At 42.4% G+C, this 121,896-nt stretch overlaps 1 protein-coding gene across 5 annotated transcripts; it reads right to left on the reverse strand.

Annotated features, from left to right (window-relative positions):
- Positions 1–11,717: 11,717 nt before the first annotated feature.
- On the reverse strand, positions 11,718–120,964 carry KREMEN2 (kringle containing transmembrane protein 2). Of its 5 annotated transcripts, XM_033944092.1 has the most exons (10): positions 120,838–120,947; positions 120,273–120,745; positions 50,497–50,668; positions 38,218–38,309; positions 37,266–37,390; positions 29,219–29,372; positions 28,579–28,911; positions 27,357–27,494; positions 24,661–24,733; positions 11,718–14,119 (listed from the first exon to the last, which is right to left on the reverse strand). In XM_033944092.1, exons 2-10 carry the CDS (start codon positions 120,460–120,462, stop codon positions 13,879–13,881), a joined length of 1,518 nt encoding a protein of 505 aa, XP_033799983.1. In that variant the 5' UTR covers positions 120,463–120,745; positions 120,838–120,947; the 3' UTR covers positions 11,718–13,878. The 5 variants fall into 5 exon arrangements, with proteins under 5 accessions (XP_033799983.1, XP_033799982.1, XP_033799985.1 ...); XM_033944091.1 differs by having other exon boundaries at positions 120,273–120,964; XM_033944094.1 differs by lacking the exons at positions 120,273–120,745; positions 120,838–120,947 and adding an exon at positions 117,421–117,490.
- Positions 120,965–121,896: the final 932 nt, after the last annotated feature.

Below are 121,896 nucleotides of genomic sequence, written 5' to 3' on the forward strand. Positions count from 1 at the left end.
AACTGTTTCCCAGCGTCCCTTCTACTTCTATATCTTGTGCGGTCCTCGTAGTCCATTTAGAATGAAGTCCAAAATTGCATTTCCTCTCGTATTTTCCATGACAAGTTGTTCCAGGAAGCAATCAGTAGGTGAGCAGGAATCAGATCGGAGGAGCAGGTGGTGGGTTTTCAGGATGAGAGATGTGCAGTTTCCTCCTCCGTGATTACAGAGAAAGAGGAGAGGGTGTCAGGAGTTTAAACTAGGATTCTTCTAGAACTAGTAAAATCATTAACTACATGTACTCTATATGACCCCTGTGCTGAACAAGCATTACCTTATTGCCTTTCTGGAAATGAAAACATTGCAATTCAATTATATTTGCATAGTGACCCTCTAACGCAACTTCCTGTTTCCTGGGCGATTGCAACAGATGAAAAACTTTGTGGCAGCCATTTGCTCAAACTATAGCTGCCACACCGGGGCCCCTCCAAAAAGGGAGATTGATATTTTTTTAAAAGAAGAATAAGAAAGGGAAGGGAGAGGGCTGCTTAACCACCCCGAAGGAGCAGAGACCAACAAGCAGGCACCCCCGCTGGCCACCACCTGCCATCAGCATCGGGAGGGAAGGTCCTCTCTCCTGTTAAAGATCTTCCAACTGCAGTACGCGGCCTGCGGTCGCAAGTCCGATGGGGCGTGGCCAAAGGGGGCAGGATACACCCCTTTTGAGCCACAAGGAGCAACAAGTAAGAAGAGAGACATAATAAATGGGAAAAAGGAAGGCGAAGGTTATACCATCAGCCACAGGAACGGGCCTGATGGATCGTCATCTATGGCCTGTTACTGTAGCATCTTCGGGAGGTAAGACTGATTTGTACTCTCAATCTGCTTCGCTCTCTTCTGGTGAACCGTTACCTCCACCTCAACCAATCTTAAAATTTCTCGGAGAAACAGATCCTACTCCTAGAGATGGAGAGGAATCAATTTCTCCCCAATTAGCTGATATGGATCAGACATCAACACCATTGGGGAAATCTGGAACTGCATTAACTCCTGTCCAAATGCCAGTACTTCTGCTAATGAGTCTTCTGTTGATAAATCTATTACGTTTACAGGACGTTTGGACAGTAGTAAACAGAATAGAAAATTCTTTGCAGGGGACGGTTTTGAAGCTTTGTCAATTCTAAACTGAAATTACTAACAAAGTAATTTAGCAAGAAGCTCAATTAGCTTAAATGGAAAAAAAGAGTTGATAAAGTAGACTCATCTGTCTCTGTGACTCAAGCATGCTTAACATCTAATATGAAAGATAATTCTGTAATACATATGCAGATGGAGAAAATTGAGAATGCATGAGATCTAGGAACCTTCGTTTTCTAAATTTTCCTATATCTCATTTTCTTTCTCCTTTGGAGTTACTGAAAATGTATTTGAAAGATATTCTTCACTATGTTCAGGTGGATGGATTTTCTCTTGATAAATCTATATTACATTTCCAGAAACACCAATGTAGTAGTAGAAGGAGGAAGTGTGGATCAATTGGTATCACCAGATAGCTTGAATATCTCCCAGTTTTTGGAGTCTTTCAAAGACTATATTCCAAAAAGAGCGACGTTATTAGTAACATTAAAATCTGAAATGGAAAAGCAAGCTATCCTTAAACTTTATTTTATAAATAAACAAGCTCTATTCTGTGGTCAGAAACTAAATGTGTTTCCAGATATCTCCAGGCAAACACAGTATAGGAGAAGACAGTTCCTGCAGCTCAAGACACGTATCTTGGCAAAAGGAGTGTTATTCTTCCTTAAATTTACATGTAAATGTTACATATGAGAGTAATAAGTATGTTTTTGTTGATCCGTCTCAGTTGGAAAGTTTTCTTCAAGATAAACCTAAATTAGATAAATTACCTGAGATTATTGCAGAGTTTGATAAGAAGTGACAAAGAAAAGGAAAATAGATATGCTGCCTGCTTGTCAGAAGTTATAATTTAAATTACCTTTTATATATCTGATCTTTCGGGTGATGTTACAGTCCCAATGATTTGGGCATGAAATTGAAAAGTTTATTTTCTTTATTGTAATAATTTCTTTTTACATTTGTGTGTATTCCTAGTTTTATTTGTTGTAACAAATGAATAAATTTATTTTTTTAAAAAGTTTCAAGTTTATTTAAGGCTTGATATACCGACCATCACATGTATCTGGACGGTTTACAGTGTTAAGAATTAAAAAAAACAAAACCTGTTAAATTTTAAAAATCTAATTAATATGAAATAAAAAAGGGTAAAACTAAAACTATGACAAATTAGGACTTATTAGAGATGAAAGGTACTAGGGGTAGGAATGTTTTAATTACAATATATAAAAAAAATAAATAAGAGGAAGGATAGAGGGGTAGGGAATAACGAGAGGAAGGAAGGGATGGCATTTCTTAAAAAAGAAAAGAAAGAAAAAGTTCTTTGGGTTTTTTTTTCCTCCACTTATTGATAGGCATCTTTAAAAGAATGGGAAGGGAGGGAGATGGACCGTGATGGGAAGAAGGGGGATGCCCGGACCTCAGGGCCCCTTGGAGCTGTGGGGTTTATGGCAACTGCCCTGTTTACCCCCTCCTAACGCCGGCCCTGATTGTATGGCGAGCCTTCCAAAACCCATCTAAAATCTATTGTATCCAACTGTATACCACCCCAAAAGCCCTTATGCCTGTAGGTGCCACTTATACATTGATACTTTAGGTTTTGGAGGACTTGCGTGTTCCACTACAAGTGTACTAGTTAGAGTAGGATATGGGCCTGTGTCCCCTTTGCTGCGGTCCACTATACCGGCCACTATGTTACTCCAGAAACCTGCTTGCTGCTGTAATAGGACAGGCCATAATGTCTGACGCAGTCATACAGGCAGGTATGCACTGTCTCATCCACATCTTTGGGGGGTGGGCGGGGGTCAGTGACCACTTGGGGAATAAGGGGGGCTATGCCTTCAGTGATCATCTGGTCAGTTTGGTCATCTTTTTGGCACTTATTAATTATTGAAACAGCTCTAACTTCAAACATCCAAGTCTTGCCCTGAACTGTTTTCTGCAGTGTTCCATTATTACAGAAAAACATCCAAACATCCAAATCATAGGTCCACCCTAATCCCACACAAAACATGCTCCCAACACTCCCCCTTGAGATTTAGATGAACTGCACACAAACAACATAGAAAACCATTTTAAAATGTGTTTGGAAAATAGCAGTTTGGATTTTTGAGATGGTTTTCTCTTTTGAAGATGAGCCCCATAGTGACTATAGAGGGCAAAATTAAATATTTTGATGATCTCAGGCAGGAGTTTTCTCTATCAACTTCAGATATCTTTTCATATTTGCAATTTAAACATCATGTAAATAGTTTTCAATGGGAGGACCTCAGTGAGGATGTTCAAGAAGAACTCGGTTCTCTTTACATGCTGGTTGCCAATTAAAGATTCCTTTATCATATCACCTTTGCTATTTGCAATTGAATTACAAGCGATACACATTCGCTGGGAATGCTGGTTTGAGCCCTGCCAGCCAGCATCTTTGTCTCTGCCATCCCCCATTTTCTGTTTCTCCCTTCCTCCTGCCTACCAATCTGCCCTCCTAGTGCCATCTCTGCCAGCCTCTGTGGGAAAGACACAAATCAATGGGGCAGAACCATCATGGTTTTAGGAAAAAGAAGACTTGCTTTATTCTGTTAGATTTTTTTGAAGTGGTTAATATGTAAACAGGAATAGATATGAATTGATGCATATAGTTTATCTGAATTTTCAAAAAATTAAGTTATGGAATAAGAGGCATGGAAGACCATTTTCAATAGTGCATACAAGTCCAACTTTGGACATTTCCTGTAAGACGTCCAAAGTCAGGGGCAGAGAAATGGCCATTTTTGAAACCACAAAAATCATCTCTTTGGACATCTTGGTTGTCAGGACATCCAATCTTAGGACACCTAACTTTGTTCGCCATTTTTGATCACAAAAAAACCCAAGTTGAAAATGTCCAAAGCCAGACCATTTGAACGTAACAGGGGCCAGCATTGTAATGGACTGGCCATAGAGATATGCCAATAGAGCGGTGGAGCACCTTAGAGAGCACTGCTGTGTACTTGACATAAAGGGTGTCAGAAGTACATCCCACCATAACCCCATTTTAATGTATACTGAACCCTCCAGAACTCCCCCAAAACATACTATACCCACCTGTCTACCACTTCACTCACCAGGCTACTTAAGACACCTGTGTAATGCTCTACTAGGATTTCCCATACCAGATGCTGCTGTTCTAGAGACAGGTATGCACTTTTTCAGATTTTTTGAGAGTGGGAGGGTGGTCAGTGACCACCGGGGAAGTGTGGGGATTCATTACTTAATCCCTCCAGTGGTCAGCTGGACAGTTTATGTACCTTTGTGGCATTTAAATACTTCTAAAACAAGTCTAGCTCCAGACATTCAAGTTCTTGGAAGGTAAAAGTAAGTGAAAAAGTTTATTCTGTTAGTCCTTTATGACTCAGAGATATCAATAGCAGTATAAAGGAAAAGTAAATGGTAGAGAAAACATGAAAGATAAGAAGCAGTGTTAATCTCCAAATAGAAGGATTACATGATCCATAGGCATCAGAATGTGGGGGGAGGGGGGGGGGAAGGAGCAGGCACATGGGCATGGCCCTCCCACAAATTGGCAGTAGGCCTTCTTGTGCGGCTCACAGCTCCCCACCGGGTTCCAAAGGCTCCCTCACCTCAGAAACTGTAAGGAGGGCACTGGCATGACAGCAATCCTCCAGTGTTGCCATGGTCCTCCTCTGCACTTTTCTTCTGCTGTGGTCTTCCTGTTTCTGGTTGGGCAGACTGCATCAGAGGAGGCTGAGGGGCAGTGCTAGAGAATATTAATCATTGTATTGCCAAATTACAGTCTTGGGCACTGATGGTCCAGATGAAGTTAAATGCTGCTAAGACAACATAAGAATTGCCGCTGCTGGGTCAGACCAATGGTCCATCGTGCCCAGCAGTCCGCTCACATGGCAGCCCTCTAGTCAAAGACCAGCGCCCTAACTGACACTAGCCCTACAGCGTACGTCCTTGTTCAGCAGGAACTTGTCTAACTTTGTCTTGAATCCCTGGAGGGTATGTTCCCCTATGACAGACTCCGGAAGAGCGTTCCAGTTTTCTACCACGCTGGGTGAAGAAGAACTTCCTTGTTTGTATGGAATCTATCCCCTTTCAACTTTAGAGAGTGCCCACTCGTTCTCCCTACCTTGGAGAGGGTGAACAAACTTCTTTGGTTAGGTCCAAAATTAGACTCCCTCCCTTCTGCTGTGATCTTAGATTCGGGAGAGTCTTTGAAAATCGAGTTCTCCTCATTAGTACTAGGTGTTCTCATTGATTCTTCACTTGCATTCAAGGATAAAATAAATCCCCTTGTAAAAAAATGTTTTTTCAGCCTTTGGGTTCTGCGGAAAGTTAGAGCGCTCTTTCATCAACAGCATTTTTCTGTTTTGGTCCAATCAATTATTCTGGCACGTCTGGACTATTGTAATTCAATATATGTGGGTTTATCCAAGGCTAGTCTGCAGAGACTTCAGCTGATACAGAACACCGCTGCTAGACTAATTTTTGGTAGGAGTAAGTTTGACCATATGTCCCCTCTACTCATAAAACTTCATTGACTCCCAGTCCATCTGAGAATTCAATTTAAATGCATTTGTGTTGTATTTAAGATTCTATTTGGCCTCGTTATTACTCTTGTCCCTTTGGAATGGAATGCTTATAGATCTCATCTGGCTAGAAGTTCTCAGAAATTAAAACTCTCCTTTACTTCTTTTAGGGGCAAAATTAAATCTATTAGGAACTTTAGTCACTCTTTTTTCTTTAAACTGATAGAGCTCTGGCACAACTTGCTGCTCTCACTAAGAACTTAGGTCCCTTTCTATCTTTTAGGAAAGCCCTGAAGACTGTTCTATTTGCCAAACATTTTGGAAATTAACTATTCCTACCTCTCCCAAACTAGTTTCTTCTCTGTTTTATTCCTCTGTATTATTATTTGATCTTAATGCTAACCGAGTCGAGCTTGGTTGATAACTCGGTTTATAAAACTAAGTTTTAGTTTAGAATCACTTCTGCGATGGTGACCTCCTTGTAGTTTTTATAATGAGGGGGCTTTGGAACTGGGTGGGGAAGTCATTTGGTGGAACCAGGAGGTGGGAAGGAGGAAGAAGAAAGAGAGATGCTGAATGGGAGGGGCAGAAAGGAGAGGAATGGGGGCACATGGATGGAGGGGAAGGAAATGGCACATGGATGGGAGGGGAAAGCAAGAAGGGAGGGAAAGGAGATGGTGCACATGGATGGAGGGGAAGGAGAAGAGGAGGGAATAGATGGTGCACATGGATGGAAGAGAAGAAAACAGTGTACATGGATGGAGCGGAGGGGAAGATGGAAAAGATGGTGCGCATGTGGATGGAAGAGAGGGAAAAGATGATGCACATGGATGGAGGAGTGGGAAAAATGGTGCATATTGACGTGCGGAGAAGAGATGGTGCACATGGATGGATAGGGAGGATATGTGCATATGGATGGAGAAGAAAAAAAGGGAAAAATAGTGTACATGGATGGAGTGGAGGGGAAAAGATAGAAAGGTAGATAGATTTGAGATGAAGGCAGAGAAATGGAAGAAAATGGAGTATGAAAATCAGTGCTAAAGATGGATGTAGTGCAAAAAAGTGAAGAAAGAGAGGAAGAAACAGCAAATGCATAAGGAGGCATTGGAAACATAGTTAAGAACAAGATATTCAGAGAAAATGTTTCAAAGTAGCGACTGATATATATCAGTTTTTAAAATTTACATCTGTTTTATTTGTTTTGGACTGTTCTGGAAGAAATGCATTTCTTTCTATTTCTTTTGTGGTGTACTGTGTGCAGAGTCTGGCATATTAGGGTTTAATTTGTGTACAATAGTACAGTAAAACCTTGGATTGCAAGTAACTTGGTATGCAAGTATTTTGTAAGACAAGCAAAATATTTTATTAAATTTTAACTTGATAAACAAGCAAGGTCTTGCAATACAAGTGCATACAGTATACACCCATCATATCATCACAGTTGAGCTGATGGTTCTCTCTTTGACGCTGCAGGAGTGTAGTGACTGTTCTAAATGAGCTAGGTCTTGCAATACAGTACATACAGCATTTTGTATTAAAGTTTTTGGGTTGTGGAACGAATCGTCTTGAGTTTCCATTATTTCTTTTTTTTGTAAATCTTTATTCAGTTTAAAACTAACAAGTGCAACATAATATATCAACATTTTACACTTTAAGAGCACTTAAATTTTATCAAATTATATTTCATATCAAATATATGTATCAACTCCCCCATCTATATACCCAACAGTTCCACTCAACCATAAGTAAATTAAAGTGTTTCACGCCCCCACCCACCTTGGAAGTGTATATTCAAAGGGAAAAAAATAATAATCATTCCTTACAGAATTTTCGGCCTCTTTTACAAAGGCGCGCTAACGGTTGTAATACGCTAACAGCCCCAAAGCCCATAGAGATTTAAAGGGCTTCGGGGCTATTGCCGCACAGCTTTGTAAAAGAGGCCATTTGTTAATTGCTCTCAAACATCCTTAAATTTCCTATAATGCCCCTGCTGTATGGCAATCACACGCTCCATTTTAAAAAGAGTCCCACCAGAAATTATAATTTAACCAGTCCCAGTTTTTCCAGTTCTTCATAATAAGTTGTTTGGCAACCCCTGAATTGAGTTTCCATTATTTCTTATGGAGAAATTTGCTTTGATATACGAGTTTTGGATTGCAAGCATGTTTTCAGAATGAATTATGCTCGCATACCAAGGTTTCACTGTACTTTTAGTTTGTGAGTTTGTATTTGAAAAGGATTTTTCCCCTCGTTTTTCTAATGTATGACCAGTGGCGTACCTAGGGTATGTGGCACCCGGGGCCCATCATTTTTTGACAACCCCCCCCCCCCCCATGTAAAAAAATTTTTTTTTTTTTTTTTTTTGCAATAACCATGAAATGGAATAAATGGTCAGAATAGAAACAGGCAGTGAAAATTTTCTTTTATTGAACCTCATATATGTAACCATTATTCCAAACATAACATAACATAAATTATGTCTAAATTGTCATGACATTAGAAGTACATATGGAGTAGTTGCAGGTGATGCTTGGGACAGTTCTGATTGTGTTAGTTCGGTTTTATGTGTTTTTTGAATAGAAGGGTTTTTATTTCTTTTTGAAGGTTTTGCAGTCTGTGGTTGATATCAATTGGTTGTAGAGTTGGGGGTCGAGTGTTGCAGCTCGAATGGCTAGGAGGTTGTCGAACAGTTTTTTTCTTTTGACGTTTTTGGTTGGAGGGTGTGTGAATGGTGCACAAGTTCTCCTATGTCTGTTTGAAGTGGATTGAATTATTTAGCTGAAGAAATTAGTTACCCCCCATTCCACACACATTAATTCTCTTCCATTTTTGTTCCCATTATAAAAAACACTGATAAGTTCCCAGAAAAAAAATACATTAAAATAAGAAGTGAAAACAAAGGCCCCTACAGATGAGAACATAACATAAGAATAGCCTAACTGGGTCAGACCAATGGTCCATCATGCCCAGTAGCCCATTCTCATGGTAGCCAATCCAGGACACTAATACCTGGTCAAAACCCAAAGAGTAGCAACATTCCATGCTACCGATCCAGGGCAAGCAGACACTTCCCCCATGTCTTAATAACAGATTATGGACTTTTCCTCCAGGAATTTGTCCAAATCTTTCTTAAAACCAGCTACACTATCTGCTTTTACCATAACTTCTGGCCACTTCATTTTTAAGTTTAGATCTTTCCTTTCAAACAGAGACCTTGCTAGATGTCAAATACAGCACAAGGTAACTTCACATGGACTTAGCTGTGCAGGAAATGTGAATCTCCTCATACACCCACCATATAGTGCAAAAATGTGCAAAGGTCTGTTTTTTTCTTTCGATCACTACATAGCCTAATGCCACACAAGCAGCGCTGTTACAAACATATTCTGTAGGTCAATGCTAAGGATAACAAAGTTTCCTTCCTTGGACCAGAAGGAGATAAACCACTGGATGAGATCCCAAAACAACACCCAAAGACCCACTCAGTGTGTGAATCAGTTGAGTGGAGTGGACTAACTGGGGGGTGGAAATGGGCCCGGAGTTTGCTCAGCAGAATTTCCCAGACCACCTCTTCCTCTCAACACATTGACACGCTGCCACCATCACCACTAGGAACACCTCACTGGGTAGGCCAGCTATGCTATAAACTTTATAAAACACATTATTATATTTTCTTATAAAGCACATATTTTAACTGACCTCTCTGACATCCTCAGCCTTTCCATTCACAAAAATAGAAGGAAGAAAAGTTCCCATTTCCTGCTGTCTCATGTCCCCGGCCTATACAATATTTTTTTTCTGCAGACCCTTCAAAAGTCTGACCAAATCCTCGTTTCACTTGCATTATAAAGTACTGAGGATGCCATCTCTCCCCAATCCCAGGTCCTAAAGTCTAAGACAGTAGCGCAAACTAATGCTGCCAGATACAGGAAAAAAAAATTTGATTCGATTCAGCCCTATTGAATTGGTTTTTCAATTCGATTTTCCTGCCCAGTTGGGTGATTTTTTTCAAAACTCCTGGTGGGTTTTATAGCTTTTTCACCCCCTTTGGCTTCTCCTAACCACACTGGCGCTGTGGTGTAAATAAAATAAAGAAACAAAAAGGACTTTTCCTCTTTCTGTTAAATCCTAGCTCACGTTTGCAGTCCAACACCAGCTCTGGCAGGATACACATTTCAAATCTGACATGTTATAATCACAAAACAGAAAATAAAATTAATTTTTCTACCTTTTGTTGTCTGGTTATATTTCAAATCTTGTTGGTCCAAGGCTCTGGTTTTCTTCTGATAACTTGCTTGCCAGGGTCTCCTTCTTTCTGCATGCTAACCATCCATCTGCCAACTCTGTCCTCCCTTTCCATTTCCCTTCCCTTCCCAGGAAGTCTGGTATCTTTCCTTTTTTTCATCTCCCTCCACAGATCCACCTTTTCTTAAATACCCTTTCATCCGGCATCTCTCCCTCCTTCCCCACCATCCTAGAGTCCACCATCTCTCCGTTTCTTTTCCTAATTACCCTCCTATCCAGTATCTCTATCCCTCCTCCACACCATCCCTTGTGTCCAATTTCTCTCCCTTTCTGTTCCTTCCCTCCCTAAATCCCATGGTCCATCATCTCTCTCCCTCTCCTCTATTTTCAGACCCATTATTTCTTCCCCCCCCCAAAGTTTGGCATATGCATGTCTCTTTGAACACCCCCTTCCCTCCGTGTACTTCTAAATCATGGTCCCCCCCCAAAGGCCTGTCCCCCCTTAAAGGTCTGCCTGTCCCACCTTGAAGGCCTGCACCCCCCTTGAAGGCCTGTCCCTTCCCCTTGTAGGCCTGTCCCCCCCTTGAAGGCCTGCCTGCCTGTCCCCCCCTTGAAGGTCTGCACCCCCCGAAGGCCTGCACCCCCCCGAAGGCCTGTCCCCCACTTGAAGGCCTGTCCCACCCCCTTGTAGCTTCTCCCCCCCCCCTTGTAGGCCTGTCCCACCTTGAAGGCCTGCCTGCCTGCCTTTCCCCCCCTTGAAGGCCTGCACCCCCTTGAAGGACTGCACCCCCCCCGAAGGCCTGCACTCCCTTGAAGGTCTGCACCCCCCCGAAGGCCTGTCCCCCCCTTGAAGGCCTGTCCCACCCACTTGTAGGCCTGTCCCCCCCTTGTAGGCCTGTCCCCCCTATAAGGCCTGCACCCCCCTTGAAGGCCTGCCCCCCCCCTTGAAGGCCTGTCCCCCCCCTTGTAGGCCTGTCCCCCCCCCTTGTAGGCCTGTCCCCCCCTTGTAGGCCTGTCCCCCCCTTGAAGGCCTGCCTGCCTTTCCCCCCTTGAAGGCCTGTTCCCCCCCTTGAAGGCCTGCACCCCCTTGAAGGTCTGCACCCCCCCCAAAGGCCTACACCCCCCCCGAAGGCCTGCACCCCCCTGAAGGCCTGCCTGCACCCCTTGAAGGCCTGCACCCCTTGAAGGTCTGCACCCCCCCCCGAAGGCCTGTCCCCCCTTGAAGGCCTGCCTGCCTGCCTGTCACCCCCTCCCCCTTGAAAGCCTGCTTGCCTGCCCGCCCGCCCCACCCTGAAGGCCTGATGCCCCGACCCACCCCGAAGGACCGCTCGCCCCCCTGGCCTCCCTGCACCACCTATGAAGCAGCCGCAGCAGGATCGCGAAGTCAGCGTCAGCGATCCCTGCGCTGCTTCCTGCGCCACGGTCCCGCCCCTCCTCTGACGTCAGAGGAGGGGCGGGATCGCGGCGCAGGAAGCAGCGCCGGGATGCTGACGCTGACTTCGCGATCCTGCTGCGGGCTGCTTCACAGGTGGTGCAGGAAGGTCAGTGGGGCGAGCGGTCCTTCGGGGGTGGCGGGGGACTGAACGGCAAGGCCGGGAACACCCCCTTAGGGCTGGTACCCGGGGCGACCCGCCCCCCCCCCCCCCCCCCCCTAGGTACGCCACTGTGTATGACCGAGGCCAGGTGTTCTGGTTGGCTCTTCAGCTTTTTTGAACTTGAAACAGCCCCAACTTAAAAATTAGTGAAGACCACTGTCCTGCTGCATTTTTGCAGTGATTTGTGTTGAGTGGGCATTGAAGAACTCACAATACTTCACAGTTTGTGCAATATATGTTTATTAAAATTAAATAGTTAACAAAAAATGAAATGGGATACTGTGCTAGATGGGCCATTGGTCTGACTCAGTATTGCTATTCAATGCTCTTTGCAGGGTTTTGTATTACTTCTTGATGTATTTCTTCGGCACCGAAGAGGAGTTTTCTGCAGCAGTTACTGAGGTGACATTGTATATTTTAAAGTCATCTGCCTTGATCTCTCTGAAAAAAAAGCAGAATATAAATGATAGTGTGGTTTAGTTGATGGATGTCCCAGTCCTTGTCGGGCTGGCTCTTTCTTCCTGTGTTGCCTACCCAAAGGCGTAGCCTGAGCCTTGGTCCTTTTGTACTAAGTCTGGACATCTCTGAATCCTCACTCTGCTGATGCACAGATCCCTGCAGACCTTCCTACCACCACTCACTCTTGCTCACTGCACTGGACTCCCTGTTATTGCTAAGAAGTACTGGTCAAATTCTCTACTGTACTGGGCCTCCTGTCAGCACTAGTATCAAGGACTTAAGTGTGGAGTTAGGATCATACCAGTATTCCTCCTCCTAAATATTACACTTAAATCCCAGTTTTTCAAAACTTCTTAATGTGCTTTTTCTCTGGAGAGTCTTGAATAGTGTCTCCCCTCTTCTTTAGGGTGAGTGAATTTCAGTTCAGTCCAAGACCCTTTAGAACCCTCTAACCCGGAAGAGGGACTTTGCCCTCCCTTTTTAGGGTTTTCCCAAGTCCTGAGGGTGTCTTTCATAGCGTCAGAGTCCTTTTCCTCTGCACCTAAGCACATATGCAAATTAGGTACTTCAAATGTAAATCGGTTCACATTCTTTTTCTGGGATTTCTTTTATCAGTAGTCACCCCGACTGGAAGGATAGGGGATATCTAGACCTGCCACCACACTTCTAATCTTTCACACTGACTAGATCTTTCCCAGCAGGACTGCAGTTCCCACAATCATATACCAAGCTCCCTTCTCTGGGTTAGCTTCACAATTGAACAAGATGACCCCTGGTTCTCAGGTTCATGAACTGAGATGGGATGTAAACCCCATCAGAGAGAGTTAATTAAAATTTTCTCTGCATATAGTGTGTTTTGTGTAGTTTAATTATGTGGTTACTTTTATGTATCGTTAATAAGATTACATTGTGTGTTTGTGAAGAATGAATGGAAGAAATAGCATTACAATTAGTACTGTTATTATAGGGGCAGAGTCTGTAGTAGAGCTTTGGTGGGGTCTGGAGCAGGGTCTAGGGAAGAGCTTTTGGACCCCTCTAAACAAAAAAAAAAGTGTTCCACTATCTTTGATATGATCAGATCATTTGGCACTGTATAGAAACTTCATAGTCATATTCTATATAAGTTGTAGGTACTTGAAGCATGAGTAAGAGTGCTAAATGACTTGTCATGCAGGGCAGATCTAATGGAATTAATCATGCTAGGGAACAAAAGGCCTTTTTGGTAAGGACTAAAATTTGGGGGCCAAGAATCAGAGGTTGTCAGGAATGAAACCTACTGTAGTTATGCAAGCCTCGATTGTGATCTTATGCTATTATTGAACACAAGTTAACATACTGGGTCAGACCAAGGGTCTATCTAGTACAGTATCTTCTTTCCAACAGTAGCCAGTCCAGGTTACAAGTGTATGGCAGAGTTCCAGAAAGTAGGAAAATTCCATTCTACTTAATCCCAAGAATAAGCAGTGGCTTTCCGCAGATACCTATCCCTTTCCTTGTTACATGTAGAAACAATTTCCTGGGTCTAGACACTTGAATATAGAACATAGGATTCTGATTACACAATTTAAGGCATACCTGTCCTCTTCCATTACAATGCAAACACATGACTGATTTTTGTAGCATGGAGAGTCCTTAGAGAAGCCCATGGTTTTCTCCATCCCCAGTATTGCAAGTGCCTTATAGCAACAGATACCATCATCTTTTATACACATTGCTTAGTGTCCTTTCAACAGATACTACAATGGAAAATATCCAGCATATCCTATGAAGAGCTTAATGTACTGCTCATACACCAGCAAATACATATATTGTAAGTATGCTCTATAGCTGTTGGTCCCCTCAGGCTGTGATAATCAAAAAACTCAATGGACATTATTTCTAGGCAAAGGAGATAAAAGGTCGCAGAAGGGATTGCTTTTTGGTGGAAAACCTCTTCAGGTGGTGGAGATTAGAGACTTCAAAGATGACTGTTTTGTGGGCGCCAAGTTCTTGTAGCTGTCGCATAGACTGGAGCAATCTGAGCTATTTTCCACACCTTTGTGGTTGTCACTACAGATCATCACCTTGGTGTGCTTGTAGGCCACTGACCATGCCTTGTTCCCTGGGCAGTGGCTCTTTTTACCATTTACTATAAGCACTCCTGGCATGGTTTTTTTCTGGATAAAGAGGCAAGTTCTGTGGAAAAGAATAGATATTTAATATAAGAGCTAAGATAAAAATATTGCAAATATAAATATGTGTTGGTAGGCAATTAGACAGTTTTGTGAAGAGACAGAAGACTATGCCCTAATTAACAGAAGCGACAATGGCAGTGTAAAAAGCAAATAGTGTTCTTGGTCTAATAAGATCATTACACATAAGATCAGAAGATGTACTATACTAGGTCAAACGAATGGCCATGAAACCCAACATCCTGTCACTGACACTGGTTAATCCAAATCACAGTTACCCAACAGGATCTTATGTTAGCGCTGGAAGGAAATGTTTAGTCCACGTCTTAAGTCCAAATAAGAGCAATACCAAGGGGCCCCCCATCCTGAGAGACCCTGTTACCAACAAAATTAAAGGAGAAAAGGAATTTGGATACTAAGTAGTATCTGTCATAGAAGAAGAAAAGAGTTGAAGAACTACAGTTGTTTAACTGGAGGAGAAAAGCGAAGGAGGTATTTAGGCCCAAGTGAGAAGAGGAGCAAAGAAAGAATTTCACATTTAGAAAAGGAATTAATTAAATTCTAGGAAATGCCCATTCTCAGAGTCCAGGAAAACATCAATGGACCAAAATGGAATATTGGGAGTCAAGGGGTACAATTTAAAGATCACTGATACATATTTTTAAATTTCTTCTCACTAGCAGCAGGAGAATGCATATACTCAAGGTTATATTGTTGCACAATTTTGAGAATAAAGTTATGTTCGAACACCACTGAGTACTGAGACTGTTTTATTTAATTAGAGATAAGGGTTACACATTTTAGAGACAGCCCTAAAGGTTAACTTGTACTTCCACTGGAGAACTCGCATCAGGGCTGTATAGATAGTACTTTAAGATATTATTAGGGCTAAGAGGAAGATTCTCAAAACTCACCAGTAAAATCTGGCAAGTCGATGTTGTGAATATAGTGGGAGCGATTTTTATTTTACAGGTGATTCTCAGCATGCATGCTATTTGGGCGGAGAATTGCTGGTAAAGAGCAATTGCTAAGCACATCTCCTTCCTTTTGTCAAAGCTCTCCCTGCCCCGATCAACTGAGCCGTAAGTCTCCTGAGTACTGCCAGCTCAGATGATTGACTGGCAGGGAGAGCAGCAGGGGGAAATGTCCCATGCGCCCCCTCACAAGATCAGCAGGAGGGATGCCCACTCCTTCCCATCGCTGCCGCAGTTCCCTATGTGGGCAGTGGGTTAGCGGGGGTATTGGTTGTCAAGGAGTTAGGGGGGCAGGAGGGAGTGGGCATCCTTCCTGCCAGGGGTGTCAGGAGTTTGTCAGGGGGTGGGTGACAGCAGCGTTAACAGGGAATGGGCATCCCTCCTGTCGGTGGGAGGGGGGAGGGATGTACCTGTTGAAAGGCAATGGCAAGAGGGAATGAGCATCCCTTTTGCCAGGAGTGTCAAAAGGTGGTTGGGGGGGGGGGTGACGTAGGCAGCGGGAGGGAGTGGGCATCCCTCCTGCAGGATGTCGGGGATGGGTAATGGTGATAGCAGGAGTAAGTGGGCATCCCTCCTGACAATCTTTTTTTTTTTTTTTTGCCATGTGTGGGGGGGAGGGGGTTCCTGAGCTGTCAAACCTTATTTTCCTGTCGGTGCCTGAGCCAAGCAGCATCCAAGCACTGACTGTAAGGTAAGGTTACGACAGCTCAGAACTTGCTAGAAAATTTTGCCCGCAAATGTGGTACAACATGATTAGGGAATCACCCGGCAATGAACACATTTTACTACCATTTTAATATTAATGACCTTGTTGAACTAAATTTGGGTGACAGAGTCCGAGACTGCTAGTTAGCTCAGAAAAGACCATTGTGAGCTGTTCTGATAATTGGCCGGTAAAATACTGCCCCAATAAACCAGCTGGAGCCAGTTTAGCAACCACCATTAAAGGCACAGTGGGCTCTAATACCATTTGCCTGAGTCTTACTCCCTTTATAGAGGTTAATAGCCTTCTGCTGCTGCTGGTCACAGAGGAAAGTTTGTTCCAATCCACATCAGGCATATTGAAGTCTCCTAACAATACTGTGTCCCCACGCAAAGTGATATTTTCTATGTCTTCGATTAATTCTATATCTAGGTCATCCTGTTGTCTTGGAGGTCTGTATATTATGCCAAGATACAGGCATTTGTCCTTCCCCCTGGCCAAATTCACCCAGAGGGATTCCCCGGTGTACCTGACATCTGCAATTCTGGTAACTTTAATGTCATCTTTAGTATAAAGTGCTACCCCTCCTCCCATTTTGCCCTCTCTATCTCAACGAAATAAGTTGTAACCCGGTATGGCCATGTCTCACCCATGGGAGTCCGGGAGCCAGGTCTAGGATATCGCCACCACATCTAGGTCGGCGTTCCTTATTTCCGTCTCTAATTCCAGAATCTTGTTGCTCAAACTGTGGACATTGGCGTACATAGCCCTCCATACCTTATGTTTGTTATATCTCTGTGGAGATATTCCCGCTTGAGCTAATTTGACTCCTTCAGTACTGTTTGCAAGGTGTGTACTCTCCCTAGACCCAGAATTACAATGTGTACTTACCCTAGACTTGGAAATGTGTATACTCACCTCAGACCTGTTAGTACAACCAAAATACTTGGAGTAATAATAGATAGTAAATTGTCCTCCCGTGCACAGATCAGCACAGTAGTAAAGAATTGTTTTTTTCAAACTTAGAATGATAAGATCTTTATCAAATATTTTGGACCCTCAGTCTCTCAACATACTAATCCACTCCCTTATCATATCCAAACTCGACTACTGCAATTCATTATATAAAGGAATCTGCCAAAAAGACATTCAATGCCTCCAATTGATACAAAATACTGCAATGAAAATCATAACAAATATGAAGAAATTTGATCATGTCACCCCGTTATTAGAAAGTGCACATTGGCTGCCAGTACCACACCGAATTCTATATAAAATAGCTATTCTTTCATTCAGAACCCAAAATACCAAAGAACCCGCTTTCATTCATAAGCTACTAATCCCACACAATCCCCCTAGAGCCCTAAGATCCTCTTCTCAGCATCTCCTTTATGTACCATCTTTAAAAATCATCAGTACGCGGTGGGCCTCTTCATTTACTACAACGGCACCCACTGTCTGGAATTCGTTACCACCCAGTATCAGGGCCGAACAAAACTTAGATAAATTCAAAGGAAATCTTAAATCCTTTTTAAAGACTCATATGAATGCTGAAACGGTTCTGCTGATGCCTTGTTCCTATTCTGATCTCCTTTACCTCCCTTCTGTTGTTTACCTTTCATGTTCTCTTTTCTTTAAAATTGTAATTCTCCCTACTTCCCTTTTGTTTCTTTGTCTGTCCAGTTCGTACATTATATATTTAGAATGTTTAAATGTTTTCCCCTATTTTATTGTAAAATGCTTAGAAATTATGATTAGCGTTATATCAAAATTTTAATAAACTTGGAAACTTAGATGCTGAACATATAGAGGGAAGATGGATGGTAGACATGGAGAGAGAAGAAATGTCAAATGGAGAGTAAGTAGACCCTGCAAAGATGGGGGAAAAAAAGAAAAAAAGCAGACGAGACACTGGGATCAAAGTGAATAGAAAAGTAAAATGCTCAGACAGCAAAGGTAGGAAAAAAGTATTTTTTTATCCGAGAACAAGCAGGTAGCTTTTGGAAATGTATATCCCTGGTTATTTTGCATTTCAGTTTCTATTTCTCTATTAGCGCTGTGTGCAAAATCTGACTTCCTAAGGTTTCCAGTTCATGTTTTTGCCTTCATATGTCTATTACTGATATATGGTCCTTTGTTTAATTTTTTTTAGGTTCTCTATGGGGCTAATAATCTAAACAGAAATATGTCTAAAAACCCACCCAAGTCAGCACTTGGACGAAAAAGACAGGTTGTCCAAGTGCCGATAATCGAAACGGGTTTTTAGACATATCCAGAGACTTTTTAGACCTCTGAATCCTGCTGTGTGCCCAGAGCAGAAAGGGGTGTTTTTGGAGGAGTGGTTAGGGAGGGATATGGGCAAGATGTGGGCTGACCTAGACTTAGTCATACTGCAGGGATAATCAAAAGTTTGATGAGACTGCTGAGAACTTTTCAGCAGCACCTCACATATAGTGCCAAATCTTGACAAACATCTAGTTTTCTCATCTCTTACCACTAGAGGGAGCACATATCCCACCTTGGAAATGATATCTCCTATTTCTCATATATCCAGGCAGTGTTTAACTATTTCAAAGTAGTGCTTGTCAATTATTTTGTGGCCATAACCCCATGATTGTTGCCAAATAAAATTTGGTGACTCCCGAGTAGTGCAAAGTAATGATGCACCTATCACAATCAGCCAGATCACAATCCCAAATCAGGATTTTGTGATGGCATTTGGGGTCCCGAGCCCCCACTTTTAGAAACCCTGTTTCAAAGCAAAGAGTTGAAGGTAAAAATAATCTTTCTTGGACAAAGTGAAAATAGCAGAAGCTAATAAGGAATGATAATTTTTCTCCAAAATATTAGTGAGACAGGGGAAAAATCCTCAGTTTACACAACTAAGCGCGGGTCAAAGAAAGCGCTAGTGACAGAAGAAGTGACAGAAATTTATATACAGAATGAATTTATTTATTTCTAAAAGCTTTTATAGTGCTTTCCTGATCCAAAATGGTTTATAAAAGCAATAACATTTTAAATAAAAACTACACTATTCTATTCTGAATACCTCCCACCAATTATAGAGTCCCATTGCAGCCATAGGCCATATTTTTCCAAAAAAGCCTTCATTATGGCAGTTGTAATTGCTGCACCTATTCTTGTTATTTGCATCTCTGATCCAATAAAAAAAACTCAGATCTTTCATTTTTTTTCCCCAATGGAAAAATCTCTAATTGCAAAATAACCAGTATTAGAACTGGTGCCAGATTACTGGTCCCCACTAACAGTTTTTTGGGCATTCAACATCAATTTGTTTTGGGGGAACTAATCTGCAATGGTAACTAGTCATTTATCAAGGGCTCCTTTTACAAAGGTGCGCTAGCATTTTTAGCGCACGCACCAGATTAGCATGCGCGCTAGCTGAAAAACTACCGCCTGCTCAAGAGGAGGCGGTAGTGGCTAGCACGCGCGGTATTTTAGCGCATGCTATTCCGTGCGTTAAGGCCCTAATGCACCTTCGTAAAAGGAGCCCCAAGTGTAACCAAGGACAAATGACTTAGACATCATCTGCATACGTATATAAACCCAATAACACCCTTATGCAAGATTATACATTAATAATAATTTTTCTGAACATTTTTGTCTTAAAGGGGAGTTAGACAAGGGTGTCCGTTATCGCCTTTGCTTTTTGACATTGTGTTGGAACCCTTGTTATTGGCTATTCAGCAGGCAGAGGAGATACAGGGTATTCCTTATACAGATCGGGAATACAAGGTCTCTGCTTATGGAGATGACTATTTGCTTCATTTGAGGAATCCTGAATCCACCATTCCACATTTACTGGATCTGATTGATAGGTTTGGAAAATTTCTCTGGTTACAAAATAAACTGAAGCAAACCAGAGGTTCTCCCACTAAATGTATATTGTACAAAAGGATTATTTGATACATTCCCTTTTCTTTGGAAGCACGAGGATATAAGATATTTAGGTATTTGGATAAAAATCTTTATGGCTGAAGATCACAGAAATGTGTGAGCATTGGAACCCATTGTCTTGGTGGGGGAGAGTCCAAACAGTTAAGATGATGATTCTGCCTGTGGTTTGTTACCAAATGGGAATGTTACTGTTGTTTTTTCAGGGGTCCTTTTAAAAGAAATTAAATAGTATTCTGACAAAATTTATTTGGCTAGGGAAAGCAGCAAGAATTGCCATGGTATCTCTATAAAAACCAATTGCGGAGGGTGGGGTAAATTTTCCCAAATTTTATAGGTACCATCAAGCCTATATTATGCGTCAGGGAATGTACTGGTTCCTCCCTGAGCTCATGGAAAATCTTCCAGACTGGTTATGGTTGGAATGGTAACTCATGTCTCCACTGTGATTAGGTCACGTTCTAAGTATCAAGTCTCCTAGATTGTACAAGGACAATAGAATTTTATTAGACACGTGGCAAACTTTAAAATTTGTCAATAATTTAACAACTATTCCAATCCATAAATCCACATCAGTCCCTCTGGCTGAACTCCAAGATTCAAATTGGTGGGATTAAGGTCATCTGGAAACACTGGATGAAGGCAGATATTCGTACTTTGGATGATGTTATATCAGATGGTAAGCTGCTTGACTTTTCACAATTGCAACACAAATTTGGTCTTAACAAATCACAAAATTATAGATGGTGGCAATTGAAGCAGGCCATTCAGAAAGGGTTCCCTGAATGAAAAATTCTAACTAAACAGCATAGTTTAACCATCTTATCTTTTCAAGTGGACTTCCTGGGATACCAGGCTGCTCAGTGGAATAAATTAATATCTGGATTTTTAAATAAGAAACCAAAGACTGGTCTGCGTGACATTTGGAGCATTGAGATAAACCATTAAATTACTGCATCTCAATGGCCATGAATTTGGGCTTGGAGGATGAGATGTACGGCATCGGCATCTATGAGACAAACTTGGTTTTTTTTGTTACATAGAGCAGTTTGGACCCCAGTTCGTTTACAGAAATTAGATAGCTCTAAGTCTAATAGATGTTGGCACTGTAATCTCGAAGCCGGGACATTAGATCATTTACTATTCTATTGTCCATTGATACTTAGTTTTTGGAAATCCATTTGGAGCCAAGTGATTAGTCTACTGGAAAATCCGGTGGCATTATCATATGACACTATATTGTTTGGTATGTCCATGAGAGCCAAGAGTCAAATATCTTCTAACAATAATAAACTTTTGCTCATGACAGGAGTTGCCATACAGCAAATTATGAAAAACTGGGATCAGCTTAATTATAATTTTTGTTGGAATTCGTTATGCCAAATCTTTAAAATGGAACAGGTAATAGCTATACAGCAGGGGCATTTTAAGAAATTTAGGGATGTTTGGGAGTCCTTAACAAAATATTGTACAGAATGAATATTATTTTTTTCTTTTGTTCATACACGTCCAGGGTAGTGGTGGTGAGGGGAAATTTATGATTTCTTAGTCTTAAGAACAATTGTTGGGTATAGGGGGGGGGGGTGATATTTGATGTGAGTTAGAATTTGATGGTAAATGAAGTGATGTTAAAGGATATAATGATTGTATCGTATGTTACACTTGTTGAAGTTTTAAAAATGAATAAAGATTTTTTTTTTTTTAATCCCAATAACAAATTTCTCAAAAGGCAGGGCTGGTGTTAATCATTCAGGGGCCCAGGATAGAAATTTGGGAGAGGGCCCTGAAGTCCATCGGCTAGCTATGCCTATTTCAGCTTCAGGCAGACTCGCATGTGTCATGATGGCCCAGGGTAACCCCCTAACACAGTCCCATCTCAAAGAACACAGAAAGATGTTATTCAGGAAAAAGTTAAGCAAGACTGTCAAGGATGGTTGGGCTATTTACTACCGTATAAGCCAATGGACCCTGTAAAAAGGACCTAAGCCATAGATGGCTATCATCACTATCCTCTTCAGAACAGTTCGGTAGCAGCTCCTGATTGACTACATAAAAAAAACCCAAAGGCAAGCACAACATAACGAGAGCTTGTTTTCCCTATCCATGCAATGCAGCAGTTCATCTTGATAGCAACCAGAACTATCTCCATGCTACATCCATGGGGCAAACATGCCTGTATTTCAGCCAAGCCTCTTGTTTCCTCAAAAAAATAATTCATCTGAGGATATCACTGCAACTTTGTAAAAACAAAGGGGTTTACTCTGGGTTTTGAGGGTGTTTGAAATGGGTTGGCAGGGTAGAAACAGGCGCAGGATATATCATAGACTGCAAGCACTTGAGTATTTTTTTTTTTCAGTACTGGGAGAGAGAGAGGAGGTGCACATTAGAGGAGAGGACTGGATTTAGGAATAGGCAACAAAAGTAACTGCTTCTGGTGCAAAATTTTGATAAGTACCAGAGCATCACCTCTGCTGCCTTGCCTTAATTCAAGCTTAAACATAGAAACATAATGGCAGATAAAGGCCAAATGGCCCATCCAGTGCTTCATCCACTATCTCCTCCTCTCTCTAAGAGATCCCTTGTGCCTTTCCAATGCTTTCTTGAATTCAGACAGTCTTTGTCTCCACCACCTCTACTGGGAGACTATTCCACAAATCTACCACCCTTTCTGTACTCCCCTGAAATTCACAGGGGTTCTGTTCCAGGAACCCCCACAAATTTTGAAAGCCTACAAAAGGCAGGGGAGGCAGGAGAGGGCAGCTGGAGGGGAGGCAGGAGAGGGTAGCTGGAGCACCGACAGGTGAAGAAAATCACTCGTGGTCTGCTCCAACCACCTCTTCCTATAGTAAAGTCAGGCTACACAAATAAGGAGCTTCTCTGACACGCAGCTCCTGATTGGTATAGCCTGACTTTACTACAGGAAGAGGTGGTCGGAGCAGACAGCGGATGAGCGAGTCCGCAATTCACGAACCGCGAATTCATGGGGGAACACTATTAGATTACTATCACCTCTTAATTTCATCCTATGCCGTTTCATTCCAGAGCTTCCTGTCAAATGAAAGAGACTTGCCTCTTGCACATTTATGCCACATGGGTATTTAAATGTCTCTATCATATCTCCACTCCCACTTCCTCCAAAGTATGCATATTAAGTCTGTCCCCATATGCCTTATGATGAAGACCACTGACCATTTTAGTAGCCTTCCTCTGGACTGACTCCATCCTGTATATATCTTTTTGAAGGTGTGGTCTCAAGAATTGTACACAATATTCTAAATGAGGTCTCACCAGAGTCCTATACAGGGGCATCAATATCTCCTTTATTCCTGCTGGCCATACCTCTCCCTATGCACCCTAGCATCCTTCTAGCTTTCGTCGTCACCTTTACAACCTGTTTGACCACCTTAAGATCATCACATACTATCACACCCAAGTACCACTCCTCTTTCGTACAAGAAAATACTTCATCCACTAAACTGTACCATTCCCTTGAGTTTTTGTAGCCCAAACCTAGTGCTTTTGACTCTTTACTGGAATGTAATTGGTCTTTTAGGCTCTGGTATGTTCTGCTAGCCATTAGTGATTCATCAGGTGTTCTGCTTGATAAATCAATGTTTTGGTTAGAAATGTATTAGCTCACTATGGAAGAAAATTCATGCTCTGATATTTATTGGGAGTTATTAACTGCCTTTAAGATGAGATTAATTTAAGATACTGTACAGCAGGTACAGTTTAATGTAAAACTTACAGTTTTGTTAATAACATAACACATCTAGATATGCATGCAATTACTGCTTTCCCTGGATTGGTAGCATGGAATATTGCTACTTCCTTGGGTACTAGGGACCTGGATTGGCCACCGTGAGAACGGGCTACTGGGCTTGATGGACCCTTGGTCTGACCCAGTAAGGCTATTCTTATGTTCTTAATTTGCTGTTTTAACTGTTACATTACTGTTGCTATATCTTGTTTCTGCACACCACATCAGAGGATTCCCACACAATATGAAGGTATTTTAATTGCTGGTTTTCATTATGTTTACTTTTAATAATTTATTTTGGTGTGACTTGTAGCTATATTTGGACATTTATATATATATATGATACGTTTTTAGTCATGACCCCAAGGCAGTACTGTATTGGGCGTAACGTGGACCACATTGGGTATTTTTCTTAATAACAGATTGCTGGATGTGAACATTATTCTGGGTTCTACTCATTTTTTTCACTGCTATCACCTGTGAATCTTTACAATCTCTTTCATTTTGCTGTCTACTATCTGGACAGTGCCACAGCGGTCAGAACAGATATTCAGTGACATTCTCCAGTTAAATGTTACACTTTGATGACTGCATTGACAATGCTTATAAAGTGTTTTTCTCTCCTTCTTCCCCCCCCTCCCATTTTCTCTCACGGGTTAATAGCCCATGAAAAAGCCAAAATGATGTACAGTAAAACCTTGGATTGCGAGTAACTTGGTGTTCGAGTGTTTTGCAAGACAAGCAAAATGTTTTATTAAATTTTAACTTGATAAACGAGCAATGTCTTGCAATACAAGTACGTATATGCGTGGCATGTCATCACAACTGAGCCGAAGACACTGCGAGGTCTTGCAATACAAGTACGCATTGTATATGTGCGTCATAGCTAAGCCGATGGTTCTTCTCTCTCTGACGCTGGAGTGTAGTGACTGTTCTAAACGTATTACAGTACAGTATATTCTGTTAAAGTTTTTGGGTTGTGGAACAAATCGTCTGAGTTTCTGTTGAAATTTGCTTTGATATACGAGTGCTTTGGATTACAAGCATGTTTTTGGAACAAATTATGCTCACAAACCAAGGATTTACTGAATTTTTGTTTTGTTGGAACGAGCATTTATGAAATATATTCTTGATTATGCCTTCTCCTTCCCCTCTCTTATTCTGCCTCTCATGGGTACTGAGATGTTTCTCACCTCTTTCTCAGAAGATATGAGGTAATGATGAGGATCAGGACAAAAGCTCCACTGGTTGCATATATCATCCAGGCTGAAAGAGGAACAGGCTTATGAGAGGTCTGACTGACAGGGGTGCTGATACCATAATTACCTAGATAATGAAATTTCTGTAACACAAACACTCTGATACTGTCACTGCTCTGATAGTGATAATTCATCACTCTTATAGTGCACTGTATTTTGAAACATAGAAACAGAGGGCTAGATTCACTAAGGTTACCTTTGCTGGGCGATCTGTGGCCGATCTGTGACTGAGTCTTCCCGGGTGATCGATTCACCAAGCCTCCTCATGCAAATGAATGCAATCGGAGGCACGTCCCAGAGCGACTGCACAGATTGCTGCAGAGCAATCCTGACGCATGCATAGACCATCTTCTTTGCCTGCAGATGGTCTGCGCATGTGCTTGTTCTTCTGACTTCCCTGAATATGCAGACGCCGCTTGTTCAGCATTGGGGTTAAAAGAAATTGAAGATATATGCTGGAGGGAGTCCCACCAGCCGCCCCTCTGCCTTTCCCTGTCCTTCCCACTGGAGACCTGTCATCTGTATCCCCAGGCGCTGCCAGCAGCGCTTGCCACTCTCCCCATCCCCCTTCGCCATAGCTCAGCCCCACTTTTAACCCACGGGTTAAAACCATGGGTTAAAAGCACAGGCTTGCAGAGTTTTTAAATAGGGCTTCTGAGCAGGCAGCGGAGTTCGGTTGCCAGAGGGAATCCTTCTTTTCTTCCATTACTCCTCCTTGCTACAACCATGCAGTCGGCGTTGGTTTCCGTGATATGCTACTGGCTTTGCACTGGGCTAACGGAGCAGGGCGGCAGAGAACTGAGAGCATGGCAACAGAGAGGCAGAGGTGATAGAGAGCAGGGCGCTTTTTATTATTATTTTTTTTTTTGATGCTGGGATTTCAGGGTGGCAGAGAGCAGGACAGTTGGCAAGGACGTGAGCGACTGGTCCTCAGCAGTCGCTCACGTTTGGATCGGCCAGCCCAGTTGGTGTTCCTTCGTTGGTTTAGTGAATCACTGCCTTCCTACTTATGCATGCATTTCCCCTCATTTCCATATGCGGATCGGATCGGGTGCGGACAGGATCGGCCAGAAGGTTAGTGAATTAGGTCGGGGTCACAAACTGGTCGAGACACGATAGGTCAGCTTAGTGAATCTGGGCCGGAATACTGTATAATGAAAGATAAGGGTCAGAAAATATATCTAATCAGCCCTAATGCAAAGAACCTTGTATAACTTAGAAACTATCGCTGAACAAAAGTCAAAACCTATTCACACTCATACTCTCACAGTTTTATTGTCACAAAATGAGAACTTATCACTCCTACAGACTAATATCATCACTGCTATAATAGATATACATTTAAAGCCCTCAGTTTCCTGTAGTAAATGGTGTGGCAAAGATTAGAAAACTCAGCAGCAAATTTCTGAAATACTGTTACAATTCATCAGCATATTTTTTTATTTATTTTGTATATGACATAATGCCTATTGTTTTATGTAATAAAATATATGCAGCTTTACAACATTACTTTTGTTTCTGTATAACTTATGGGATTTTTAATGAGCAGGGAATCTCAGATATCAGTTTAGACTATGGAGAGTCTTGGGATAGGTGCAGTAAGGGGAAAGAGTAGATCTTAGAGGAGAAATGGGGAGGAGACGGGAAGACGGGAATGGGGAGGAGAGTTGATCAATGTTCAGAAAGAGAAAAGGGGAGAGAGAAAAAGGAAGTTAAGCAACTGGAGGAGAGAAAAGAACTGTGTGATTTTGGGGGAAATTTGTATGGGGAGAAAAGGAGGCATCTCTCCTCTGCCTTCAGTTCCACACCTCCTTGCATTCTTACCTTTTCTCATACCTTCTTCCTTACTGCTTGCCACTTTCTTCCTTTCTCATTCCCTCTCTCCATTCTCCTCTTTTATACACACATAACCCTGCCAATTCCCCGACTCTTCTTTCACACACATGAACTCCAACACCTCTCCACCTTATTGATCAAGTAATAATTCAAGCCCCTTTAATTTGACATGATCCGGTAATGGTGATAACAGCTCAGATGCTTATAAAATTCCTATGAACATCTGAGCTGTTACTGCTGCAGCCGGCGCTGAAAACTACGCTATGGTTTTGTAAAGGGGGGTAAATGAGGAATCATCCATAAAATACCAATTCAATTTCAGTTAACATCAAAGGATAATTTAAATAAATAATTTAAATAGAATTCTTTTTGAAAACTTGTAAATTTCACTCCAAGCATAAAGAGAGACCTATATTCTTTCAAGTTTGATGGAGCGAAAAGAGGGAACATCCAGCAACATTCACCTCTACTCATCCCCTCGTTTCTTGTCCACAGATATATCTCCACTCCATTAAGGCAAGAGTTCCAGTTATTCTTTCACATGCTTCCAGCATCCACTTTATTGATCCTCTCAGCAAATCTTACATTATCCATCCACAGCCCCTCATACACTGAACCATGCAGGAAACCAGAGATCCTGGTTACAATATTACAGTCACATTACCTAACTAAGACTGTTTAAATGAGCTGATGAGTTGAGAGAAGGATACTTTTAGGATTTGGAGAAGGAAAGAGGATTGGGACACAGCATGTGAGCCACTGGGATTTTCCTCCATCTTCCATCTTTCTCTTACCTCCAATACTGGGGGTGAAGGGCTCATTGTTGTGAAAATGGTTGGTGGTCAATCCATCTGCCAGTGTGCTAAGAACCAGTCCATCCAGGTGTTCATTTTGTGCTAGTCCATGACCCTGAACTGTGAAGCTCTTCACACCTGTGTGCACACAAACCATAGAAGGACGTAAGAGAGGCAGATGATCTGCGATGATTCAGGTGTAGAACAAAGAGCAGACCAAATGAGTATATGGCGCAAAAAAGAAATTTAATGTCACTTCCTGGTTGAAGGAGTATTGTAACAGGACTACTGCTGCTGAATTTCTGTACCAGTGTGAAATGTATTTTTTTTATGTTTGAATATTCTGGATTGTTTGGTAAGCTGTTATACTAGAGAGAAGCTTGCTGTCTGTTTTTCCTCTCTAGTTTTACCTCTGATGCAGCCCTCGGGCGAAACGTGGCCACATCAGGCACATGTGACATTAAATTTCTTTTAGCTCCATATACTCATTTGGTCTGCTCTTTTTTTCTACACACAAACCAGAAAGGAACAGAGAAGAACAATAAGTTTCAGGCACTGTCTCTTCCCTTAGTATCCCTCTCCTGAAATTCCCAAATACCTCAAATATACAAGCCACTTCTTTTCAGTGCTCACAGTAATCATAAAATGGTGCTATCTGTGCAAGATTTGTGGTAGTATTTTATAAACTATGGAACTCGGTTCCAGATTCTATCCGTCTGGCCTCTGATTTTTTGGTATTTTGGAAAAGTTTGAAAACCTATTTTTTTCGACTTGCCTTTTCAAATTTGGTTACTTTGTAATCTTGTAATTGCTTGGCTTTTTATTTTAAGGCATATGTGTAAGTTGTTTATTGTATGCTGTTATTTTAATAATCTGCTATGTTCTGTTTTATTATGTATGTATCATTGTTATCCGCATAGATGGTTGATATGCGGGCTACAAGTGTTTTAAATAAATAAATCAAATAAAGACACAGAGGTGCTTATGTATCTTTAAAAGTAGGCAGCTATGTACTGTAGCTTTCACACTTAGGTAACTTGTTTTAAAATTACCCTTAGAATGTCCACATGAACTCACAGCAGTTAAGTGACTTGTAGAAGGATAAACAGGGAGTAAGTGGTATATTGGAACTGAGGTAACAAAGGCTCACAGTTCTTTAGACTCAAGCTGATTTGGGCTTAGCTCTAATAAGAGACATTGAAGACCAGGCTAACTTCCTTACCATGGTACCAGAGTGCGAAGCCTTGAGCCTGAAAGATCTCATCCGACTGGAAAGTCAGCAGTAGATAGTCAGTGAGCAGGATCATGACTCCCTCTGGTTTATGATGCCCATCAAACTGTGCGAGAATCCTGTGGGTGTGCCCATCCCTTAGCTCCACTCGGTCATTCCTGTCTCGGATCTCAAAGATCTTAAAGTGTACTTCCACGCCCACACAGCCCACAGGGCGCACATTCCATGTGCAGTTGCTTTCTGCACCATAATCATCTGGAAATTCTGGGGAGTAGATGACACCAGAGGTATTGTTGTCATCCCCCTCACAGGCACCAACTGCCACTGCACAAAAGAAATATCAGTGGTAAGAACTGGCCAGAATCCTTCAAGAATGACAAATGTTCTTACAAAATCAATTATGTATTTGAGTGCCACAGAGAGAGGTGGGAAGCATGGTTAAAATTTGATATCTGTTGTGGCCAGCAATTGCGGCCGAGAAATTTAAAAATTTCCATCTTATTATAAGCTGCTACACTTTACAATGTTTTCTTTTATACAAAGGGCTGTTAGCTGTGCAATATGATACTAATTTTGGGAATCATTCCTCAAAACCGTTATAGGTATGCACATGTTATGGAGCCATGCTCACCATCATAGATTCCAATCCTGCCATCACCCCCACATAGCTCACTGGATTTCCCAAAGCACACTTGATCACACTCCACCGCACTGACACGCCGGTTCTTTCTCATGTCTGACTCATTCCCACAAAAGCAGGCATAGCCAGCTTCCACACCTGCATACTGTGAAAGACAAAAGGGCAAGCATCAGCTTTCTGTTTATGTGACTGGCTATTTGGACACTGGTCCATCTATATAGTCATCATCCTATCTGCTTATCCTAGAACACATATTTAAGTGAAGCCTCATTTTGCACTCGATATTGAGGTAGGAATTGAGACATCCGGGTCAGGATGTTCCCAGTTCCCCAAGAATTTTGCAAAAAAACTCTGCCAAATATGGAGCCTTATGTAAATATATATAAGGATGCTATCAAATACATGTGTATTTGCCAGCATGTCCAGTAGCAAGAACCATATTGAGTAGAGAGAGTTTGATAAAACTGGTGCATGCTTTTATCACAAGTAGATTAGATTACTGCAACTCTCTTTTGATTAGTTCCAGCAAGGCTTGATTTCAAAGACTATAATTAGTGCAAAATACATCAACATGACTTATTGCTGGAACCAAGAAAACAGAGGATATTACACCCATTTTGCATCAATTGCATTGGTTACCAATGGTAAAATGCATTGAATTTAAATTACCGGTACTTGTGTTGTTTACAAAGCTTTTATTATGGGTTGTCCTGTGTATCTTTCAAAAATGCTAAGTGTTCTCCATTGAGGAGATTGCGTTCATCACAAAAAGACTTCTCTCATTACCAGGTTTGGATATCATTAAGCTTTCATCAACCAGAAATAGTCTTTCTTATGCTGGACTGGTTTTATGGAATCTTTGGCTGGAAAGCTATCAGGAAAAGCCCTCTTATCTTATGCTTTTCATGAAACCATTAAGATGTTATTGTTTCAAGAATACTATTGTACATCTTGGATTGCATAAAACGGAGGTATTGAGAGTTAAACAACCTGAAAACTTGGCTGGCTCGGTGTGTCCTGAGGATTGGGCCCTACTGTCATGTTTGTTAAGTAGATTGTAAGCTCTTCTGAGTAGGGACCATGTCTTGAATGTTCTAATGTACAGTGTTGCATACATCTAGCAGTGCTATAGAAATGATAAGTAGTAGTAGTAAATCTTTTAGACATTCATTCTATGTTATAGATATGTAATGTATAGGTTGTTTGTACAAAGTCCAGCATACTTGTATGTACATCAGCTTATAAATATTAATTGTGAACTGCTGTGACACTATTGTAAGCTGCAGTATAACAAGTCAATAAATCCAATAAAAAAGTTCCAAAAAAAATGGCATCATTCAGAGCTTTATGTGTGTAAGTGCTGGCCTTGTGGCATATACTTGTGTGTCCTGCCACTTATATGTGCAAGTACCACATATTTCAATATCACACTTATAAAAGGAGCCAAGTGAAATAGCTATTTTGTTCTTTTTTAGATGGTGTTAGAATCACTGTAGACAGCATAGTTGTTTCCTCAATCACTGGTGGAGAGCCCAGGTTTAAAGAAGCAGGTAGCTGATGCACACACCTTCCTCAAAACAGACATAAATACAGATGGGAAATTTTTTTTATATATATACAAGTAATCCCATTGAATTTTTTTTTTTGACTACCCAACCATAGTTAACAAATTAAGTGAAGGAAACTATTAAAGTTAAAAGAAAATCCTTCAGTAAATAGAAGGATCCACCCAGTTTCTGGCGGTGGCTGTCCTAGGTGCCTGGCTAGATTCCAGGTAATGGGGCAGCTTTTATTCTGCTTGTCCTGGGGGTGAACAGTAGGTTTCCCCAAACTGTCTTGGTGGTGTTTTTTGGGCTTCTCCTTTGGGAAGTTGTCCGGGCTTTTTTTTAACCCTGCCGGACTGGCTGATTTTGTCACATTTTCCAACAGCAAATTCTGGAGTTTGATTGTGTGACGAGGTATTTTAACAATTTGTTTTGAATCTGCTGCTTGGTGGCTTTGTTGCATGCCTCCTAGTCCTAGTGTTTTTGGGGGGAGTAAATGGGTAGTTTGCCTGGCATTTTTTGGTAGTATCAATAGCATGGTGAGTGCAATCTACAGTAAGATCATAGTTTTGGTTGTCAAGACATTATATCAAGAAGCTCCCCCTTGTATCTCTTCTGCTCCTAAGATGTTTAAACCTCCAAGAGTGTTGCAATCTATGAATTTAAACTTGCTCAAAGTGCCATCCCTTCATTTGGAAAATAAGCACAAGGTATGTTTTCTGTTTGCGGACCTGGTCTGTACAATGTTTTTGACATTTTTTGGGCCTGGTCTATACAATGTATTTTGATATTTTGTAAGGCTTTAAAAGCATATCTATTGCAAAAATCTTTCCCTGCATATGTTATATAACTTAGGGATTTTGTTTTTGCTTTAGTTTTTAATCTTTGTCATGTTTTGATGTTAAGGTCAATTATAATTATGTCTGTTTGTAATCCACCCAGAATTGTAGTGAGGATTATAAATATTTTAAATGTTGGATGCTGCAGATGGGCAGACTGGATGGGCCATTTGGCCTTTATCTGCTGTCATGTTTCTATGTAATAGGAAACAGCAAAAGGAATGGCAAATCAAATGCAAAGTGCTGATAAGGAAGACAAAAGAGAAACTTTGAAAATAAGATTGTGTTGGAGGCAAAAACACATAGCAAAAACTTTTTTAGGTGTATTAGAAGCAAGAAACTAGTAAAAGAATCAGTTGGACTGCTAGATGACTGAGGGATAAAAAGGGCACACAGAGAAAGAAAAGGCCATTAGCAGAGAGATTAAATGAATTCTTCGTTTCGGTCTTCACTGAGGAAGATGTGGGGGAGATACCAGTGCCAGAAATGGTATTCAATGCTGATGAGTCAAAGAGACTGAATCAAACTTCTGTAAACCTGGAAGATGTAGTGGGGCAATATGATAAACTGAAACATAGAAACATGATGGCAGATAAAGGCCAAATGGCCCATCCAGTCTGCCCATCTGAGGTAGCCATTATCTCTTCCTCTCTCTGAGATACCCATGTGACTATCCCAGGCTTTCTTGAAATCAGACACTGTCTCTGTCTCTACCACCTCTTCCGGGAGACTGTTCCATGCATCTACCACCCTTTCTGTAAAAAAGTATTTCCTTAGATTACTCCTGAGCCCATCACCTCTTAACTTCATCCTATGCTGTCTCATTCCAGAGCTTCCTTTCAAATGCAAGAAACTTGACTCATGTGCATTTACATCATGTAGGTATTTAAACATCTCTATCATATCTCCCCTCTCCCGCCTTTCCTCCAAAGTATACAGATTGAGATCTTTAACTCTGTCCCCATACGCCTTATGATGAAGACCATGCTCTATTTTAGTAGCCTTCCTCTGGACCGACTCCATCCTTTTTATATCTTTTTGAAGGTGCGGCCTCCAGAATTGTACACAGTATTCTAAATGAGATCTCACCAGAGTCTTATACAGGAGCATCAATACCTCCTTTTTCCTACGGCCATACCTCTCCCTATGCACCCTAGCATCCTTCTAGCTTTCGCTATCACCATTTCAACCTGTTTGGCCACATACAATCACACCCAAGTCCTGCTCTTCTGTCATGCACTTAAGTTCTTCACCCCCTAAACTGTACCATTCCCTTGGGTTTTTGCAGCCCAAATGCATGACCTTGCATTTCTAAGCATTACATTTTAGCTGCCAAATTTCAGACCATTCTTCAAGCTTCACCAGGTCTTTTTTCATGTTATTCACATCATCCTGGATGTCTTGCAGATTTTGGTATCATCCGCAAAGAGGCAAATCTTTTATAAAAATGTTAAAAAGAACAGGCCCAAGAACAGAACCTTGAGGCACACCACTGGTAACATCCCTTTCCTCAGAGCAATCTCCATTGATCGCTCTGTCGCCTTCCACTTAACTAGTTCTTGACCCAGACCGTCACTTGGGGACCCATCCCGAGGGCACTCAGTTTATTTATTAGATGTCTGTGTGGAACACTGTCGAAGACTTTACTAAAATCTAAATACACCACATCTTGTGCACTCCCTCTAACCAATTCTCTGATTACCCAGTCAAAGAAATGTATCAGATTTGTCTAACAAGTCCTAACTCTAGTGAATCCATGTTGCCTCCAGTCCTATAATCCACAGGATTCCAGAAACTTCACCATTCTCTGTTTTAAAAGCGTTTCCATTAATTTGCTTACTACAGAAGTCAGACTTACTGGCCTGTAATTCCCTACTTCTTCCTTACTTCCACTTTTGTGAAGAGGGACCACATCCAGTCCTCTGGTACCACTCCCAACTATAGACACTCATTGAAAAGGTCAGTCAGCGTAGCCACCAGAACTTCCCTAAGTTCCTTCAGTACCCTCGGATGTACACCATCTGGCCCCATCGCTTTGTCTACTTTTTTCTAGCTCCTCACGAATAGAACCCTCTGAAAATCGATCAGGGTTTACCACTCCTCCATCCCTATTCATGTTTATCATCTGTGGTCCCACTCCCGGCTCTTCAGCTGTGAACGCAGAACAGAAATATTTGTTAAGCAAATCAGCCTTTTCTTTATTAGCTTCTACATATTTCTCCCCTTCACCATTGAGTCTCACATGCCACTTTTGCACTTCTTCCTATCACTAATATATCTAAAAAAAAAGATGGTATACATCATTTTTTTTAACCTATTTTGAAGAGTAGCAAGTCACCTGGACTCAGAGTACTGATAGAATTAAGAAATTAACTTCCAGAGCTATTTTTATCATTTAATAATTTATATTTACAATCCAGCATTGTACTAGAAGCTTGGTGGGTGACCAGTGTAATGCCAACTTTCAAAAAGGGTTTCAGAGGTTATCAGAGAACATAAGAATAGCCTTACTGAGTCAGACCAATGGTCCATCAAGCCCAGTAGCCAATTCTCACGGTGGCCAATCCAGGTCACTAGTGAGCCTGATGTCGGTACCAGGCAAAATGGTAGAGACTATTATACAGAGCACAACTACAGAGCATATACATAAGCATGGATTAATGAGACAAAGCCAACATGGATTTAGTCAAGGTAAATCTTGTCTCACCAATCTACTATATTTCTTTGAAGGAGTGAATAAACATGTGGATAAAGGTGAGCTGGTGAATATTGTGTATCTAAATTTTCAAAAGGCATTTGACAAAGTACTGTATTTTTTGCTCCATAAGACGCACTTTTTTTCTACCAAAAAGTGGGTGGAAATCTTGGTGCTTCTTATGGAGCGAAGGTACAATTTTGAACCCCCCCACTGCACCTTTTTAAATACCTTGCCGCCGCACCTTTTAAAACACCCACCCATGTAGCCGCACCATTTTAAAACATCCTGCCGCCATACCTTTTAAAACACCCTCCCACTTACCCGCCTGCTGTCATTGCAACCGCCACCGTAGCTGCACCTTTTAAAACAGCTACCCGCCCTCTGCCGCCTCCTCCTCCTCAGTCATCACAGTCACAGTTCCTGATGGTCCAGCGTGTATCCCTCCCTCATTAGCAGCGCATAAGTCAGGAGTGCGGACGTCAGGAGCAAGCTTTCTGCGCTCCCACTTGGACCGTGCTGTTTTCTAAATGGCTTCATCAGTTCTCATGAAGCTTACGCCTGACATCCGCACACCTGACCTGTGCGCCGCTAGCAAGGGAGGGATACACGCTGGACCACCAGGTACGGGGGATGATCTAAAAATACTGGGGGGGGGGTGATTATTTAAAAATACTGGGGGGGGGTGATTTAAAAGTACTGGTGGGATGATTGATTTAAAAGTACTGGTGGGGATGATCTGAAAGTACTGGAGGGATGATTTTAAAATACAGGGGGATGATTTAAAAAGATGCGGGGGAGGCTGGGGGACTGGCTGGCTGCCACTACACGTATCCACCATTAGACGTGCCCACCTCTAGATGTGCCCTGTACCCTGTCCCGGACTACCACTAGACCACCAGAAGGGGGATAGAGTACAGGGTACACTATTTGGTTCAGAATTTTTTTTCTTGGTTTTTCCTCCTCTACAGGTAGGTGCGTCTTATGGTCAGGTGCGTCTTATGGAGCAAAAAAATACGGTACCTTGTGAAAGATTCCTGAGGAAATTAGAAAGTCATGGGATAGGAGATAATGTGCTGTTGTTGATTAAAAACTGATTAAAAGATTGAAAACAGAGAGTAGGGTTAAATGGTGAGTATTCTCAATGGAGAAAAGTAAATAGTGGGGTTCTCCAGAGGTCTGTGCTGGGACTGCTGCTTTTTAACATATTTATAAGTGAGCTATAGATGGACATAACTAAAGGGTAAAGGGGGATGGGACTTGATATACTGCCTTTTCTGTGTGTTTTATACAATCAATGCAGTCTACAAGGGGGAATGAAGTGTTAAATGACTTGCCCAGAGTCACCAAAGAGCTGCAGTGGGGATTGAACTCACAATCTCAGGATGCTGAGGCAGCTGCTCTAAACACTAGGCCACCCTTCCACCAGTGAAGTAATTCAATTTGCTGATGTCACAAAATTGTTAAATTGCAAGAGGACCTTGAGAGGCAAGTATATCCATCAGCTACCTTCTTGAGAGACTGGGAGATTGGGCATTCAAATGGCAGATGACATTTAATGTAGGCCACTGCAAACTAATGTAGTCCAATGGTTTGTGGAGTGGGTTGAGAACCACCTGGGGTCTGGGTTCAATTCTTACTGCAGCAACTTGTGATCCTGGGCAAATCACTTAACCCTCCATTGCCCCAGATACAAGACTTAGATTGTGAGCCCATTAGGGACTAAGAGTACCTGCATATAAACTATATATAAACCACTTGGTTGTACCCTCAGAAAGGTGATAAATCAAGTCCATGATGCATATGGGACAGTACAGCTACATGAAGCAAGGTTCTACATTAGGAGCCACTGCCCAGGAAAAGGATCTAGGTGTCATTGTTGATGACACATTGACACCCTCTGCTCAGCGTACAGTGGTGGCTAAGAAAACAAATTGAATGTTAGGAATTATCAGGAAAGAAATGGAAAACAAAAATGAGAATGCTATAATGCTTTTGTATTACTTCATGGTGCGACTGCACTTTGAATACTGTGTGAAATTCTGGTTGCTGCATCTCCAAAAAGATACAGCTGACATCACCCTAGAATACCCACAAATAGCAGTTTTTCACTTAGGTACTAAGCGCTAAATTTTCAGTGGTGCTAAACCAGTTAAATGCCACTGAAAACTAGCAGATAGTCTCAAAATTGTTTTGAATATGACCAGAAAGAGATGAAATACAAATTATACCAAAAAGGAACCAGAACCAGAACATCAGACTATTGCAACACACTACTAGTGGGCCTGCCTACCAAAACTCCCGCCCTGCAAAAACTGTAATCCACCTCCCGAAAAACCTTGGCATTTGCGACCATGTTACCCCTGCATTAGTTTCCATGCACTGGCTGCCCATTCAAAAAAACTGCATCTTCAAGGCCCTGATGCTCGCTTTCAAAACCTTCCACAAAACGATTCCACACTACAAGACAACTAAACTACAAATCTACTTCCCAAAGCGACCACTGAGGTCCCAAGGAGAAAAACAACTGACCATATCTCATGGCCGCTCTCTCAAAACTGAAACTGCCCGCAAACGCTCCTACTCACATTTCATACCCAGACTAAGGCACACCATCACCCCATCTGTTATAACACTAGATGGACTCTGGAGCTTCAGGAAGGCTGTAAAAACCTTCCTCTTCACAAACCCAGCGCCTTAAGGGCATGCACCCAGAAATGCCATTCAGAGTCAACGCATCTACGCTACCTACTCTCACCAGAGCTGCTTAGTGGATATATTTTTTGTCACGTCTATATTGTAAATTATGTAATCTTTGTCCTGGCTCGATTATATTGTGGATGTACTTTGTAACCCGTTCTGGGCTCCTTTGGGAGGACGGGCTAAATAATTGAGCAAATAAATAAATAAAAGATGAACAGACTAAATTCTCTTGTCATTCAGAGTACTTTATATCTTACCTGATACCCTTTCTTTCGACAGAAGCGGATGCAGACCTGTACAGTGAGCTTGGTGGAGGTACCACTGCTACCTGCAAGGGCTAATGGATTCCCTGAATCTAGAAAACATCCCATGTATCCAGGCACTGAGAAAAATACATACAGAAAATAATATATTATATGGCCTATTATTGTGGAAAGAAAACATAAAGCCACAAGACCGACAGGGAAATCTAAACATTCATTGCCCACAGTTGAAATGAAACAGTACAAAAACCAACAACTTATCAACATTCAACCAGAAAATTTTCCTGCTAGGAAAAATGCATATCACGGAAACACTAGAGGTCTGACTTTGTCTCTATTAATTTCACTTCCTATTACAGATTCTAATATGACAGCTTAGACAGCTATAAAGCTAGGCTTATACTTCACACTTCTAATTTTTCTGTGGTCTTGACTTTTTTACAGAAAGGTAATGAAATACTGCAATGTGATGAAATGGTTGATTGCTTGCCTACTGTGCCCATAACTTGGTTCAAATACTGCATCATAATTTTTCTCAAGTAGCTGGCTTTTGGTTAACTCAGCTTTTGGTCAGTACCTGAGAATCCAGCCTTAGCTGGGAGGTAAAGAAGGCCAGGGAAGATGATAACAAACCATGAATACTATGAAAATGTGGTACTTGCATAGAAGGGACTATCTCTCTCCTTATTTAAATTTCAATACAAATTATAAAAAAAATATTAATAAACATGATTTATCACTTTCCAGCCACAGGCTATTTCTTTTAACCCTTCTTTGCCTCTATTTTTGGAACTCAATATAGGGTCATATTTGTGAGACTACAGTACTGAATATGAAGCTCATTCAAATTTTTGAGGAAAGAGGCTGGTTATGTTAACATTCTTAAGGACAATGTGGGCAGATATCACTGACCCTTGCTGGATCAGAGGTGAGAGAATTGTCTTACTTTGGCAGGTGGGAATGTCACAATATTTCCAGTAGACACCCTCTTCTGTCTCAGATACATAACACCATGGCTGCACATCACCATCTGGGTTCCTATAGAAAACAAGACAAAACTGTGAAACTTATAACATTATGAAGGGCATTTTCTAAAAACTGTTGAAGTCCACCAAAACTGCATAGTGGGGCATAATAAAAAATGTGCCTAAATCTGAGGTTGGACTTTTTATGTAAGACATCCACAAACCTAGCAGGAAAAATGTCAGTTTTAGCCAAACGTCTATCTTTTATTTATTGAAAATTAGCTAGGTATAAGTTTTGGTCCTTAGGACGTCTACCTTTTTTGCCCATTTTCAAAAATAAAAACATCCACGTGAAAAATATACAAAAGCAAGTTTTGTAGATGTGCCCACCAACTATCTTGGCTGATCGCGGCAAAAGGAATCCCCATCAGCTGAGTTGCTTTCAGGGATTCCTGGTGACTCAGCTGATGGGGATTCCCCCTGCAAGGATCAGCTGAGCTGCAGAGCCAATCAGGGTATTAAGCCCCTCCCACTGCATCCCAAGATGCATTGGGAGGGGGAAGCCCCGTCATTTGCAGCACATGGCCCTGTAGGCAGGAGGGAGTGAGCTTCCCTCCTGCCATTTGTTCTTCCGAAGGTATGGGGGGGGGTTCTGAGGATGGGGGTTCGGGGATGGGGGGATATCAGGGGGAGGAGTGTAATGCTCCTCAGCTCAGCTGATCCTTGCAGGTGGAATCCCCATCAGCAGTGCCATCAGGAATCCCTGAAACCGGCTCAGCTTGATTTATTTTATTTATTTATATCCCACCCTTACCCAGTGCGGGTTACAAAATTAATACAAAGCTGACAATAAATACACACACAATACAAAACACTAATAACAACACAGAGCAAAAATACAAACAATAAAATACATAGGTGACCAGCACCTTACTATCATCATGTCTTCCTTATTAACAACACAGTCTCAAAACCTGATGGGGATTCCTTCTGCCACGATCCGCTGATGGAGATTGCTCTGAGGAAAGGGATGTTACCAGTGGTGTGCCTCAAGGTTTTGTTCTTGGGCCTGTTCTTTTTAACATTTTTATAAAAGATTTGCCTCTTTGCGGATGATACCAAAATCTGCAAGACACCCAGGATGATGTGAATAACATGAAAAAAGACCTGGTGAAGCTTGAAGAATGGTCTGAAATTTGGCAGCTAAAATTTAATGCTTAGAAATGCAAGGTCATGCATTTGGGCTGCAAAAGCCCAAGGGAACGGTACAGTTAGGGGGTGAAGAACTTAAGTGCACGACAGAAGAGCAGGACTTGGGTGTGATTGTATGTGATGATCTTAAAGTGGCCAAACAGGTTGAAATGGTGATAGCGAAAGCTAGAAGGATGCTAGGGTGCATAGGGGAGGTATGGCCGTAGGAAAAAGGAGGTATTGATGCTCCTGTATAAGACTCTGGTGAGACCTCATTTAGAATACTGTGTACAATTCTGGAGGCCGCACCTTCAAAAAGATAAAAAAAGGATGGAGTCGGTCCAGAGGAAGGCTACTAAAATAGAGCATGGTCTTCATCATAAGGCGTATGGGGACAGAGTTAAAGATCTCAATCTGTATACTTTGGAGGAAAGGCGGGAGAGGGGAGATATGATAGAGATGTTTAAATACCTACATGATGTAAATGCACACGAGTCAAGTTCTTGCATTTCAAAGGAAGCTCTGGAATGAGACAGCATAGGATGAAGTTAAGAGGTGATGGGCTCAGGAGTAATCTAAGGAGGGGGGGGATGCCGATGCTGCTGAGTGCCGTCGCAGCCCAGGAATTTTCCGGACCTGTCCGGCTGTGCACCCCCCCCTAAGGCTGCACCCGGGGAAAATGTATTGTAGTACTTCTTTGATCGATTGTAGTATTATCTTGAAGCCATTTGTATGTTTATTTTAATGCACTGTTTTTGAATGGAAATTAATAAAGATTTTTTAAAGAGAGGAGTCAAGATGGCGTCTCGCCGGTAGCCATGCTGAGAAAGGCTACTGTTTGGAATTTATTTTCCTTTTGCTGTAAGAGAAAGGGGAAAGTAAGGACTTACCCCTCCGAGTCCTCTCCGCTTCCCCTTTCCACCATGGAGAGATTTGTAGTCCGAACAGCGTATATCCCCGTATTGGGTGCTGGCGAAGGGGCAGCCTTACCCGAGCTCAATGTCACTCTGAGCCTGGAGGAGCGACTTCCACCCTCTGACCCAGGCATGGTGACGCTGCCGGAACAAGCGTTGAACCCGCAGACTGTGATTAGCGCTGCGGATTATTCAACAGAGGAGGGTAGTATCCGGAGCATAAGAGGAGAAACCAGAGTGCTGGGAGACAATATGGGAGTGAGTTCTGAGCTCCACCTGGGTATTGAAGGTGCTATAGGAGGTGTAGAGGAGACGCACGGAGAGAGCTCCAGGTCTGAAAAATTTGACCAGCGGCAGGATATTGGTGAGCAGCAAATTACAACACTGGTTAAACCTCCCCATGTTACTTTAGATTCTATCTGGGATGCTGTAGCTCGCTTGGAGAAGATTTTCATGGGAAATAAGGTTTTGGTGGATAATTCTTTGCAAGACTGTAAAACACGTATTGTTATCCAGGAGGCAAAGAATTTTGAGCTCGAAAAAAAAGTAGAGGAAGTTCAACAAAGTCTTAAAGACTTAAAATCTAATACCCTGATCTATGGACAAGGTATGACTGGACTGAGGAATAAAATGGAGAAAATGGAGAATTATACCCGTAGGTTGAATCTGCGTTTTATCAATTTTCCTCAATCCAGGACTGTAGCCCCCATTGAACTGCTTAAGAAATATCTGATGGAAGTTCTGGGGGTACCAAAGGAAACTGTGCCTCCATTTTCTCGAGTCTATTCTATGCCAGGGAAGAAACGGCAAACTTCTTCCCAAGGAGAACTATCGATAGATAGTTTAAATGTAACACAATTATTAGAAACATCTTTGGAAGAAGAGTGTATAAGAGCAACACTCCTAGTTACATTTGTTTTTGAATCTGACAAGGACTGGGTGATGAGAATGTTTTTTCGTAACTCTGATAAATTGTTTTTGGGAGGTAAAGTTTGGGTTTTCCCTGATGTCTGTGTAATAATAATAATAATAATAAACTTGAGAAAAGGAAGCAATTTCTGACTCTACGCCCTCAGGTGTTAGCCCTGGGTGCTCATTTCTTTTTGCATTTTCCTTGTAAATGTTTAATATTGTATGAGTCAAATAGGTATCTTTTCTTTGATCCCAAACAATTGGAGGCTTTTCTTGAGAATAAGCGTACAGGTACAGGTGTCGGGTCAGGGGGAAAGAATATAATAATTATTAGAAATGGAAGATTGTATTAGTTTATTTCCGGCAAGATGTTGTCATTATTGATTTATTTAAGCTCTTTTTTTTTTCTTCTGAGATGTGCCTCTTTTTCCTTATCCTCTCCCTATCTTTAATTGAGGACTTATAGAGAAAGTTGCTATGAATACGTTTGCTTGTTAGATTTCAATGGGAAATATTATTTTATGGATTGTTTTTGTATTTAGCAATATGCTTTCTATTTCTTAAGGCATTTTTATGTTGTATGTTCATTTAAAATTGCATAAATAAATAATAATAAAAAAAAAAGATTAAAAAAAAAAAAGATTTTATGATATGGTTTGTTTTTTTATCTTATGTATGTTTTCATTAATGTAAACCATTTAGTTTTTTTGTAAACGGTAACATAAGAACATAAGAATTGCCGCTGCTGGGTCAGACCAGTGGTCCACGTGCCCAGCAGTCCACTCCCGCGGCGGCCCTTAGGTCAAAGACCTAAGTGCCCTAACTGAGTCTAGCCTTACCTGCGTGTGTACTGGTTCAGCAGGAACTTGTCTAACTTTGTCTTGAATCCCTAGAGGGTGTTTTCCCCTACAACAGCCTCCGGAAGAGCGTTCCAGATTTCTACAACTCTCTAGGTGAAGAAGAACTTCCTTACATTTGTATGGAATCTATCCCCTTTTAATTTTAGAGAGTGCCCTCTCGTTCTCTCTACCTTGGAACGGGTAAACAACCTGTATTTATCTACTAAGTCTATTCCCTTCATTATCTTGAATATTTCGATCATGCCCCCCTCTCAGTTTCCTCTCACAGTTTCTCTAATCTCTCATTGTACGGCAACTCCTCCAGGGCTTTAACCATTTTTGTCGCTCTTTTCTGGCCTCTTTCGAGTTTTAAATAAATAAATATAAACTGAGAATGTTGGTTTACAAAAGGACCAAAAATGGAGTTTTGGTTTATATTTGAGTCTCTCCTCTTTCCACACCCTCTCAACCTCACCCTGCCTCCTGCAGTAACCAGTATTTCTTGCCTCTGCCTTTACCCTCCACTGACTGACATTTTTTCATGAAAACCCCTCCCCACAAAGCAACTGGCATTTCCCACCTCCACCCTCTCCTCCAGTAGCTAGAATTTCACTCTTACCTTCTTCTCCGGCAGTCACTGGCAAAGTTATGCACTAGGCCGGTACAGAGCCTTGAACATCTGCATGTGTATGCTCAAGGTCTGCTGGGTCCCACCCTCTCTGGGATTCTTGGAGAGGGTGAGAAATGGCAGGCCTTGAACATGTGCAGTGTTCAAGGTTCTGCACTGCTCCAGTGCATAGGTTTGTCAGCATCTGCCAGAAAAGCAGTAAAAAAGGGTAAATCAGACTTGGGGGAGGCAGAAGTCGAGGCAGGAAATTTGTCTAAAGAAGTGGATTTCCTGTTAGTGGGATTTGGCTACTGGGATGTGGTGCAGTAATTGCACATGGTAATTCACTTGGGGAGGGGAGGTAGGGCTGTTATTTATGGGAGGAGAAGGCACCCAACCTCAGGGAGCCCTGCATCAGTGAATAGGGGAGGACCTGCCCTTGGGGTTTAAAATGGGGCGGCTGCTCTTTGGTCTTGTTGTAGCCTGAGGCTAGTGCAAAAATTTAACTGCACCTGAAAAAGTCAAAACCTCAGGCTACTTAGTAAGCTGGACACTTGAATATAAACATCACCCCCTCCCCCCCTCCCCAGTTTATACTCGAGTTAACAGTACCCCTCATTTTAGGAGGGAAATTGATATCTCAGTTTATACTTGGATAGGTTTAGATTCAAATATACAGTGCTCCCCTGCGAATTCGCAATCTCGGTCACTCGCAATATTTTCCGACCGTGAATGATCGGGCAGGAGAGGGCAGCCGGAGCGCCGGCGAGTGAAGGAAATCATTTGCGGTATGCTCCGAACGCTTCTTCCTGTACTAAAGTTGGGCCTCACCAATCAGGAGCTGCTTTGACATGCAGCTCCTGATTAGTGAGGCCCAACTTTACTACAAGAAGAGGCAGTCGGAGCATACCACAAGTGATTTCCTTCACTCTCCTGCATCTCTGGCTGCCCTCTCCTATCTCCCTCGCTAAAAACCATATTCGCAGTTTTTCAGCATTCGCGGGGGTTCCTGGAATGGAACCCCCGTGAATATTGGGGGAGTACTGTATATGGTATTTCATTTATTTGGTTTTTGTTTTGTTTCATTTTAACTTAGTGCATGCTATTTTACAATAGCTCACACTAAAGTGTTTTTAATAAGCAGGAAAGCAGCCATCCCTGTCCTGTACTCTGCATTCCTCCATTGCTTCTTACTAATCTATGGAGCCCAAAAGGGGCAAGGGTGATCTGCATTTGCTCCTGCTCTACAAGTGCAGTATTACAAAATTGCACTTCATTTTGAAGTACAACTGGCCTTGTTGTAGCTGTGTTTAGCCCCCAGGCCCTTAAAGCAGTATTTGTAGCTTCTCATTTGAATATATATTTATGTTACAAGTTTATTTTGTATTTGATACAATTGCTTTTTTCAAAGATTACAAAGCGATGAACAATAAATAGTCTTTTAAAGAGGGAGTTCAGTAGAGTTAAAATTATGGAGGTCTTATCACTTTAGTTATCTTTTACATGCTTCTAAGATGAAGACTGCTGTTCTGAAAAATCCTTTTTATTTTTTAATTGCTCCTTTGAGAACAACTTGGCGAAGGATATGTAATCGATTGAAGTTTGATTTTAGAACTACACCACTTTTACCTATTTGTGGATATGGCTTTTTTTTACCTGGTATATCATCTGCAGGTTTTCAATCTAATAAACAAGGAAATATTTTCTATTTTTACCAGATATTAACTGATGAGGGTAATTTACCAACATTATCACAATTACGTACTGTTTATAATTGGTCTAAATTGGATATATATTCTTATATGCAGTTGAGGTATTTTGTGAAATCCTTACCTTCATTGTCAGTATATGATGCTCTTTCAGAATTATTTTGGTTAGATGCCCAGTTGATTGTGCCCCAGTGGCGTACCTAGGGTATGTGGCACCCAGGGCCCATCATTTTTTGACACCCCCCCCCATGTAAAAAAATATTTTTTGTAATGACCATGAAACGGAATAAATGGTCAGAATAGAAACAGGCAGTGAAAATTTTCTTATATTCCAAACATAACATAACATAAATTATGTCTGAATTGTCATGACATCAGAAGTACATATGGAGTAGTTGCAGGTGATGCTTGGGACAGTTCTGATTGTGTTAGTTCGGTTTTATGTGTTTTTTGAATAGAAGGGTTTTTATTTCTTTTTGAAGGTTTTGCAGTCTGTGGTCGATGTCAATTGGTTGTAGAGTTGGGGGTCGAGTGTTGCAGCTCGAATGGCTAGGAGGTTGTCGAACAGTTTTTTTCTTTTGACGTTTTTGGTTGGAGGGTGTGTGAATGGTGCGTGAGTTCTTCTATGTCTGTTTGAAGTGGATTGAATTATTTAGCTGAAGAAATTAGTTACCCCCTCATCCCACACACATTAATTCTCTTCCATTTTTGTTCCCATTATAAAAAACACTGATAAGTTCCCAGAAAAAAAATACATTAAAATAAGAAGTGAAAACAAAGGCCCCTACAGATGAGAACATAACATAAGAATAGCCTAACTGGGTCAGACCAATGGTCCATCATGCCCAGTAGCCCATTCTCATGGTAGCCAATCCAGGATACTAATACCTGGTCAAAACCCAAAGAGTAGCAACATTCCATGCTACCGATCCAGGGCAAGCAGGCACTTCCCCCATGTCTTAATAACAGATTATGGACTTTTCCTCCAGGAATTTGTCCAAATATTTCTTAAAACCAGCTACACTATCTGCTTTTACCATAACTTCTGGCCACTTCATTTTTAAGTTAAGATCTTTCCTTTCAAACAGAGACCTTGCTAGATGTCAAATACAGCACAAGGTAACTTCACATGGACTTAGCTGTGCAGGAAATGTGAATCTCCTCATACACCCACCATATAGTGCAAAAATGTGCAAAGGTCTGTTTTTTTCTTTCGATCACTACATAGCCTAATGCCACACAAGCAGCGCTGTTACAAACATATTCTGTAGGTCAATGCTAAGTATAACAAAGTTTCCTTCCTTGGACCAGAAGGAGATACTGATAAACCACTGGAAGAGATCCCAACACAACACCCAAAGACCCACTCAGTGTGTGAACCAGTTGAGTGGAGTGAACTAACTGGGGGGTGGAAATGGGCCCGGAGTTTGCTCAGCAGAATTTCCCAGACCACCTCTTCCTCTCAACACATTGACACGCTGCCACCACCACCACTAGGAACACCTCACTGGGTAGGCCAGCTATGCTATAAACTTTATAAAACACATTATTATATTTTCTTATAAAGCACATATTTTAACTGAACTCTCTGACATCCTCAGCCTTTCCATTCACAAAAATAGAAGGAAGAAAAGTTCCCATTTCCTGCTGTTTCATGTTCCCGGCCTATACAATATTTTTTTTCTGCAGACCCTTCAAAAGTCTGACCAAATCCTCGTTTCACTTGCATTATAAAGTACTGAGGATGCCATCTCTCCCCAATCCCAGGTCCTAAAGTCTAAGACAGTAGCGCAAACTAATGCTGCCAGATTCAGGAAAAAATTTTTTGATTCGATTCAGCCTATTGAATTGGTTTTTCAATTCGATTTTCCTGCCCAGTTGGGTGATTTTTTTCATAACTCCTGGTGGGTTTTATAGCTTTTTCACCCCCTTTGGCTTCTCCTAACCACACTGGTGCTGTGGTGTAAATAAAATAAAGAAACAAAAAGGACTTTTCCTCTCTCTGTTAAATCCTAGCTCACGTTTGCAGTCCAACACCAGCTCTGTCAGGATACACATTTCAAATCTGACATATTATAATCACAGAAAATAAAATTAATTTTTCTACCTTTTGTTGTCTGGTTATATTTCAAATCTTGTTGGTCCAAGGCTCTGGTTTTCTTCTGATAACTTGCTTGCCAGGGTCTCCTTCTTTCTTCTTGCTAACCATCCATCTGCCAACTCTGTCCTCCCTTTCCATTTCCCTTCCCTCCCCAGGAAGTCTGGTATCTTTCCTTTTTTTCATCTCCCTCCACAGATCCACCTTTTCTTAACTACCCTTTCATCCGGCATCTCTCCCTCCTTCCCCACCACCTCAGAGTCCACCATCTCTCCCTTTCTTTTCCCAATTACCCTCCTATCCAGTATCTCTATCCCTCCTCCACACCATCCCTTGTGTCCAATTTCTCTCCCTTTCAGTTCCTTCCCTCCATAAATCCCATGGTCCATCATCTCTCTCCCTCTCCTCTATTTTCAGACCCATTATTTCTTCCTCCCCTCCCCAAAGTTTGGCATATGCACGTCTCTTTGAACACCCCCTTCCCTCCGTGTACTTCTAAACCAGGGTCCCCCCCAAAGGCCTGTCCCCCCTTAAAGGTCTGCCTGTCCCCCTTTGAAGGCCTGCACCCCCCTTGAAGGCCTGTCCCACCCCCTTGTAGGCCTGTCCCCCCCTTGAAGGCCTGTCCCTCCCCCTTGTAGGCCTGCCCCCCCTTGTAGGCCTGCCTGTCCCCCCCCCTTGAAGGTCTGCACCCCCCCCCGAAGGCCTGCACCCCCCTGAAGGCCTGTCCCACCCCCTTGTAGGCCTGTCCCTCCCTTGTAGGCCTGTCCCCCCCTTGAAGGCCTGCCTGCCTGTCCCCCCTTGAAGGCCTGTCCCCCCCCCTTGAAGGCCTGTCCCCCCCTTGAAGGCCTGTCCCCCCCTTGAAGGCCTGCACCCCCCCGATGTCCTGCACCACCCCCGATGTCCTGCACCCCCCCGAAGGCCTGCACCCCCCTGAAGGCCTGCACCCCCCTGAAGGCCTGTCCCCCCCTTGAAGGCCTGTCCCACCCCCTTGTAGGCCTGTCCCCCCTTGAAGGCCTGCCTGCCTGCCTGTCACCCTTGAAGGCCTGTCCTCCCCTTGAAGGCCTGTCCCCCCCCCCTTGAAGGCCTGCACCCCCTTGAAGGTCTGCACCCCCCCGAAGGCCTGCACCCCCCCCGAAGGCCTGCACCCCCCCTGAAGGCCTGCACCCCTCCTGAAGGCCTGTCCCCCCCTTGAAGGCCTGTCCCACCCCCTTGTAGGCCTGTCCCATCCCATTGTAGACCTGTCCCCCCCTTGAAGGCCTGCCTGCCCCCCCTTGAAGGCCTGCCTGCCCCCCCTTGAAGGCCTGTCCCTCCCCCTTGAAGGTCTGCACACACCCCCGAAGGCCTGTCCCCCCCCTTGAAGGCCTGCCTGCCCCCCCCGAAGGCCTGTCCCCCCTTGAAGGCCTGCCTGCCATCCTGCCTGTCACCCCCCTCCCCCTTGAAAGCCTGCCTGCCTGCCCGCCCGCCCGCCCGCTCCACCCCGAAGGACCGCTCGCCCCCCTGGCCTCCCCGCACCACCTATGAAGCAGCACTACCTATGCTCCTGGCCTTGCCGTTCAGTCCCCCCCCACCACCCCCGAAGGACCGCTCGCCCTACTGACCTTCCTGCACCACCTATGAAGCAGCCGCAGCAGGATCGCGACGTCAGCTATCTTCCTGCGCCGCAGTCCTGCCCCTCCTCTGACCTCTCTCTCCCTCTCCTCTATTTTCAGACCCATTATTTCTTCCTCCCCCCCCAAAGTTTGGCATATGCACGTCTCTTTGAACACCCCCTTCCCTCCGTGTACTTCTAAACCAGGGTCCCCCCCAAAGGCCTGTCCCCCTTTGAAGGCCTGCACCCCCTTGAAGGTCTGCACCCCCCCGAAGGCCTGCACCCCCCGAAGGCCTGCACCCCCCCTGAAGGCCTGCAACTCCCCTGAAGGCCTGTCCCCCCCTTGAAGGCCTGTCCCACCCCCTTGTAGGCCTGTCCCACCCCCTTGTAGGCCTGTCCCATCCCCTTGTAGACCTGTCCCCCCCTTGAAGGCCTGCCTGCCCCCCCTTGAAGGCCTGCCTGCCCCCCCCTTGAAGGCCTGTCCCTCCCCCTTGAAGGTCTGCACACCCCCCCGAAGGTCTGTCCCCCCCCTTGAAGGCCTGTCCCTCCCCCTTGAAGGTCTGCACACCCCCCCGAAGGTCTGTCCCCCCCCTTGAAGGCCTGCCTGCCCCCCCTGAAGGCCTGTCCCCCCTTGAAGGCCTGCCTGCCTGCCTGCCTGTCACCCCCCTCCCCCTTGAAAGCCTGCCTGCCTGCCCGCCCGCCCGCCCCACCCCGAAGGACCGCTCGCCCCCCTGGCCTCCCCGCACCACCTATGAAGCAGCACTACCTATGCTCCCGGCCTTGCCGTTCAGTCCCCCCCCCACCACCCCCGAAGGACCGCTCGCCCCACTGACCTTCCTGCACCACCTATGAAGCAGCCGCAGCAGGATCGCGACGTCAGCTATCCCTGCGCTGCTTAGGCGCTGCTTCATGCGCCGCGGTCCTGCCCCTCCTCTGACGTCAGAGGAGGGGCGGGACCGCGGCACAGGAAGCAGCGCCCAAGCAGCTCAGGGATCGCTGACGTCGCAAAACTGCTGTGGGCTGCTTCACAGGTGGTACAGGAAGGTCAGTGGGGCAATCGGTCCTTCGGGGGTGGGGGGGGACTGAACGGCAAGGCCGGGAGCACCCCCTCAGGGCTGGCACCCGGGGCGGACCGCCTCTCCCGCCCCCCCCCTTGGTACGCCACTGTTGTGTCCCTTAAATATTTTAGACATTCATTAGTGAATCTTTCTCCTAATTTAGATTACGATAAAATAGCTCAAGCTTGGAATGAAGAGTTGGGGATTCACCTTCAGGGATTCTATATTCAAAGATTTTTAAAGATTTTATATGGTCTTCTTTCTGATATCACCTATTATGAAATGGGTTATAAATTTATTTGTAGAATATATATTGCTCCCTGGCGTGCTTATAAGGCGACTTTTGCTACATTAGGCTCTTGTTTGAAATGTGGTCACCCTAAAGCTAATTTATCTCACATGTTTTGGACATGTCCTTTGATACGCCAATTTTGGAATGTTGTTTTTTTCTAAAGTTGAGCAAATGTGGGGAATTGATTGGCATTGCAATAGTTATAATATATTTTGGATTTTTGATGTTAAGCATCCTATTGCAAGAGGCCTAAAAGGCTTTCTTCAAAGAACAATCTTATCAGGTTTGAAAGTCATACTTTATCTTTGGATTGGACCTTTAAGACCAACATATAGTCATTGGTGTTCTAGAATGTTACACATTTTAACAATGGAAAGTATGCAATTATCAGAATGGGACACTAGACAGGGAAGACAATTTTTTACTATTTGGCAACCTTATTTAGATACATTAATACCACACACTCGGAGTCGCATATTATTTAATATTTAATTACAGTTCTAAAATTGGGGAAAAGGGGAGGGAATTGGGTATATTTGCTTTTAGTGATAATGTTTATTATATATTAACTCTGTAAATTTTGGTTTCCTTCTTGTATTTGAAATGATTTTTTTTTACTATTTTGTTTGTATTTGAAATTTAATAAATATGATTTACATTAAAAGAGGGAGACATACAATATAGAGATAGACAGACGTACATATCATAGGGAAATCGGGGAAGAACCACAATTTGATATAGGAAAGAGAACAAATAAGGATTAAACAATAGGAGTTATGTTATATTAGATCAGTACTTGCCTACTTCAAATGGGAATAGTAACTCAGTTAAAAAGGAAAATAATATATTTTATTTTATTTTTTTTAAATATCTTTATTTGTTTTTAAGCCATACATAAGTGCAACATATTGTACAATCATATTACACTATAAAAGCACTTAAAATCAATCAAATTGTAATCTATGACAAATAGATATATCACCCCCCATACTTATATTCAAAAATTGCACTCAAATTAAAGATAATATATTTTAGACATTTCTTTCCCTTACCGGCAGTAGTTGTGGTTTCCAAGTCCCAGTTCTCCATTGGGATACTTTTCGGTGTTGTAGGCATGCTGGTGTGTTTGGTCCCAGTACAGGCATGGACGCCCATTCCTCAGAGAAGTTTGGTTTTGGATTCCTCGGTAGTCAGCCCCATTAACTTTGAAGCATTCTGAGGGAACTGGGGAAACACAAGAGAACAGAGACAGTAGTTGACACCGTGTGATGCTGGATGTTCCTATATCTTGACAATATTTACATAGCTTTATTTGCAGTCCCAGATAACAAAGTAGATTGGACAGTATAGTGTACATTATTCTTCATAAAACACAAACAGATTTACCCAGTCAGATTGTACAATAGGGTGTGTCAATTTTATTTTCTCTAACTTTACAAACTACTTGTGGCCAAATTATACAGTTTTGAATGCTGAATCTTAAGCTAACTTCAGAAACTGCTTCAAGTGAGTCTTACCTACATCAAATCACAGTTGAAATATGTAGAAAGTAAGTAATATTTATTTGAAAGTACAAATAGTCTGAACTACATTTATAGCCATATAGTTGTCTTTAAAATTAGACCACATACTGATAACGCCTGATTACAAAACCCTCCGAAGGGACAAACTAATGCCATACCTAAGTATCCCTTAATTCAGACTAAGGGCTCCTTTTATGAAGCTGCGTTAGGGCATTAACATGCGGAATAGCGCGCGCTACATTGCTGCATGTGCTAAACGCTAACGCCAGCATTGAGCTGGCATTAAGTTCTAGCCGCGTGGCACGCGGTAATATCCTGCGTGCGCTAAAAACGCTAGCGCACCTTAGTAAAAGGAGCCCTAAGTCACAATCTTGTAATTAGTGTAATTCTCCTGGAAATGTACACAGTTTACCTCTTTTGTAATCCGCCTAGAACTGCGAGGTTAAGGCGGAATAAAAATCACTAATGTAATGTAAAATGTTATGTATGCAGTTAATTTATACTGCTACTACTATTTATTATTTATAAATCGCTACCAAATGCATGCAGTGCAGTACAACAAACACGCAAGAGATTGCCCCTGTTTGAAAGAACTTACAATCTAATTAAGATGGACATAGGACAAAGGCTTATACATGTTACATAGGTGAGGAAATATAAGGGACTAGAGGTAGGGGAGTAAAGAGTGAATGACAACAGAATCTACAAAATCCAAAACAAAACATGATCTCCCTGCTGACTATCTGACCACTAATATAATGTTTTCTCCTGTCCTGACTGTACACATGACCAGCAGCCTCAGTTGTCATTTTTATACACCTTTCTGTGGATTGGGAGTGTGATGGCCAGGCTGGAACCATCATGGGTTTGCTCAGAAATGCTTTGATCTCTGCTGTTGTCATAGTACAGTTTAGAGAAGGCTCAGAGACTGCGGAGCTCCAGTCAAGTAATTGGGTGAGTGTAGTTGCCTCAGCGTTGATGGATGGTGTTTTCCTGGGTCTTATCCTGTTGTATCCAAGTTGTGTCTTCTCATCTCCTTCACCTCTGATCTTCAGTTTCTTCTCCACTGTATCTCTTCTCTCCTGTTCCTCTTCATTGCACAACATAGATTGAAGAACAGATTCGCAGAAACCATACCAAGCTGGTTATCTTCCTTACCTCGTCACACTGCTTTTCAACAGTTGCAGCTGAAAAAAGAGATTCCTAGGACCTTGTGTCCAATTTTTATTTAGTTTTATATTGAACTAGTTTACCATGTAAACCCCAACCCAGAACTCTACAATCATTCTTATGTTTTTCAGATTGTTTCCTTTCATATTATGCTTGGAAATCCATATTCTCATGAACCTTAGAACGGTTGTGAGCCATCTGTTAAGTGATTCAGGTCTTATTTCCACCAGACACCTGTTTTAGTTTCAAGTTTTCAAGTTTGATTTAAAATTTGATTAGTCGCTTAATCATACTTCAAAGTGATGTACATAGTTTAAAGCTTTACAATTTTCAGGGGACGGAACATGAACGCCACACAAGGGAAAAAGGGTAAGTACAATAATTGAAAGAAAAGGAAACAACTAAGGGGTAAAACAACAGGGAGGGATAAGTAGAGGGATCAGAGGTTAAAATTGAACGAAGCTAACCAAATCTAAGGAACTAAACAGTCAAAGGCATCTTTAAAAAGAAAGCACTTTAACTTACTCTTAAATCTGTCTATAAGATGTTCTTCCCTTAAGTGAATGGGTAGGGAATTCCACGTTTGTGGTGCTGTGACTGAAAAAATATATTAACGTGTGCCGATAAGTTTAAGGGAGGGGACCGTCAGTAAGTGTTGGTCACTGGATCTAAGCGTTCTGGTGGGAGCATAGGGAACCAAGAGTCTATCAATGAAAGCTGGGGCTTTATAAAGGAGAGTTAGCAGGCATATTTTAAAGGTTATGTGATGAGACACCAGAAGCCAATATGCTTTTTTAAGGAGCGGCGAAACATGGTCAAATTTCTTTGCATTCATAATGAGTTTGATAGAAGCATTCTGGATGATTTATAAACGTCTTATTTCTTTTTGGGCAATTCCCTTGAACAGGGCATTACAGTAATCGATTTTTGAGATTACCAAAGAGTGTAGCTACCATTCTATATCACCAAACACAGGGAACTCCACACATAATTGTTTGTTCAAAACTAAATAAGTCTGTGGAGGATAAATCGTTACTCTAAAATTAAAATATAATCCACTACTTCTTTAGAAATTTTACTTCTCTAAAATAGCGGTGGAAAAACCTCAGATACCTGCACCAAAACCCACACTTCAGTAAATCTCCTGTATGTGGCTTATTACCAGCAGATAGATGGCAATCGTAGTTTAAAAAAACCAGGCAGTCAGCTGGAACCCCATAAGATTGTGCAGGCACTGCCTTGGACACCAGCTTTCATACCAGAACTGAGGCCCTCCAACAACTAAAAGGCAATCCCATCCACGGTGAGGTGTGAGTCAGCTGGAACCCTGTGAGATTATGCAGGCACTGCCTTGGACACCAGCTTTCACACTGGACTCTGTGAGGCCCTTTAATATCTAAAAGGCAAACCTGTCCACAGTGAGGTAGAAGTCAGCTGGAACCAAGCAAAATTGTGCAGGCACTACTTTGGATGCCAGCTTTTACACCGGATACTGTGAGGCCTCCTAACATCAAAAAGGCGATCCCATCCGCAGTATGCGGCTATGATCGTGTGGCCGTGGGTGCATGCCTAAAGGAGTATAACCAAAGGAGCAGGTCCCATCCCTTTGGACCCCCTTTGGAGCTACTGAGGAGCTTGGAGCTTGACATTCTGCTTTGCTCTTATGGGGAAGTGTAAGGCTGGAAAGAAGGGACCTACAGCGGTGCCTGTGATTAGAGGTCCCATGGATCTTCATTTGATTCCAACTGTATCATCAACTCCTTTACAAGGGGTGAGTTTTCCATCAACTCCAGAGATATCGTTTTTATCAGGGGGTCCTTCCCCTCCCCCAACCTGACCTTGAATTTGGAATGGAGCACTCTCATTCAGTTGGAGCAGAAGCAGCAGGAGCTTGCATCCACTCCAAGATTGCTGCAGCTCTTGATACTTCATCAAATTCAGCTGGACCAATTTCTGAAAAGGTACTTTTATCAATTTCTCTCTCTCATGCTCCTCTGATTGATATATCCAAGTCAACTGATATTTCTATCAAAGATGTTTATGAAGTTATTATAAGATAAAAATCTTAAGGCTAACTTTCAGCAATTTGGTAAATACACAGAGGAAGTTGTTACTAAAGTGACTGAACATGATTCAAGGTTGACTAACCCCCTCTTCTATTAAACTGCGCTAGCGCAGAGAGCCACGCTGAATGGCCCGTGCTGCTCCCGACGCTCATAGGAACTCTATGAGTGACGGGAGCAGCGCAGCTCCCTGCGCTAGAAACTGCTATCACAGTTTCGTAGAAGAGGGGATAAGTTGGAGAAAGGATTAGAAGGTGTTAATATATGTTTTCTCACTTCAAGCTGTTGCAACTGCATTAGCTAAGGATAGTTTGATGATACACCTACAACTTGAAAATTTTATGGTTACTTCATTTTCCTATGACACATTTTCTATCCTATGGTGTTATTCAAAATGCATGTTAAAGATGTGCTACAAGTTGTTGTTCAACCAGATGTTAAATCTTTGTATTATCTTCTTAGAGCTGTTAGACAATCTAAGCAGGAGGGGGAGTTAGATGGTGTGAGTTCCCCAAATAATTTGGATTTAACTACATTTTTTGAGACTTCTCGGGAAGGAATTTCAAAAAGAGCCACTTTATTAGTAACAATGTTTTCATTGGGTAAAAAAATCATTAATAATAAAAAAGTATTTGCAGAAGAGTACTCTTTTTTTATGATCAGAAAGTATTAATGTTTCTAGATGTGGCTTGGGCAACTCAGTTGCATTGTAAATTGTTCTCCAGCTTAAACCTTGGATTTTAGCATTACGGGGGACCTTTTTAAAAATTTCCTTGTAAATGCCTGATCACATATTAGAAATATTCATTTATTTTTCTTGACCCTGCACAATATGATTCTTTTCTTTTAACTAAAACTACTAAAGAGATTTAGTAGTTTATATTTCAGGTTAATAGAGAATGAAAGATATTGTAGACCTGCTTGTTTTCTTTATTGGATTGTATTTCTATAGTGTGGGATTCAGCTGAATAACTTCCCATAATGCGGACTTGGATTTGGTTTGTGTTCTTAAATATTATATCCTTGGATACCTGTAATTTATTATAATGATTTATAAATAAATTGGAAAAACCTCACTACTAGATAATAAATTAGCGTTTCTCAAATTCTTCGAGCCAAGTACCCCCTAAGTCTAACAAATATCAACTGAGTACCCCCACCCAAGCTCCACCCCAGACCCACCCCTATAATAATAGTACTAATTGTAATGCAATTTCTTCCATTCATTTTTCATATACACACAATAAAATTTTATTAATACATAATGGTACCCACAAAATTAAAAAAAACACAAAGCACATGGTACACAGAGAAATCTTAATTATCATTTATATTTGTTTTTTATTCAAAGAGGTCAAGGCAGATGACTTTAAAATATGCAATGTCACCTCAGTAACATCTATAGAAAAATAAACAAATATAGTGCAAAATATAGATAGCAGATGTAAATTCTCAAAATGGGCATATTTCAATCACTAAATTGAAAATAAAATCATTTTTCCTACCTTTGTTGTCTGGTGATTTCATGAGTCTCTGGTTACACTTCTTTCTGACTGTGCATCCAATATTTCTTTCTATCTGCCTCCTGCATGCTTCATCTTCTCTGAGTCCAACTTTTCTTCCTCTCTCCTCCACCCCTATTGGCAACATGTCTCCCTCTCTCTCTCACTGTTCTCCTGCCATCTGCCTGCCTGCCTCGGAAGTGTTCTTTCTGCATCGTTCTGCATAGTCAGAATGCTGCAGAAAGAACACTTCTGGGACAGGCAGATGGCAGGAGGCTGGTTTCATTGTGTATCTGGCTGCCCGAAGATTTTAAAATACAGTGATGGGGTAGCTGGTAGATGGGGGAATCAGGAATGAAGCCTGCCTCCTGCCGTCTGCCTGCCTTGGAAGTGTTCTTTCTGCAGTGTTCTGCTTAGGCAGCAGGAGGCTGGCTTCATTGTGCTGCTGACCACCCAAAGTTTTTGAAATGCAGTGGTGGGGAGCTGGTAGGTGGGGGAATCAGGAACTGGGGAGAGGTCAGATCCAGCTGAGAGGAGTGGGGGCTGGGGTTGGGTTGGCTTTGACGGAGGGAAGCGGGCATGAAGGAGGGATCCCTGTCGGCAGCTCGCGTATCCCCAAGGGTACACGTACCGCATGTTGAGAAACACAGTAATAAATAATGCTATGTCCTGCTTCACAAAATAAGAGTAATGACCATACTAGAAGGCACTCAAATGCTACCAAGTGCTTGAGGTAAAACACTTATCTGTCTTAACACCCAAAGGGGACCCATTTTACTGAAATTTCTTCAGAGGATAAATTGTTACATTTACATAGTGTCACTATTCCATAATCTGCAATGCAAAGCAAAACAGAATGTTATTCTGTAACTCACACAGAACTAGAGCATAGTTCATATCTGTGATGTCTATGTAAACCAACCATGTCATCCAAAGCTCCCTATTCTACTTCAAGCACAGATCTCTCAATCAACTCTTGCTCTTCTGCTGTTCTTTTTTCACTCTTCATTCTCTGCTATTCTTCATCTTCCTCCCTTTTTGCCTGCCTTTCCTTCTATAGTTCTAGTCTTCTAATCTCAGGGAGGTATGATGAAGTCCAAAACTCCCAACTTTCTCTCTTTGACCTTTTGTTGGGGTTGTGTTTCTTGGCGGCAGGAGAGATTGGGCATTTCTCCCACTGCTGGGGGGGAAGCATGGTGTTACGTGGCAGCGGAAGAGAGTGGGCATTTCTTCCGCTGCCAAGGGGAGTTGGGGAGTGTTTCTTGGCAGTGGGAGAGTTTGGGCATCTCTCCCACTGCTGAGGGGGGGGGGCGTGGTTTTTCTCCTTCCCTGTTCAGTGGTGTTGAGTGGTGGTGGGAGAGCATCGGCATCTCTCCTGCCTCCGAAGGGTGTTGAGGGTGTATGTTTCTTGATGGCAGGAGAGATTGGGCATCTCTCCCACTGCCAGAGGGGGTGTTGGGGGGTGTTAGTTGGTGGCAGGAGTATTGGGCATCTCTCCCGCTGTCCGATGGAGGGTTACTTGTCCTGGTGGATCAATTTTAATTATTTTTTTTTTTTTGCATTTATTCTACGCATGTGCCTATCGCTTTCAGCAGTGATTGGCACTTGCAAACTTAGCAAATTTTCATTACTCTCTGCCAACCTGATTTGCATGAACATTTTTTGGAGAATGACTCACTTTTTAAAAATTGGTACTATAACGGCTGCGACAGCAGCCTGTCGGTTTTTATGCAGATTTTTGAAAATCTAGCCCTAAGACAAGTCAGAAACCAGAGCTCTCCTGTAAAGCAGACATTTATCTCCAATTTAATCGCAGCAAATTGATAAGGATCTGATTGTGGATATCTAAAAGTTTGGAAGGAAAGAGGAGGTGCTGCTGTTGGGAGATTTCAATCTGCCGGATGCGGACTGGAATGTTCCATCTGTGGAATCGGAAAGAAGTAGGGAGATTGTGGATGCCTTTCAAGAGGCTTAGCTCAGACAAATGGTTGCGGAACCCACGAGGGAAAAAGCAATTTGGATCTGGTCCTCACAAATGGAGAGAGTATCTCTAATGTTCAAGTGGGTGCTCACCTGGGAAGTAGCGATCATCAAACAGTTTGGTTTGATATAACGGCTAAAGTGGAGAGCGGCCACACGATACTTAGTCCTAGATTTCAAATGTACGGACTTTAATGAAATGGGTGAGTACTTGAAGAAAGAGCTGTTAGGATGGGAGGATATAAGAGAAGTGGAAAAACAGTTGTCTAAGCTTAAAGGAGCGATAAAAATAGCTAGGGACCTTTATGTGAAGAAAATAAATAAAAACAACAGAAAAAGGAAACCAATATGGTTCTCCAAACTAGTGGTAGAGAAAATAAAGGCAAAAGAGTTGGCGTTCCTGAAATATAAAAAAAAACCCAAGAAGAGGAGTGCAGAAGCCAAGAGAGAGATACATCTGGCAAAAACGCAGGCGGAAGAACAAATGGCTAAAATAGTAAAAAAGGGAGACAAGAACTTTTATCAGATATATTAGTGAAAGAAGGAAGATGAAAAATAGAATTGCTAAATTAAAGATGCTGGGAACCGATATGCAGAGAATGATGAGGAAAAAGCAAACGTGCTAAACAAATACTTCTGTTCTGTGTTCACGTATATGCTGAGAGGTGAGAGACTGATATGTACGGACGGGGAGAGGGACCTTGGGGTGATAGTGTCCGAAGATCTAAAGGAGAAAAAACAATGTGACAAGGCAGTGGCTGCTGCCCGAAGGATGCTGGGCTGTATAAAGAGAGGTGTAGCCAGTAGAAGGAAGAAGGTGTTGATGCCCCTGTACAGGTCGTTGGCGAGGCCCCACTTGGAGTATTGTGTTCAGTTTTGGAGAAAAAGAGTTGAAGTGGTCCAGAGGAGGGCGACGAAAATGATAGGAGGCTTGCGCCAGAAGATGTATGAGGAGAGACTGGAAGCCCTGAATATGTATACCCTAGAAGAAAAGAGGGACAGGAGAGATATGATTCAGACATTCAAATACTTGAAAGGTATTAACGTAGAACAAAATCTTTTCCAGAGTAAGGAAAATGGTAAAACCAGAGGATATAATTTGAGGTTGAGGGGTGGTAGATTCAAGAGCAATGTTAGGAAATTCTACTTTGCTGGAGGGTGGTGGATGCCTGGAATGCGCTCCCAAGAGAGGTGGTGGAGAGGAAAACGGTGACGGAGTTCAAAGAAGCGTGGGATGAACATAGAGGATCTAGAATCAGAAAATAATAGTAAATATTAAAGAACTTAGGCTAGTACTAGACAGTCTTGCATGCTATGTGTCTGTATATGGCCTTTTGGTTGAGGATGGGCTGGGGAGGGCTTCAATGGCTGGGAAGGTGTAGATGGGCTAGAGTGAGCTTTGACGGAGACTTCAGCAGTTGGAACCCAAGCACAGTACTGGGTAGAGCTTTGGATTCTTGCCTAGAAATAGCTAAGAAGAAAAAATTTAAAAAAAAAATGTAAATTGAATCAGGTTGGGCAGACTGGATGGACCATTTGGATCTTTATGTACCGTCATCTACTATGTTACTATGTGATAAGGAGTCTGTCACAGCAGAACCTACTGCACATAAGAGCAGCTCAGTTCCCAGCACAACATTCAGAGGGGGTGGAGTAAAGAAACCCTTAATTGCATTGCTAAAGCAGAGTAAAGGAAAACCAGCAGAGAGAGGGTTAATGTCAGACCAATGAAAAGTTCATATACCCCAACTGAGCCTGTTAAAGAGGGGAGGGATGGAGAGATTTAGTAGCAGCAGGAGGAGCAGCAGCAGTCCTGGCAGAGAACAAACCCTCAGCTCTCAAGGGAAGAGATTGCCAAAGGCTACAGGGGAAATTTTACAGCCCTTAGAGCAGGGGTGTCAAACTCGATCACATAAGGGGCCGAAATCTAAAACATAGGCTAAGTCATGGGCCAAATTGTTTTATTAATATACTTAGGGGTCCTTTTATTAAGGTACGCTAACTGATTTAGCGTGTGCTAAATGTGCATCTTAATAAAAAGACCCCTTAGTAGAAGTACTGGGTTACAACCCTTAGTAGAAGTACTGGGTTACAACCTCTCCAACCCCACGCTGGTTCTGTGATGTAAACAAAATAAATAAAAATGACTTTTCCTCTCTTTTAGGTCCTAGTTCACGCCTGCTGTCTAACACCAGCTCTGGCAGGATACATATTTCAAATCTGACATATTGTAATCGCAGAGCAGAAAATAAAATTATTTTTTCTACCTTTTGTTGTCTGGTCAACAAACTCAAGTCACATATTATTTACGAATGCATTTTGTGAAGACACTCGATATTAAAGAGAGAACAGGTCAAAATTAATAGCGTTCTAGCCGCATTACTACAGTTACAAATAATGTTAATACCAAATGAGAAATACATATCACATCCGAATTAGATTTTAAAAACCCAAACAACTAAACCCTTTTAAAGAAAAGTGTATTTAACTCTGATAATCCAATAACTGTTTTTGCGCCTTTTGTTGTACTACAAACAGAATCCCGACAGTATTGATCCTAATCTTCCGAAAGTACACTGATCCCTCTATATATACTGGACTGGTTTTTCTCCTTCCCTGTTCAGTAACCATAATTGCAGAGCCAGTGAAAAAAAATGTACAAAGCTTACTCCCGCCACAGACACTGCTTTCACTCAGCAGGATAGTAAGTATACAGACAAAAACCGATTGTAGTACTTACCAGAGCCCCGCCACGGCGCGCTGGTGATTAAGCGAAGCAGCATGACAAAACGGCACTAAAAAAATAGGAAAAAATATAGAACTATCACACTTTCCGCGGAGATCTAGAATGAACTACCCGCAAAAATGACATTAAGATGTCCTATTGGTCAAACCAGGTCAGCAGGCTTGGCGCACTCAGCTAGCTTCCGCTAGTAAGATCACTTCCAGCCGCTGATCTATGGCTGTCAGGTTGTCAGGCATGCGTGGTAGTGCTTGCTCTCCTGACTTCAATCATAGCTGCAAGTCACTCGTTTCTGGCTGATGCGGCGCTTGTACCTGTCTGCTGGCGGGCCAGCTTAAGTGAAATTTTGTAATTGTCTGGCGGGCCAAATTTTATTACACCACAGGCCAGATTTGGCCCGCGGGCCAGAGTTTGACATGTCTGCCTTAGAGGAAATGCCAATTTGATTTCAGCCAGCCAGAATAAGATTCCAAGCAGGGAAATGAATGTGGCAGAAATTTATTGAAGCTAAACATGGCCGCCAGGTTAGAGATCATGATTCTGAAATACCTAGCCTAGAACCAAGTTCAGTTTGAGGGTTGGGAGCTAAATTCTGAGGGAAATGAGAGTATGGAATGTGATTATGTATGGGACCCTAATGTGAAAGAAAAGTTAAAAAATGCTGTGGCAAGCAGATAAAGGTATCAGGGCTTGTTTGTGAAAACCTCTTAGATTTAAAAAAACATAAGACATCCCTTCAATGCGAATTATAAATGTATTCTTGGTTCCTGAACCCAAGTGCTTAGCCTGAAAGCAGGAATAAATGGAAAAGTAATCCATTTCCTGAAAATAGCACACGTGCAATGCAGTGAGAAGGAATGGACGATGGGAACCTGTTTCTCTCCTATTAAATGAAGCAGGGCAAAGAGACACCTTGGATAATGCAGGAGGCTACTGCACATGGACTGTAACAAAGTCTGCTTACAAGCCTTCTGTCCTCAGCAGCAAACACCAGAGCTTATCTGCGAAAGAGCTGCTACAGTGGGCAAGAAGCCCGAAGAATTTAAGTTGATTTTGGAATTATGCGATTATATGATTGGCAAGGACTGAGAAATTGCCAGTATGCTGAAACTGTGATTAAAACAGTCAAGTTGGAAAAAAGATTTACTAAGTTTTCTTGTTCCTTTTGTGTTGGCTCAGGTGATCCTAATAAATGAACATTTGTTTTTGTATCCAGGTTGATCCCAGAACTCCTTATTGAGCAGGCAATCCTAGTTCAGCCACTCCAAGGTTCCGCTCTGCTTGATGTTTGGCTACAGCCAACACCTATTACCCTGCCACAATAGTCATTGTGAATATCCTAAAAACCTGACTGGCTGTGCAGTCCTCAGGACAAGATTGGGAAGCTGTATCTTACTGACCATGGCAAAGCTTAATCTATTTCATACTTCTAGTATGGCTCAGGCTACAGAGTTAGAATGCAATTTTATAATAGGTCAACTAGGTTGGGAGGCGAAGTACACTAGGTACCTATTTTGAGTCTATTCTATAAAGATAACATAGGTGCCTATGAGTCTTTGTAAAATATCCTTGGAACAGCTGCCAAAATCATAGCTGCATATTTTTACACCTCTTTAGGAACATGTATAAACATATGTGGCTGAAGTATAGACACCTTTACTAAAGATCATGTATTGTAACACCTTTACTGAAGCTCATGTAAACTGCTCTGAATTGACTTCCCAGTCATTAGTAGCAGTACAGAAGCTTCCAATAAACACTATTTTTAACCTAAATGGAAACAGTGCCTTATTCCAAAGTGGTTTATACAAATACATACATAATGTTAAAACAAACATAAGAACATAAGAGTTGCCATACTTGGACAGACCAAGGGTCCATGAAGCCCAGCATCCTGTTTCCAAAAGTGGCCAGTCCAGGTCCAAAGTACCTAGCTAGATCCCAAGTATTAAAACAGATTTTATGCTGCTTATCCTAGAAATAAGCAGTGGATTTCCCCAAGCCATCTCAATAATTGCCTATGGACTTCTCTTTTAGAAAATTATCCAAATCTTTTTTAAACCCTGCTAAGCTAACTGATTTCATCACATTCTCTGGCAACAAATTCCAGAGTTTAACTATACATTTTGTGAAGAAATATTTTCTCTGGTTTGCTTTAAACTTATTACTTAGTAACTTCATCACAAGCCCCCTAGTCCTAGTATTTTTGGAAAGAGTAAACAAGTGATTCACATCTACCTTTTCTACTCCACTCAGTATTTTATAGACCTCTATCATATCACCTCTATGCCATCTCTTCTCCAAGCTGAAGACCCCTAGCTACTTTAGCCTTTTCTCATAGGGAAGTCATCCCATCCATTTTATCGTTTTTGTCGTCCTTCTCTTTACCTTTTCTAATTCCGCTATATCTTTTTGAGAAACGACAACCAGAATTGCACATAATATTCGTGGTGTGGCCATAGTGGTGGTGTGGTGATACAAGGGCATTATATTTTCATCTTTGTTTTCCATTCCTTTCCTAATTCCTAACATTCTATTTGCTCTCTTAGTCGCCGCTGCACATTGAGCTGAGGGTTTCAACATATCCTCAATGATGACACCTAGATCCTTTTCCTGGGCAGTGACTCCTAACGTGGAACCCTGTATCACATAGCTATAGTTTGGGGTCCTCTTTCCCACATGCATCACTTTGCACTTGCTGACTTTAAACATCATCTGCCATTTTGACATGCAGTCTCCCAAGGTCCTCTTGCAAATTTCACAATCCTCTTATGATTTAACAACTTTGAACAACTTTGTGTCATCAGCAATTTTAATTATCTCACTAGATATTCCCATCTCTAGGTCATTGATAAATATGTTAAAAAGCAGCGGTTCCAGCATAGACTCCTGGGGAACCCCACTATTTATATAAAGCTGAGAACAAAAGGAACAGCAATTACTATACAGACATTTTGCTCTTTTTAAACTGGAGAAAAAAAGCCTCAGAACCCCATCAGGGGAAGTTACCCTCTGACTTGAAAGGGTATATTTACGTCACAGGCAAAAAAACTCCAGCATATATCTCACACTTAACACAATGCGCTTTCAAATGTTCATATCAATTTCACAAACTTAGCGATGTATAAATATTCATATCAGTTTTTATTAATATTGAAAATTAGTCAAACTTATCTTCCCAACTGCAGTAAATAGCAAGACACGGACCTTCCAACAGTGGCCAATGGTGGCCAGCGTTTCGCCAACAGGCTGCTTCAGGATTTTAAGAGACCAAATCTGTTAAAGAAATGCATTGTAAGAAATTTCTTGTCTTTGTAACTTACTGAAACCTCTTGACATATTTATTCATGCTTCTAGCTCTGCAGAGTTAGCCTAGCAGGGTTTAATAAAAGTTTGGATAATTTCATAGATGTCCATAAACCATTATTAAGATGGACTTTGGAAAATTGACTGCTTGTTTCTAGGATAAACAGCATAAAATCTGTTTTACTCTTTTGGGATCTTGCCAGGTACTTGTGATCTGGATTGGCCACTGTTGGAAATAGGATACTGGGCTAGATGGACTTTTGGTCTGTCCCAGTATGGCAACACTTATGTTCTTATATTCTTACGAAATTCCTCCTGGCCAGTTAAACCACTTGTTCAGAGCTAACCAGTCATATTCAGCAGCACTTAACAAGATAGTGCCACTGAAAATGTCTGCTTAGCGCTCAACTTGAAACCAGCTATTTTGTGGGTATTCTGGGGATGAAATCATCACTTGGCCAGTTAAATGCCAACATTAAATTTCTGGGAATAACACCAGTGGCAGTCAGAAAAATGCTGATTGCTGCTGGCTGAATATAGGGTCCTGTACTGATAATTTTTGGAGTGATTTTAAAAAAATTGGGGAGGAGACACAGGATTTGTTATAAACTATAGGACAACTGATGAAACTAGTATCAGTTTAGCCAAACTAGTTCACTGACTTTTGACATTTGTGAGTCCCATTTTATTTACATAGTCAATTTGATTTTTATACATGTGCAGCTTATATGAGGTTTTGGTTTGGTACCCCTCCTCTTTTATGAAGCCATGTTGGGCTTTTTTATCGCCAGCCTCAGCGGTATTAGCTCTGACGCTCATAGGAAGTCTGTGAGTGCTGGAGCTTTTACTGTTGCGGCTTGCGAAAAAAAAAAAAAAAAAAAAAGTAAGCCTAACATGGCTTCAAAAAAGGGGGGAGGGGGGTTAGTTTTAGCAAGCATTAAAAGCACCTAAGAAGCAAATCTATAACCATGCATATGTAGTTATGTGTGCTATGTGGTATAAATATTGAGATAATTAGCACACTGGTGTGATATATATAGGCCTCCTTCATAGACAGAAGAAGTAGGCAGATTTAATAATAGATATTCAGAATATAGCTGTAAAAGGGGAAGTATTATTAATAGGTGATTTTAACTGTGGGGTCTTCTAGAAGTAGGGATGGGGTCATACTGGACTTAGTGCTTACAAATGGGGAAAGTGTTTCTAATATTTCAGTGGGTAATCACTGCATTGTGTGGTTTAATATTAAGACAGGTGTAGAGAGGGCTCATTCAAAAGTAAAGGTTTTAGACTTAAAAAAAAAGTTTTGTTCAGCTGGGGGATTATGTCAATGAATTGTCTGAATGGGAACATCTGGAAGAAGTAGAAAAGCAGTGGGCAAAAGTTTCAAGTTTTTTAAATTTTGATATACCGTCAAGCTGTCTAGGTGGTGTACATACAAAACTGAAAGGAGCTATTGTAAGGACAACAAACCATTTTGTATGTAAAAGTAAGAGGAAAAGAGTGCTGCTTTGGTTCTCAAAAGTAGTAGCTGAGAAGGTAAGGAAAAGAGATTAGCTTTCATAAACTACAAAAGATCACAGAAAGAAGAATACAGTACTGTATAGACAAAAGTATCTGGAAAAGTTAAGAGCGGCTGGTCGAGTACTCAGGAAAGCAATGATGCACATGAAGAAAAAAATAGCTGGCACAGTAAAACAGGGGGACAAAACTTTTTTTTTTTTAAAGATATATTAGTGATAGAAAGAAGTGCGAAAGTGGCATTGTAAGACTCAAAGGTAAAGAGGAGGAATATGTAGAAATTGTTAAAGATAAGGATGAATTGCTTAATAAATATTTCAATTCTATGTTCACAGCTGAAGCGCTGGAAGCGGGACCACAGAAGATACACACAAATAGAGATGGAGGTGTTGTAGACCCTTATCGATATTCAGAGGATTGTGTTCATAAGGAGCTAGCTAAACTAAAGGTGGACAAAGTGATGGGGCCAGATTATATACATCCAAGAGTACTGAAGAAACAGTTCTGGCGGTTTCACTGGCTGATCTTTTCAATGTTTGTCTTAAGTAGGAAGTGGTACCATAGGACTGGAGGACAGATGTGGTACCTCTCCACAAAAGTGGACATAAGGAAGTAGGGAACTACATGTCTTTAAGTTTGTCTTCTGTGGTAAATAAATTTATGGAAATGCTTTTAAAACAGAGAATAGTGACATTTCTGGAATCCAGTGGGTTACAGGACCTGAGGCAACATGTATTCACTATAGGCAGGTCTTGTCAGACAGAGAATTGGATAGAGGGAGTACACCAGATGTGGTGTATATAGATTTTAGCAAAGCCTTTGACAGTGTTCCACACAGGTGTTTAATAAATAAACTGAGCGCCTTGGAGAAAGCCTAAGGGATCTGGCCATTCGGAGTCTTAGGGCACTCCCAGTGAATCCCAGAATGGAGAGAGGCTTAAGATTCTAGTTGGCCCAGGCGCCTAAGGCCCCTCCCATAAGAGGGGCCTTAGGCGCCTGGGTCAACCGGAATCAGGACCATAGGCCTCTGCCCAGTGCAGCCCAGAATGCACTAAGAAGAGGAAGGCCCGCCATTCTGTGGAGGTGGGCCTGCCATATGGAGGGAGCAAGCATCCCTCCAGCCAGCCTACAAGAAAAAGGTCTGAATGGGGGCAAATTTTCAGGGGGGGTTCTGGCAGGAGGGAGTAGGCATCCCCTCTGATGGTGATCTTCAAGGGGAAGTGTCCGGCAGGAGGGACTGTCTTCGGGTGATGACAGCAGGAGGAATTGGGTACTCCTCAAGCTATGGACATTCAGGGGGTGGGCTTCAAGGATTCCAGCAGGAGGGACTTGGGCATCCCTTCTGCTGGCCGACTTCTTGGGGGTCGGTTCCCTGCTGTGGCCGCTAAACTGATTGTGGCAGGGAGATTCCCTTGCTGCGATTATTTTGCTGTCCTACATTTCAGGCAACTATCGTGGCCCTAGGGAGATGCCTAGGGCTGCCTAAGCTCCCTTAAGGCTGCTACCAAGCGAAACCACGCCTAGCCTTGGGCGAGCTTAGGCGGCTTACACTTTCCCTATGCTCGCAAAAACACCTACAGTGTAGACTGCCTATCTCGGGTGGTTTTTTTGTTGGTTTTTTAACCATCCCGATTGGCTGGTTAGAAAGCAGTAGGATGCCTACCGCCACCTACAATTGGGATTACATTTATAGAATTTGCCCCTAAGTGCCATACAAGGTGTCTAAACAGACCAGATGACCATTGGAGGGATAAAGGCATGTCTCCCCCTTTAATCCCCCAGTGGTCACTGACCCCTTTCCCATCCCCATAAAAGCTGAAAATGACATACATACCAGGCTGTATGAAAGCTACAGATAAATGAGACGCAAGCAGGTCCCTGGAGTAGCCTAGTAGTTAGTGTAGTGGACTGTAGAGAAGGAGACCTAGACCCATATTCCACCCTAACAGGTACACTTGTAGTGGAAAGTCTGAGTACCCCCAAAACCACAAAATGGCTACTGAACCAATATATAGGTAACACCTGCAGCCATAAGGGCTATTGTAGTATTGTATAGTTGGATATAGTACATTTTTTTGCTTCTCTTGAAGGGTTCACCATGCAATATAAGGGAGTTATATATAATGTGATGTGATGTGTACCTGGGACCTTTTAAGCCAAGTTCACTGCAGTTCACTTCCCCACTGTGATGTGTGTGTGTGGCCAGTTTAATAAGTATGTTGGCCTAGATATCCCAATGGCATGATTTTGTGCATTTTCCCTTGGATGTTTTTTGTTTGAAAATGGCTCTTAAAGAAAGATATGCTGAGCACAAAAACATCTAAAATAGAGTGGTTTTTCTTGTAATTCTTTATTTAAACACTGCAAATACAACCCAAAGAACATACACTTCTCCCTCCGTATTCACGGTTTCAGCATTCGCAGTTTCGATTATTCACGGTTTTTAGCTTACTGGCTGCTCCCCCCCAATTACATCAGCTTGCATAGAGAAATCGCTGCTTCCAAGTGTTTACAGAGAAAATCATTGATTCCCAGCACTTTCTTCACTGTGTTTTGACTCTCGTGAATGCCAGCCGAGCCAGCTTGTCTTGATTATCATCCACCCCTCTGGGAATCACCCCCAATAATGCAGTTTCAGCCCTCATCACCACCCAACATTGTAAAAGTTGCCCCACATACCCAAATACCTGGGGCCAGTAACCCAAAAGTCTGGGGGCACTCCCACCACATATATAAAAAGGTACACCGTTGGCTACACCCTTTCCAACATTCACCTGTACAGGCAGAATACATCTTACTAAGCACCACCGGTATAATATATCACCACACCAATAGCTTAATTGCATTCTCTACCAACTGTGGCGCCATCGCTACGTGATGAATCCTCAAAGCTATCTGTTCCCATTCATCCCCAGTAAATCGCTTAGTAAAGTAAATAAGCGATCCATCAAGATAAAATAAAACTTGAAACTATATGTGATCCCCCTCCCATGTCTTCATATAGGATGTTTTCTGATCACTATCAACATGTAACCATTTATACAAAACAAAAATACAGCCCCGGTGAACTGGGGCCCCAAGCAACAATTGAAATGGGGAACTCTGTAGAACATTAGGGTCCATAAGAACATAAGAACATAAGAAGCGCCATCTCCGGATCAGACCTTCGGTCCATCAAGTCTGGCGATCCGCACACGCGGAGGCCCTGCTAGGTATACACCTGACTTATTTTATAGCCAACCATATCTTTATATGCCTCTCTCAAGGAGATATGCATCTAGTTTGCTTTTGAAGCCTAGGACTGTCGATTCCGCAATAATCTCCCCTGGGAGAGTATTCCAGATGTCAACCACTCTCTGTGTGAAGCAGAACTTCCTGATATTAGTCCTGAACTTGCCCCCCCTTAGCTTCATTTCATGTCCTCTTATCCGTGTCAAATTGGACAATGTAAATAATCTTCTCTGCTCTATTTTGTCCCTCACCCAAGCCCGCTTGAGATAATTTTTCACCTGCAAATAAGGAAATAAGTCCCCATGCTCCAGCTGAAATTGATCCCGAACCTCAGGAAATGCCCTAATTGTTTCCCCCTCCAAGAACTGTCCATAGCAATACCAATCCCCAACGCTCTCAGCGCTTAAAAATGCCCCCTTCCTGACCCATGAGAAAGTCCGGCGCAAACCGAAGAAGAAGGAAATGTATCCCCTGAGCCTTCCCCACTAACTTCTGATATACCCCTTTCCAGACCCTTAGAGGGGCATAAGTCTGTTTACATCCATCTCACAAGTCGTCCAAAGTAAAAAAACAGCTTAAGACACATTTTCGAAAAATACGTCCAACTTTTTTCTCATTTCGAAAATCGTCTAATTATACATCCTGCCTATCTGATCGTCCAAGCTGCTAAATCATCCATTTTTATACCACATTTTCGTCCAACTTTTCGTCCAAGTCTAAACTGCCTAGAACAAGCCCTGTTGGACGTGGGAGGGATCTGCAAAGTGATGGACTGAACACCCAGACATGCCACCTAAATAGTGGGGTACCTTACAGGGCACTGCTGTGAACTTCACAAAAAGGATGCCATGGCTTCTCCTCCCTACAGCTCTCCAAACCACCTCCAGAATCCCCTAGACCCACTTATCTACCACCCCAATAGCCCTTATGGCTGCAGGAGCCACTTATATGCCAGTACAAAAGGGTTTTGGGGGGTGTATAGGAGAATGCACATGTTTCAGTATCAATGCAGTGATTACAGGGGCTTATGGGCATGGGTCCTCCTTTCCATGAGTCCCTAATCCACCCCCAAGACGACTTAAGCAGCCTCTGTGCTGGACGACTAGGCTTTCCTATGCCAGGCGGCCAGGTGATGATGGTCTGGAGGCTGAATTTTAAAGGTGTGATTAATATTTTTATGGGGGTGGGGGGTCAGGGATCACTGGGGTAGTGTGTTGGGGTCTGTTTTATGTGTTTGCAGTGCTTATCTGGTGACTTTAGGTGGGTTTTTGTGACTTAGACCATGTTGTATATGGTCTAAGTCACAATGTCCAAGTTCCATCGATCATCAGCTGTATAACTTTCGGTTATACATGCTGTACGACTAAGTCTAAGCCGACCCACGTACCCCCAACTCCCCCCCCTTGACACTCCTCCCAAAATGCCCCATTTAGCTTTGGTCGTTCAGCGGCACTATGTAATAATAATAATTATTTATTTCTTATATACCGCCAAAGCCGTAGAAGTTCGAGGCGGTTTACAATAAAGAAGGGCTGGACAATCAGCGAATGGGTACAATCAGAGAAAGGGTACAATCAGCAAATACCTAGGCCTAGGTTGTTTAGAAATACATCCAAAACCCATTTTTATTATTGGCACTTGGACGTATTTGGGAAATGTTCGTCAAAGTGCCGGTTTTTGGACGTTTTTCTCTTTCGATTATGAGCCCCTTAATGTTTACCCAGTGAATGGATTACTCAGATCCCCGAAGTCCTTATCCCCTAAACCCACCCAAGGTAGGTAGCCTAATGTACGAATGCCTCTCATACCCTCCAACAACCCTTGTTCCACCTGAACCCATAGTTTGAGTGACGTAGCATGCCAGTCCACCACTGCCCAAATCTGTGCCGCCTTATAATACTGTTCCAAGTTGGGAATACCCAAGCCCCCTTCCCCCTTAAACTTGAACATGGCATACCGAGCCACTCGGGGATGCCGACCCCCTCCACACACACAAACAGTTAAGTAGGATCCTATGCCAGTGTTGAAAATAAACTCTAGGGATTTCAATAGGAAGAACTTGAAGTAAATACAAAAACTTAGGAAGTACCATCATCCGCACCACCTCCATTCTACTCATCCAAGAGTGGTATAACTTATCCCATCTAGATAGCTCTTGTATCAGAGAGGAAACCATTGGAACATAATTAAGATGAAACAGAGAAGACCAATCAGCACCCATGTGAACCCCTAGGTGGCGAATGGAACCCATCACCCACCGAAAAGAAATTTGATGCTGTATCTCCTGGATTTCCTGAGCTGGCACCAAAATATTCAATATCTCCGTTTTAGTCATATTCGCTTTAAACCCAGATAACTGCCCATATCCATGCATAAGATCCTGAAGGTACTGCTTCAAGCCCTCAGCTATTGCTAGGATGTCATCCACAAATAAGGTTAATTTGTGTTCCACCCCATGTATGGGAAGACCTCTCATGATAAAACTGTCATATCTTTTGTGCCAAAGGTTCAATCACCAGAGCAAACAGCAGTGGTGAGAGCGGGCACCCCTGCCTCGTCCCCCGATAGAGCTCAAATGGAATAGAGTAAGCCCCATTTATTTTAACACAGGCCATTGGACTATGGTACAAAGTAAGAATCCAGGAGATAAAACGCTGTTCCAGCCCCATCCGTTGCAAACCGCCTCCATAAACTTCCAATCAACACGGTCGAAAGCCTTTTCTGCATCCACCGCTACTGCTACCCATGGAGATCCCGATCTCCGTGCATGCCACACCAAATTCAACACCCTATGAATTCCATGTGCCGCCTGTCACTCTCCAATAAACCCAACTTGATCAGGGTGAATAAGCGCTGGCATATGATCGGTCAATCTATCTGCCAAAACTCGAGCCATGATTTTAGTGTCAATGCCCAATGGGTCTATAACTGCCACATATGGTAGCATCCTTCCCAGGTTTCGGGAGCACTGTAATCCCTGCTAACTTCATATAGAAAGGTAACTACTCACCATCCTGTAGGAAATTGAAAAGCCGCGCCAATAAAGGTGCCACCAAAGGTTCAAATTGCTTATAAAACAATTCCGTGAACCCATCTAACCCTGGAGATTTTCTCGGCTTCAACATACGGAACACCCGCAGCACCTCCTCCATGGTTATATCACCATCCAACCTCTAAGAGTCTGAAGCAGATACAGACTGCAAATCCAAATCCTGCAAGTATTCAATAATATCCCCTGCCGACTTCAGGAGTGTACAACTCTTGATAAAAATCCTGAAATCTCTGCTGTATACCTGCATTGTCAAGCAAAAGGGAACCATCTGCGGCCTTAATAGACATAATATTAGCTTGGGTTTGTGCAGCTTCACTCTATGGGCTAACAATTTGCCAGCTCTATTGCCAGTCTCAAAATATTTAAGATGAAGTTTGTCTAAATTAAATTTAATAACCTCATCTTCCAATTTCCCCAGAGCCATACGGGTTTCGTGAATCTGAAGATGAAGCTGCTCTTCCCTAGGCCCCCTCTTATGTTGTTCGACCAGCCTATGCAGGATATCCCTCAATTGTTGTTCTTCCCTCTGTCTCCACTTTTTCTTATGGGATGCCAACAAAATAAGTTCCCCCCAAAGTACCACTTATAAACTTTCCCAAATTGTCATGGGCGAGAAGTGGACAATGTCATTATGCTCCAAAAAATCATTAATCCCCTGCTCAACTTTCCACGTGATCTGGGGGGTCACTCAAAAGGCTATCATTTAATTTCCAATAAGAATCCCATACCCTTGAGACTCCCCATTTCACATCCATCCAAATAGGGGCATGATCTGACCAAACAATACTATCAATTCTGGCATCTACTAACTTCCCTCCCCACCTCTTATCCTTATATAACAAGTTATACGAGTATATACGTCATGCACAGGTGAATAATATGCATTATCTCGTCCCATCCAATGTTGCACTCTCCACCCATCCACCACATTAAGTATGTCCAAAAAAACTTTTCAAACTCCGTCTGTCTGATTTAAGGCGAACCCCTCCTTTGCCCGTAGAGTCCCACCTGGGATTCAACACCAAATTAAAGTCTCCCCCAAGAACCAAGTGCCCCACCTTGACTGATAATATTTTGGGCAATAACTCTTCAAAAAACTGTTCCTGTTTGACTTTAGGTGCATATAGATTGACCAATGTCACCAATTCCCCATTTACCATCCCAGTCCATATAATCCACCGCCCACCTTCATCCTCCATTCCCTCTGGGGTGCCACTGTCAAATTTTTTGAGAAAAGGATCCCCACCCCTGCTTTTTTCTTTCCAATTTATTAGACGACCAGACCCTAAGAGGGAACTCCCGAAATTGAATAAGTTTCTCCCCTGCCTTCAAAAAATGTATTTCCTGTACATAACAAATATCAAAGCACAGGCGCTTAACTTCCTTCAACAATAATTGTCTTTTATTAAGGCCCTTAACATTGAGGCTACTCACTCTCAGCATACTAAATCCCCCCTTCCATCTCCAGTAAGGACTGCACTCCCCAACTTCATCATCCCGTCCCTCTGCAACTATCTCATCCCCACTCCATTCCTCCCTCCCACATCCCCCTCCCCCCTCCCCACACACCCAACTCCCTTCATGGCTTCATGCGACTCCACCATAGTAACATAATAACATAGTAGATGATGGCAGATAAAGACCCAAATAGTCAATCTAGTCTGCCCAACCTGATTCAATCTAAAAAATTTTTGTTATTTTTTTTCTTATTCTTCTCCTTAGTTATTTCTGGGCAAGGATCTAAAGCTCTGCCCGGTACTGTTCTTAGGTTCCAACTACTGAAGTCTCCGTCAAAGCTCACTCCAGTCTATCCACACCCTCCTAGGCATTGAAGCCCTCGCCAGTTCATCCTCTCCCTAATGGCCATATACAGATACAGACCGTGCAAGTCTGCCCAGTATTGGCCTTAATTCTTCAATATTTACTATTATTTTCTGATTCTAGATCCTCTGTGTTCATCCAATACTTTTTTGAAATCCGTCACCGTTTTTCTCTCCACCACCTCTCTTGGGAGAGCATTCAAGGCATTCACCACCCTCTCCATAAAGAAGAATTTCTTTACATTGCTCTTAAGTCTCCCACCCCTCAGCCTCAAATTATGCCCTCTGGTTTTACCATTTTCCTTTCTCTGGAAAAGATTTTGTTCTCCGTTAATGCCTTTCAAGTATTTGCACGTCTGAATCATATCTCCCCTGTCCCTCCTTTCCTCTAAGGCAGTGGTTCTCAACCCTGTCCTAGGGACCCCCCAGCCAGTCGGGTTTTCAAGATATCCCTATTGAATATGCACGAGAGAGATTTGCATATAATGGAAGTGACAGGTATGCAAATCTCTCTCATGCATATTCATTAGGGATATCTTGAAAACCTGACTGGCTGAAGGGTCCCCAGGACAGGGTTGAGAACCACTGCTCTAAGGTATACATATTCAGGGCTTCCAGTCTCTCCTCATACATCTTTTGTCGCAAATCTCCTATCATTTTCGTTGCCCTCCTCTGGACTGCTTCAAGCCTTTTTGTGTCCTTCGCCACATTCGGTCTCCAAAACTGAATATAATACTCCAAGTGGGGCCTCACCAACGACCTGTACAGGGGCATCAGCACCTTCATTCTTCTACTGGTTACGACTCTCTGTATACAGCCCAGCATCTTTCTGCCTTGTCACACTGTTTTTTCACCTTAAGATCTTTGGATACTATCACCCCAAGGTCCCTCTCCCCATCTATGCATATCAGCCTCTCCCCTCCCAGCATATAAGTCTCCTTCCGATTATTAATCCCCAAATACATTACTCTGCATTTCTTTGCATTGAATTTTAGTTGCCAGATTTTAGACCATTCCTCTAACTTGTGTAGATCCTTTTTCATGTTTTCCACTCCCTCTTCGGTGTCTACTCTGTTACAAATCTTGGTATCATCCACAAAAAGGCAAACTTTTTCTTCTAACCCTTCAGCAATGTCACTCACAAACATATTGAACAGGATCGGCTCTAGCACCGAACCCTGAGGGACTCCACTACTCACCTTTCCTTCCTCCGAGCGACCTGCATTAACCACCACCCTCTGGTGTTTGTCCGTCAACCAGTTTCTAATCCACTTTGGGTCCTTTCAGCCCTTCAAGTTTGTTCAAGAGCCTCTTATGAGGGACCGTGTCAAAGGCTTTGCTGAAATCTAAGTAAATTACATCTAGCATACACCCCCATTTGCATCTAGCATACACCCCCATTTACACCTTCAAAAACACCACCCATTTCCCCTCCCCCCTCCAAGCATACTCAACAAACTCTCCCCACCTATACAGGAACCCACACAGTCAACTAGCTGCAATCATACGCAAAATGCCCATATACCCAATGTCCATAAGGAATCCAGCATCCCCATCAGATCCCCATCAATGAATATGCAATCCCGGTCTGCATCCAGTCCTCTGATCAGGTACCACGCGGGTTTTCACTCTCCACCCCACTCTCAGCAATTGCAGGCCTCTTGCTGGGCCTTGCCCTTCAGCGGGAAGGTACCTCCTGCCACCGAAACTTCTCCAGCCTCCTGGCTGCCTGATTGCCCGGAATCGAGGCTCCCGCTGGCAATAGCCCTTCCTTTTTAAGCAAAACATCCAGTTCAGCTACCGATGTCACTCGCTTGTGGGCTCCGTTGATGGTTATCAGTAAACCGAAGGGAAAGAGCCACCTATAATGAATAATCTTCTTTTTCAAAATGTCCAAGAGCGGGCAAAATTAATTCCCACCTCTTCTGCAAAGTCATAGCAGATAGATCCTGAAAAACTTCCACCTTTATGTTTTTCAAGGTGATGACCCCCCAGTTCTCTAGCTTTTTTCACAAAGTGATCCTTATCATTGAAATTATGAAGGCAAGCTATGATATCCATGGAATAGTCTGTTTTCTTCAGCCATAAGGTCCTGTGGGCCCTATCCACCTTCAGGGAGTAAGGAGCAGTCTCCAATGCTGCTGCCGGAGCAAAAATAAATTGATGCAAGTACTGTACCACTGCCATAACATCCCCATATTCCTCTGTGTCAGGGACGCCCCAGATTCTCACATTGTTCCACCATGACCTGTTCTCCAGATCCTCTACTCTAGCGAAACAATCCAAAACATCTTTTTGAGTCTCTGCCACCGTGGAACCAAGGTCTTGCACTACTTCCTCCTGCTCCCCCATTCGCTGCTCTGTTTCCTCAACGCACCCCAGTAACTCTGCAAAGTCCTTCCGGATTTCCTTCACAGCATCTCAAATTTTGTCTTCACTGCTTTTACCTCAATCTTGATTTTGGACAGCCATTGCTGCAAATCTGCTTTTGTTATCGCCAACACAGATTCCACTCTCTGAAGCCGCGGTGAGGTCCTCCTCTCCGATTCGTCCTCAGAGGCACTGTCTCCTGACTCGCGCTCATGCAGGCTGGAGGTTCCACGCACATGGCGTAGGCCTCCTTGTTCTGCTCCTCTTATAGAATACTGCCTAGGGGAAAAGTATGCATCATGATTTGATGGTGTGTATTTTGCTGTAGGTGGTCACATGGGTAGGGTGCACAGCTTTGCATGTAAATTATATAATTCTATCCTTTGCACATGTAGGTGATGATATCTAGGCGCAGGCATTTACATGAACTATAGGACTATTTGTATTAGGAACATAGTAAATGACGGCAGATAAAGTCCCAAATGGTCCATTCAGTCTGCTCAACCGTACATGCTCTATAAATTAATAATTTAATTTAAATGGTCCTTTTTCTTATATATTCTAGTACCTACTTTTCTTTATAGAATAGACTTAAAATAGATGTCAAAACCAGCACATGGAGGGGGTTGTATGATTTTGTTTTTTCTCTTTTCTTTTTGACTGCTATCCTATTTTATTATGGAGTTCTTTTCTATTTTTTATTACGAATGTTAGTGTATTGTAAACTGCTTATATCCTGTTTTGGCTTAGGTGGTATATCAAATGTAAAATAAACTGTAATTGTAAAATTGTAAATTATATAGAATAGCCCCCTTGAAGTGTGCTAATTAGATCTTAGTTGTTTCACTTGCCGGTGTCCTGGCTGTTTCCAGAAGGAAAGGGTTAAATCTTTCTCTGGGAAACTCCTGGGCCCTTAAGGTGTATCAAGAGAAGGAAAGTCTGTTGGAAGATCAGTCAGAGAATTACAAAGCAGGAGGTAAGCAGCACCTATAATTACTGATCCCTCCCCTGCCTGAAGCATCAAACAGATTCAGCAAAATGCTTAATAACTTCAGAGTAGGCATGAAAAAAGTCAGTTAAAAAAAAGAGGAGACCAGGGCCACAAGAATGCCAGTGCTGAGCCTCGAGGAAGGGTGCCGACAAACAGTAAATCCATTTGTTCTGTAATATGGGAGCCAGAAGCTGCCCCCCATCAGAAAAATGTTTAGTTGTTTTATCCTATAATAGATAAAGTATGGACATCTCTCTGCAACAAAACCCATTTTTTCATAATAAAAACATTAAGATCTGTCACTGTATCATTTTAATTTTTATTTCATTCATGGTAACAATATTAAGGGGAACAAATTGAGTGTCAAAGTAAGCCAAAGCAACTTATAGAAAAAAAGCACAAATTACCTCAATGAACAAGAAACAGTCTTTATTGACCCAACATGAGCCGTGTTTTGGTGTACAACACCTGCATCAGGGTTTATCCAAACTAATGGAGCATCTCATAAATGAAGAAACCACAGAGCAATATACTTGAAACTTGTCTGCAATTATTACAATACCACAGTCTGAACACAGACAGCAAGGAAGGACATTCAGTGCTATGGAGACCTATGTTTGGCAGGAAGCCAGTAATGCTGGAGGATATAGCCATCTGCAGACCAGTTTCAGATATATTGCTCTGTGGTTTCTTCATTTATGAGACAATCCATTAGTTTGGATTACCCCTGATGCTAGGGACCACTTTAGGGGTCAGTACCCAAGAAAAAGATCTAGATGTCATCGTAGACGATAATCTGAAACCTTCTGCCCAATGTGCGGCGGTAGCAAAAAAACAATCGGGATGCTAGGAATTATTAGAAAAGGGGAGGCAAATAAGACTCTTACTGTATTACTCCATGGTACGACCTCACCTTGAGTATTGCATTCATTTCTGGTTGCTGTATCTCAAAAAAGATTTATTAGAATTAGAAAAGGTTCAAACAAGAGCGATCAAGAGGATAAAAGGGATGGAACTCTTTTCGTATGAAGAAAGACTAAAGAAGTTAGGGCTCATCAGCTTGGAAAAGAGACAGCTGAGATATGATTACGGTCTACAAAATCCTGAGTGGTGTAGAATGGATACAAGTGAATTGATTTTTTACTCCATCAAAAATTACAAAGACTAGGGGACACTTAATGAAGTTACAGGAAAATACTTTTAAAACCTTTAGGAGAAAATTTTTTTTTTTCCTCACCAGAAGATATGGTAACAGTGGTTACTGTAGATGGGTTTAAAAATTTTTGGATAAGTTCCTGAAGGAAAAGTCCATAGTCTGCTATTGAGACAGTCATGGGGGATGACGCTGAATGCCCTGAGATTGGTATCATGGAATGTTGCTACTATTTGGGCTTCTGCCAGGTATTGGTGACCAGGATTGGCCACTGTGGCAACGGGATACTGGGCTAGATGGACCATTGGTCTGACCCACTATGGCTATTCTTAAGTTAGTGAATGAAAATGAGCGAAAAACACATCGGGGCTCATAATCAAAAAATAAAAACATCTATAAACTGTCATAAGTTGGCATTTGGACATCCTAATTGTTGGGACGTTCAAGTGCCAATTTTTGAAGCCATTTTTCTGGATGTCTAATGAGGCATTTTTCCCGCTGTGCATCCAGAGTTCCAGGGGACATGTTAGGAGGTGAGTTATGGGTGGGCTTAACTTGGATATCTTGTGGTGATAATCAAACCTTTTCACAAGATGTCCTGGACAGAACTTAGATGTTCTGAGCTAGACCAGTTTTAGAAGCGTCTAAGTGCCACAAAGGTATCCAAACTAGCCAGATGACCACTGGATACATGAAGTTATGGTCCCCCCACTGGTCACTAACCTCATCTCAACCCCCAAACATCTGAATGAAAGAGTGCATACCAGTCTCTAGAATAGTAGCAAATGGGTATAATGTTAGACATCCTAAGGTTAGGACATCCTGTCGGACAAGACGTGATTAAAAAAAAATAATAATAATAATTTCTGGACATCTAGTGGTTTGGCTTTCAAAAATGGACATTTCTGTACTTCTGACTTTGGACGTCTTACAGGAAATGTCTAAGTCCAACTTAGACATCCTTTTCGAAAATGGCTCTCATTTTGTGTTTTTTTTGTCTGCTGGTAATAGTGCATACTTTTTCAAAAGTGTTTATACTATTTGCAATGAAGTTGCTTGCTTTTGAAAGAGTGACACTCTTTTCCAGACATTGTGCCTGTTCAAATCATTGCATTTGTATGAACTTTGCAAATGGAGCACATTGTTTCTATAGAGCACACACTCAATGATTTTGCTCCTGTGATGACAAAATGGCCAAAAGAATATGAATAAAAAGAACTTTATGGCTACCCATACCTCATGTTTATATTAGATTTTTAATACTCCTTTGCACAGCTATTTCTGCTATTTGAAATCTAGGCTAGATATTCCCTGAGATGGAGGATTAAGATATCAATTCATACATCAATTTATTTAGGACAGTTGTAATCTGCTTTGATGTTGGTTTGCTAAGTGTATTTTATGTTTTTATTGCTCACTGCTTCAATCAAGTTTCTTCTTTGCTGACAGGCCCTCCCTCCATTGGTATCCACAGTTTCTCTTCCTTGGACAAATTCTTTTCTTGTTACTGCAGTGTTTGGCTTCCTTTCTGTGCCTCGACCCCGTGGGATCATTACCAAAAGGATTAGGATTCTCAATATGGGAACCAACTTTTCCAAATTATTGGGGATGCTACACCCAACAGAAATTTTCTTTCCCTGAACACATTCAAAGAGTTTGTTCATTATTGGGTGTGTTGAAGCACCCACAGAGCTGGCTCCAATGATTCTCAACCATCTGAATTTCCCTTATTTTTTGAACTGTCTGTTGAGTAGCAGGAGGCGTTTGGGCACTTAGGCCTAGATGCACAAAAGTCAGTCAGTATTACCGACTGGATCGCTGTTGGCCGATTCACTGGCCGATTCCCCAACAGCAATCGATGCACAAACAAGTTTGCTTTCAAACAATTTACACGGAGGTGCAAATCATTTGCATGCAAACACGACAGATTCAATCGCTCACTGAGCAATTGACACATGCTCAAAGCCTTAGCAGCAGTGAAAGGAAAGCAGCCTCCTGTCACTGCTGTTAGGGCTTCTGGGTTTGTTTGTTTTTTTAATGGCACCATACCCTCCCATTCTGCACCGGCACCCTGAGCTACCGGCATGGAGCCACCATCCACCTCTTCAACTTATCAACCCACGGCAAAAACCCGCTCCCTCCTGCCACAAAGGTGCCCACTCCCCCCACCTGAAAAAAAAGGCAGGAAGGATGCACACTCCCTCCTACCACGAAGGCGCCCACTCCCCCCCAAAAAGGCAGAAGGGATGCCCACTCTCTCCTGCCATGAAGGCATCAACTACCGCTCCAGGCTCCCCTGCCCCATACCTTAAAAGTTGGGAGCAGGAGGTACTGAAAACCCCTCCTACTCCTCCCTCGATGTTGACCCTCCCCAGTGCATCATGTGATGCATGGGGAGGGGGCCTAAGGCCCTGATTTCTCAGGCGCTACAGGCCCCTTTCCCATGTCTTTTTTGAGGAATGAGCCTAAGGAAGTCCTTGATTTGCTTCCTAAGGAAGTCCCTGATTGGCTCAGAAGCCTCAGGCCCCTTCCAAGTTACCAATAGGTCTGGAGCAATAGGGTTGTACGATTGGTAAAACTCGATGCTAAATAGCCAAGCGATGTTTGTGCATCAATCGCTTGACTATTTTGTATGGGTTTTTATTAATTTGCATGGGTCGGATCGGATCGTTAAATGGGCGATCGAAGGGAAAAACACACGGTGGGCAGTTTTGTGCATTGGGGAATCCAATCCAATTGATCGCTAAACTGGTCAAACTGGTTTAGTAACGATCGGGACACAATCTGTAAGTTTTGTGCTGTACTTGTTAAGCATGCCCTTTTTATGAGTATACTGTACTGGCTGCAGATGATCACACCTAATATCATTCAGTTGTAGTATAGACAAAGCTGCTTAGATGCCCTTATTTAAAATATTTATATATCGCACAATACATGGTTCATGACAGATCACAGCTATGAACATACATAATCACAATTCACAAAAGAAGTACAATTAAAAAAACCCAGCTTCAAACAAATAAAATTCACATTATAGCACTATAAGAAATAAAACAAAGTGAGAACTGGTTCTCAAGTATCAGGATACTCAAATACAGATATCAAAACATGAGAAAAAAAAGCCTTTTGAAATATATAGTTATTTATTCAATTTTCTATACCCTTCTCACAGGAGAACTCAGAATGGTTTACATGAGTTTATTCAGGTACTCAAGCATTTTCCCTGTCTGTCCCGGCGGGCAATGGGGGGATTAAGTGACTTGCCCAGGGTCACAAGGAGCAGCATGGGTTTGAACCCACAACCCCAGGGTGCTGAGGCTGTAGCTTTAACCACTGCGCCACACTCTCCCTTCCATTTGGGTCAGCACTGCCCCCCCTCCCCCGAAACCTGTTGCAGGTCTCTGCTGGGCCTGTTGTGAGACATGGTGGCCCAACTCCTGTCCCAGCTGATTCTAAGAATTTTTGCCTCCCCTGCCTAGCTTTAGTATCCCTGTTGGTGTAGCAGTGAATTGTGGCAGGAGTGACCTTCTTCGGTATATATTCAGGTATATATGGTAACTGCAGTTCTTAAAGCTCTCACAGGCTTATGGATTTTCATAATAGTAGATAGAACAGATGTCAAAACCCATGTCAAAATCTTAGATTGAATTCACATTACAATTGGCATTCAATGGCGAGAAGCTAACACTGGAGAAATATGCTCAAACCTGGAAGTGCGAGTAATCAAGGTGCTGCAGAGTTCTTTTGCCACCTACACTGATTTTTTTATTTATTTATATGGATTTATATCCCATCCTCTCAGAAGAGCTCAGAACAGGTTACAAGACTGACCTTTGCGAAGCTTTCTGTAACTCGTAAAACTATATTTTCCATACAGGGTCCAGTTTGTTGGAATGCTCTTCCTTTGGAGTTAAGGCAGGCTGCACATTGTGGTGGGTTTAATTGGATACTGTTTTTAGATGTATGACCTGCTCTTTTTTTTTATCCAGTTTTTGTGTTTTAAATCTGTTGTTTTTGTGTGTGGTTTTTCAGTTTTTGTTATATAGATTTTGTATTTTTTGTGATTTTGTCCTGTTTTGTTTTTTGATTATGTATGTACTTTTGGAACCCGCTTAGCATTGTTGGATTTGCGGGATATAAATATTTTAAATAAATAAATAATTACATAATAAAACATAACACGATATAATAATGTAGAGCATAACAGTACATTTTACATCATGACATGATAGGACAATACATAGGGGGAGCATGATAGTACTCAAAAGCATGACATTACTTAATAGGATATGACAGTACATGACCTCATACATCATGTGGTGGTGATGTTATGAGTTTGGTGTGACTAATTTCAAGGCAAAAGCTGGAAGGTCCATTAGCAATGCATTACAATCGAAGTGTGGTGACATTAAACTCTGTGATATCATGCAAATATCGCTGCTGACAAAAGATCTCTCATTCAACTAAGGCCTTCTTTTACTAAGATGCACGAACCGATTAGCACGCGCTAAACGCTAATGCGTCCATAGACTAATGCTAATTGGTTAACGTACCTTAGTAAAAGAGGGGGTAAGTGTAGTTTAAAGAATACTCTTTTGGTGACTGGCTGAAAGACAGGAAACAGAGTGATTTTAAATGGTCAATATTCTCAATGGAGAAGGGTAAATAATGGGGTTCCCCAGGGGTCTGTGCTGAGACCGCTGCTTTTTAACATATTTATCAATGATCTAGAGCAGGGGTAGGGAACTCCGGTCCTTGAGAGCCATATTCCAGTCGGGTTTTCAGGATTTTCCCAATGAATATGCATTGAAAGCAGTGCATGCACATAGATCTCATGCATATTCATTGGGGAAATCCTGAAAACCCGACTGGAATACGGCTCTCGAGGACCGGAGTTCCCTACCCCTGATCTAGAGATAGGAATAACTAGTGAGATAATAAAATTTGTTGATAACACAAAGTTGTTCAATGTTCTTAAAATGCAACAGGATTGTGAAAAATTGCAAGAGGACCTTGTGAGACTGGAAGACCGTATCTTTAAAAAGATATAGTGGAATTAGGAAAGGTACAGAGAAGGGCGACAAAAATGTTAAAAGGTTTGGGATGACTTCTCAATGAGGAAAGCCTAAAGCAGCTAGGGCTCTTCAGCTTGTGGAAGAGACGGCTCAGGGATGATAGAGGTCTATAAAGAGTGGAGTGGAAAGGGTAGATGTGAAATGCTTATTCACTCTTTCCAAATATACTAGGACTATGGGGCATGTGATGAAGCTACTCAGTAGTACATTTAAAACGAGCCAGAGAAAATATTCTTCACTCAAATGTGTAATTGAACTCTGGAATTCATTGCCAGAGAATGTGGTGAAATCAGTTAGCTTAGCAGAATTGAAAATAAGTTTCGATAATTTCCTAAAAGAGAAGTCCATAGGCCATTGTTGAGATGGCTTGAAGAAATTCACTGCTTATACCTAGGATAAGCAACATAAAATCTGATATATTCTTTGGGATGTTGCCAGATACTTGTGACCTGGGTTGGCCACTCTTGGAAATATGATACTGGGTTTGATGGACCTTTGATTTGTTTCAATATGGCAACTCTTATGTTCTTATATGATCTTCTCCAAAGACTTGGAAAGAAAGCATGGAGCAGCATAAAAAGAAAAGTCTAAGTCCATTTTGGGCCCAAGTTGCTAGTCATCCAAAGTCAGCAGCGTCCAAAGTCCATTCTCGAAAAATACGTCCAAAATATTTTTTTCAAGAATCGTCTTGTACGTCCAGCCATTTGATCATCCAGACCGCTTACTGAAATGCCCTTTTTATGGGAATTGCCAAAAAGAAATAAGACATCTTCAAATTATTCAAAACGTTTCAATAAAACTTATCATGAAAGCTAAAAAGTTTGATCACATCTCATCGCCTCTCAAAAAAGCACACTGGCTTCCAGTTACATATAGAATATCTTATAAAATATTTCTATTAACCTTTAAATGCCTTCTTCACAAAACCCTGGCTTTTATCGATAGGCTCTTAATTCCTTATGCCCCTACAAGAATCTTTAGGTCTAACAATCTGCATTTACTTTCAGTTCCTTCTCTTAAGGTTATTAATATGTGCCGACAATACATCTCTGTAACCGCTCCACAACTGTGGAACTCTCTTCCCATTCATCAAAGGGAAGAATGCATGCTAGACCAAGAGTAAGCTGAAATGCTTTCTTTTTAAAGATGCTTTCAACTGATAGTACTCTTGTCTTGATTCATTCCTTAGGGCCTGTCAAGCAACTTTATTTATTGTTACCATCCCTTTTGTTCATTCCCTTTTTGTCTTACCTTCTTTAAAATATTGTATTTCTTTCCCTCTTTCCGCATTATGCGTAAGTCTTATTATGGTTAAATGTGTATGTTTGTCCCCCGAAAGTTGTACAAATTTTAGCTATGCACATCGCTTTGAAGTTTGACTAAGTGATCCATCAAATTTTAAATAAACTTGGAAACTTGTTGAGCCCCCCAAACACCCCCAAAACTCATTGTACCCACCTGTCTACAACCCCAATAGCTGTTATGGCTACAGGTAGCACCTATATGGCAATACAGTAGGGTTTGGGGGTTTTTTTTTGGTGGGCGCACATGTTCCACCACAAACGTAGTGGTTAGAATGGCTTATGGGCCTGGGTCCTCCTCAGCATGATTAATTAGCCCACCCCCAGGCTATCTAAGAGACCTATGTGCATCTCTACTAGGCTTTCCTATACTAGGTGCTGATGTTCTGGAGAAAGGTATATACGTTTTTATTCTGATCTTTGTGGTGGTATGAGGGGGTCAGTGAACACTGGGGGGGAGTGTGTGAGAGTTTTTACTTTGTCTCTGCAGTGGTTATCTGGTCACTTTGGATACCTTTTGGACACTTATACCTGTCTTTACATTGTCTAACTCACAACATATAAGTTTCACCTAGGCAGTCTTGTCAAACATTCGATTATCCCTGCAGGACGTACATGAAGAAGGACACAGTGCTACTCAAAATGTTCTAGAGAAGAGCGACCAAAATGGTTAAGGGGCTGGAGGAGTTGCCGTACTATGAGAGATTAGAGTAACTGGGCCTCTTTTCCCTTGAAAAGAGGAGACTGAGAGGGGACATGATCGAAACATTCAAGATAATGAAGGGAATAGACTTAGTAGATAAAGTCAGGTTGTTCACTCTCTCCAAGGTAGAGAGAACGAGAGGGCCAGTGGCGTACCTAGGGTATGTGGCACCTGGGGCCCATCATTTTTTGACACCCCCCCCCCCCCCCCCCATGTAAAATTTTTTTTTTTTTTTTTTTTTTTTTGCAATAACCATGAAATGGAATAAATGGTCAGAATAGAAACAGGCAGTGAAAATTTTCTTTTATTGAACCTCATATATGTAACCATTATTCCAAACATAACATAACATAAATTATGTCTGAATTGTCATGACATCAGAAGTACATATGGAGTAGTTGCAGGTGATGCTTGGGACAGTTCTGATTATGTTAGTTTGGTTTTATGTGTTTTTTGAATAGAAGGGTTTTTATTTCTTTTTTTAAGGTTTTGTAGTTTGTGGTCGAGGTCAATAGGTTGTAGAGTTGGGGGTCAAGTGTTGCAGCTCGAATGGCTAGGAGGTTGTCGAACAGTTTTTTTCTTTTGACGTTTTTGGTTGGAGGGTGTGTGAATGGTGCGTGAGTTCTCCTATGTCTGTTTGAAGTGGATTGAATTATTTAGCTGAAGAAATTAGTTACCCCCCCATTCCACACACATTAATTCTCTTCCATTTTTGTTCCCATTATAAAAAAACACATAAGTTCCCAGGAAAAAAATACATTAAAATAAGAAGTGAAAACAAAGGCCCCTACAGATGAGAACATAACATAAGAATAGCCTAACTGGGTCACACCAATGGTCCATCATGCCCAGTAGCCCATTCTCATGGTAGCCAATAGTGCTGCCCGATTCAGAGAAAAATATTTCATTCGATTCGATTCACCCTGTTGAATCGATTTTTCGATTAGATTCACTGTTAATGACACCGCTTTTTAAGTTTAAACAAAGTATAACAATAAATTTCACAACAACAATAAATTTCACAAAGTACTTAAAAAAAAAAAAAATCACATTTTTCCATTAAAGCAGTTCTGGAGACATTTGCTTGAACAGTCTTTTTTCCCAGTCCATAAGCAAGCAATATGAAAAAGATTTCCTTAATTATCTACTCAAACATTTTTGCTATTTACTTTCATTGTACCTAGACTATTATTCAGTAGAAAAAATTTAGTTTGTTCAATCAAGCAGAACATTCACTCATAGAAGTCCAATGTCCACACAGGATTTGATTGAACAAACCAAATTTTTTCTACTGAATAATAGTTTAGGTATACTGAATAGCAAAAATGTTAAAGCCACACAGAAAAGCAGTAAAAGTCAATAGGTTCTCCAAGTGGGAACAACCTGATGTCTCAGCACTTGAGGAAAAGACCACGTAATAATGTTTATAAGATAAATCATATAAATGATTATACTGAAGCAGGGTGTCCTCAGCGTGAGAGGTAAGCGAGAGGAGAGAATTCTCCAGTGCTTTACACAATAAGGCTCCTCTGCCTGCAGTGCACACCATCATAGGACACCTCAGGTGTGCTCAAATTAATCAATGTGATAAATTAAACAGTAATAAACAATTGGTCAATCACAAGAGTGCAAGATCAAACAGGTTGTTCCCACTCAGAGAACCTATTGACTTTACTGCTTTTCTATGTGAGTAGATAATTAAGCAAATTTCTGATAGCCTACAGAACTGATTCTCACCTTCCATCCCCAGCCCCCAAGACTTACCAGACCCCCCCCCCCTGCCGATGTATTTACTTACTGCCTGAACTGGATATTAAATCGTGGGGAAGAGAGGAGAAATGCGGGGAAAGAGCCAGCCAAAACTAGTATTTGTTGCTGCTGAGTGCACCAATCCAGGGCAAGCAGACGCTTCCCCCATGTCTTAATAACAGACAATGGACTTTTCCTCCAGTAATTTGTCCAAACCTTTCTTAAAACCAGCTACGCTATCTACTTTTAACATAACTTCTGGCCACTTCATTTTTAAGCTTAGATCTTTCCTTCCAAACAGAGACCTTGCTAGATGTCAAATACAGCACAAGGTAACTTCACATGGACTTAACTGTGCAGGAAATGAATCTCCTCATACACCCACCATATAGTGCAAAAATGTGCAAAGGTCTGTTTTTTTCTTTCGATCACTACATAGCCTAATGCCACACAAGCAGCGCTGTTACAAACATATTCTGAAGGTCAATGCTAAGGTTGACAAAGTTTCCTTCCTTGGACCAGAAGGAGATACTGACAAACCACTGGAAGAGATTCTAAAACAACTACCCAGAAATAACACCCAAAGACCCACTCAGTGTGTGAACCAGTTGAGTGGAGTGGACTAACTGGGGGTGGAAATGGGCCCAGAGTTTGCTCAGCAGAATTTCCCAGACTACCTCTTCCTCTCAACACACTGACATGCTACCACCACCACCAACACTAGGAACACCTCACCGAGTATGCCAGCAATGCTTATAAACTTTATAAAACACATTATTATATTTTCTTATAAAGCATATATTTTAACTGAACTCAGCCTTGCCATTCACAAAAATAGAAAAGTTCCCATTTCAAGCTGTCTCATGTACACTTTTCAAATCTAACATATTGTAATCACAAAACAGAAAATACAATTATTTTTTCTACCTTTTGTTCTCTGATCAATATTCAAATCTTGTTGGTCCCAGGCTCTTGTTGTCTTGCTTGCCAGGGTCTCCTTTCTCCGTGCTAACCATCCGTCTGCCATCTCTGTTCTCCCCTTCCATTTCCCTTCCCTCTCCCGGAGATCTGGCATCTTTCCTTTTTTTTGTCTCCATCCACAGATTCACCTTTTCTCAACTCCCCACCACCCCAGGATCCACCATCTCTCCCTTTCTGTTCCCAACTATCCTCCTATCCAGTATCTCTATCCCCCCTCCACACCATCCCCTGTTTCCAAGTTCTCTCCCTTTCTGTTCCTTCCCTCCCTAAATCCCATTATGCACCATCTCTCTCCCACTCCTCTGTTTTTAGACCCATTATTTCTAACCCCCAAAGTCTGGCATATGCACGTATCTTTGAACCCCCCCTTCCCTCTCTCCCTCTGTGTACTTTTACACCAGGACCCCCCTCCCCCGAAGGTCTGTCCCCCCTCCGAAGGGCTACACCCCACCCCTGAAGACCTGCACCCCCCCGAAGGACTTTACCTCCCACCCGAAGGTCTGTCCCCCTCTGAAGGCCTAAACCCCACCCCTGAAGGCCTGCACCCTCTCCGAAGGATTGTACCCCCCACCCGAAGGTCTGTCCCCCCCTGAAGGCCTGCACCCATCCCGAAGGCCTGCACCCACCCCGAATGCCTGCACCCACCCCGAAGGCCTGCACCCACCCCGAAGGCCTGCACCCCCGAAGGCCTGTCCCCCCCCTTGAAGGCCTGACCCCCCCTTGAAGGCCTGCCTGCTTGTCCCCCCTTGAAGGCCTATCCCCCCTTAAAGGTCTGCCTGTCCCACCCCCTTGTAGGCCTGTCCCCCCTTAAAGGTCTGCCTGTCCCCCCCCCTTGTAGGCCTGTCCCCCCTTGAAGGCCTGTCCCCCCCCCTTGAAGGTTGGCACCCCCCAAAGGCCTGCACCCCCTTGAAGGCCTGTCCCACCCCCTTGTAGGCCTGTCCCCCCCTTGAAGGCCTGCCTGCTTGTCCCCCCTTGAAGGCCTGTCCCCCCCTTTGAAGGCCTGCACCCCCCCTTGAAGGTTGGCACCCCCCCCAAAGGCCTGCACCCCCTTGAAGGCCTGTCCCACCCCCTTGTAGGCCTGCCTGCCTGTCCCCCCCTTGAAGGCCTGCACCCCCTTGAAGGTCGGCACCCCCCCTGAAGGCATGCACCCCCCCTGAAGGCCTGTCCCCCCTTGAAGGCCTGCACCCCCTTGTAGGCCTGTCCCCCCCCCTTGTAGGCCTGTCCCCCCCTTGAAGGCCTGCCTGCCTGTCCCCCCCTTGAAGGCCTGCACCCCCTTGAAGGTCTGCACCCCCCCCCCCCGAAGACCTGCACCCCCCCTTGAAGGCCTGCCTGCCTGCCTGTCACCCCCCTCCCCCTTGAAAGTCTGCCTGCCCGCCCGCCCGCCCCACCCTGAAGGCCTGATGCCCCGACCCACCCCGAAGGACCATTCGCCCCCCTGGCCTCCCCGCACTACCTATGAAGCAGCCGCAGCAGGATCGCGACGTCAGCTATCTTTGCGCTGCTTAGGAGCTGCTTCCTGCGCCGCGGTCCCGCCCCCTCCTCTGACGTCAGAGGAGGGACGGGACCGCGGCGCAGGAAGCAGCGCCCAAGCAGCTGAGGGATTGCTGACGTCGCGATCCTGCTGCGGGCTGCTTCATAGGTGTGCTGGAAGGTCAGTGGGGCGAGCGGTCCTTCGGGCGTGGGGGGGGACTGAGCGGCAAGGCCGGGAACACCCCCTCAGGGCTGGTACCCGGGGCGGCCCGCCCCCCCCCCGCCCCCCCCTAGGTACGCCACTGCTAAGACGTCTAATCTTTATACCACATTTTCAACCAAAATTTTGACAAAGTTCAAAACACCCAGAACAAGACCATTGGGTCAATCTTGTAATGGACTGACCACCCAGACATGGCATGAGAACAGTGGGGCATCTTACTGTGAACTCCACAAAATGAGTGCCAGATAAACATCTCATCAGAACTCCCTTATAGGTTATGGTGAGCCCCCCCAAACCCACTATACCCACCTATAGCCCTTATGGCAGCAGAGTAGGATTTTGGAGGGGGGTTGGTGGGTGCACATGTTCCACCATAAATGTAGTAGTTAGAATGGCTTATGGGCCTGGGTCCTTCTCTCTATGGTTCACTAGCCCACCCCCCAGGCTATTTAAGACACCTGTGCTCTGCTCTACTAGGCTTTCCCATACCAGATGCTAATGTTCTGGAGACAGGTATGTACTTTTTTATTCTGATCTTTTTTTTTTTTTGGGGGGGTGAGGGGGGTCAGTGAACACTAGGGAAGTGTGTAGGGATCTTTACTTTGTCTCTGCAGTGGTTATCTGGTCACTTTGGATACCCTGTTGGCACTTATACCTGCTTTTACATTGTCTATTTCATAACTTTTTGTCCAGAATGTCTAGTAAAACATTTGATCATCCCTGCAGGATGACTAAGTCTTGACTGGCCCCCATCCTACCCACATACTGCCCTAACCAGTCCTCCAGATATGCCTCTTTCAGCTCTGGGCACACAGCGGCATTCAGAGGCATATAAAGTCCCACGATACGTCCAGATAGTCGGTTTGATTATCAGCACTTGGACGATCTATCTTTTAGGTCAACTAAGTGCCGACTTGGGTGGTTTATAGACGTGTTTAAGTTTTGATTATGAGCCCCATAGAATTTCCACACCAATGTTAGTGCTGCTTTACTTTTCTCCAGGTGCCACTTTTCCTCTCACAGTAACTTTGTACCTTCATACCACTTTTAGTGTATTTTGTCCTCTTTTGAAGTTTAGATTAGTTTATTAGTTTATTAAATTAATCAATTTGCTTGACCACATTTCAGACCAAGAATCAAAGTGGTTCACAACAAAAGCTCTTAGATGAATAGAGAAAAGGATAAACATGAATGAAATGAGCAGGTAAATGAAACATGAATGAAATGAGCAGGTAAAAAAGATAAGAGAGCCAACTAAGGGCTAGATTCACTTTCCTGACTCTCTGTGCAGGCCCAACCAATTCATCAAACAAAAAAATTAAAATGAGGGCGATCGGAGGAACGCCCCCCTCAGACCACATGGATAGCTAGTGTGCGATCCTGACGCATGCACAGACCATCTGCTTTCCCTATAGATGGTCTGCGCATGTGTTTAGTGTTCGTTTTGCTGGGGGAGGGGGGGTTACTGGCCCCGACTCTCCTGCAATGGGAAAGGATGAGCAGTAGTTGCTGAGTGCTAAAGTCCGTGGGAGCAGAGAGGCCCACTGACAACCCTGAGTACTTTATGATAGCTGGATTGCCCTGGCAGTTCTCACACTCTGTCTGGTGTTTTGTTAACCTGTGTGCAGACGCTGGCGCTCTCAGAAGGGTGGCAAAGAGCAGGAGAGTCGGGGTGGCAAGAGCAGGGCTCGGCTGGAAGGGATGTTTGCTGTGCCTACTGGCCCCGACTCTCCTGCTCTCGAAGGGCGATCCCTGGCGGCAGCAGCTTCTTTAAAAGCAGGCAATTATTGACTCTCCTGCTCTCTGCCGCCTATCCCCACAGTGAAGCCCTGCTTTAAAACCACGGGCTCGCACTGCAGGGAAGCAGAGAGCAGAAGAGTCGGGGCGGCAAGAGCAGGGCTCGGCTGGAAGGGACAGAGAGCAGAGCGGCAGAGATGGGCTGCAGGGCTGGGATTTCAGGCCCAAGGACAATTGGAAAGGACATTCGCGACTGGTCCCCAGCAGTCGCTTCGTGTGTTGATCGGCCAGCCCAGTCACTTACAAAAATTTCTTTAGTGAATCGCGTTCCTGCCCACTTTGCATGCCATTCCCCTCATTTGCATGCACGGATCGGAATCGGATAAGCACAGAGGTAAGTGAATCGGGCAGGAGTAAAATCAGGTCACAAAGGGGTCACAAACCGATCAGTACACGATCGATTTGCTTAGTGAATCTAGCCCTAAGAACAAATGACTAAGGCAAAGCCTTCCAGGCCATTCAGCCAGATTGGCCATTGGCTTCTTTAAAAAATAAAGTTCTGAGGCCCTTCTGAAACTTAGGGCTCCTTTTATGAAGCCGCGTTAGCGGTTTAACACTTGTAATAACGTGCGCTAAACTGCCGGACACGCTAGCCGCTACCACCTCCTCTTGAGCAGGTGGTAGTTTTTCAGCTAGCGCAGGGGTTAGCGCATGATAAAAAGTGACTTTAAAGCTGCTAACGTGGCTTCATAAAAGGAGCCCTTAGTAGAAGACTCTTATCTCATTCTGGATCTTATATCCCATGACTACCTTAAACAGGTCGAATGCAGGTAGCAACCTATAAGAAGCTAGGATGTTATTTTAATTTCATTTAAAATAACATTTACTACCCCACATTATCCATACATTACCAAGAAAATACATATAATGAAATATTACAACAAAAATTTCACACATCATTAAGAGCTCCTTTTACATAATCGCTATAGCAATTCTCCCACACTGAATGCACTGAAGACCATAGGAATTTGCAGTGGGAGAATCACTACCATGGCCTTGTAAGAGGAGCCCTAAATTATAAAAAAATTCTACCTAAATATCCAATATAAATGTAATAAATGTTTTTTGCCATTATCAAAATCTCATCCATCCTGATAATAGTTGAACTGTAGAAAACCATATAAGGAGGGGCCTGACCATATAAAACTCTAAAAACAAATGTACAAATTTTAAAATAAACTTTGGCAACCAGTGTAGTTTACAAGCAATAGAGTCACCATATCATATCTCAGTGCTGCAAAAATCAACCTACAGTAGCTGCTACATTTTGGATTGTTTGTAATTTCTTATATATGATCTTAGAGCATCCGGAATAAACCACATTATAATAATCCAATTGTTTAAGCACTAGGGATTGAACAATTAATCTAAAGATGTGACTTTCAAATTACTTCCTAATTAACCACAATTTTCTTAACAAAACAAAACAATAATTTTAACAATCTTATTAACCTAATTTTCTATAGAAATTTGGTTATGTACTGAACACCTAGAATATGAATTACTGAATCCAATGCATAACAATCAATATTAATTATAAATGACTGAAAAGAATGAATAGTACCAGTGACGTACCAAGGGGGAAGGGGCGGTCCACCCCGGATGCACGGCCCAAGGGGGTGCACAGCTGGCCATTCACCGGGGAATAGGCTGCCATTGCCGTCATCAGAAAGAAGCCGGCGCCGAGCTCTCCCTCCCTGCTTCTCTTCCCCGAGCCGACCAACTCTAGCCGTCCGACATCAATTCTGACGTCGGAGAGGACATTCTGGGCCAGCCAATCGCTGCCTGGCTGGCCCGGAATGTCCTCTCCAACGTTAGAATTGACGTCAGGCAGCCAGAGTTGGTCGGCGTACGGGAAAAGAAGCAGGGCGAATTTGGCGCCGGCCTGTTTCCGATGGCCAGTGGCAGCAGTATGTTTCCCAATGGCGGTGGCATGGTGGAGGGTAGGGGGGGAGACAGGGAGCCAGAAAGAAAGAAAGGGGGGGGGACAGGGAGCCAGAAAGAAAGAAAGGGGGCAGGGTGAAAGAAAGAAAAAAAATGGGGCACGGAGAGAGAGAGAAAGACAGACATAAGAAAGCAAGGGGGCATGGAGAGAGAAAGAAAGAAGGGGACAGGATGAAACAAAGCAAAAATTGGGGGAGGGAATGAGGTCTGGAGGAGAGGAAGCATACAGGAGGCTGAAAGAAGGGAGGAAATATTGGATGCAAAGTCAGAAGAATAAAGTGCAACCAGACTGATGAAATTACCAAACAAAGGTAGGAAAAATGATTTTATTTTCAATTTAGTGATCAAATGTGTCCGTTTTGAGAATTTATATATGCTGTCTATATTTTGCACTATAGGCCCCTTTTACTAAACTGCAATAGCAGTTTTTAGCGCAGGGAGCCTATGAGCGTCGAGAGCAGCGTGGGGCATTCAGCGCAGCTCCCTGCGCTAAAAAACGCTATCGTGGTTTAGTAAAAAGGGAGGGGGTATATTTGTCTATTTTTGTATAGTTGTTACTGAGGTGACATTGCATAAAGTCATCTGCCTTGACCTCTTTGAAAACCCGCAGAATATAAATGATAATTAACATTTTCTCTGCATACAGTGTGCTTTGTGTTTTTAAAATTTTATTGTTGGTAGATCATTTTGACTTGGCCACGAAGGTAAGGGGGAGGGAGGGAGGGGAGCTGCTGAAAGACATCTAGTAATCCTTGCAGGCTTGACTGTGCAAGGAATTATTTTAGTAAAATCGTGTTTTGTTATGTGACTGGCATTATTTAGACTTTAATTTCTATGAATGAATAGAATGAAAATGAAATAAAATTACTTGCTTGTTTTTATGTGCGTGCGCTGAAGGAAAGTGGGAGAGAGTGGGCTGAGGACGCTGAAGGGAAATGGGGAAGAGAGTGGGGAGAAGACACTGATTTATAAATTGACAAATGTACAGAATATTGTTTCTTTTTATACTTTAATATAATAAGTTCAATATAAAACAATTCAAGACTTGTGTGATGGAATCAGGTGGTTTGTGGGGATGAGGACCGAGCTTACGGGGATTAGTCCAATAAAGTGGTATTTTCTTATTTCTCATTATTTGTTTTATTTTTATTTGTTAATTTGTAATGTGGTGATTGTTATGTATCAGTTTTTTTCAAATTTACATCTACTGTCTTTATATTTTGCACAATATTAGAGGACATGTATTACTGTTTTTGTGGTGTTGTGGTGTTGCATTGTATGCAGAGTCTGGTTTCTTGGCAGTTCAGTTTAACTTTTGTCTACATATTTCTATTTTTAGTTTGTGATTATTCCATATTGGGCGAGGGTGTATCTGTCTGGGTGTATGAAAGGGACATGGCTTTCTGATAGCATCGACTGTACAGGATCAATTGACTGTGCAGGATCTGGCTTGTTTAGTTTTACAATGTATGTGTTGGTGTTCTAGTGCTCACTGCAGTGTTTAAGATGCTGCCTTTTCCTAGGTACACGCTTGTTGTGCGATATGTAGATTGTAGCTCCCTCCAACTCTTCCGTAAACATCTGAAAACCTGGTTATTCTCAAAAATGTAACTCTTCCTCCCTCTCTGATTATTCTAGTCCTCTAAATTTCCTCTTCATCCTTCCCTCCTCTGGAGTTCCTTTCTACCCTAACTCCTGTTAACCGTGTCGAGCTTTGCGAATGTAGAGATGATGCGGTATACAAACCTAAGGTTTAGTTTAGTTTAGTTTAGATGGGGGGTGTCAAAAAATGATGGGCCCCGGGTGTCACATATGCTAGGTACGCCACTGCGTCTTAGCGGTCTGGGTGAACAATAGCCTGGACTTCCAGATAAACGATTTTCAGAAAAAAAAATAAAATTTTACATGTATTTTTTTTTTTTGAAAATGGGCATTTGCCCACTGTCGACTTTGTCCATCTAACACCATATGCCCAAATTGGACTTAGACATATGTTTTGATTATGCCTCTCCACGGTTCTGGGAAAGGAAGGGGTAGAATATCCTTAATATTGGTATGAAGAGCAGAAATCTAGTGGGCTTGTGGCCAAAAAGCACTAAGAGGATTATGATAGAGTCCAAATCTATTAGAATTGATGTCAATCCCTCTCACTACTAAAAGCTCACTAACTTCACTCCCAGGATATTCAATGGGGAGATGGCAGCTCCCAGGTTTGCCTTTCTGGAACTCAGTTCCTCCAACACATCCTTGGGCTTCAGGATTTCTATTACCTGAGTCATGTTTGTCCAAACCTGATTCTCTAAGGGTTTTTCAGTACCAGTCTTGGCATCCACTAACCTGCCAACATCCTGAGCTTGTGCGTAGATGCTCCTGCTTCTTCCTCCTTTTGAGGAAGCTCATACCCATCTTCACTTTAGCAAATGTCAGAAAATATCAGGGTATTTCAACCAATCAGTACTTTCATGGCAGGGTTGCCTCTTCCTTGTCTCAGACCTAATGAGTCTACAGGTATAACTACTGTGCAAAGCAACAGATATCATAAAAGCCCCCTTCTTCACTACCTTATGTTCACCCCACAGTCTGATTTAAAAAAACAAAAACCCTCAGGAAGCATAGTTGTTCTTTTCTGGCCTAAGCTGCTAAAATAGAGGCCAATGTATAATTGTCATCCCTCACCAGGGTCTGCAGCCTATTAATGGCACACCCCTACCTTATCCAGGTGCCACCAATGTACCATCAGGGAGAAGTAGGTATGTGTAGTGTTCTGAAATGCATGCTACCAACCTCTGCCTTGGTCAGATGTACTTGCAGCTGGGCACAGCACTGATTATACACTCTAGGGATCACTCACCTACTCAAAGTTGTCTTGCATGGCATTTGTTAATTAGGGGCCAAGAAATGGAATAGCCTCTTAAACCCTACATTATAAATCACCTGCCATGGCTGGTCAGCCAGAGAAATAATTTCCCTGATGTCATCATCCTTCTGTCTTCCCTGGGAAAGTAATACTAAACACCATCCGTCTCCTCCAAAGTGACTTGCATAGATGGATGTTGAGACTGCACACCTGCCACCACACAGTGAGGGAAAAAGAGAAAAACTCCAGAATGGCATTAATGATAAGAGGTATCAGTCCCGAGCAATTGTTATATGAATCGTGTAAAGAGAGAGAGAATATCCTGAAGTACCAAGAAATGCAGTCTGAACCAAGAAAATGTGACAAAAAGATACAGAAATATTTCCCATTGTTTTGGGTGCCACAGGCTTGATCAAAAAATTTCAAAGCACACCTGGATAAGTTACATTTTATATCTTAGGAACTCCAGAGAGAAGCTCTCTTTGGGACGATACAAATTTTACAGAGAGCGTTAACAGTATATTTAAGAGACTGAGATCATAATCCACATGCTCTGGCTTAGGAGTGAGGTTCATTCCTGTTGTGGTATGCACAAAATTAACCCATTTGATAAAATGCCCCAGGATAAAGCTGGCAGCTCAGCTTTGGAAAGTTTCTTCTTTCTGTAGCCTTCCTGATGCTGCTACTTGCAATGCAGGATGGAGCCCACAAACTAATAAGTGCCCTTCCTTGAACATTGCAAGAACAAATGGTGTTTCTGCAAGTAAAGAAGCATGCCACTGTTGAAAAGATGGCCAATTAGTTTCCCTCTACTTCTGACACTACATGCATTCTGCATTATACCAATATTCGAGCATTTTAAAATGCCTCCACATCTCTGATGCTTAATGGGATTTCCTCTCTGCTTTTTGAGGACTGTGGCTGGTGGAGCTGGGGCTGATGATAGATCAGAAGCTGAAAGGCCAGGAACATCCATCACACTGGTGGCCACTACTTGCAGTACCTTTGTGGAACTCTGGACTCTGCTAGTATCAGTTCCTGCCTCATTAACAGTGCTTAGCATACTAGCAACTAGATTTCCCAGCCCCTCCTTGGATATAAAACTTTCAACATCCTAAGGATTTTGGAAATCTTTCACATGATGATTCATTAGAATCTGTATCTGTCAAAACTCGCTGCATATACTAATCAGCAGGGAACAGTGTGCACTTCCTATTGTGATCTGTTGGCAATGACTTAACTTGCTACTGGTCTTCTACACTCTCCCTCTCTGCATTGCCTGTGCCTTGCTTTGAGCTTCTGGGGAGGTAGGTGCATATAATTGCTTTCCCACATTGTCACTTGAAATTTTAGCTGGAGTCGAGTGGCCTAATGACCATATATATCAGTGGGAAAAGACTTAGGGAAGTCAGGGTTCAAATTTCACTAACATGCTTGTGACTTTGGACCAGTCACATAACCTCCCCCCCCCCCTCAATTGCCTCGAGTAAAATCTTAAATTGTAAATTTTCTGGGGACAAGGAAATACTCACTGCACATGAATGCAGGGGCAGCGTAACACCTTTTTGTTTGGGGGTGCCCAAGCTCCGCCCCTGACCCCACCCCATAATAATAATAGTACTAACTATAATGCCATTTCTTCCATTCATTCTTCATATACATGCAATATAATTTATTAACAATATATAATGGTAACCACAAAATTAAACTACACAAAACACACTGAAACATCTGCATCCCTTAATGCCATGTTCTGAAATGAGTCTTTCCTCTGTCTCTGTCTCTCTCTTAAAGCAGCTAATACAACAAGGCTAATCATCCCAGTCTAACTCTATTTAAAATGTAATAAAAATCAAACACCAAGATTGCCACAAAAAAGCCTCTCCTTTCTCAGCCCCCAATGACTGCTGTTGTAATAGGAATTCCATCTACTAATTTAACAATATTTAATTCAGCTGTACCATTCCATATCTAATTAACTTTAAAAAAATGCACCTGAAAAATGAAAATGGTCAAGCTACTAAAATATTTCTTTTACTACTGATAATGAGCCATAAACAACATTTGGGACAGCCCCCTTCATGCTCTCCCTTCTTAACCCCATCCCCAATGCTTTCCTCTACAGCCTCTCATGCTTTCCAGCACCCCTCCCCAATGCTCTCCTCTACAGCTCCCCCATATTCTCCAGCCCACTCCCCGATGTTCTCCCAAGAAGCCACAATGCAACACTGGAGAAAGAGGAAAAGTGATGCACAATCCCCTGTATTCTGCAAAATATAAAGAAAGCAGAAGTAAATTTCATAAACTGATATAGGACAATCATTACACTATAGGTCAGGGGTAGGCAATTCCGGTCCTCAAGAGCCTGAGCCAGGTCAGATTTTCAGGATATCCACAATAAATATACATGAGTTAGATTTGCATCTCAAGGAGGCAGTGCATGCAAATCCATCTCATACATATTCATTGTGGATATCTTGAAAACCTGACCTGGCTCCGGCTCTCGAGGACCGGAATTGCCTACCCCTGCTATAGGTTAACAGAACAAATAAAACAAAATTGGGGTATTATGAAACCAATTTATTGGACTAAATACATTTTCAAATAGCTTTTAGAGGCCAAAACTTCTTTCCTCAGGTAAAGACAGTATACAGCAGTTATGGTACACTGTTCTGACACGAGGAAAGAGGAGTTACTATTAAAATTAGTTCAATAAAAAGGTATCACCTCCATGGGTTTTACTAAACTGCGGAAGAGCTTCTTACTGCAGGCCGGAGAGGTAAATGCTCCGATGCTCAAAGGAATTGAATGAGCATTGGAGAATTTATCTTTCCGGCCTCCAGTAAGAAGCTCTTCCGCAGTTTAGTAAAAGGAGCCCCTTAATTCCATTTCCATTTTCATTATTTATTAATATTTATTAACACAGCTACCACACTACGTTTATCCTAAAATAAAAATAAAATTCATTTTTTCTACCTTTGTTATCTGGTCATTTACTTTTTCTAAATATGTTGGTCCCAGTTTCTGGTTTTGCTTTCCTTGTTTTCCTCTTAACTCTCTTGCTATGATTTCCTGTCAATTTGTCACTTTTCTCTTCTTTCTTCTTTTCTACTCAGCTTTTTTCAATTTATTTTTCTAACTCTGTTCAGATTTAATTCTTTCCTACTATACAGTTTCCATTTCCTACAACTTGCCATCTCTCTCTAATATTTCACTTCTTCTTATTTCCCAGTCTCTCACTATCCTCTTTCTTCTTCCCCATCCAGCATTTGACGCTGTCTCTCACTTCCATCCAGTATCTGCCCCTCCTCTCTCTTACCCTTCCATCCAGGGTCTGCTCCCTCTCCTCCCCCTTCCATCCAGCGCCTGCTTCCTCTCCTCTTCTCCCCCTTCCATCCAGCGCCTGCTCCTTCTCCTCTTCTCCCCCTTCCATCCAGCGCCTGCTCCTTCTCCTCTTCTCCCCCTTCCATCCAGCGCCTACTCCCTTTTTTTCCCCCTTCCACACAGTTTCTGCTCTCTCTCCTCTTCTCCCCTTCCACACAGCATATATGCTTCTTCTCTCTCCTCCTTCCATCCAGCATCTGCCCCTCTCCTCCCTTCCATTCAGCATCTGTTTCTTTTTCTCTCTCCATTCCGTCCAGTGTCTGCACTTCTCTCTCCCCTCCCTTCTGTCCAGTGGCTGATCCCTCTCTCCCCTCCCATCCAGAAACTCAACTCCTATCCTCCCCCTTCCATCCAGCACCTGACCTCTTCTCTCCCCTTTCTATTGCCTGATCCCCCACCCTCCACCTTCCATCCAGCATGTCTCTCCGGCAGTGGCAAAACAAAGATAAAGGCAATATGCAGTGTTGCTCTATTCATCCTTGTTGCTGCCGCCCCCCCCCTTCTGACATCACTTTCAGTTCCAGGGCAGAGCCAGCAGCCGCATGGATGAATGGGCCGGACCTGTGATGCCTTTATCTTTGTTTTGCTACTGCTGTCATTTCTGAAGCGCATCGCCTTTTCAGGCACTCACACTTCAACGCCTGTGGCACCTTCAATACCACTTGATGTTACATGGTTATAGTGCCTTCTCTTCATTGATGAACATCAGTGCAGGTTATTGCTTGAAGTACAGAGCCTCTTTATACATTGATCTGCATTGGTACCGATCCATGCTAAGCATAGCATATTCAACAAAGGTACTTTCTTCAGGTTCTTCTTACATCATAGATTATCAAACCTGTATGCGGTATTGCATAGCACATAGCAGGTTTTCTTCAATACTACAATGTCTACATCAGTGGTACCTCTCCAGGATACATCATCGAGGATTAACTCTACATCGCTACCAATGTCTCCTTCTAAGCAAATTATGCACCCTCTTGGGTGTACATCCTCATTGAGGTTTTCTACCCCTCCACACCCTGCGGAACCATTGCTACCAATTGAGTCTTAGGTATCGTTGCGGGACATAGATTCCAGTGTCGATGACTTTATGCACTGAAAAGAGCATTCATCATAGGGGTACAGAAGACATTGGTTCCATTTTAGCTTCTATTCTTTAAGTCATTGTTGCTGTTAATCTTCAGATCGTCAGTCTGTATCCAGAGGATATCGCTCCCGATCCCAACATCGGCGATTATCTTCATCGGAGCATCAAGCATCATTGGAGCCTCATCGTCTATCTGCACTTCAGAAATGTTCAGGTCCACAATAAATCTCTGACTGAGCATCCTCTTATTTCTCAGTTTAAGAAAGCTTTCAATATCAGCCCACCTCTCCAACCGCCTCCAGTGGTTTGTGATATTAATGTTCTCATCATTCTGATGAAACCTCCATTTGAGCCAATATTTTGTACTCATCGTAACTATTGTACTTAGAAAGTGGCATTTTTCATCTCCATCACTTCTGCACCTCGTGTGAGTGATCTGAAGTTTCTTATTTTTCAGCAGTTTTGTACTTATCTTCCTATGAGCCCATGAGAACGGAAATTCATGTTAATCACATTTGACATTGCTGTTATCTTGGAGCATCAGTATAAGTCCAAAAGGGGACTCGATCACGTAAAGACTAGTGGGGGAAATCTAACATGGGTATAGTAGAGCCTGTTCAATTAGATTTCTTACCATGGTTTTAAACAAACAATATAATGGACACTGACTGATTTTCAGTTTTATCCTCTGACCAGGATTAACCAGCATCGATCCACGTTGAAACTACCTTCCCATACTGAACTACCTTCCCATACTGCTTCAGGAATCCACCATGGGGTGGTTTTTTTCTGGTTGTCTGGATACAAACATGGAAAGACAAATGGCGGCATCTAACATGGTTGTGGAGACTGTAAGTTAGATTCCTAACCATGTAAAAAAAAAAAACCCCACAACCCAACAGTAAGCAGGCAAGCAGTGTTTACTTGTGTACTTCTGTGTTATCAATGGACATTCTCTATATTAATCATTGAAACGGCATGGTTCTCTGCTTTATCTTCTAAGTAGGATCAACCAGGTTTTTCTACTGAAAATGCCTTCCACTATACTATCAATGTTCATACTATACTTTTCAGGAGGCTCATAAATTTGCTCTGAAATATTTTTCCCTATACATGTGTCTCCTATTGTTTAATGGACATTATCCACAACACTCCATCTCCTTTCTTTTATTCTAAAAGAACCCAGAGGTCTGGGAATGGCTGTTGGAGAGGAGGAGGCCACTACATTCTTTAGTCCAGTATCTTTGTACTCCAGTATCTCTTAGTACCATTGGGTATGGTTGCAATACTGAAATCAAGCAGTACCTTTGTCACAGATCTTTGGTTTTTATATCGATCTTCTTTCAGTTTGTTACTGTTTCTAACTGTTACACTTCTCTGCAGTATGCTGAGATCTCGTAAACCATGGTTTACATGTTGTGACCTCTAGTCTACTTCTAGGTTACCTCTTTATACCTCTCTTACCAATGTTATATTCATTCCTGCTAATGTAATACAGTCACATCTTTGTAAGACTCATTCCTCTTTTGAAATTTCTCTTTCTCATGCAAAGACTCAAAACTCCTCCAAGGTGGTGCCAAAAACCTGTACATTTGATTCACTGTTGGAATCTTTTTAAGTTATCTGGAGGTCTTTACTTAAAAAAAGGGCAGATTTTTCTTGGTTGCTGACCTTATGTAGTCTTCTACTACAATCATTTTTTAATTGTCTTGCAGAGTTATTTTACTTCTTGCTTTTACTAAGTTAAGAAGAGTTCAGGACTGTAGAGGAGGGGTAGAGTAGTTGGTCTGTTGACTTTTTCTGCCATTATGCTTCTATATTTCTGTAGGAAAGGTCGTGGTGTGCTTTTCTTCCTACTCATATTTCCTTCAATGGATTTGAGTGCGGGAACTGTTCTCGCACACTTTCTCTGGGTTGTACTTCTCAGAATCCACACACAGGTTTTTATTCTAAGTCTCTGTGGGTTCTTGCTGGTCCTCTAGTATGAGCTTCAGACCAGCAATTTTATTTCTCATTTGTTTTTCTCCATTGTGTACTTCTCTGCGCAACATTGCAGTTTTCCCTCAAAAAAAAGAAAAAACATTGAGATATTTTCCTCATGAGAATACATTGAGGTTATCATTCTGCTGTTGGTGACCTTTTTTCTAAGAAGATTTTATTCAGCACCTTAATTCTGCAGGCATATTGTCTCTTTGGTTAGTTGTGTCACACTCAACTCTACAGTATCTCCTTACCTTCAGTTGATGACACTGGCTCAGGAGTAAATTATTCAATTTTTGGGGGTACTGCATGGCGAAGCGCAGATTACCCATGTTTCCTCTTTGATAATAAAGTAAGAGGGTACAGGAGTTAAATGACACAAGTTTATTACTTTGATTTTCCTGTCAGCTTCGTAGATACTTGTGTTTCATGTGGCAATTAGGGACCACATCTATCATAGCTCGTTATCCATTCCTTATTTTACTTGGGTAACATTTTATATATTTTGATTCCCCAGTTTCTAATGAGCCATTACCAGGGATCAGTAGTTTTAAAAGTTCAACAACTTTCCTTCTATACGTACGCTTTCATGAGTGCAGGCCACCTTTTTTCATGGTGTTCTGTCCTTACTAAGCTCCTCTTGAGGAGACTTAATCCCCCTCCCCCACAAAAAAAAAAAGCACTTAAAACCACTTAACCAACTTTTGGTTTTTACAGGGCTATTACACAAGACCATTCTCACTTTCCTTGTTAAATCTTTGAGGGGTTTCATCTTACTGGCATATTGTTGCTGTTTTTTTACTGCTTTTCTCGTTTTAAGGCTTATTTTGTAACTTTTTCAGTCTTCATGAGATCTTACAGAATAATAATATTATTACAAAATTTTTTATCAGGAGATTGTTTTTCTTCTCAGTAAGCCTCTGTCGTTCTGATTATATGTTCCATAGCATCGGCTTCTCTTTGATAATTCTTTTCAAGAAAATCCTGCTTTTATTTGATTATGAAATTCCTTTCCCTTTTCATTTGTATCTGTTTAAGGATAGGACTGATTTCAACTGTTCGTTAGGTCAGCTGCTCCATATAGGTGCATTAGCCAGTAGCCTCTCTTATTTGGTTCTTGAATCTTTTTGGAGTATTCATCGCATATATTTAGAATCAACTGACTCTAGAAGATCATTTATTATCTTTCAGCTTCCATGCACATAGGTTTTATCAGATTTTTCCATTTACCTCTAGTGGAACATAGGGTTCCTTTCTTCATTTTGACCATTAGGTTCTTTCCCTTGCCTCTATGATCTCGCATCAGATATTAGGTTTCTGTTTACGAGGCAAATCGAGTTTTTCTGAGTTCTGGGAACCTAACTCTCCCTCCATCTCATTTATTCAAGCTAGGGAGTCCCATTTGTGAGAATATGCTGCCTGCTTATCTAAGGATAAAGCACAATTACTTACCGTAACAGATGTAATCCTGGGACAGCAGGCAGATATTCTCACTACCTATCCATCTCCCCTAGTTGGCTTCATCACTTGGGCATCGAACTGATGACCTCGTGAACTGGCATCAGGCGGGAAGGCACTAGCACATGCGCGGTTTGGGCAGTCTAAAAAGCTTGCTAAATCTTAAAATGATACTACACTTTTCACTGTCCGTACCGGAGATCCGTGGATGACATCACCCATTTGTGAGAATATCTGCCTGCTATCCCAGGATAATACCTGTTACGGTAAGTAACTGTGCTTTTAGGGATTGTCTCTGCTGCTTCTATCACTATTTCCACACCTACTCTGTCCTAGCATTGTGATTCAATCTGGCTGGATTATGAGCTCTGTGTGGAAGAGGGATTATACAGCTCTAGTATACCTAGTAGTGCTTAAGAGATGCTAAGTAGTAGTAGATGACTTTGCCTCTGTGGGTTCCTTTTTTCTCCAATCTGAGTATGGGGACTATCTGGACCTAAATAAGTAACAAGTTTTATAACTAAGGGTTGTTTTTTTTAACAGTATCCAGAGAATCTGTGATATTTTTAATGACATTGAAAAACAGTACTGCAACTGCTTCTCTCTCTTTCCTGTCTGCTTTCTTTGTATTTTCTCTCTATTTTGTTTACAACTTTTTAACTTCAGCAAATAATTTCTGAAGCTACCATCCTTCTCTCTGAGATTTCTCTGAAGTTGGAGAGAATATAGTGCTCTGCCTCTTCTTTCTTTCCATTTTTTGCTGGGTTACTGACCTCAGACAGGAAGTGAGGGAGAGATAGGCTTATTTAACTGCTTATCAAAATGTTTCAATGTAATTTGCAAATGGACTCTTGCTTCTGCCTTTTCCCAAAGTGGCTCAATTGTGCTTCAGAAATTGTATTGCAGTGGTGCCAAAAAACAAATGTGTATCATGAGGATGCTGCACTTTCTGACTTCCTGGTCATTCAGTTCTTTTAGAAGTATGCAAACTAAAAATGCCTTTACTCATCATGGTTTTACCATTTGTCCATAAACAAATCAACTTCCGTATTGTTCAGTCATACAACAGACACTTGGCTTGCAGAAGGGAGAACTTAGGCTAGGCTATTTACAATACCTGTAACAATCTGGAAATGAAACCTGGTAGGGAAGATTATATTTAAACATGAGTAATATTTTTAATTACTTTAAAATAATGTAATCCCATTAAATGTGCAAATGGCTTTAATGCTTTTTTTCTAGACTACAAAAGTCAAGGACTATAATAATCTGATTCTTCACTGGCCAGAAGTATATTGTGATTGGGAGATGTTCTATGAGCAGCAGGGTGTGGGGCAGGTTAGTCTGCTATTCAGTGTCTCTGGTATAAGAAGCAGGGAGAAAGAAGGAACATGAGCTGTGGCAACCTTTCTACTACTAGAAAATTTAAATTATCAGCAATGAATAAAGTATTATATTTGTCTCCAAAAAGTAGTGCTGCCCAATTCACGATTTTTAATCGGTTCACCGATTCACTTCGGGTGAATCGATTCGAATCAATTTAAAACAAAAAAAATCGGCCTCCCGATTCAGTAACTGACCCTCCCCCCTCCCCCCTAAAGCAGGATCGGCACCTGCTTTAGAGGGCAAGGGGGGAGGGTCAGTCGGGAAATGCAGATGTCCGGCTTCCCCTCTGGCCTCCCGCTGGTGTCCCGCTTGTGACGTCAGAGGCAGGATCGCGGCAGAGGAAACAGCTCCGAAGACCTATGGCAGCTTGCAAAGATCGCTAGCACCGCAATCTTCTCTGCAGGCTGCTGCTATTAGGTAAATAGTGCACGGGAGGCCAGGGGGAACACGCAGGCCTTCTGGGGGAAGGGATGTGCAGTCCTTTTGGGGGGTGGTACAGGCCTTCAGGGGGGACAGGCAGGCCTTCAGGGGTGGGATGCAGGCCTTCAGGGGGGACATGCCTTCAAAGGGGGGAGGGGCAGGCCTTCAGGGATGGTGGCACAGGTCTTCATGGGGGACAGGCAGGCCTTCAGGGGTGGGGTTCAGGCCTTCAGGGGGAGGTTCAGGCCTTCAGGGGGAACAGGCATGCCTTCAGAGGTGGGGTGCAGGCCTTCAGGGGGAGGTGCTGACCTTCAGGGGGGACAGACCTTCAGGGGAGGGGGGCCCTGGTGTAGAAGTACACGGAGGGAGGGAGGGAAGGGGGTTCAAAGAGACGGGGGGGAAGAAATAATGGGTCTAAAAATGGAGTAGAGGGAGAGAGATGGTGGACAATGGTATTTAGGAAGGGAAGGAACAGAAAGGGAGAGAAGTTGAACACAAGGGATGGTGTGGAGGGGAGATAAAGATACTGGATAACAGGGTAGTTGGGAAAAGAAAGGGTGATATGGTGGACCCTGGGGCGGTGGGGAAGGAGGGAGAGATGCTGGATTAAAGGGTAGTTGAGAAAAGGTGGATCTGTGGATGGAGACGAAAAAAAAGAAAGATGCTAGACCTCCAGGGAGGGAAGGGAAACGGAAGGGGAGTACAGAGATAGATGGATGGTTAGCACGGAGAAAAAAGAAAGAAGAAGACCCTGGCAAGCAAGTTATCAGAAGACAACCAGAGCTGGGGACCAACAAGAATTAAATAATGACCAGACAACAAAAGGTAGAAAAAATAATTTCATTTCCTATTTTGTGATTACAATATGTCAGATTTGAAATGTGTATCCTGCCAGAGCTGGTGTTAGATCGCAAATGTGAGCTAGGAATTAACAGAGAGAGGAAAAGTCTTTTTTGTTTGTTTTATTTTGTTTACACCACAGTGCCAGTGTGGTTAGGAGAAGGCAAAGGGGGTGAAGAGGCTATAAAATAAACTCACCAGGATGTTTGAAAAAAACACCCAATTGGGCAGGAAAATCAAATCAAATCAAATTGAAAAATCGATTCAATAGGCTGAATCAAATTGAAATTTTTTTCCTGAATCGGGCAGCACTACTAAAAAGTTATGCAAAAACTTCCATTTCTGCATTGTTTTCAAATGGTTTCAGGTGCATTGGAAGAGAGTGGTGTAGTGGTTAGAGCTACAGCCTCAGCACCCTGAGGTTGTGGGTTCAAATGCTGCACTTCTCCCAGTGACCGTGGGCAAGTCACTTAGGCCCAAATTCTGTAACCAGCCCCTAAAGTTAGGCACCTATTTCAGAGGGACCCATCTAGATAGGCGCCTATCTAAATTGAATAACAAGCTCAATTAAGTTTTTTAATCAGCACTGATTGAAACATAGGCGTCTATTAAGAAAGCGCGATCCTGTAACAAGGCGCCTCTAAAAATTTAGGTGGCCTTCAAAAAATAGGTGCTATGCATGTTAGGCGTTGGCGTGGCTACATGTTAGGCGCCTTCTTATAGAATCACTACTCTTAAGCGTGCTTAAGCGTTCGCATTGGCGCCTAACTTTTAGTTGTGCCTAGAGCTGGCCTAGTTAATGGGCGCCTGCAAAATAAGTGCCGCTCACCGTGATTCACTAAACAGCGCCCAATTTTATTTGAATCTCGCTGAACAGTGCCTATATCGATGCCCAACTTTTGGGCGCTTCTTATAGAATTTTCCCTTTAATCCTCCACTGCCCCAGGTACATTAGACAGATTGTGAGCCCACTGGGACAGATAGAGAAAATGCTTGAAGTACTTGTATGTAAACTACTTTGAGTGTGATTGTATAATTACAAAAAAAGGCAGTATACAAGTCCCAATCCCTTTCCCATTCATAGTCTCATAAGAAGAAATGAACTTGAGGTTGCTATAACTATTCTCCATCTAAAAGGTTTACAAGAAAAACAGAAAACGACATCCCACCGCTTTGAGTAAATGATCCAGCTGCAATCAAGAACTTCACCATTCTGTAATTTATAGTAATAACTGTACTCAGTGAATCGACATCTTTTATGTTCTCTTAGGCTTCCGCGACTAATGTCATAATTGTTGATGTTTTCTGGAACATAAGTTGTACCACTTTGCTGTTTGTTAGGCCTATCAGTATCAATCATGCTTCTTTATTCAGCATTATCACTGCTTACTTTTTATTTTCAAAAAATGCTACATCAGAATCAGCAGGAATTATAACATTACCAGCTGCATTGCCCTTTTCATCAACTTGTATACTGTATGTACTTTATCTTCATCATTATGTCTTTATAAACCCTTCCATCATCCATGTGCCTATCACAGATTGCCCTTCTCTATTTGGGGCTGTACAAATAAACTTGTCAATTTCAGCAGCTTTTCACCCAGTTTAGATCTTTCGTGCTCCGTTTGTTTCATTAGTTTTCTTTTCTGAGCACCATATACAGTATATATTTTTTTCTTCTCAATGCCTTCATACTGGGGTAGGTTTAAGAAAGTTTATTTTCAATTTTTCAGGCTTAATCAGTTTCAAAATATGAGGGCAAATCAAAAAGTAAAGTCAAATACATTTAACGGCTTTAATAGAAGTAACTGTAAGCAATTGCAGATATCACTTTTCCAAATAGTCCCCATGCAAGATGACACATTTGTTGTATCATTTACCCTAACTAACTTCTGCATTCCTGCAGAGAAGTTTTTTGGCTGTTTCCAAAACCTTTACTTCATCTTGCTTTGTCTTTTGCTCTCCGGGTTACAGTGATGCACCCATATCTCGTCGCCAGTGAGAATTCTCTCCTTAATACTCGGATCTTCTTCATACCATCTCAAGTATATGTACTGTTTTATTCATATCTTTGGGGTTTGGGAGGGGGCACACTGGGGGAGAAGGGGGGTGGTTTATGCCTTCATCCCTCCTGTGGTCATATGATCAGTTTGGACACCTTTTTGGCACTTATTTGCTGTTAAAACAGGTGTAACCCCAAACATCCAAATTGTGTCTTAGGTGTTTTCTAAAATGTTTGATTATTTCAGAAAAACATCAAAAGCATAAACCTGTCCTAGTCCTGTCCAAAGTATGCCTCTAATATGCCCCCTTGAGATTTATGAGGGGGTCACTTTTAAAACAGAGAATGGTGAAGTTTCTGGAATCCGGTGGATTACAGGACCGGAGGCAACATGGACTCACTAGAGGTAGGTCTTGTCAGACAATTCTGATCAATTTCTTTGACTGGGTGACCAGAGAATTAGATAGGAATGTGCTAGATGTGGTGTATTTAGGTTTTGCAAAACCTAAACAGTGTTCCATACAGGCATCTAATAAACAAACAGAGTGCTCTTGGGATGGACCCCAAAGTGATGAGCTGTTCAAGAACTGGTTGAATGGAAGGCGACAAAGGGTAGTGGTCCATGGAGAACCTCTGAAGAAAGGGATGTTACCAGTGGTGTGCCTCAAGGTTCTGTTCTTGGGTCTTTTGTTTTTAACATTTTTATAAGTGATATTGCTGAAGGACTGTTGGGTAAAATTTGCCTCTTTGCGGATGATACTAAAAGATGCAATAGAGTAGATATCCCGGATGGTGTGAATAGCATGAAGAAAGATGTAGTGAAGCTTGAAGAATGTTCTGAAATTTGGCAGCTAAAATTTAATGCTAAGAAATGCAAAAACCTGATGGAACAGTACAGTTTAGGGTGTGAAGAACTTATGTGCACGACAGAAGAGCAGAACTTGGGTGTGATTGTATATGATGATCTTAAGGTGTCCAAACAGGTTGAAAGTTGACAACGAAAACTAGAAGGATGTTAGGGTGCATAGGGAGAGGTATGGTCAGTAGGAAAAAGGAGGTATTGATAACCCTGTATAAGACTCTGGTGAGATCTCATTTAGAATATTGTGTGCAATTCTGGATATAAAATGGATAGAGTTGGTCCAGAGGAAGGCTACTAAAATGGTGCTTGGTTTTCATGAAAAGGCATTTAGGGACAGACTTAAAAGATCTCAATATGTATGTTTAAATACCTATGTGGCATAAATGCACGAGTCGAGTTTTTTTCATTTGAAAGGAAGCTCTGCAATGAGAGGGCATAGGATGAAGTTAAGAGGCTCAGGAGTAATCTAAGGAGATACTTTTTTACTGAAAGGGTAGTAGATATGTGGAACAGTCTCCTGGAAGTGGTGGTGGAGACAGATTGCATCTGAATTCAAGAAAGCATGAGATAAGCACGTGGGATCTCTAGAGAAAGGAAAAGATAATTACTGTGGCTGGGCAGACTGGATGGGCCATTTGGTCTTTATCTGTCATCATATTTCTATGCTTTCTATGTAACCAACAAAGTTGGGGCAGTCTCCATTGAGAGCTATTCACTTAGTCCATGATTTTTCACTTTTTTTTTTGTTTGTTTGGTTTGTATGGTGCAAAAAGAGTTGAAAATCACTGGACTAAGCATATAAGCCTCGATGGAGACTGCACCAGTGTTCTTGGTTGGGCTGAGAACTTTTCAGTGGCCCTGCATTGATACACTGTGGAAAAGCATCATCAAAATCCATCTATAAAATATGTTTCAAAAAAAAGCAAATTGGAAGGGTTTGGTAATAAAAAGTCCCTCTACCTCTTTAAGCCACATTTTGGATGTTTTTCTTCTTTTGAAAATGAGTCCCATGGTACCATAGTAAATATCAGCAGATAAAAACCTTCACAATCCTAGTCTTCCTAACAAGGTGATTAGATTTGAATCTGGCACACTGCACAGGTTCCACTTCTTCATTAAACTCTGTCTCTCCCTGGTAACTTTGGGGCACAGACCATAGAAGTCTGCCTGGCACAGGTCCTACTTCACAGTTACTGGAGTTGTTGTCAAAGCCCACTCCAGCCTTGATCCGGATCTGTTTGTCTAAGTAGAAAAAAGTAGGGGTGGACTGATGGCCTTTCATTGTGCCAATGAATGGACTCCAGAAGATAAAAGATATTATATTGACTTTTTTTTTTTTTTGTAAGGGTACTTTTCTCTCCTCCTCCTCTCCTGATCTGCTTGGTATTGCCCTTACTTCCCAACTTCTGAAGTTGTCATCAAAGCTCACGATAGTTATGAGATCATGTATATACAGTATAGTTTTAATGGTCTCCATTCTTTCTTCTGTATAGTGTTCCTCTATGTTTAGCCCATGCATTCTTGGATTCCATCACTGTTTTTTGTCTTCAAAACCTCCCACGGGAGGGTATTCACTACCCTTTCCGCAAAAAAGTATTTCCTGATATTGCTCCTAAGTCTTCCACACTGCGCATACCCTAGTTCTAGCACTACTCTGTCTCTGAAAAAGATGAGTGTCATTTTCCTGTCCCTGGAGGGCTCACAATCTAATTTTATTTCTGTTGCAATAGACGGTTAAGTGATGTGCCCAAGATCACAAGGAACAACAGTGGGATTCATTCAGACTAAGCCTGGTGCTCTAACCGTGCCGTGATAGCTGTCCTGCTGAATAGGAGATGTATGCAGTAGGGTTTAGGCTATCATCCCCAGCCGTGTTTGGTGGTGGAAAGCTGCTCAGGAACAGTCTGCTGATAGTAGCAATTTCTTTCTCTATTCCTTTTTTTGGTTTTTTTCTCAAGGCTCTACTAACAGGAGAAGTGGAGAACTGTGACCAGCATGAACCCCGCATATGCCTAATACCTGCCAAAACTTTCCAATAGCTAGTGGAAAGCTCCGGCAGATTAGCTTTGTTGGTGCCATCACCAACTAGTATGCCTGCATAACTGCTGCTTATCTGCAGAGAAAAGATAATAATGCATGAAAGCCTAAAAATCAAAGTTTTCAGGCTCATTGTCAGCATCAGATGCTCTGTAGATGCCTGATGAAAAACAGGATAACATAGATATGGATGGCTCAAAACTATTACAGCACAAGTTCTGTCTAGACATGAATACAAAATGTTCAAGATTGCTTCTAATAGTTCTTGCTGAATTATATTCCTGAGTTTAGTCTTTATCAGGTTCATCTGAGAGAATGTTCACTCAACAGCTGCACTGCTAAATGTCAGAACCAACAGTGATAAAGCAATCTTCCTCATTTCACTAAAATCATACTTGCCAGCTGCACCTGCATGAGGTGGGGTGGGAGGGGGACTGATCTAGCAGTTTTCTGATGATACTTTTGGCTTCCAACTCAATTGGAATGAGTCTGTATCAGGCTACACTGCTGGGGCATTCTTATACAACCACATATTAAAATAACAATACTCACTATGGCAACTTAATACATTTAAAAAAATCTTAACAACAAACCAAAGACACTTAGGGCATTTTCAAAACACAAAAGTGTCCAAAAATACCCCATCTAAATCGGCACCTGGATGTTTTTCCTCAGCAAAACGTCCAGGGGCCAATTTTGAAAACAAATATTTTAGATGTGTTACAGGACGTTTACCCTCCAAAATGTCTAACTCATAAAGGGGCATATAGAGGTGTGTTTTTAGTGGGATTTGGGCTGGCTTTGAGATGGCTTAGACTTGGACATCTTGGGGTGATAATTGAACTTTTTGCAAAACGTCCTGGATGGAACATAGACGTTCTGATATAGACCTGTTTTAGAAACATCTAAGTGCCAAAAAGTTATTCAAACTGAACAGATGACTGCCCCCAACCCCCCAAATATGTGAATGAAACTGTACATACCTGTATCTAGAACAGAAGCTCCTGGTATTGAAAAGCCTAGTAGAATTCCACACAGATGTTTTAAGTAGCCAGGTAGGTGGGCTAGTGGAGGAGCCATATTCATAAGCTTCTTTAATCACATTTATGGTGGAAAGTATGAGCCCACCAAAACCTTACTATACTGCCATATGGATGCAACCTGCAGCCAAAAGGGCTACTGGGGTTGTAGACAGGTGGATATAATAGATGCCGGGAGAAGGAGGCTGAACTTGAGTGCTGTCGCAGGGGGTGGGGGGTGGGAGCGCCGATGCCGCTGAGTGCCGTCGCAGAGGGGGGGGGCTTGCCCGTCTTGTTGTCAAAATTGGAAAGGTGAGGAAGGGAGAAAGATGGGCCTGTGGAGAAGGGGCAGATGATGGAAGTGGGGGAGAGAAGAGGGGCAGATGATGGAAGTGGAGAGAAGGGAGAGCAAATGCTGAATGGAAGTGGAGAAAGAGAACACATACTGGATGGAAGGAGGGATAAAGAAAAAGGACATATGCTGGATGGGGGAAGAAGATAGAGTTAGTGAGATAGTGGAGGGGTGAAGGAAAGGGGTGGCATGCTGTGGATAGACATAGTGAAAAGAGGGAATTTGAGGACTGCATAGTAAGAACGAATTTAATTTAGATGGACGCAGAAAATAAAGAAGGAATACCAGAGAAGGAAAGGGAAGAGAGAGAGGAGAGAGAGATGCCAGAGAATGGGGAAGGAAACAGAGATATCAGATCTGAACGGAGGAAATGAGAAGAGAGAGATGCTAAAAACCATAGGGGGAGGGAAAGAGAGATGAAAGGAGAAAGATGCCAGACCATGAGGGAACAGAGGGAAGATGATAGATGCCAGACCAAAGGGGGGGGGTCTAGAGGAGAGATGGCAGGGGGAGACAGACAGTTTCTGGAAGGGGCAGACAGTGGATGGAATGGGCAGATGCTGGATTGAAGAGAGACAGGACAGACGCTGGAAGGAAAAGAGTGAAAAGAAGATAAAAGCAGAAACCAGAGACAACAAAAGGTAGAAAAAAAAAATCATTTTATTTCTATTTTGTCATTAGAATATATCAGATTTGAAATATGTATCCTGCTAGAGACATAACTGGGGACTGCAAAGCTCAGGCAGTGCTTCTTTAGCTTCCAGCTGGCTTAGGGCTCTCTCGGACCAGGGGGCATTCCCCTAACACTATTACTGTCATGTATGACTGCAGTATTCTGTTAGCATGATATTTCTGTGTAGCATTCTATAATAATTTGGCTTGTTCAGTTTTCTTGATAGTAGAGGGGATATATGTGAAGGGGAGGGGAGACAGGGGTTTTGTTGGTCCTTGCTCTGTATATTTATATTTATAAAATGACAATTGTACAGAATATTGTTTCTTTTTATACTTTAATAAAATATGTTCAATATAAAATCATAACTGAGACTTATGCGGATGGGATCAGATGGTTTGCGGGGACTGAGCTTGCGGAGTCGAGGTGGAAATGTGTTTTTTAAATTTCAGTCTCAGTAGTTTGCCGGTCAACAAAATAATTCTTTTATTTTTGCCGGTCCACGGGTGTAAAAGTGTTGAAAAACACTGCTCTAGAGCAGAGTCGGCAGCTGCGCTGAGGTGCAGGAAGGTCCCCCGATGACTCATCTGCCGGCTTTGCTCCGGAAGAAGTAAGTTATGTCGGAGGGGGTGAACCCAGCAGACGCAGTCATTGCGGGTCCTTGATGCAACTCCCTGCGTCTGCCGGGTCAACCCCCTCCAACGTAATTTACTTCTTCCAGAGCAAAGCCTGGAGTCATCGCGGGACCTTCCAGCACGTGTCTGCCAACTGTGCTCAAGAGCTAGTACGTCAGAGTGGGGTGGACGGGCAGCCGGCAGCTATAGTCATCGCGAGAAAGGAGCAGTACTGCTGGAATGAAAGAGTGGTGCAGGGAGAGAAAGGGGGCAGGGTGGAATGGAAGGGTAGTGCTGATGGAATTGATGTACAGGGAAAGGGGAGAGAGACATAAGGGGGGAAGTATTGGAGGGAAATAAAGGGGGCAGATGCTGATTGAAGAGGGGTGGATGGAGAGAGAAAGGGCAGACATTGGATGGTAGTGTGGCGGGTAGAGGGGAAGCCTACGCTGGATGGAAGTGCAGATGGGAGAGATAAGGGAGAAAATGCAGGAAGAAATGGGAGGAGAGAAAGAAGGGAGCAGACAATGGAAGTGGACAGAGAGGAGAAGGTACTAGATGGAAGGGGTAGAGAAAGAGGGCATATGATGGAAGGAGGGGATAAATAAAAGGAGGGTACATGATGGGGGGAAAAGGATTGAGCTAGGGAAATACTGGAGGGGGTGAGGGAAAGAGGTGGCAAGCTGTAGGTAGACAGTAAAAAAGGAAACTAATGAGAGGGTAGTAAGAACATAATCTAGATGGATGCAGAAAATAAATTGAAAAGGAAAATGAGGGAAGAAAGGGATTGCAGAAGAGAGGTGTGGGAGAGGGAAGGAGAGGAGAGAGATGCCAGACCAATGGGGGTGAAAGGAGAGATGGAAGGGGGAGGCATACAGTTTCTGGAAGGGGCATAGAAGGAGATAAGATGTCATATAGGAGCAGAGAGATGGCAGACAGTGGATGGAAGAAAGAGAGTAACAAGAAGATGAGGAAAGCAGAAACCACAGAAGACAAAGGTAGAAAAAAACTTTCTATTTATTTATTGCTTTAGGAGACATGTGTCACTGTTTCTATGGTGTTGCATTGTATGCAGAGTCCAGCTTCTTGCTGGTTCAATTTAACCTTTGTCTATGTATTTCTATTTTATCCCCCCTTTTACATAACTGTGGAGCGTTTTTTAGCGCCAGCCGTGGTGGTAGCAGCTCTGATGCTCAGAATTCTATGAGCGTCAGAGCTATTACCACTGTAGCTAAAATCCACACTACAGTTTTGTAAAAGGGGGAGGGGTTAGTTTGTGATGACATATTCCATACTAGACGAAGGTGTTTTCTGTGTTCTGTGTGTTCGAAAGACATGGCTTTCTGTTAGGATTGACGGTGTAGGATTGATCTGAACTAGTCTGGTTTGTTTAGTTTTACAATGGGTGTATTGATGTTGTACTGCTCACTGCATATGTAAGATGCTGCCTTTTCTTAGGTACTCATGTGTGACATGTGGCTTGTTACTAAAAATCATATTTTTCGTTCAGACGGGGGGGGAGGGGCAAAAAATGATGGGCCCTGGGTGTCACATATGCTAGGTATGCCACTGCAGTGAAGGGCTGGAACAGGAAGTAGATCACCTGTTCTTTGCTGAATATGATTAGGGTACTGTCAGTCAATTAGAAACACCCTGTGCCCATGTCTAGCAAATCCCTTTTTGCATGCATTAAATGAGGGAATAGAAGCTAGGAAGGAGAACATCACCCTACCATTCTGTTTGTTCAATCAAATTAGGAGGTTAGACTTCAGTTTTGGGCATTCTTCCTCAAAAAGAATATCAACAAAACTGATAAAGGCTACATGCAACCATGTCTAGAGACACAAAAGACAGACCTGCTTCTTAGAGCTTAGTCTGGTAAATGATGAAAGATTGTTCAAACTAGGGCTATTTAATTAAAAATGACATATAAGGGGATATTTGATTACAGTATACTAGGGGAAGTAACTCCAAGCCTAATGAGCTGCAAGCTGGTCAGATTTCCAGGTTATCAAAAAAAACATGTGCATACAGTAGAAGTATTTCATGCAGTGGTATCTCATGCATATTCAGTGTAGGTATTTTGACCGGTTTGTGGCAATTGAGCACTAAATTTGCCTATACTTGCACTTTGCAAATATATCAGTGGATGCTATATGGATTTTGCAGACAACTTAGTCACTAAGAAAGCTACAAACAAACAAAAAAAGAGACAGCAAAGGCAAGATTATGTAACAAAAATCTCTGACTGCCATACAGTCTGCTGTAAAAAGAAATATGAGATGGCATCTTCATTGTTGAAAAAAATTCCACTAACTGCCTATTTATTAGATCTAGGATAAAATTTTAAAAAATAGTTTGCTTAGTTTTTAGATCAATCTATGGTACTTCTGATCAGTTAATACATTGCTTGCATCTGCCTAAAAAAATCTCTTCATCAAGAGCTATTAAATGTCTGAAATTATATTGCTGTTCTGTGAAGAATGTTTCTAGGAAGAAAGAATTGGAATTTCAGGGCGCTAAAGAGTAGAACTCCTTACCACTCAGGGCTCCTTTTACTAAGCCGCGTTAGGGCTTTGACGCGCGGAATAGCAAGCGCTACATTGCCGCTCATGCTGACCTTAACGCCAGCATTGAGCTAGCATTAGTTCTAGAAGCATAGCGCGTGGTAATTTCCTGCGTGCGCTAAAAACGCTAGCGCATCTTAATAAAAGGAGCCCTCAATATTAAGCAGATTTTTCAGAAAGCTCTTAAAATGTGTCTGTTTGACATCAATTGTAATGATCTTATTTGATGTATTTAATTGTGTCTGTTGTTAACTAAGGTGTGTTTTAAGCTGTAATTCCCTTATTGAAGGTCTCCTTTTATTTGTGATCTGTATTGAATCCAGTGAGAGATACTGGAGAATACAAGAATCCAAATAGAATAGAATAGATACACCAGTCAGGTTTTCATTCACAATAAATATGCATGAAATATATTTACATACTCGTACACTATCTTGAAAACCCAACCAACCTGTACCACTTGAGGACTAGAGCTGCCTATCTCCGGTCTAAGACAGGGCTCCTCAACCCTTACAGGATTACCACAATAAATTTACATGAGACCAAATATATGAATTTCTGTCTCATGTGTATTCATTGTGGTCATTCTAAAAACCTAACAGTTAGATAGTGAAATAACACAGAAATAATATTGTATCAGCCCTAAAACGCTTTCACTTACTCTGTTTTTCGCTACTTATCCCTTCTTATTCCAAGCTTCTAGTTTTTTTCTACTTCTGAATGTTTTCCTCTTTTCCTCTTTTTTTGTCTGTTTCTCACTCTCTCACCTCTGCTCATCTGTATAGTTTTTCTTTGCTTCTTTTTCTGTCTTTCAACTCTTTTATTGTATCTTCTCCTGCTACCTTCTTCCTTCAGCCGTAAACCTGCTACTCACTTGTTTTATGCTGTGCAATGGGAAATGAGCCTATTTCATAACTCTAGCTTCCTAGTAACAGGCTCAAACACCCCACAAGCAAAGGAAATTAATTATCTCTTTTGTGCACCTCTTCATATAGATGCATATAAAATCTCACCCCCTACACACTTGCATGCCCACACAAAAGGAAAATGTAAAAGAGCAAAAAGCTAGTCAGGTATGCTGTGTTATTACTCGTAATAAAGCAAGAGGGTGTTCCCAAGGCCAAGGGCTAAGACTCATCTCAATATATACACCACACCTAAGGTGTCTCAAGGCTGTTTATAAATGAAGAGAGTGAAGCATGGCAAAAAGATAGAGTCTTTCCCCTCTAGGACTGGATTACTGAGGGGAAGGGCACAAAGATACAGAACTTTCACTGAGACAAAGACATGAAAGTGACTAGTCCTATCCAATAAACAGCAGAGCAGAGCCCATGACTTGAGAGCCTGAAAGAGTAATACAGTAAGAGAAAAAGACATAAGAGGTTTTGCATGTGTGTATTGCTGAGCTGTCTAAAGTTTTAGAGAAGCAGTAGTAAAATGTCCATTCTTGAAAAATACGTCGTTAGAATATATATATTTTCTTCTTGAAAATTGTCTGTCTGGACGTCCAGGTTATTGATCGTCCAGACAGCCAGTACGTCTATCTTTATACCACATTTTCAACCCAAAATTCATCTAAGTCCCAAATGCCCAGAACAAGACCTTTTGGACGTGGCATTGTGGCAGTGTGATGGACTGGCCACCCAGACATGGCAACAGAGCAGTGGGGCACTGCTGTGAACTTTACAAAAAGTGTGCCACATAAACATCTCACCAGAACTCCCTTATAGGATATGGTGAGCCCCCCAAAACCCACTATGCACATTTGTCTAGAACCCGATAGCCCTTATGACTGCAGAGGGCACCTATATAGTAATAAAGTAGGGTTTGGGGTGGGCTCACATTTTTCACCATGAATGTAGTGGTTAGAGTGGGTTATGGGCCTGGGTCCTCCTCTCTATGGTTTACTAGCCCACCTCCCAGGCTATTTAAGAGACCTATATGCAACTCCACTAGGCTTTCCTATACTAGGTGCTGATGATCTGGAGACAGGTATGTATATTTTTATTCTGATCTTTGTGGGGGAGGGGGTCAGTGAACACTGGGGGAATGTGTGGGAGTCTTTACTTTGTCTCTGCAGTGGTTATCTGGTCACTTTGGCTACCTTTTGGGCACTTATACCTGTTTTTACATCATCTAAGTCACAACGTGTAAGTTTCGTCCATGAAGTCTCATAAAACCTTTGATTATACCTGCAGGATGATTAAGTCTAGGTCGGCCCCCATCCCACCTTAACCATTCCTCTAGATATGCCTCTTTTAGCTCAGGGTGTACAGCAGCATTCAGAGGCCTAATAGGTTTGATTATCGGCACGTGGATGACTTGTCGTTTAGGTCGTCCAAGTGCCGACATGGGTGGGTTTTTAGACGCGTTTAAGTTTTGATTATGATATTGTTCTTATTTATGACAACCTCCTTTGCACTTTACGATCACCTAGTTTTCCTACAAGGTTAAATCATGTTCTAAACCTACCGTTAAAATCCTGTGGGTTGTTGTAGTGCCAGTAAATTTTCCGATTTCAAAGACTAATAATGCTGCAAAAACTTTGCATGCAAATGAGCTCTGTGGAAATTCCATCAGATCAGTCGTTGGAGAAAGCGACTGACATGTGCGCAGAATAGTCCACGAAAATAGGCATAAATGTGTGCATGCACCAGGAAATGCTACGTCATAGGCACAAATGAGCATCAATCATAGGCATGCCTTATTGTAACGCATCATTGGTGCATGTCATAAGCAAATGCTTTTTTCTACACTGCTTCTGTGGGATATATAAGCTGTCCCCCGTATTTTTTTTTTTTTTAAACTTCCACCTCTCATGCAATCAGTAACCCTAGACCTGCTGGCATATACTTTTAATGAACACACATGAGATGCACCTTTAAGATACACGTATGAGACACAAGCGAATATGGCACTCCTCATCAAGTATGATAAATATATCTACATCTTTCATGCAATCAGCATCCCAGAATTACCAGTATACTCTTTTGACACACATAGATGTGCCTTTAACATGTGCCTGAGATGTGTTTTTAACACACTGCTAGCTCCTCCAGACCGACACCGCCATTGCCCAGAGTGCTCATTTTAATATTAATGACCTCAATGTAATGCATTAACATAGTAGTATCAGAGGATGCTTCGAAGTAAAGAAAAGACTGGGCAGAGCCATTATGTGCATTGGAAGCTAAAATACTTTGGGCTAGATTCACTAAGCCCACCGATCACTTCCGACCACTTAGCGACCCCTTTACGATCCGATTTCCCTCCGACCCGATTCACCAACCTCTGTCCTGATCATCCTCCAATCCGTGCATGCAAATGAGGGGGAACGGCATTCAAATGTAGGCAGGAAGCGATTCACTAAAATAAAAAAGCAACACCGACTGGGCTGGCCGTTCCAAAAATGGTTGACACTAAATTGGTTGCAACTGGTTTTGTGTCGATCGTTAAAGGCATGGTAAGTTTAGAACATGGGGGCTTCACATTGCTTGTAGGGCTGTAAGTGCTTCTCTGTCATCTTTTCTTGCATTTAAATAAGGACATGAAGAGATTAGAGGAAAGAGGGAACGGGTGAAAGAAAGAGATTGATACAGACAGTAAGAGAGACACTTACCTTGTCTTTGAAGTGGAGGATATATTGTTGGGAGGCCCCCTACTAGCACCAGGGGGAGGAAAGGACATAACAAAAGCATCTTAGGGTCTGCGGGCTCCTCTGCCTCGTTCCTGCTTCTTTTTCTCCAGTAGCGCCACAAAAGCTTGTTCCTCCCCACCAAACAAACAAAACAAAAAAAACAAGAATGCATCACCCAGACCAGAATCTCCTCAATCCATCATCTTCCTGTGTCTCTTTCAGTTCCAAACAGAAGTCTTTTTCACTCTTCCAGATTCCTTCTGCAATTATCTAAAGCACTAAAGTCATTTCATTCCAGCCCTACCAGCCAGAAATCTTCGTCTGTTCTCATCTCACAGCTGGGTCAGGTGTCCTATGAAACCGGCACAGAAACTACAAGCCATTATGCTGCACTCACGGCGATTTTTTATTTCTTTTTTTCTGTCTGTATCTTCTTTTCCAGGATTTTATTTATACTAAGAGCAAACCACGAGGACAAAAAGAAAAAGTAAATTCAAGGTTTACAATGCACAGAGAAAAACTCTCTGACACTTGATCAGTTTCTTACCAAGATGATATTCAACAACTAATGAGACTGTTCCTCTGAGGATACAAGAACAATTTAAACTAATAAAAAATACTCCAAGTTCCCGTCTTTCTTTCAGATTCTTGCTCTTGCTGTTTCTGCTGGGTGGTTGTGCATAGACACTGGAACCTAGTAGCTTCTGCTTATCGTTGGGAAAGGGAGGAGGATACAATATCTCAGATTTTCCCACCTCCACTCCCTCTCTGTCTACCTATTTCTGCCTCCTGATATTTTTCAGCTTTTTTTCTCTCTCTCTCTTTTCAGTCTTTCTCCTTTTTTCTAAGATTCAGGAACATGGATTTACATGCCTGTCTGTGCACGTGTTGCCATATTTTCATTAAAGCTTCTCTCCCATTCTTTGTAAATGTTTTGGGGTTTACCCAAAACATTTACAGACTGATATTCAAAAGATTTATCCTAGTAACTTTGGGAGTTACTGGACATATTATCCCGATTTAAAATCTCCCACCTAACAGCTTATGGCCACCATCACAGATTGCCAGAATATCACAGATTGCCAGTCTAGAGAAACTGACATCAAAATGGCAGATGAAAGTTTACGGTATATAAGCAAATGCAAAGTGATGCACCTAGACAAAAACAATCCTAACAGTACTTATACAATTCTAAGTTTTGTATTAGAAAATACTATTCAGGGGAACTAATACACCCTTCCTTAAGTCAGGATAGAGTGAGCTAAAGATGACAGTACCAGTATATAAACCTATGTATATAAGTAGGATGATCAATGTGCCAGTAATATAAGTAAGATGACTGATTGTGGCATAATTATGCCAGTATTAATAACTCTATATTGTAACACTACTACAGAAGCCGCTGTAACTCTGTATAGAGCCCATGTATTGTAACACCTTTATACAAGCTCATGCAAACCACTCTGAATTGACTCCCCAGTCAATAAAGCGGTATAGAAGCTCACAATAAACAATATATAGAAAACCAGCTATAACTCTTCCCCATACCATTCTTGGGCCAACTGTGGCTCTTATTCTATGCTCCATTATTCTTATCCTTTTTTGT

This window comes from Geotrypetes seraphini, chromosome 5, assembly GCF_902459505.1.
Source record: "Geotrypetes seraphini chromosome 5, aGeoSer1.1, whole genome shotgun sequence".
NCBI lineage: Eukaryota > Metazoa > Chordata > Amphibia > Gymnophiona > Dermophiidae > Geotrypetes > Geotrypetes seraphini.

Bases quoted from the DNA above. Each gene is read 5' to 3' on its own strand.
- KREMEN2 (XM_033944091.1), bottom strand. From the start codon at position 120,462: ATGCATTCTTGTTTTTTTTGTTTTGTTTGTTTGGTGGGGAGGAACAAG. The intron at 50,669-120,272 runs GTAAGTGTCTCT...GTGTTTCCCCAG, and splicing joins TCCTCCACTTCAAAGACAAG to TTCCCTCAGAATGCTTCAAA. The intron at 29,373-37,265 runs GTAAGATATAAA...TGTCTTTCACAG, and splicing joins GTCGAAAGAAAGGGTATCAG to TATGCAGGTGTGGAAGCTGG.